Consider the following 144,179-nt stretch of genomic DNA (forward strand, 5'->3'; position numbering starts at 1 on the left):
GGTCAGCAAACTCATGGGGTATGATTATGAGATCACCTACAAGAAGGGTAAGGAGAATATTGTGGCAGATGCTCTTTCTCGCACATTTGATAATCAAGCTTCCCTTTTCGCTATTTCTAAGCCCATTCCCAATTGGTTAGCATCTGTTCAACAGGGCTATGACAGTGACTCTTCTTTATCTCAAATCATTCACCAGCTAGCCAATAATCCTTCTGCTATACCACATTACTCTTGGGATGGTGCTTCTCTTCGATACAAGGGTCGGCTAGTGCTTCCTCAGAACCCAGCTCTACATCAGGCTATTTTTTATGAACTCCATGCTTCTCCTTCAGCAGGGCACTCAGGCTTCCTCAAAACTTATGAGCGAGCAAGGAGAAACTTCTTTTGGAAAGGAATGAAACAGACGATTCAACAGATGGTGGCTGAATGTGATACTTGCCAACGCCACAAGGGTGAAACGACCCTCCTTCCTGGCTTGCTCGAACCATTGCCCATCCCTACACGGATTTGGACTGATATTTCTATGGATTTCATTGAAGGGCTTCCTAAATCCGGTGGCAAGACAGTGATCTTGGTTGTGGTTGATCGTCTCTCGAAATATAGTCATTTTTGTGCCCTCAGCCACCCCTATACTGCCTCCTCTGTTGCACAAATCTTCATGGACCAGATATTTCGTCTTCATGGACTCCCTTCTTCCATTGTCTCTGATCGTGATGCAACTTTTACCAGTCATTTTTGGACTGAACTGTTTCAGAAAACTGGCACCAAACTGAAGATGAGTTCGGGCTATCACCCACAAACTGATGGTCAAACGGAAATTGTCAATAAATGCTTGGAAACTTATCTTCGTTGCTTCACTTCCGAACAGCAACATCAGTGGGCCAAGTGGCTCCCTTTAGCTGAATGGTGGTACAATACCTCTTACCACACTGCCTCTAAAATGACTCCATATGAAGCAGTCTATGGTCAGGCACCTCCAGTGCTCCTTCCCTACACTCCCAACAGCTCACCAGTCTAGGCAGTTGACATAGTTCTCCGCAGCAGGGATCAGATTCTTCGTACCTTACAGGATAATCTTCACATGGCCCGTAATCGGATGAAACAGCAAGCAGATCAACACCGTTCTGAGCGCTCATTTCAAGTTGGGGATATGGTTTTTCTTCGTCTACAGCCATACAAACAATCCTCCCTAAAGCTGAAAGGGCGTCATAAGCTGGCCCCAAAATTTTATGGGCCTTATCAGGTTCTGCAGAAGATTGGTTCAGTTGCTTATAAACTGGAACTTCCTCCTTCTTCCCGCATTCATCCAGTTTTTCATGTTTCTTGTCTAAAGAAAGTTCTGGGTACCACTGTCAGAGCACAAACTACTCTCCCTGAAATGGATACGGAAGGATCCATTATCCTGGAGCCGGTGGCAATCATTGACCAGCGCACTCGCCAGCTTCGCTCTCGCTCCATCTCTGAGGTCTTGATTCAGTGGCATGGCATGCAACCAGAGGATGCTACCTGGGAACCCCTTCTTCAGATTCAACAACAATTTCCACACCTTAAGCTTTGAGGACAAAGCTTTTTTCTAAGGGAGAGGGGATGTTAGGAACCTGTGTGTTCCTTCTGTTTATTTTGTTAGAGTAGAGTTGTTGGACGCATATGCTTTGTAAGTCGTCCCGTGAGTTTATTTTATTATCCCACATGCATAGGTAGTATTACTTTTCTAGATCGTACCCAGTATATAAGAATAGGTTGAGGCCCTTGATGGGTACGGACGAATTTATTGTATTGAGCTTGCTCAAAGGAGGTTACCCCCTCGAAGTGGCCTGCGATCAGTAGATTTATTCTGAGTTCTGCTATCACTTTGTATTCTGTTATTTCGAGCATTCTCACGATATTGCTATAAGGAGGTTCTTCTCAAATGAATTAATTTACCATTTGTTAAGCCTTCAAGTATTTGTTTTCCTAGTTTGTAAGGCTAAAATCAAACACATTTCCAATTTTCTAACTTGTCATTTGCAAGCAATTTCAACTGGGCAACTTTGAATGTCAATATCTTTTGATGTAATGGTCATCATGCGACAAGATTTAATAGAATGCAAGAATGTAGAGCAAAGTACCAACATTTCAGCTTTGAGAGCCCTATCTATTTGGGTCAGTTTTTAAAGCCAATTTCTAGGCCTTCCTATCAACGAATCACAATTTGTAGATAAGTGATAAAACAAGTTTTAAATGATGATTTAGTGTCCAATTTTGTTTTCTATCAGTTTGAGAAGATCACTGGATCATTTTGAGGTGTAATTTGTTTCAATTTGAATTTTTTTTAGTCAGACCCACTCTGAGGCCTGACTATTTCCATCAACTTTGATTGAGTATCTTGGAGGGTGAAGAATTCCAAAGCAATGATAGTAATTTATATAGTACAAGTGATCATAAACTCTATTTTCAAAAGGAATAAAATATTTAAGAATGTGGTTTGGGGCGAGTTATCTTCAATCACAATACAAGGTCCATTAATATGTACATAATTCTCAAATTGAAAATTCAATATGTGACCACCTGGGATTTATATCTCTACTAGCATGTTGATTTGATGTTAGACTAGTTAAGGATAAATTTAATTCTAAAATCCAACATGGAGATTGAATAGGCTACCGAATAAGAAGTATTGCAAAGTTGAATGCTGATTTGGTACGTGATAGTCCCCTACAAACAACAAAAATGTTTCCCTAGCAGGTATGCCACCATGTATCTACCAAACGAGAGCAATCTAAATTTGTTTGATGTTGGCAATGACTCCATTCCTAAATGTGGAGACATTTAAAACTTTGATCTTATAGTGGAAGATGAGAAAAAGTACCTAGCATGGACATCAAAAGAACTCATTTCAGTAAGAGATAACCCTATCATTGTTTGTTTCAAACTTGCTAATCTTTATTTGCTTGAGTTATACAAAAGCCGCAAATTAATGAGGGATAAGTTCACAATACTCTTAATAAAATTTATGTGAAGTGTTTTGAGTGGAAGGAAAGGTTTTCTTTCTTTTATAACTTCTGCACCTATAAGCTTATAGAGCATGCAAAAGGGGAGAGTTATAGATGCTCTCAGTTGTCTTCCAACACCAGTAGGGATTCCCACACAAAGAAGAGAGGTCATTAAATGGTACCAGGGTAATATTCCATGCCAAAGACAGAAGAAGCTGTAGTGTTTGAATGAAGCCATCCATATCTACAACGTATGAATGAATACAGAGCATCCAACATTACAAAGGGGGCATCCCATGGCTGGAGAAGTAAGAAGGACCAATGCACAAGGAAGAGTTTGGAGGAATAGGCATAGTGATAGAGGAGTCTATTATGTTTGAACCTTTGGGGAAGCTGTAGTGTCGAGATGTCTTTGCTCCCAAATATGGTGTTCTCCCTGTATGTTACAAGTTTTCTGCACAACACAGTGAAGAGGTACTCATCAGGTGGATGCATCTTTCCCATGTTGAGCATGTGTCATGTTTTGTTTTTGTTTTTAGTGGAGACTACTTTCATTCTAGTCCCTGAAATTGAATGAATGAAGGTCCTTAACACATGCATGAACTAAGGGAACAATGAGATAACACTTGCAATGTTTATCCCACATTGGGTATAGGAATGTTATTTAAGTTTGTTTTATATCCCAACTTACTATTTTATAGTATCTTTAGGGGCAACACCTTTTGAAGGAAAAGTGAAAGAGCAACACATGGTGGGGTTGTCACTAACCTAGCAGGATATGTGACAAAGTTTTGAATGACAGAGATACCAAATAAATAATGACATGTGGCAACTCTGGGAGGCACATTGTGGGATTGAGAAGCTCAATGTGAAGGTGTACGATGTTACAAAATTTTGTGGGATCAGAACAATTTTTTTTTGCATTATGATTCTTCAAAATGTGAAGTTGTCATAAGATTGGTGGTGATAAAAAATAATGGTGAGATGCTACGAAATGATGAAATTTGAAGGTAAAATGCTATAAAATTTGGACAACATCATATAGTCAAAGAGGTAAATTTAGGGAGCTCTAATGTTACGACCTTGTTGTAGGATCAAAGATATGAAATTATAATATTACGATGTTACGGGAGATTAAAATGATTCAAATGTAATTTCAAGGTGGAGCCTGCTTTGGTAGTAGACGAATGAGATATCAACAAGTGTCATCCAAAGATAAGGGAAGATAAAATAAAAGATTTTAATTCAAAGTTTTTGAATGCACATGAATTTCAAAGTTCAAAGATTTGAATTAAATTTATGATTTCATATAGTTTATACTATATGATCTTTTAAATTTTTCATTTTAATGATTGTTCATGGCCTAGGGGCTGGAATTCAAATCGACCTCAAAGGCACGATTTTTGTCCAAAATGTGTAGTGTAATATACTATTGGAATTGAGAAGAGATGAATTTTTCATTTCTATAGTCCATTTTTGTATAGGTATTCACCAGATGCAACTAGAGGTTTTGTAATTTTGGGGGCTCCTCAGTGCAAATGTAGATTTAATGTTTTAGAAGGAAATATGATTAGATATAGCCAATTTTTCATCATATTTGATTTCATTGACAACTTTAAGGGTGATTTGATTGTTTTAAATGTAGTTGGTTGCAAATGATGTTTTTTCCGACAATATAGTTGAATTTGATGTGTATCTGATATTTTCTTCAAGGATATTTTGTTGATATATCAGATATTTCTAAATCATTTATAGTTTTTATTGCAAGAAGATGAAGGAAGATCAATTTCAACAACATCAAATTGAGGACATTTCAGTGGGACACATGTCAATTTTAGATTTTAGATCTTGAAATATCTTCTCTTCTATATATCTTTCTTCTCTACTCTTTGTACATGTTCCAATTTTTATGGCTAGTGAGACCACAAGGTTGGCTCCAGTTCTAGAGTTGTGATACCATTCTTAGTGTTCCTCTATTATGAATAGTAGTATTGTATATCTTTTGAGGCATTCTAAGATATACAATCATTCTTTGGTGTTATTTTCAAAATTTTGATATACAGATGATGTATTGGTTTCAATGAAATTATTACAAGAGCTTCATTTTCCTTAGTTTCATTTTGATTCTCATCTCCTTCCTCTATTATCTGCAATATTTTGTGTTTAAGAATGAAGAGCTTAAATTCAATTGCAATTTCTTAATGTTGTATATTTGGATAAACTTTCTATTAGAACAAAGAAGCCAAGTAAATGCTTGTTTACATTGACAGGGTTGCAAGTTACAACAGGAGGATATTACAATAAGTATGAGATTTTTTTTATGAAAATTGATGTCTATTTACAAGTCAGATAGGTAGATCAAATGTTTGTATATAAGAGTATACTTCAAGTGTCCATGTGTATGTTAAAGTTTAGTTGATTCCCAAAGGATAAGGGACTAGTAAGCTTGGAGGTTACATGTTTTTGCTGCTGCATACCTAGGTTATGCTGATGATTCAAATATTTAATTGAATATCTTTTCCCTTTATGTTTCAGGAATTAAATTTTTTTTTCCCTCACTTGGTTTATCAGGTTCATGTGCTCTATTATTAGCTATTTCATGAACATGAATTCTTGCATAAACATAGAAGATTAAGGGGTTTTATCTATTATCTATATTTAGTTGTATGCCTTACACTAGTACCATATAAAGAATCTGAGGTCCATCCACCTAGGTCTTATAGAGCCTGAAAAAGAAGAAGCAATTATGCCTTATAATTGGCCCAAGATCAGCAGTCAAGTGCATCCATCATAGGAATTTGCTAGCCTTAGATGCATTGGTCTGGTTTCTTGGTTATTCTCAAATCTGTTTAATTAGGAGCCAACACAGATATAAACATTAAGTACAACACGTCCAATATTTTATAGATATGCACATTAATTTGACCAAATTTTTCTTTCAAAACCATATATGTAGATATAAACATTAAGTAAAATGTCCAATATATTTGCAGATATACACATTAATGACTCCAAATTTTTCTTTCAAAACCATATGTGTTGATATAAACATTAAGTACAACATGTCCAAGAATTTTGAAGATATATTTTCCCATGAATAAAGACCACACCTGGCAATATGAGCCTAGAACAAAATAATGAGACAATTGCTAGATTGTGGTCTCAATTCCAAAGAAAAGTTGATAAATGTAATTGTCCTTGCAAAAAGTGTAAGCCCTTAAAGAATCAAGGAATTCTAATCACAGCAACCCAAAGTAATTGTAGGAAACATGGTCATGTTGAAGGGGGTCATAATTTTTGTCAATTGGTGAATGTTTATTTCCAATTGGAGGAACATGGAGGTGTGAATATACAAGCTAGGGCTAATGCTCTCATGGAAGAAGATGATAATGTGCCATAGGACATGATTGAAGAAGATGGTATTGGCATAGCTAATAAAGATGATCATGATGATGTTACTAGCACATATGATAATGATGATGAAGATGGTCTTGATATACCTATACTTGAGAAGGCATACGACCCCTATATCAAGGCTCCCAAACAACTCTTCTCTCTACTATAGTGTTGTTGGTGAAATTGAAGGTTATGAATGGTTTATCCAATGTGTTGAGTTATCATTTTGCATGATGCTTAACAACAGGAATCCTTTCAAATTTCTCTATTCAAAAGCTAATCTAGGAGCAACTCCAAGGTTCTAGACAATCTTGTGATCTATTGAAATCCACCTAGATGAAGGTAAATGTATTTGTTCATAGAGAGGCCTTTGCTAGTTTTGACCAATTTATGATAAGATGTTTAATCTACCTGCTATTTCAAAAATTAACCAAAAACAAATATATTTTTGGTTTTTTTCGTTTATATAATAGATGCAATCTAACAATGCAACTATATAATTGCTAATTTAACAAAGTGTTAGCAAAAAAAATAATGAAGATAAGGTAATGAGAGATGAAAGAAAATAGCAAGAAAGAGAAATTTCTAACAGACATAAACCATGATAACAACACGTCTACAAGTTAAATCATTGAAAAGATAGGGTAGGAAACCAATGAAAATAGTAGCAACACTTCCTCAACCACTGATGTAATCATCAATGGGAACTTAGTAAATCCCAAAAGATGTTTCACTTCTCATCGAACTGCAAGGCCACATAAAGTGCACTCATGCAAGACAAGAAGCTATGTAGGAACAATAGGGTGATCTCTTCTCCAACTTAGTATGTTAGTGGAATTTGTCAACATGCAACAAACACCAAAACTAAAAGATCACAAAATCAAATCAACACAACAAAACCATTGGCTCCATTATTATTGTCAACAAGAATTCACAAAAATAATACACTTTGACAAGAATAACTACACTCAAAATGAGAGCACCAATAACATTTATTATTGCATCAAAATAATGGCTTGGAATACATGTCACATACCTAAATTTATAAGAAATCATTTCCTCAATTTGTGTTGAGAGTGAGAGATCTCTTAATGAAAACATATGCTTCTAAATTAATAAAAAAAATCTAGTTATATACAAATTGACTCTGTAAATGGTGCTAAGAAGGACTTCACCTTTTTTTATATCAATGAATGGGTGCATGAGCCTTTACATGACTTAAAAAAGAAGAAAGAAGTACATAAGAAGAAAGAATCTATAAGAGGATGTGAGAGTCATTGGAAGCTCTAAAAATGGAAGCTCGACCTTCTCTAAATGTTTCTGGGAGTTGAACTACTTCCATAATGCATTTTTGGTGCATGGAAAGCTCTAAATTAGCAATTGGTAGTTAATTGTCGGTGCACTGTCACTTCTTCAAAATTGTTGGTGCACCTTTGGAATAATGTACCTTGCACACCTTGGTGGAAGGTTAAAAAAAAAAGCCAAAATTTTCCCAAGTGTTAAAATTGAAATTCTAGCTTCTGGGTTTTCTTCCCCTTTATGCCAGAGCTATGTCTAGATTTTTGCTCTTGAAGTTCTCTATAATCTCCATTACGTAGGTAACATCCAAAAAATCTAAAGCCTCATATTCATGCCTGCCCATTTGTTGATAATTACTAACATCCATTCGAGTCTTTGCAAAATTGTCTAGTTTAGTGTCCAGTTCTAACAATACCTCTTCAATCTTAAATGCTTGCCTAATATCTTCATCAGATGAAGCATCCTCAGAAGTTCTTTGGAATTGCTCAACCACCAATTGCACTAAATTGATCTTTATTTTTTACTCATCTTCAAAAATCTCAAGGAAATAGCATCGTAATACCTTTCTGCTTCAAAAATTGTCTCTTGAGTATGGTCTTTTAACTTCTAAATATCTTTATGAAGTCCTTCCATGACCTTATTTCTCACATCTATCTTCTTAATATAATCCTCCAATTTATCCAACTCTTTTGTTGTATATACATCCATGAGAGTGTGATGTCTTTGACTCTTTATTGTTGTCAAAACTTTAAGGTCCTTAGCCTAGGTTTGCACTTCATCCATCAAACCAAAATCTTGGTTCACTATAGATACTAGCTTCTCCGCACTAGAGTAGATATAATGTAACATGTTTAGATTACCCTATATTATCTGTACACCTTTCTGCTCAAAATTGTCATGCCATTGCTGACATGCTCCCAAAAATGAATCAACTTGTCAACATTTTGTCAAAGGGGCCTAAAATTTCATGTAGATAGCCTCTTCGAATCTCATTCTATTTGTGCAACATTACCAATTCAGATAGATTTCCATCTAACTAGTTGAAAACCTCCTTGACACCTATAGTGATCATTACTTTAGCCGTGTCTACTATGGGCTTTCCTAACATGACTTTTTAATTTGATAGTCCTTAGGAGTCAAATCTTTAGTATCAGCATGTGGAGGATGGATGACTATATGGACAAGTAAGTCCTGGTCTTTATTCTTCATTATGAAGGCCAATTGTTGTGCATCACCTATAGGTGGCTCAAGATTCTTGATTGCTTTTACCAACTCATCCATACTGACATATCAATCAAGTTTTTTATTAGTGACACATGCTTATTCATATTTTGTATGGCTACCAAGCTCATTGAACAATACAAAGTGTTTTCTATGTAATTCAATAGCCACCGAGTTCTACAATCGCTACCAAGTCTTTTGGACTAATTCTAGTGGCCATCGAACATTCCAGTGGTTACCAAGGAAATTTGGTGAGTGTGACATATAACAGTTCAAATTGAGTAGAATTAGGCAGGGTGAAGTCTAGCAGTTGAACCCGAGCACTCCAGTGGTTATCGAGCTTTGTAGTTTCTACCGAGCTAGCAGTTCATGGAATACAAAGCTAGTGTTAACTGAGCTATATGATGATTAGTGTTTACTGAGTGATTTAGTTTATAACAAGTGACACAGTATCTACTAAGTCACCAGTGCAGACCAAGTTTGAGACTACTTTGAGGTGATTAGTATGGATTGAGCTTCTACTTCTACTAAGTGCATGATGATGCTGAGTAATGACAATGGGCGCCGAGTATCGGAACTTCACCAAGTCAGTCTTTAGAACTCGAGTGTCATCATATGGGCTAACTTTGTAATTTTGTAAATTGGATTGGTATATATGTAATGTATTGTATCATATCCAATGTGTGTAAAAAAATGTAATTCATGAACATAAGTGTGCAAGAATGTGAATGAGATCAAGTAGCAAATAAAGTATATATATTGAAGGCCATATCAGAAAAGGAGCAACATAGACATATCCATCACAAAAGGTGATCAATACTTGAAGGAATCTCTATTAGCAATTGAGTTGTAAGTTAGAGATCTACTATTTCATTCTAATAGGTGAATCAGTCTAAATCCTTTAGAAAGGTAGACTTACTAGTCTTTCTCAAGATCTCTTTACTAAGTGAATACTTTATTATGTGTTTGTAAATCCTTCAACAAGGTGGACCTAGTTGTCCTAATTGCTCCTAATAGGGTAGATCATTAGAAGTGATGAATGCAAGCCTTAACATGCCAACTTTATGCTACAATATTGAAGTTTTGTGGGTTTCATCCCCACCCCAGTTTTACTTTCTATTTGGAAGGTGTCTGGGTCACCAGATTATTGTGTTCAAGTGTTATGAATGTTTTATGTTTTCAATTTCTCATGTATGTAATTAGATCAATAAATGATAATATGAATATTTCTATAAAGTACTGAAATTGATAAAGTTTTAGTGGTTAATGATTCACCCCTCCCCTCTTTGTAACCTAGCATAGTCTTGAATATTTCCAACAATTGTTATCAGAGCTTTGTGGTTCTCAGGATAAAGTTTAACAACTTGAGGAAAGATCAAGAATATGGAGATATTCAGACTTGATAAGGCAATTGACAATGAAAAGTTGGTTCTAGAAATGGCCATTGCACAACTCAAGAAAGATAAGGAGCAACATTCCCAATTCCTGAAAAGGAAGGAACTTGCAAATCAAATGAATGATAATTAGTACATTGAAGACATAATTTAAGACTTTTTCCCTTCAAGAAATTCAAATGAAGCAAATGATGCAATCAAGGAACTCTTAGAGAAGAATGGTTCCTTGCAAGAAGAAGTAAGAAAGCTCAAAAGAGAACAAGAAATTCAGTCAGTAAGGCTATGTGAAATCTTGGAATAAAGGAAGAAGATGAAAGAAGAAATGGATGGAAGAAACAATGAAATCCAAAACTAATCCCTTCAACATGCAGATCTCATGGATCAAATCTCTATAGATCAATGAAAGAATAAGAAATGAGCTAAGGTCTAGAAAGAAAATTAGTGAAAGATTGAAAACTAACCTAAACACTGAAAAGTAAATCAATGAAAGAATGATAAAATCCCAAGTAGACATGAATCAATTAAATAAACTAAATGAGTAGAATCTCTATAAAAAAAAGAGCAAAGCAAGAATTGGATACAAAGTAGAAGGTGAATCCTCTGAACAAGGTGCTCAAAAGAATCAAAGACCTACTTGCAATCACTGTGGTAAGTTAGGACATACATCAAACAAATGTTGGAGTAATGGTAAATCAAAATTTAATGGAAAATGCTACAATTGCAATCAACATGGTCACAAGGCTAATGAATGCAAAGAGAAACCAAAATTTGAAGGCAAGTGTCACAAATGCAAAAAAAAAGGTCACAAGGCATCAGATTGTAGAACTAAGTCATTCAATCCAACAGAGAAAATTGTGAAAGCAATATTTGGTTGGGACTACAACACTTGGTGTAGATGTCATTATTGTGGAGAATTTGGACACATTGGCATGAATTGTGTTAAACATCACACAAGGAAAACTGATACCACCATAAGATGTTCTACTTGTACTAAACTTGGTCATCTAGCCAATAATTGAATGAATACAGGTAGAGTTGAAGATGAAAAGAAAGCAAAAGCAGATAACATTCGAAAGAAAATGAGGCAAAAATGGATTCCTAAATCTACTGAGGATGCTAGTTCAAGTAATGATGGTCATGTCACTCAAGAAGTGGGTGACTCTACCATTTTCAACTAGGTTTCCAAAGGAGAATTGGAACTGTGCTATCAAGATCACATCCAAATAGTTCCAATTGAAAGATGAGAAAGATCCAAATCAGTATATTAAAAATACAAAAGGATCACTGAGGAAGATTGGTATTAGTTATCATTGAGTTACCTTCTCTACCGAGTAAGGTCAGGTCATAGACTCTATCAAGCAAGGTCGAGAGTAACAAGACACACATAGTTACTGAGTTACAAAGTCTTCACTGAGTAATCAATAGAATAGTGGATTATAGCCTATTGCACATACTGTCAAGCATAATGTCAAACATGATGTCAACCCAACTACCTTTATACCAAGCATTAATGGAAAAGTTTTAACAAAAAGCATGAAATCAAATTCACTTTTCACCATGAAATCTAAGTACTATTGTGAAGAAAGAAAATTCCAGTGTGATCAAGTAACTTCAAGTGAATTAGCAGCAAGGTTTGATAATTTATCAAGTAATCATGGCATCAAGAAGAAATAGCAAAGCGAAGAAAGGGTCTGAGATGTTGGTTCGAGGAGTCAAGTGGAAAGTGCCAGACTTCAAACTTGTGCCTGCGATTGTAGAAACCCTCGACCCAAGCAGAGCTTAATCACAAATCCCACCTAAGGTACTCCTTATTAATGATATTCAAACTCATTTTAAGTGTTCTATTCAAGAAATTGGAACCCTAGAAATGGATAATGCCCTAGGTGAATTGTGTGTTAATGGAATTCTCAAACCTGAGCATAAACATTTGGAAGACAAAGGTTTGACCCACATTCCTCACATGCCTCAAGGTTTTCAAATCAAATGGATTAGATACATTCTAAGTCAGGTGCATAATGGTCAGATATGGCTTGATCAACTAGTTGTAATCACCAAGAAAATGATTCATCACATTATCGACCTCCCCATGCTCACCAAAGCTAAAACCACCAAAACCCTAGGTTTGGCTATGCTAGAAAAGAAAACCCTAGTTGAGTGGGATGACAAAGTCATGAAAATTAGTAGTGTAATAGATGCAAAACTAAAATTTGGCATACATGCGATAGTTCACAAGATATATAGTTTGAGCCACCTCAATAGTGTATCATGTGAAGCTATGGACTTAGCTTACAAAGTTGTGAAGAACAATTTTTCTTAAAACTTGGTAGATCTATTGTTGAAAAAATTCAACAAGAACATGGAAAGTATTCAGACTTCCAAGAACAACCCCTGCAAATTTGGCTCTATGTTGTGTTTGTTCTTCTATGTTTAGAAATTCTTCCCTTCCAAAGGCATGATAGTATGGAGAAAAGATGTGCTTGTACTATACCAGATTAATGAATACATTGCAGAAATGGGAGAGAACTTTGTTAGTATTATGAACAACTACTTTGAAGTATTCAAAGAGAAAATGAATAATAGATTCAGAATACCTAAGAAGCTGGTAGAAGATTACAGAGATGATGTTTGTTTCATGGTAGATAGTGATAGAGTCTACATTTAGGAAGTAAAGCCTAGAATTGTATGGGTAAAACCTCTTCCTTATGAGGTAAATATTGATGAAACAAAGGACATTATTGAAGCCTTGATTAATGAACCTATTGATCCAAAGACACCACACTTTGGAACATATGATGAGGCAAAGGCAAGGATAGAGCTAGAGGTAAAGCTCCCACAAGCAATTAACAAAGGTGAGAGGAGGATAGCAAAACTAAAATCAAGCACACCTCTTATGTTACCCAAGGGAAAAGGAGAAGATATAGATGAAAAAATAAAGGATGAAGAGGAATCAGAAAAAGAAGGAGAACCTATGAAGAAGAAAGGCAAGACGATCATCACCAAGCCACCTAAACCATCCACTACAGTCTTCACAAGGAGGTTCAGGAAGAAAGACAATGATATTGTCTTTAGCAAACCTCCTCCTACCTTCCAAGAAAAATTGAAACAAATGGAAGAAGGTTTAGGTATAACCAACTTCAAATCCTTGAAGTATGAAACTAGGTCAGAGGTAGAGAAGAAATAGGTGGAAGAACTGGTGTTAATCAGAATGGGAAAATGGAAGTATTCACTAGATCAAATAGCCTCTCAAATATCTAATGAATTATTAGAGAAAATAAAGCCAAGATGGGACTTTGCAATGCAAACAACAAAAAATATTTACGCACAAACCCTAAGACAATTGCTACCTAGCATGATAGATGTTGAGGTAAAAGAGTCCTTAAAGAAAAATGAAGATAAAATGATTCTTAGATTTAATACTTGTTTAATTTTGATCAAGGATATCTAGAGCATGTGGTTAAGAATGACACAAGCATGTGGGAGAATGCTTATCATTTGCATAAACAAAGTGACTTCCCAGTAGATATTAAGGATGATGACAGTGATGATAAAGAAGAAGAAACTTACATTGAGCCCACACATTTTGACAATGAGGAAGCTTAAGAAAATAAAGAGGAGGAAGCTACCGAGGAAGATAAAGAAGATGATGAGGAGACTGACCCTATGAAGATAATAGCTACAGTCAATGCCTCACTTCCTCACTATCCAAGCAAACCTGTTGCTACACCAAGCTCGAAGATAGCTTCAACAAGTTTGATTGTGACAACTACATGTACTTCAAGCATCCAATCACTCTTCACCCCCACACATCTTAGCACATCATTGATAGAAGTGACTACCACTTCATCTACCAAGCTATAGCCTCCCTCTTCTTCAGCTCTTGAGTTGCAGTCATTAGCGATGAATACAATGGCTTCTACAATTTTGAGATCTTCAGTAGTAAGTACTTCAATTTTGGATTCTACAATTTTGTCTACTTTAGTAATGGATACTTCAGTTATGACTTCTTCTATTTTGGATTCAACAAGCATTCTTGTTAGTGTTCCATTAGTTAGTACTATATCAATTTTTACAACAAGTCCTAGTATATCTACAATTGTTTCCATCCTGGATATAAAGGCATTAAGTACAAGGATAGTTGAACCTAAGGCTCAATCGAGTACAAGATTTTTGAGTAGAGGCAAGAAGATAGAAGAAGATATAGACATAGATGAGGAAATATAAATTACCAAATGGGACTTCTATAATCTTACCGTGGATCAAATGCATATAGCTGGTGAACTCCTCCAAAAGAAGGCAAAGCATAAGAAGTTGAGAGAAGAAAGAGATAAAGAATATCAGATTATAGATGATGCCAAGAACATTTTATCTAAGGCTATAGGTATTGAGGTTGATACTTCTCAACCTATTTTATTGCAATTAGCTAAGGCAGCCCAAAAGTTTAATGAGGAAACTAGTGGTCAAGATAAGTTAATTGAGAAAGTAGAAAATAAATTTGACAATAAAGTGCTTGAGCACATTGCTCAACAAATTGCTATCCATCAAGTTGAGCTTTCCTCAATTTGACCAATCTTGAAACCTCTTGCACTAATGTGAAATCACTTTTTGTGAAGTTATGTGATGTTACCAAGTTCATAAAGGAGATAAAGAGAAAATTGACAAAGATTGATGAGGATCTAAAAGCCAGTGCGCAACAATTACAACTTGACTCTAGTTCAAGCTCTGCACATCATATGAAGATTAGATTTCTGTCAGACATGCAAACAGAGTTGTTGAGAGAAGAAGCAAGGATTTGGTCTACATTGATAGATATTAAATATATGATCCTTCCTATCATGGATACAATGTAGAAACATATCCTTTATTCAAAAACCTTGATCCATGACACTAAATTCTCTATTGCAAATCAAATGATAGAATCCTCTACAGAAGTGCAAATTGCTTTACATACATGCAAGATTTTGCAAGAGAATTGGGATAAAACTCTAGTACTCATTCTTAAGGTACATTATGAGTTTCTATCTCATTTTGGTGTCTCCATGTAAATAAGTTTTGAATACATCTTTGGCATTACTGTCAAAAAGGGGAAGAGACTATGTATAGTAAGACACTGTGCATATTGTATGGGGGAGAATCATGCAAAAGAAAAATGTATATAGCAGAGGATAATTTTGTAGATATGTTGTATAGTATACTGTATATACTTACAAAGACAAATTTTGAAAATTCTCAAAATAGTATACCCTACCGAGCTAGTATCTTGGTGATGTATATAAGTTTTGGCTAAAAAGTGTTTTTGTCACTAATGCCAAAGGGGGAGATTTTTGACATATCAATCAAGTTTTTTATTAGTGACACACACTTATTAAGATTTTGTATGGCTACCAAGCTCATTGAACCATCTATAATGTTTTCCATGTAATTCGATAGCCATCGATCTCTATAGTTGCTACCAAGTCTTCTAGACTAATTCCAGTGGCCATTGAGCATTCTAGTGGTTACCAAAGAAATTCAGTTAGTGTGAAGTATAAGAATTCAAACCAAGCAGAATCAGGTAGTGTGAAGTCTAGTAGTTCAACCCAAGCACTCTAGTGGTTACCAAGCTTTGTAGTTTCTACTAAGCTAGAAGTTCATGGAATACGAAGCTAGTGGTAACCGAGTTGTATGATGATTAGTGTTTACTGAGTGATTCAATTTATAACAAGTGGCACAATATCTACCGAGTCTCCAATGGAGACCAAGTTTGAGACTACTTTGAGGTGATTAGTATGGACCAAGCTTCTACTTCTACTGAGTGCATGATGATGCCAAGTAATGACAATGGGTACCAAGTATTAGAACTTCACCAAGTTAGTCTTCAGAACCTAAGTGTCTTCATATGGGCTGACTTTATAATATTGATGTTAACTTGTATAATGACCAAATTTGTAATATTGATGTTAACTTAAATAATGGCTGACTTTGTAATTTTGTTAATTGGATTGGTATATATGTAATGTACTGTATCATATCCAATGTGTGTAACAAATTGTAATTCATGAACATAAGTGTGCAAGAATGTGAATGAGATCAAGTAGTAGATAAAGTATATATATTGAAGTCCATATTAGAAAAGGAGTAGTAGAGACATATCCATCACAAAAGGTGTTTAGTACTTCAAGGAATCTCTATCAGCAATTCAGTTGTAAGTCAGAGATCTACTATTTCATTATAATAGGTGAATCAGTCTATATCATTTAACAAGGTAGACTTAATAGTCTTTCTCAAAATCTCTTTACCAAGTGCATACTTTATTGTGTGTTTGTAAATCCTTCAAGAAGGTGGACCTAGCAGTCCTAATTGCTCCTAATAGGGTAGATTTTCAGAAGTGATCAATGTAAGCCTTAACAGGCCAACTTTATGTTGCAGTATTGAAGTTTTGTGGGTTTCATCCTCACTAGGGTATAATTTAGTGGCTAATATTTGTAATTTGGCTAATTTTAGAATTTTTTGGCCAATAATTTGGCTAATAATTTAAGATTTGATACAACCTAAATTGCCATAGTTTTATAAAATTCAGTTCTAGAATATTTAAAATCGCTTAATAATTTATTTTAAAAAAAAATTTAAACTCAAATATTCGCCACAATATTTGTTACATGAATAGATTTGAGTTACCTAAATATAATATATTATTGGAGAAATTAAATTGAACTGACCAATAATTATCATAATTATTAGTTACTTTAGGGATATATCACCAATATTTATTTTTCATTATTGATTTAAAGTATATGTAATGATTCTCATAATATTCCATGAGGTAAAAAAAAAATCAATTTTTATTTGTAATATTCCATGGTGATTAATTAACTTCCTATTATTATTGAAATTCGTCAATATTTTATACAAAAAAAATTATGATTAAAAAATAATAACCAATATTAATCATATTTAGAATAAAAAATTGAGAGATTCGTCAATAGAAATAGTTTTGTTTTTTCAAAATAATGAAAGATTTGCCAATATTTTATATCTTTTTTTGGAGGCGGCTTTCTTAAAGTTTACCCTAATCCCCACCCCAGTTTTACTTTCTATTTGGAAGGTTTCCGGGTCACCAAATTATTGTGTTCAAGTGTTATGAATGTTTTATGTTTTTAGTTTCTCATGTATGCAATTAGATCAATAAATGATAATAGGAATATTGCTATAATGTGTTGAAATTGATAAAGTTTTAGATGTTGCTGATTCACCCCTCCCTTCTCAATAACCTAACATAGTCTTGAATATTTCTAACAATCCATACTATCCTCGACAGTCATGTCTAACTACCTCTTTTGCCAAATCATAACTTCCCTCTTTAGCCATGCTGGTGTAGTGCCCATGGGAGACATGTATTTAGCTGAAGAGGAGGTTTGCACTACTGACCCTTTTCCCTTATCACTCCTTTTCAGAGTCTTCTCCTTCTAAGTGAGATCTACATTGGAAGTCCTTGTATTTGTTCACTAGTACATTTGACCCCATTTTTAGACCAAAATTTTTGACCATCTATTAAAATGGGGTCAAATTGGTCAGAATAGGCAAGGAAGAATGTGTTTTTTTTAAAAATCCATGCCCGTGTTGGTTGAAATTTTGACCAACATGGGCTTCATATTGTTTTGAAAATGTAAAAGGTCGTGCCCTATTTAATTATTATGCACACTCTACATTGTTATGCTGAACACGAGCTTCATATTTGGTCTGTCAAATGCTTAATCTCAAGCCAATAGTTGGAAAGTTGGGCATGTTAGAGATTAGAGGATTGATCACACAAATTAAGGACAACCTGAACAATATTGATAACGCCACTGTGAGTATCTAACTAGGCCTTTTCTTTTAATATTTTTTCTTTGATCATAACCATGTTTGAATATCTTGGGCAACCTAAGCAGAACCCATTTGGACAACAAGACGCCAATTCAAATGGAGAGACTTATTTAGAGTTTGGTTGCAACTTAATAAAAGAGCTATGGAAAAACAGTGATAAAAAATATGTTTTGCAGATACCTTCCCATCTTACAATCTATGAAATGTAACATATACATATTTTTGAATTATTTTGTATGTACATTTTTAGCATCAAAATTTCACATCATATTTTAAGATTCAATAGAAGTTTCGAATCATACTCATGATTCATCTTCAGATTTAATGAGAATGAGAACTTATCATGAAGTATTGATTCCAACTATTGATGTTTTAATTATGTCTTGATATTTTTAATTGACTAGAATAGGGTTTTGTTTAGGGTTTTTTTAATGACTGAACACTTGAATTGATCTTTTATGTAGGAAAGTTTTCAAACAAAGTTGGTATAGTTTTGGGTATTCTTAGGAGCTTCTTGTTGATGTTATTGCTATGCCTAGTTGCATTCAAAAGAAGATTCAAGTCTATGGCATTAAGGAAAGGTACTTTTGAGGTGATTATTTTTTGGTAAATCATTCTTTCAAATGTCAATGAAAAATCTGGCTAGTAGATTATATAAGAGCTACTCACTCAAAAAGGAAAAAAGTCCTTTCATTTTTTCTTGTAAAATAAAATCTTCTCTATACAAAAAGTGTAATATTTTTCCCATGCATCAATCAGAAAAGAAACCTGGTACAAAGGTGTACTCTGCTATTGGTAAGGAGCATGGAATTTTGTTCAACTTGGAAAATATAAAGGTTGCAACTAGAAATTTTCATGATGGTAACAAGCTTGGAGAAAGGGGGATTCGGCTTTGTTTACAAGATAACATAACTCTAACCGACCACATTAAATATGCTATTAAATTGAACCAAGTTACTTCTTCATTCTCCACTGAACAACAATCTAAAAATTATTTCATAGAGAATGAAAGGGTGGGAATATGTCTTGAAGTCACACAAAGTAGGCATTTTAATTTTGAATTTTAGAACTTTCATATATTATTAGAATACACTCTTGTACAATTTCTTGAAGTATAAATTCTCAAATGTTCACTGGTATATGTTCTGTAGATACCTTCCCATACAAAATAATTCAGAACATTGATAGTTATGAGAGCTCCCCTACTAGTGTGTATGTGACATAGAGCCAAATTGGACATTTTTGTTTGAATAGACTACTAAAAGCTATATCAACAGTTTGTAATAAGAGTCATATTTGGACATCAATGTAAAATACCAACACAATGTACAAAAACATACATAAATTCATCCATTATTGACCATTTAGGCTTTGAGTCAGTGAAAAATATACCTTCTTTTTAGTAATCAAATGGTCAACTTCAACAAGTAACAAGTTGACAAGCTCTGAAATCTCTGGTAGCCAAGTCAACTTTAGCTTTGTTGTTTTGACTGATCCTTCAAGATGGAGCATGCCATGAAGCCATACAATAACACCCTTTGAGTCTTTCTCAACATTTTTTATCATGGCATTGCTCCAATCCATCAATATTACCTCTTCACCTTCTGAGACAAGAGCAACATCAACACTCTCCAACAAAATGTATTTTGTGTAAGTAGTTGCTTTCTTGCTAGCACCTTCATACTTTTTATGCCTAGCTAGAATTCTGACAAAAGGTTCTTCAGGCCCATTTGTTAAGCATAAAAGAATATGATTTTCAAAAAGAGCAGTGTGTCTAGGACAGACAAGGTCAATGATTTTTTTATACATTGTCCAAAGTTTTTCCCACTCCATTAGATTTAGATTTTTTGATGCTCCCTGAAACAAAAGTGCCAAAGAAAACTTAGATTTATAATTTTAATTTGTATAGGTTATAAGAATCTGTATGGAAAACTATAGAAAATTAAGTGAAAAAAATGTGTTCCAAAGAAAAAGTCCAACATTTAAACTTACTTGTGACAAAATAAATTGCTTTATAGCCTCTACTGTCAATCCCCTCCATAATGTTCCTTGCACTATTGGGAAGCGAGGATCATCTCAACCCTCCGCTTTTCCATTATCTACAAACCACTGTAGTTTTTTCTTGCTTAGGAGAGTATATACAAAATTCAAATGGCTAAAATCCCACACATGTACTTTCTGCAAACCCATGTCTTCTAAGACCCTGTAATATTGTTCATTACTATCATGGTACTCACTTGATAAGAGAGGACGTGTCACACCTTCAATGCTATCCACATATGGGCATACAAAATCATATGTTGGATATATCTTGTATTTAGATCCAACATGGTGATAGGGGACAAGATTACATCTATAATAAATAGGATCCCATAATGTTTTGTTAACATCTTACATATCCAGCTTACCTCTTAGACAAAATTGCATCGCCCTCTCAGTAGTAGCAATAATTTCTTTCTACAAACACATATTTTGTTCCACAGAGTTATTCCTATTGATGGACTCAATTCTGTCCATTCTCTCTTTCTGCATCCACTCTCGAGGTGTGTCATCCACATATGCCTTCCCTTTTGATATCAATTTCTTAGCCATTTCTACTAACTGCAAAAAATAATCTGAAGTGTATGTAGGTCCTTCTCCTTTAATTCCTAGCATATCAAGGTCATTCAATATGTTCTCTACAAACTCATTGCTTTCTTTAGTAGGGTTTGTATCATCAAAGTGTATAATCAAGCACCCTTTATACCTCTGAGAAAAGTATTGGTTTAAAAAACTAGCTTTTGCATGTCCAATATGAAGATATCCACTCGGCTCAGGAGGAAACTGAGTACAAACTTTTCCAATTTCTGCATCCGGTAGATCAATGTCAAAAGAACCTTCCTCCTTAGCTTTCTCATTGCTTTCACTTTTGATACCATTAGGCTCACTTTATTTTAGACTTTCTAGCTTTGTCTTACCAATTCCTCTTCTACCAACATATTTATCAGCTACTTGGCTGTGTACTGGATACTCTAACAATATTGAGTTGAACCATCTAGCTAAACTTTGATATTTCTTTGATTTTCAGATACCTTCCCATCTTTGCCCCCTCCTATTTGATGACTTCTTCTATATATGTGCGCAGAGGATAAGGAAGTTGTGCCTTTCTTATCTATTATTTACTAATTCAATTTAATAAATATTTAATATTGGTATTTTGTAATGACCAGCACATGCACCTATAAAGTACAATGATGATGCCAATAGTTAGATATGTTTTGTGGTATATATTGCTCAAGTTAGATATGTTGTGTGCTATGTATCCTTCAACAATGGAGTGAAGTTGGGAGTTTTGGTTGGTGCTTTTGTTTCATTCAATTATTTTGATTATAGATGATGTAAAAGTAAATTAAATATGTATAAGTACAAGTTGCAATTTACACCAATAAATTTATGTGTAATATCCTCACAATAAATATTTCTTACACATAGTGTACAATACACTTGTTGTTCTCATTTTAATTTATCATTCTATGTTGTATAGTATGTCTTCAAACATCTATAACTCGTAAGGTTGAAAATCTATTTTGTGCCAAGGAAAATACAAAAGCTAAATTTGAATATTTATGGATGCAAGTTGCAATTTATGTTGGTAAGGTCCTTTCAATATATATTGCTTACAAAATATTTACAGTAGACTTTCTGCTTCAATTGAGTTTGTCACTCTATCTTGTATGGTAGAGTCTTCAACAAATGTGTGACATGAGTAGGAAAATTATGTCATGCTTAGATTATTTGTAATCACCAAATGTCTTGGTTCTCCATGCAACACTCTTACATAGTATGGAATCACCACAAAATCTTCAATTTTTCCAAGTCTGGGTTCTCAAGATTTTGCAATACTCCCAGTATCTTTAGAAAAAAAAAAAAGGCTACTACTAGGCCATTCTTGATTGGTCAATTGATTATAGTATCTTCAGGAAAAATGAGTAGAGTGCTATAGGGGCCATTCTTAATCAGTCAATTGATTACAATATCTTTAGGAAAAATGAGTAGGCCACTACAAGGGCCATTCTTAATCAGTCCACTTTAGCAATGGTCCTGGGTAAGCATTGCCTCTTAATGGAGAGTGAATTACATATGGAAAAAGTTAATCTAGACAAAAGTTGATGTTCTTGGTTTATATCTGTTTTGTGATTTTCTATTTTTGAGTTAGAATAAAATTTTGGTTGCAGGACAAGAATAATATACCTGGCAAATGATATTGCTGAAACATATCATAATCTAGCTAGAAAGGTTTGTTACATTTTCTTGATTGAGAAGCAAAGAGACCATGCATTGCTCGATTTGATATTTTGAAAATGATTTTTTTTCCCTTTTACCTATTTTCTTGATTATGTGCATGTCCAATGCTTCATGTGTGTTAACTATTTAAAAGCTACATGTTTAAGTCTTTTGGAGAAAAAAACCTTAAGTATAGTTTTGAGAACTGGAGTTTACAAGTTTAGTACATATACTTTTAAATTTTTTAATGAAATTGGAAATGCTCATCTTATTGCACCTTTTTTAAGGAATTTAAAAAAAAATGAAGCTGTCATCTTGTATTGTTATGATATACTTGAGCTCATAAATATTTAATGTTTATGGAAGCCAATCATTTTGATCAGTAGCTACCAATTTCAATGCCTTTGCATATTGTTGTTAGATATCATAGCATTTTCCAAGGAGCTTTGCAAAATGTACATCATACAGCTAGGGAAGCTACATTCCTATTGCAAATATAGTGACAATTATACTTCCAACATGGCATTGCTCCCATAGATGTTTCTACTTATTGAACTCATATTTTCATGCAAAGTCCCTTCTTTTGTCTTAGGATTGCTGGTTTAAACTTAAGTTCTTCTCTGATATTGACTTTGAATGATATATTGTGGTGGTTTGCTAGAACAAGCCAACATTCTAATTTTTAGGTGTCACATTCACTTCTTGTTGATGGTATATTTCCTAATAGGGAAGGCTGTGTTTCTTAGCTAATTTATCTTCAGTTTTTTCTTTTGTTATCTTACCTCTGTTAAAGTATAACCTTATTGTATAATGATCAATTAATGTGCAAACTTAGAGTTCTTAGCTTACCACCATTAGAATATAATTATATTCTTTAATGATCAATTAACGTGAAACTTAGAGTTTAATAAAGTCTTTTGGAGTTTAGATTAGTCTAAAATAAGTCTTTATGTTCTATTTACTTTTTAACTCAGTGTAAGTCTATATAAGAAAGTTTTTTTTTTTAGTTTATTAATTGAATATCTTGGTAATTTTTTTGTTTTTTGTTTTCTTAATCTAGTATCAAAGCTTAAGTTAAGCTTCAGGATCTGAGAAAGTGAATCATTGTAGGGATTATGGTTGATTGTGATGTGTTCTTGAATTGCATGTGAAGACTAGTGAAGATTCAAGAACCAAAAGAGTTTGTATGCAATTTTAGAAACTCATTAAGGGCAAAAAAATAATGAGTTTTTAAAAAACGTTGTGGTGCTAGTATTTGCAAATTTGTGTGGCAATTTTTGTAGTAATTGCAGTTTTTTAAATAGCTAAAAGTTGTGCTTAGGTTTTCATTATTTTTTCCCATGATATTTGAAACAAAATCAGGGGTGTTCCTTTAGTGGCTAGGGTTGGTGATACAGTTTTTGATGATTGTTAGTTTGCTGACCAGAACTTGACCAATTTTGTTTAGGAATCCCTCTTTTTTAATTTTGCAACAAATCCCATATTTGAAAATTTAGGGTTTTACACAATTAATTAGGGTTTAAAGGGTGTATAAATTTCCTACACAAGGTGGTCCTACATATTTGAATTCCTACTTAAGAATAATTCTTCACTTTAATGCATTTAAAACTGAATGAACTCATATGATATCTATCTTCATCAAAGTAGTGGAACGAGTTAACATGATTGTATCTTAATGTCATGCTTTCAATTGTTTTTGTAATTCTTCTATTGCTGTGGCTATTTTTTAAGTCTAGATTGTGTTAAGCCATTAGCTGATAGAGGAAAGTTGGTATTCTAGAATCCAAATGATGTCTTCATGTCCACCCTACAATTGGTATTATTTGAAGTTGGACTATCTTGATATATGTTTTTGAAAGAAGTACTAATATTTTGTCATCCTTTATTGGTTTAAATATTTTTGGGTTGCAATGACATTAGTTTTTTAATTTATTTTTTCTCATATATCTATTCATGTATTCTTGGCATGCCAAAAAAATGTGCTTTAGTAGCATTCAATTGATGGATCAAGGGTTTGTGTGATTTGCCTAAAAACAAGGTACACAGTTTTGGTGATCATGTGGTTCTTTTGCAAGATTTAGTTAACTTGCAAGACAGGTCACATAGTGTGAAGTAAGTTCCTCAATGTATTTTCATATGTGAGGATTTCTCTTTTATTGTCCTTAGAATTTAGAATATCTGAAGGACTTTTGTAAGACTGAAGTGCAACAATGCTTGTGATCTGATTAGAAACAATGGAGTTACAAAATTTAGCAGGGAAGCATAAGTGAATATTGTCTTGTTCCATGCTGCCCATCCATGATTGTGGTTTATTTATTATTTTGAAGTTCTTTCTCATCATTTCAAGGAATTTTCAATAATGAACCTCGTAGGAGGATAGAGAAGATTAATCCAGAAGGCAATTGATTATTTGTGGTATGAGAGGACTTCATTATTTTTATGATTTTGTTTTCATTTCATGTTTTCATTGAGGGGATCACTTTGAATTGATGGTTGTACTTATAAATGACTACTATATAAGTTTGGCTTTGATCCTTTCATTTGCTAGATGGTTATTTGTTTTCTAGTTTTATAAGTTAGCTTCTGTATATAGGTCTTACTATCCTTTAAAATAAAATGAGATGTTTTCTTTCTGACATGATTTTCTCTCTTATTACTATTAGTGGTAATGTTTTGTAAGAATATCACCAAGTATGAGGAACCTACACAACAGTTGGTCAAACAGATCTTGATGAACTAGATAAATGTAATAATGTAAATAATGTGTTGTAGGAAACATCAAATGAAAAATCAACTAAACTTGAAAAATTGTCAGCTTTGGAAGGAGAGCAGAGCCCATAGAATAATGTAGTTGAAGGATACAATGAAGAGAAATTGAAAAATAATGTGAAGGAAGTTAATCATGATGGTGGCTCTGAACCTTCATCGCATACTGCTCTTCAAATAAGCTTCACCTTTCCCACTTCATGCTATGCAACAATGGCTATCCATGAACTATTGAAAACATCAACCTCAGTATGTATTAGTAAAGTTATCATCCAGTGATATGTTATTGCTTTATTTTGGGAGATTTGTGTGCATAATGTTGATTTGGATGTCATTGATTTCTAGAATTGACTAGTTGTCATGCTTTTTTTGCATTAATATGGGATTTTTGGTGGCAGACAACTTTTCATAAGACCTTGAATGACTGAGTGATTGATTGATATTTAAAACTAATACAATTTTCTATGGATATCAAGAGAAAAACATTTGCAAACTATTTTGCTAGTGCACATGTCTACAAAACATTATTTAGATAAATTGGAACATTGTTAACATGATTCATATAAGTGAAGCATGGACCTGGATTGTTAGTTGCCACTCATGATTAGCATCTACGAAGAGAAAATAGTTAGGGGCAATTATTTTCGGGGATTGCCTCTCATCTTTGAGCTGGTTATATACTCTATTTTTACTTGTGCTTTTCAACATTAAAATGGTGTTGCAAGGAAAATATGTTCCAAACTCTAGCTTTTGGGCATGTCATTTACTTGACAATCTACAATACAATTTGGGCATTATATCAGGACTCCCTTTGAGCAATTACCTCTTGCACAAAGGATTCTCAGTACTATATGTTGAGTAGATTATCAATTTAATTGAAATTTAATGCTCACTACTTGCTTATATGTAGCCTAGGTTTGTGTTGAATTTAGATGTAGCATTTTGTTTGATTACATTAATTTCCACATGTTCATTTTTTTGGCTAATCAAACTTATTTTACAGTAACTAGAGTATTTTACTAAGCATGCACAACATAACCATTAAAGAGCCTTAATCAAGTTTTTGCTAGGCAAAATTGTCATGAGCTTGGAGTTTGGATCTTGAGATTCAAACATTCTTTCTTAAAACTATAGGCCTGTGGACCATGGTAAGTTTAATTTCCAGATCTTCAAAGATTTCTATTTAGCCCTTGCTATACATTTAATGAAAAACATTGTTCCAACACTATTAAATGTAGGATATTACAGTGGAATTAGAGCTAGTTGCCAGCCTATCAAGTCGTGAACTCCTTTACCATTATGAATCCAAAGTGACTATAAAGCAAAACTTTTTACAGATTCATAAAAATTGGATTTGGAAATTTGTAACAGGTTCAACTTATAGTTATGGGAAATATGTTCTATTTAGAGCTTCACATACATAGGTAGTTCAATCTAAAAGGATCATCTCAAGGTTGATTAATAGACACAGTTGAAATTGATGAGACTACAATTCTCAAGGATCTAGATTTGGAGTTTGTGTTTTAGCTTGAGCCAAAATGGTGCCAAGCACTTCTAAAGCAAGTTTCTTAAGCCCTTGCTGTAATTCTTTTGGGATGAAATGATTTTATATTTATTTGGCTATAAATTGCAATCATGAAGATAAATCAGTGTCAATTCAATGTACAATTCCCACATTTCCTCGTGCCAACCTATTACTGGCTTGTGAAACATATTGTATTTTAACTTAAAATTTTTTTTCCATGGATCAAAAACATATTGTCAAATTATGATACAAATATTTCAAGACTACAAATGTCAAGTAAGAGCTAGCTTGCATTCTTAATTTAATGTAAAATTTTCCACAATCTTCTTCCACAAAAAATTGTTAATGGACAAGAAATTATTATAGCAGTACGCTCTGCCAAGTTTATAGCTCGAAAATAGTTGTTTAGGGCTGGTTCATATGACATGATGATTCATGTCTACAATTATAACACCATGGAAAAGGTAAAAGTATTTGAAGCACACACTAATTATATCAGGTGTGTGATAGTTCATCCAACCCTACCCTATGTTTTGTCATCATTAGATGACATGCTAATCAAGCTTTGGGACTAGGATAAAGGTTGGAAATGCACGCAAATATTTGAAGGTCATTCACATTATGTGATGCAAGCTGCCTTTAATCCCAAGGACACAAATACATTTACGAGTGCCTCACTGGATTGCACTATAAAGGTGGGAATCAGTGTTTTCTTACCAGTTAAAAAACTCAAAAATTGGGCTTGATTTGACAAGTTTCTTTGTACCTCTTGTATGCCAAAATTAAAATTATTTACTAGATATCATGTTTATTTGAACTAATTTACCTCACTTTGATTTATCATCCAGAACTGGAGTCTTGGTTCACTATAATTACCAAAATTTACCCTTGATGCCCATAAAAAGGGTGTAAAATATGTTGATTACTTTACAGGGGGTGATAGACCATATCTAATTTCAGGTTCAGATGATCATATAGCCAAGGTGCTCTTTACAAATTCCTTCCTGGTTGACATTTGTTACTTTTTGTATCAATCTTTTTGAATAATAGTCCATGGCTCATTTTCTTTGGTGTACTTGTATCAGGTGTGGGATTACTAAACAAAAAGTTGTATCTAGACTCTTGACAAACATACCCATAATGTATCAATAGTTTTCTTTCATCCTGAACTTCCTATCATTATCATAGGTTCTAAAGATGGTACTGTACACATTTGGCTTTCAACAACATACAAGCAAGTTTATTGAATTATTTTTTCATTGGATTTCATAAACACGTAATCTATTTCTGGATGATAGTGCCACTTGCATTTGGCATTTATAGCACATCCAATGATGTATACTTGTTATTTCTAGTCCATTGCTAACAATATTGGATAAAATCATAAATATATGGTCTCCTGTATATGGTGTACTTGTATGATTTATTTTATAAAATATTAATTTACCTTTTTACATTTTTACTCATATTTAATTGTAGGAAAGAACTTCAAGTGATTGTTCATTCCGATAGACATCTTCCCATACAATAAATTATTAATATTCCTTGGCATGTGTATTTGAAATAGGTTGTTTGTGGGCTCTTACGTTAATCTTTACCAATTTGCTGATAAATGAGTGATTTACAAACTCACATGTTGTAACTTTCGAGACATGAAGGGTTGTGTGTGCTGAAATCTTTTTGAATAATCTCAAGCCTAAATATACCATCTTGAATACAATCAATCATTATACTTTTGTTTTTTTCATCTGCGTTCTCTATAGATCGTTTAAGTAGAAATCTATTCAGTAGTAATATTAAAGTGAACTATTGACACAATATTGCCATTCCACACTATCTTCAATGATTTTGTCAGTTTGGCCTACTCCTTTTTATTAGTTTGTGATATTTTGTCCAATATAGTACATTGCTTCAAATGAATGAGTGCTGGGAGGGTCTAGTTCTATTGATGTTGAGCCTAATTTTAGTTTAGCTAGCCATGCCATAAATTAATTTCATAAATTTTTTCTTTTCTCAGTTAAATTTTTTTTATTGGTTTGTGAGAAGGAAGATAACCATGTTTTGGGCCAATTCCTAATAGGCAATAGCTAAAAAGAGGATTTTGTGTAACAATTGTTAATTTTTGTATAGTTAGATAGAAGCTTGCAATTATTTTTGTTACTTTATATATACTTATAAACAACTGTGAACATGCAAGGTGGTGTGCAAAGGGTCCATCTCTTGGATGGTTAGTTATGGTTGTGGGTTTTAATCATTTTTGCAATATTTATATGAACATGGAGTTTTATATTAGATGAATGAATAAATTGTACATCAAGAAGAGCATTGCATCATAGGATTTTCTTTTCCATCCTAATCAATAAAAGAAGATGTTTATGGTATTAGAATCTTTTATATGCTTTGCAAGTGTTGTGAGTACAATTGCCTTGCATATATGTAGCCATGGCTATTAGCTAGAGATCAGAATTTTATAGGATAATATAAGATGAAAAAAGAAGTGATTCATCTTTGAGATTTTAAAAACATTTTTGAAAAACTACAGCTAACTCTGGAAATCACCCACAAAGTCTTGGAAATCTTTAACATAAATATTCAATTTTGTAGGAAATAGGGCCAGATATGTTGGGCAATATCGAATTACAGACACTGAATCATTAGAAGCATCTAAGGAGGCAGTTGGGACAATCTGGTTTGCCATAGAAGCCAAACTTTCTCTTGGGTCACCAATACCAAGCCTTCACCATCGTGGTGAAAATGATTGTTGGCATGATGCATTTTCAACCATCTCAGACAAGGAAAACTATGTATATTCCTCCCAATGCCCTATTGTGTTCTCCCATATGCATTTTTAGATATTTGCAACATGTTAGTCATAAAAGAATGGAATTGGTCTTAAGCCATTCTATGTCACATCTTTTGTCAACTTAATATGTGTAATCATTTAGGCTTTGATCCATGGTCCATTAGACTGATTAGTCTCATGGATGTCATTAAACATCTTCATTCATTCATTCATTTATCATTTTCTCTCTATATCTATAGCTTTTTACTGGAAATCTCTAACGTTTGCCACTTGAAGTCTCCATCATTTGTGGAAAATACAGTTCTAGTGTTTTTCTGATCATGTGTTAGAAGAAATTAGTATGACTTATGTAGCTATGATACATAGAGGTGATGATGATGTTGGTTGTGATTGCAGGCATGCCCACCCTTCCTTATCTTTTTGCAAATGACTTCATTGAAGTCCTAAAGAAAAAACATGTTTCTGGCACATTTAAAGAAATGGTGAGGAAATACAACCACTTAAGAAATGCAAGACTATTCTTTATTCTCTTACATTTTAATAAAATTACATTTTTCTCTTTTACAACTAGTAGTGGATAAGTTTGTATTACTATTGTCAATTTTATGATTATCCTATATAGGCTGGTCAATCACTCTGAAAACTAGCTGAGATATCTCTTAGGAGTCTTACATATCTCTAATTTTGTCTCCATTTTTGATTGATCTTATTGCCTTGGATACAAGGTTGATTGGGAAATATCTAATTCTACTTTATGATTGAAAATGCATGTAGAAAACTATGTTATGTGTATGGTACTACACTAGATTAAGTAGCTAAGGTCAAGGGACTTGTAAAGTTTGATCTTCAAGTAGAACCTAAGGCGGGAAAGTTCCAGATTGAAGTTGGAGGCAATATGCTAGGGGTTTTTGACTTTGGACTTGGAAGATTTGGTTCTAAGGCAATATTTATACCCAGGGATTTTGGCTTAGATCTAGAGGAGGATGATGGTTACTTGATTTATTTTGTTCATGATGAGAACACTGGGTATGGTTCTAGCTTACACTCAATTTTTTTGAGTCTTGAGTTGTCTTCTATTTTTCTCTAGAGATGATAAGAAGAAACTTATATTTATGTGAAGGCTATTGTCTCTCAAATACATGATGAATAGGTTGTCTAGTACATGCCACTATTTTGAGAGATATAATCTTCAACAAAATGGATTAGAATAATAACAATACCATAGCCAATACTAAAACTAGAATTGGGATAAATCATATTATTTACCATTAATCACTATATTAGTAGGTAACATGTCAAGAAAAAACTGACTATGTTAAAAAAATCATAAGTTATGAGATGATCAATCAAGAGGAAACAATTGAGAGCTTAGAGTGATACAAGTTTTAGATGATCATATGAAATGAAATGGGCATGGGAGTAGAAAGAAACTAGAAAGACATTGTGTATAGATCAAGGCATGAAATGGATGGTTTTGGAGCACTCAGCACAGACACTCGACATTCAGTATCATCATTCGAGATCAAATGGGTGTGTGGGATTATACACACCATGAAAAATAAAGGATGGAATTGAATGCTTCCTAAGGCTCACACTTATTGAGGTCCACTTCAGCAATGACCCTTCCTGTGAAACTATTGTCTACCATCCATTTCATGCCTTCATCTATACACAATATCCTTCTAGTTTCTTTCTACTTGCATGCCCATTTCATTTCATATCATCATCTAAAAATTGTGTCACTCTAAGGTCTAAATTGTTTCCTCTTGATGGATCATCTCATAACTTTTGATTTCTCAAAAAACAATTTGACCAAGCATTGGTCAAAATTTCGACCAATGCTTGACAATTTTCTACCAAGCATTGGTCAAAATTTTGACCAATGCTATGCAGTATTCTACCAGCATTGGTCAAAATTTTGACCAATGCTTGGTAGAAATTGTGCCACCAATTTTGTGCAATTTTTGACCAACCAGTAGGTTGGTCAAAATTTCAACGAGAAAATTTTTGACCAATGGGTTGGTCAAATTTGGTTGAAGTTTGGGTCAAAATTTCAAACAATAATGGTCAAAAAATGACCTCAAATGTACTAGTGGTTGTAGCCAAATTACTTGTCTTTGTATCCTAAAATTTTTGCTGAGGTTCTCTGAGTATCTATCCCTCCTCTAATAATTCATTTGTTGGCATCTATTTGAGCTCTTCTTCAGGTGTTGCTTGCTCTTGTTCCACAGTAACTGTTTCAAGTGCTTTAGAACAACTGAGAGGGGTAGGGGGTGAATTAGTTATTCAATGTCCAAATTTCCTATTCAAACTTTTCACTAAGTAGTGAACCCATTCAACCATTCATTCATCCAAACTTTAACTTATCTAATCAACAAGTTAGTGTAAATAAACATGCAAGCATAACACATAATAAATTGTGATATTGCAATAAAGATTTAACTATGTGATTTTGAGTCAAACTCATTGACCCATGTTTCATGAGTAGTGATTCAACATGAATCCATCTCTCATGAGAATAAATGGTACACTTAGCACTCATTGGATCTAGGCGATGCTCATAGGGGTGAAGCATTTTGACTTCATGGGAGGTCACCCATCCTAGTACTACTCCAGCCTGAGCGCGCTTAACTACAGAGTTTCCTCCATGGTTAAACCCAAAACTTGCAACCCCATTTAAAAAACCTTCAGCAAGTGTTGTGCCTTATGAACCATTCATTAGGAAGCCCCTTCAGCTCATCAATTGATAAATAGGAGATAATTTCCACAGCAAGTCAAATTGTGATATTGCTATCAGGATTTAACTGTGTGATTTTGAGTCAAACTCATTGACCCATGTTTCATGAGTAGTGATTCAACATGAATCCATCTATCATGAGAATAAATATAACACTTAGCACTCATTAGGTGATGCTCATAGGGGTGAAGTAGTGGGACTTCCCGGGAGGTCACCCATCCCAGTACTACTCTAGCCTAAGCGTGCTTAACTATAGAGTTTCCTTCATGGTTAAACCCAAAGCTTGTAACCCCATTTGAAAAACCTTCACCAAGTGTTGTGCATTATGAACCATTCATTAGGAAGCCCCTTAAGCTCATCAATTGATAAGTAGGAGATAATTTCCACAACAAGTCAAATTGTGATATTGCTATCAGGTTTTAATTGTATGATTTTGAGTCAAACCCATTGACCCATGTTTCATGAGTAGTGATTCAACATGAATCCATATCTCATGAGAATAAATGGAACACTTAGCACTCATTGGATTTAGGTGATGCTCATAGGGGTGAAGCACTAAGACTTCCTGTGAGGTCACCCATCCCAGTACTACTCCAGCTTGAGCGCGCTAAAGTTTCCTCCATGGTTCAACCCAAATCTTGCAACCCCATTTTCAAAACCTTAACCAAGTTTTGTGCCTTATGAACCATTCATTAGGAAGCCCCTTAAGCTCATCAATTGATAAGTAGGAGATAATTTCCACAGCAAGTCAAATTGTGATACTGCTATTAGGATTTAACTGTGTGATTTTGAGTCAAACCCATTGACCCATGTCTCGTGAGTAGTGATTCAACATTAATCCATATCTCATGAGAATAAATGGAACACTTAGCACTCATTGGATCTAGGTGATGCTCACAGGGGTGAAGCACTAGGACTTCCCGGGAGGTCACCCATCCCAGTACTACTCTAGCCTGAGTGTGCTTAAGTACATAGTTTCCTCCATGGTTAAAACCAAAGCTTGCAACCCAATTTGCAAAACCTTCACCAAGTGTTGTGCCTTATGAACCATTCATTAGGAAGCCCCTTAAGCTCATCAATTGATAAGTAGGAGATAATTTGCATAGTAAGTCAAATTGTGATATTGTTATCAGGATTTAATTGTGTGATTTTGAGTCAAACTCATTGACCCATGTGTCATGTGTAGTAATTAAACATGAATCCATCTATCATTATAATAATTGGAACACTTAGCACTCATTGGATCTAGGTGATGCATACAGGGGTGAGGAACTGGGACTTCTTGTGAGGTCACCCATTGCAATACTACTCTAGCCTGAGCGCACTTAACTATAGAGTTTTCTCCATGGTTAAACCCAAAGCTTGAAACTCATTTTGCCAAACCTTCACCAAGTGTTGTGCCTTATGAACCATTCATTAGGAAGCCCCTTAAGCTCATCAATTGATAAGTAGGAGATAATTTCCATAGCAAGTCACATTGTGATATTGCTATCGAGATTTAACTGTGTGATTTTGAGTCAAAATCATTGACCCATGTTTTATGAGTAGTAATTCAACATGAATCCATATCTCATGAGAATAAATGGAACACTTAGCACTCATTAGATTTAGGTGATGCTCACAGGGATGAAGCACTGGGACTTCTTGGAAGGTCACCCATCCCAGTACTACTCTAGGTTGAACACGCTTAACTACAGAGTTTCCTCCATGGTTAAACCCAAATCTTGCAACCCCATTTGAAAAACCTTAACCAAGTGTTGTGCCTTATGAACCATTCATTAGGAAGTACCTTAAGCTCAACAATTGATAAGTAGGAGATAATTTCCACAAGAAGTCAAATTGTGATATTGCTATTAGGATTTAATTGTGTGATTTTGAGTCAAACTCATTGACCCATGTTTCATGAGTAGTGATTCAACATGAATCCATATCTCATGAGAATAAATCAAACACTTAGCACTCATTAGATCTAGGAGATGCTCACAGGGGTGAAGCACAGGGACTTCCTGGGAGGTCACCCGTCCTAGTACTACTCCAGCCTGAGCGTGCTTAACTACAAAGTTTCCTCCATGGTTAAATACAAATCTTGCGACCCTATTTTCAAAAACTTCACCAAGTTTTTTTCCTTATGAAACATTCATTAGGAAGCCCCTTAAGCTCATCAATTGATAAGTAGGAGATAATTTCCATAGCAAGTCAAATTGTGATATTGCTATCAGGATTTAACTGTGTGATTTTTAGTCAAACTCATTCACCCATTGTTCATGAGTAGTGATTAAACATGAATCCATCTCTCATTAGAATAAATGGAACACTTAGCACTCATTGGATCTAGGTGATTCTCACAGGGGTGAAGCACTGAGACTTCTCGGGAGGTCACCCATCCTAGTACTACTCCAGCCTTAGCATGCTTAACTACAGAGATTCCTCCATGGTTAAATCCAAAGCTTGAAAATCCATTTTTAAAACCTTCACCAAGTGTTTTGACTTATGAACCATTCATTAGGAAGCCCCTTAAGCTCATCAATTGATAAGTAGAAGATAATTTCCACAGCAAGTCAAATTGTGATATTGTTATCAGGATTTAACTATGTGATTTTGAGTCAAAATCATTGACCCATGTTTCATGAGTAGCGATTCAAAATGAATCCATCTCTCATGAGAATAAATTGAAAAATTAGCACTCATTGGATCTAGGTGATGCTCACAAGGGTGAAGCATTGGGTCTTCCTAGTTGGTCACCCATCCCAGTACTACTCCAGCTTGAGCGTGCTTAACTATCGAGTTTCCTCCATGGTTAAAACCAAATCTTGCAACCCCATTTTTAAAACATTCACCAAGTGTTGTGATTTATGAACCATTCATTAGGAAGCCCCTTAAGCTTGTCAATTGATAAGTAGGAGATAATTTCCACAGCAAGTCAAATTGTGATATTGCTATCAGGATTTAACTGTGTGATTTTGAGTCAAACTCATTGACCCATGTTTCATGAGTAGTGATTCAACATGAATCCATATCTCATGAGAATAAATGTAACACTTATCACTCATTGGATCTAGGTGATGCTCACAGGGGTGAAGCAATGACACTTCCCAGAAGGTCACCCATCCTCAACTACTCCAGCCTAAGCGTGCTTAACTATAGAGTTTCCTCCATGGTTAAACCCAAAGCTTGCGACCCCTTTTGCAAAACCTTCACAAAGTGTTGTGCCTTACGAACCATTCATTAGGAGTCCCCTTAAGCTCATCAATTGATATGTAGGAGATAATTTCCACTGTAAGTCAAATTGTGATATTGCTATTAGGATTTAACTGTGTGATTTTGAGTCAAACTCATTGACCCATGTTTCATGAGTAGTGATTAAACATGAATCCATATATAATGAGAATAAATGGAACACTTACCACTACTTGGATGTAGGTGATGCTCATAGGGGTGAAGCATTGGGACTTCTCGGGAGGTCACCCATCCTAGTACTACTCCAGCCTGAGCGCACTTAACTATAGAGTTTTCTCCATGGTTAAACCCAAAGCTTACAACCCCATTTGCAAAACCTTCACCAAGTGTTGTGCCTTATGAGCCATTCATTATGAATCATTAATTAGGAAGCCCCGATGTGCTTAGGCTGGAGTAGTACTGGGATGGGTGACCTCCCAGGAAGTCCGAGTGCTTCACCCTTGTTAGCATCACCTAGATCTAATGAGTTCTAAGTGTTCCATTTATTTTCATGAGAGATAGATTCATGTTGAATCACTACTCATGAAACATGGGTCAATGGGTTTGACTCAAAATCATATAGTTAAATCCTGATAGCAATATCACAATTTGACTTGCTATGAAAATTATCTCCTACTTATCAATTGATGAGCTTGAGGGGCTTCCTAATGAATGGTTCATAAGGCATATAACTTGGTGGAGGTTTGGAAAATGGGGTTGTGAGCTTTGGGTTTAACCATGGAGGAAACTCCGTAGTTAAGCGCGCTTAGGCTGGAGTAGTACTGGGATGGGTGACCTCCCGGGAAGTCCCAGTGCGTCACCCCTGTGAGCATCACCTAGATCCAGTGAGTGCTAATTTTTCCATTTATTCTCATGAGAGATGGATTCATGTTGAATCACTACTCATGAAACATGGGTCAATGAGTTTGACTCAAAATCACATAGTTAAATCCTGATAGCAATATCACAATTTGACTTGCTATGGAAATTATCTCCTACTTATCAATTGATGAGCTTAAGGGGCTTCCTAATGAATGGTTCATAAGGAAAAAAACTTGGTGAAGGTTTTGCAAATAGGGTTGCAAGCTTTGGGTTTAACCATGGAGGAAACTCTGTAGTTAAGTGCAGTCAAGCTGAAGTAGTACTGGGATGGGTTACCTTCCCAATGTTGCGCCCCTGTGAGCATCACCTAGATCCAATGAGTGCTAAGTGTTCCATTAGTTCTCACGAGAGATGGATTCATGTTGAATCACTACTCATGAAACATGGGTCAATGAGTTTGACTCAAAATTACACAGTTAAATCTTGATAGCAATATCACAATTTGACTTGTTGTGAAAATTATCTCCTACTTATCAATTGATGAGCTGAAGGGGCTTCCTAATGAATTTTTCATAAGGTAAAACACATGGTGAAGGTTTTTCAAATGGAGTTGCAAGCTTTGGGTTTAACCATGGAGGAAATTTTTTAGTTAAGCAGGCGTAGGTTGGAGTAGTACTAGGATGGGTGACCTCTTGGGAAGTCCTTGTGCTTCACCCCTGTGAACATCAGCTAGATCCAATGAGTTTTAAGTGTTCCATTTATTTTAATGAGATATGGATTCATGTTGAGTCACTACTCATAAAACATGGGTCAATTAGTTTGACTCAAAATCACACAATTAAATCTTGATAGCAATATCACAATTTGACTTGTTGTGAAAATTATCTCCTACTTATCTCATAAGAAATCAACACATGACACAGTGATTTATGTGAAATCCCAATTTGAAAAAAACCACCACTAACATGCTACTTGATTTTAACCCTTTTGAAGTAATGCCCTGTGAAAGGCCTACCCTATTAAAGGCTTACAACACACTGTTAAATGTGACCTTGTTAGAGGATTTAACCACCCTATTAGAAGTGGGCTTGGTTAGAGGACTTTAGAACATTCACTTGGAATGCCACCCTATTAAAGGATTTACAAATGGCTGTTAGGCCAACCTAAGTCCATAAGATTTTTAGATCTAATAAAATTGCTAGAGTATTAGAAAATCTTGACTTGACTTTCCTCCATATTAGAAAATTAGCCTGAGTGCGCTTAACTATAGAGCTTCCTCCATGGTTAAACCCAAAGCTTGTAACCCCATTTGAAAAAGCTTCACCAAGTGTTGTGCCTTATGAGCCATTCATTAGAAAGCCCCTTAAGCTCATCAATTGATAAGTAGGAAATTTCCTACTTATTCTTGAATAATCCTTTATAATTTGCCCAAAAACGGTTTACGTAAGATTTTGTGCCAACTCATCATCCTTATCTTCCAACTTGTTCAAAAAATTCAATGTAACCACTAAGTTGGCTTGGATTTGGTGAATCTTCGTCATCTAAAATAATGCAACAGCTTGACACTATTGAAATATTGGTGCTCGACACATATTGTGTTATTTGGCATCAACTATGTTTTTCCTAATGCTCAGCACTTGAAGATCAGTCGGCACCTACTAAATTTTTTCTAATGGTCGGCACCTGATCTTCACTTGGCACTTGAAGATTACTTGACACACACTAGAAATGTCTGTTACTTGGCTTCTGCTAAGAATTTTCTTGGCTTCAACTAACTTGCTTGGCACCCACTAAAGATTTTAGTTTAAGCTTTGCAGTCAACCTTGTTACCATTTCTTCTTCCAATGTATCTAAGTGGGACCAACCTTTGTATCTCTGAGTATTCCATCAATACATGACTTAAACATTATCTTAACTGATCCTTACACTAATTACAAGATCATAACTCAACCTTTCCTTTAGATGCTCTTGTCACATCTTGTTGATCAAATCCTCTTCATCAATCAACTGAGTGATAGTGCTTCGATCTTATAAGAAAATATCATTCCTACAAATAGCAAGTTTGACATCAATAGAAAAAAAATGATTGAAAACATTCTTTTACAATAATCTCCCTCTTTGATCTTCAACAAAAATTAGCTTTTCAATTAGATTTCTACAGTGACATGAGGGAGAGGAGTGGCCGAAACTTTGACCAAGAAAGATAATTCCTAAAATGGTGGTGATGATGTACCCAGAGACCCTTGTGGTAGAGGTGGCATTTGGTTCCAATCCTCTCCCAAAAGTTGATTTGTGGGTGTATCTTATATCTTGTCACCCACCATTTTAGTTCCCAAGGGCGTAAAATTGAAATAAGAAATGTTCAAAATATTTATTTCTTTCCCTTCGTGATCATCAATCCATTGCTACTACTCATCTTTAGAAATGATAACCTAAATAGGTTCCTAGGAATGGATGTTGACATCATTTTGGAGCTTCTTCTTCTTATTTCATTAGCAACTCTAGTGAAATGAGTCCTTTGACTCAAGGGGAGATTATCTTCTTCATCTTCTTCATCACCTAGCTTAGGGATGGTTTTAGGCACCTAATGGATGGGAATAACTTTCTTCTATAACTTTCCCCTTCACATCCTTCTTATAGTAGGCCCAAATTTGGCCTTGTTAGTAGCCAAAGGAGTGGCTTCTTCCTCTTGACTAGGTGGTAACATGTCTTATACTTCCTACTTTGATTCCTATTCCTGTGGGGGCACTTGTTCAGTCTATTGATCCTGATCTGTTTGCTCATCTTAAGGCTCTGCTTCTACCAGATCTTGTTGAGATTGCTGAGATGGAAGGGCCTAATCAATTTTCTCACTCCCCTTTGTTTCCCTCTTTCTTTTACTCTTTCCCTTATCAAACCTAAAGTACTCAACATCCCTCTTGTTGGATACAATTGATTAATTGTTTGTTGTCTTTGATGTTACACAAATGTCATATCAGTTGACAGACAGTGCTTACCGAGCTCACTTGGTCAGTGAAGATAGTTTTCCTTGTCTACCAAGCATTCATAGGTTTACTCTAAATAGATGATAGTTTCTACTGAGCTCACTTGGGTGTCAAAGGAATTGAGGTAGAAAAGAGTGTTAACCGAGCTCACTCGATGAAAGAAGGGAAAGTTGGACAAAGTTATTATTCACCAAGTTCACTCAGTTGCCAAAGGATTTTGCCAAGTTCATAGTGTTAACCAAGCCTCTATTGGTTAACACAAAGAATCATTCTAGAATTAGTTTCTACCAAGCAAGGTTGGCTTACAAAGGATTTTTTCTTGTTTTGGCATATGAAGTTTAATTACTTTATGTATTGATTCTAGCCGACTATGATGATGAATATTGGTTATTGTAATTTGAATTTGGGTTGACTAAAAAATTTGGAAGGTATAAATAAAAGGTCAAGTTTGATATCTCTAATGTGTGTGCAAGCGTATTGATTGAATTGAAAAGAAAAGAGAGGGAGCGAACTTGAAGGATAAGTAGGTATCCTTGTGGAGTAGAAAAGTAATATTCGATCAGGAAGGATCAAGTTTAAGAAGAAAAGAGATCTAGATTCAGCAATTCAATTGCATCAAAATCAGGTCATTTCATTGTTACTCTCTAACCATTGTAGCAGTCATCTAAAACCTCTTAATAGGGGTGGTTTAACAGCCAGTTGTAAATCCTCTAACAAGGTGGCAATTCCATTGAATTATTTTAAGACCTCTTGCAAGGCCACTCCTAATAGGGTGATTAAATATTCTAACAAGGTCACACCTAACAGTGTGTTTTGTAACCTCCTAATAGGGCTTACTTCAGAAGAGTGAAAAATAGTAACTAGTTACATTGGTGGTTTTTCCCAAATTGGGTTTCCACGTTAAATACTGGTGTCTCATGTGTTCATGTTATTTCTCTTATGCTTGCAAGATTAATTATTATTAATGTTTTAAGATCTGTTAAATTTAATTTACACTCTGCATTTATCGAGTTACAACATTTTTTGAGTGTTTATCGAGTAATAACAACGAGTAATAACAACAATGAGTTTTCTAAGTCTAGATTTTATTGTTGACATCTAAGGGATCTGGGATTTATTTTAGTGGTATCTGACTCACCCCACCTTTGAGTTACTCCTATATTTCCAAAAATTGGTATCAGAGTATTTGTTGCTTGTAGGAAAGGTTTCAAGGACCTAAGCTAAAGATCAAGATGTCTTACAAGAGAGAGATTCCAAAGCTAAATAGAGACAGCTTTTCAATATGGTAGGGACTCATGAGACTTCATTTGGACACCATTAGTGATTCAAACTGCAAATATCTTGATGAAGAATACAAAACTCCTACTGGTACATTATCTGTTGGAGATCTTGTTAGAAAAAGAACCATAACATCATAATGATTGATATTGCATCTACTCTCAGCTATGATGAATTTGATGAGATCAAAGACTGTAAAATAGCTTTTGATACATGGAACAAGGTAAATAACATCTATGGTGGTGATGATAATATAAGGAGAGGTAAAGTAGTAAGCCTTAGAGGATAATTTGATCAAATGAGGATGAGAGAATATGAAAATGTTGCCAAATATGTGGAAAGAATCAAAGCTAATGTCAGTCCAATTAGAGCTTCTGGAGGAGAAATCAAGGAAGAAACTATTGTAAGTAAAGTTCTTAGAACATTGCTTCCTATTTTTGCAATTAGAGTATCTACTATTCAAGAAAAGAGATGTGATTCAAATCACAAGTTAAGTTTGGATGCCTAAGATTGAAAACTTTTGAGCTAGACAACTTTGATAATTATGTTCTAGCTTCAAAAATGCTGAGTCTACATTTTAAGCTAAACTTTCACTCAAAGAGAAAGGAAAGAAAATAAAGGACATTTAGTCAGAAAGTGAAGAGGAAATAGAGGAAAGTTCTGATAGTGATCTTGAAGTTGTTGAATCTTTAATTGCAAAGAAATATTCTAGAGGTAGAGGAAAAGACAAAGGTAAAGTTCCTTTAATCCATTTTTCATATGAAGAGATTGGTCATATTGCTGGCAGATGCCCAAATAGATAAAGAAAGGATGAGAAGAAGAGCCACAAGTACAAAGGCACGAAGGAATCCAAAAGTCACAAATACTTCAAAGACAAATGTAAGAAGACTTGTTTTATGGCTAAAGATTCCAATAACAATGAAGATGAAATAGTGTACATTGTTGTAAAAGATGAATCTGATGAAGAAGAAGATAAGATGACACTTATTTCTCATGTTAGTAAAAATGACACATGGATCATAGATAGTGGATGTTCACATCATATGAATGGAGACAAAACAAAATTTGAACACTTTGAACACTATGATGGAGGTAGTGTAAGGTTTGGAAACAATGAACCTTGTTTCATAAAAGGGAAAGGTCACATATCATTAACCAATGAACATGTATGTGACGATGCCTATTGGGTTAAAGGATTGAAACATAACCTACTAAGTATGGCACAACTAATCAACATTGGATTCAAGGTAGAATTCATGCATGGCAAGGCAAGACTGCTAGATGAAAAAGGGAATCTGATTGGATCATGCAAACAAACAAGAGCTAACATATTTTGTCTTGATCTTGGTGATTGCTCATGTTTTATTGCTCACATGGAAGAAAGTTGGTTATGGCACAGAAGACTATGTCATGCAAACTTTGATAATATGGTCAAGATAAGAAAATTCAGAAAAGTAAGGGGTATCCCTAGTTTAAAGAAACCAGATGTTGCTTTATGCAAAAATTATCAAATTGGGAAAATGGGAAAGACTAGTTTTAAGAGAAAAGACTATCAATCTGAAGATGTCATGGAAATTGTGCGTACTGACCTATGTTGACCCATTGGAATAGAAAGTTATAGTGGAGAAAAATTCTTTATTCTTTTTGTTGATGACTATTCTAGAATGATGACTATTATTAATCTTAGAGAAAAGTCAGAAGCATTTGAGAAATTCAAATGGTATCTAGTAAGAGTAGAAAAAGAAATAGGAAAAAGATTGAAATGCTTAAGATCAGACAGAGGTGGTGAATTCATCTCCAATGAATTCAATAATTTTTACATTGAAAAAGGAATCAAAAGACAAGTATTAGTCCCTAGCACTCCTGGGCAGAATGGTATAGCTAAAAGAAGAAATATATCCATTATGGATTGGGCAAGGACTCTAATGATTGAAAAGAATGATGCTATCAAATAATAGAAGGAAGCCATCAACACTGCAGTTCATACTTTGAACTGAGTTTAGTTGAAGAAGGAATCACATAAAACTCCCTACAAATTATGGTATGGCTATAAACTCAATGTAAATTACCAGAAAGTATTTGGCAGTAAATGTTATATCTTGGAAGAGTCTAGAAAAGGAAAGTTTGATGTGAAAGGTGATGAAGGCATATTCTTAGGATATTCTTGTAGAAGTAAGGCATATAAATGTTTGAACTTATCTACTCATAAAATCATAGAAAGTGCACATGTGAGAATTGATGAGTTTGTAGAAAATACTGAAGAAGAAAATAAAATGGAACTAGAAGATTACAAAAGATTAGTCTACGTTGAACCTGATACATTACCTGACATGTCTAATAATAAGGAGACTTCACCTCTCGAGTCTTCCTCAGCTACCAAGTTGCAAGAAGTACAAACCGAGTCACAGGGACCCTAGTCACATTCTGAAGCTACCAAGCCAATGCCTACCGAGTCTGAATGACTCGAGCCTAAAGTTGAAATTCAAAATGAAGAAAGTGAAATTAATTCAAAAGGAAACAAGCTAGTATTGGCCAAGTATATTAGAAGACATCATGCACCTAATCAGATTATTGGAGATAAATTAGAAGGTACTATGACAAGAAGCAAATTAAAAGGTAAATGTTTACTTGGTGATTTTGAACCTAGAAGTGTTAAGGATGCTATAGAAAATGAAAGTTGGATTGAGGCAATGAACAAAGGAATAGAATAGATGGAAAAGGACAACACTTGGACTCTTGTTCATAGGCCTAAAGATAAAAATGTGATTGGAACAAAATGGGTATTCAGAAATAAGCTGAATGAAGATGGACAAGTATCAAGAAACAAAGCTAGATTAGTGTGTAAAGGGTATTCTCAAGAAGAAGGAATTGATTATGGTGAGACTTTTGCTCCTGTTGCAAGATTAGAAGGTGTTAGGACAATACTTGCATATGCAGCTCACAAAGGATTCAAAGTATATTAAATGGATGTTAAATCTATATTTCTGAATGGAATTCTTAATGAAGAAGTCTACATTGAACAACCAAAAGGTTTTGTTGATCCTAAAAAAAGGGATATGGTTTGCAAATTACACAAAGCTCTGTATGGTCTCAAATACACTCCTAGAGCCTAGTATGAAAGACTACATAACTACTTGATATAGATCGGTTTTTAGAGAACAAATGATAACAATAGTTTGTACTTCAAGGAAGGACCAAACAACAAAATTGTATTGGTAAAAATATTTGTGGATGATACTCTATTTATAGGAAATGATTACCTATGCAAAGCATTTTTAGAAAAAATGAACAAAGAGTTTGAGATGTCCATATTTGGTGAAATAAAATTATTTGTTGGATTGTAGATATAGAAGAACAAGAATGGTAGCTATATCACCCAATCCAAGTATGTAAAATAGATACTCAAGAAGTTTGGTATGGAAGATTCTAAACCAGTTGGTACCCCATGTGTACTAGACTCAAGGTTACCAAAGATAATGACTCAAAAGAAGTAGATCAGATCTTATACAAATTAATGATTAGAAAATTATAGTATGTAGTTCACACAAGGACTAATATTACTTTAGCAGTTGGGATAGTGACAAGACTCTCAGATAAACCTAGAGAAAATCATATGATGATAATCAAAAGAATCTTGAGATATCTAAAAGGTATTAAGGACTATGGCTTATGGTACAAACTTGGAGGAAACATAGACATAAAGGTATTCACTGATGCCAATTGGGTAGGAAATATTGATGAAGAAAGGGCATGAGTGGTGGAGCTTTGTTTCTTGGTAAAAGGTTGGTATCTTGGACAAGAAAGAAGCAAACTTGCACATCCCAATCTACATTAAAAGCAGAGTATGTAGTAGCAAAAATGTATTATTCTAACATTATTTAGTTCACACAATTACTGGAAGAAATGAAGGTTGAAATCAAAGAGCCAGTAGTCATGTATTGTGATAACACTAGCATAATTAACATATAAAGGAATCTAGTGATGCATTCCAAAACAAAGCACATTGCTATAAAATATCACTTTATTAGAGAACTAGTGTAGAAAAAATAAATTAAATTGGAATATGTCCATACAAAAGAAAAAATTGCAAACATATTCACCAAGCCATTACCTAAGGATGCATTCTTGTATCTAAGAGGTAAGCTAGGGGTAATTCCCTTATTTGAAGCTCACTAAATGAAGTTTAGTGATACATCAACAAGAACCTAGCTAAAGATCAATCAATTGATGCAGTATAATCAAGAGAATATTGCATATGAATTAGTACTCAAGGTATATTGATGCAAATTTGGCATGTGTTGTCTTTGGCATGTGTTGTAAAAGAGGGAGAAGTTTATTGTCATATCTTTATCTTTTTGATATTTTGTAGAGGGAGAAGTTTGAAAAAAAAGTATGCAAAGGGAGAATAGAACATAAAGAAGAAGTTCTAATGTAAAATCAAAGAAGGAGAAATTTTCTATCAAAAGGAATCTTGTTCTCAAAATTTCATTGTGCTATGACATGTTGTGTTGTCATCAATGCCAAAGAGGGAGATTGTTGGATATGACTGATTAATTGTGTGTTGTCTTTGGTGTTACACAAATGTCATATCAATTGATAGATAGTGCTTACCAGGCTCACTTGGTTAGTGAAGATAGTTTTCCTTGTCTACTGAGTGTTCATAGGTTTACTCTAAATAGATGATAGTGTCTATCGAGCTCACTCGAGCGTCAAAGGAATTGAGGCAAAAAAGAGTGTTAACTGAGCTCACTCAGTTAATGAAGGGAAAGTTGGAAAAAGTTAGTATTCATCGAGTTCACTTGGTTGCCAAAGGATTTCTACAAATTTGTAGTGTTAACCAAGCCTCTATTGGTGAACACAAAGAATCATTCCAAAATTAGTTTCTACCAAGTAGGGTCGGCTTACAAAGGATTTTTTTTTCTTGTTTTGGCATATGAAGCTTAATTACTTTATGTATTGATTCTAGTCAACTATGATGATGAACATTAGTTATTGTAATTTGAATTAGGGCTGACTCAACAATATGGAAGGTATAAATAAAAGTTCAAGTTTGATATCTCTAGTGTTTGTGCAAGCATATTGATTGAATTGAAAAGAAAAGAGAGGGAGCAAACTTGAAGGATAAGCAGGTATCCTTGTGGAGCATAAAAGTAACATTTGATTAGGAAGGATAAAGTTTAATCATAAAAGAGATATGGATACAAAAATTTAGTTGCATCATAATTAGGTCATTTCATTGTTACTCTCTAACCATTGTAGTAGTGATCTAAAATCTCTTAACAAAGTTGGTTTAACAGCCAGTTGTAAATCCTCTAACAAGGTGGCAATTCCATTGAATTGTTTTAACACCTCTTGCAAGGCCACTCATAACAAGGTGATTAAATCCTCTAACAGGGTCACACCTAACAATGTGGTTTGTAACCTTTAAGAGGGTTGGCTCCTAATAGGGCTCACTTCAAAAGAGTGAAAAATAATAACTAGTTATATTAGTGGTTTTTCCCAAATTGGGTTTCCACGTTAAATCCTAGTGTCTCATGTGTTCATGTTATTTATATTATGCTTGCAAGATTAATTACTATTAATATTTTAAGATCTTCTAAATGTAATTCACACTTTGCATTTACTAAGTTATAGCATTTTCTATATGTTTACCAAGTAATAGCAATAATTAGTTTTCTTAGTCTAAATTTTATTGTTGACATCTAACGGATCTAAAATTTATTTTAGTGGTAACTAATTCAACCCCCTCTCAGTTATTCCTTCTATATTTCCAACACCTCTCATGTCGATGCACCATTTCCAGTCTGACTGGGGATTGAGCAGGGAAAGTTGGTACTATAACTTTTGCACCTGTATTGTTAATTGAGTATCTTATGGCTTGAAAGATAATTTCCTAAGGAACTGGGTCAAGCTTAAAGGGTTTATTAATCCATTCTCTTGTTCATTGGATTATGTACCTTTTCCTATGACTTATATCTACATTCTCATCTTTATCTATCTCGACATTCATGATTGGCCTATCATATATCTTATCACGATTATAAAAGGGATCCAAGACATCTTGATTGTCTTGCTAAACATCCTTAAGTGGGAGATTTATTTTTAAGGCACTCCCTACCAAATATAGAGTCATCCTATAATAATCCCCTTTTCAGATATCATAGTCATCTATTGTGTTCATCCAATGATCTTCTATGACATCTTCGTACACAAACTACTTTCCTGCGAAATGCTAAACTCTGCCAATATTGTCAAAATAAGGACAAGGGGAGTTGTAATCCTCTAAGGGTTATTGATCTCATTCTGAATCAAATGTCATGATATCTTATTTTTGTTTGACCTCAAATCAACCTATGGTGATTGTCCATATCCATATCTTCTTATGTTGTTTCCTCACTCTATCATACACAGATGTGAGTTGTCTAGTGATCTCCAAAAAGATGAGCCTATCCGATGGATATTTCAAGAGTTTCTTCAGATCCACCATTGTACCAGCTACCCTTAGGTAAGTGAATGTTTTAAACTTGATGTAATAGGCACTGAATCTTTGTGATCCTTGCTACTACCTCTACTGACATCCTTTTAGCATAATCACCCTTTATGAATAAGATGATTACAAATATGAAAGCATCATTCACTATCCAATATTTCTTCGTCTGATCTAAGAGCTTTTTATTCACTAATTGGGGTTATACCATATAAGGCCATGCATTGGTATCTTGTATGCTCCCCTTCTTATAAAGACATGGGTATTTTTTCATTCTAGCCACCAACAAATACACCATGTATGATGTCATATAGAATCTTGGATCGGCTTGTACTCCAATGAGTTGCTCATGTAGATTATCATTGGGGATAGTAGCCTAATCTATTGGAATTTTAGCCATTTTTATTGCATCTATGAAGTGGACCATCCATATATTAAGATTTCTAGCTACTGGTAAGCCCATGACTCAACTCAAAAGCACAGTAGTGTATCTGATGACATTATATCCATGTGTCATGTCTACCTTTCTAGCTATGTGTCCCACAGGTGTTCTATCAATCAAAAATGAAGATTATATCATTTTTGAATCTATCTTTTCATTATCCCTATACCATCTCTCAGCTCAGTCATAGGTTATCTTAACATACTGATCAAATCTTGGGAGGTGGAAAATTTTCTTAATGTTCCTAGGTCTTAGGTCCATGACTATCTCCCCTATAATTCTCTTCACCACCTTCTCCTCAGGTACATAATTCTCTTTTAATATCATCATAAGTTCAGAGGATTGCATAGATGTGGGATGTGATATTATTGCATTCACTAATCCTGATCTGATCATTGCTAACACCATGGTAGACCTCTCTTTAGATTTTTTGCATATTGTGAGGAAAACATTCCAATCAATGTGACCAAACTCAGTGTCTCTAATCTCTGAATGTCCATCTTGAAAATGTGATTTCTTTGGTACACCTTGAAGTTTGAATACTACAAGCTTTGGAGCCATCTTTTCTACAAGTAAAGATCACAAGGATGCCATTTTATTTGCACACAAGAGAAAAAATATTTGTTTGGAGAGGTGAAAATTAAACCCTAAACAAACCCAAATTGCCAAATATTCAAACCCATAACACCAAAACCAAGTAAAACCACTTAAAATCCCCCTTAATAGATCTGGTATGATATTTTTTGCACCTTGAACCCCTTGATAGGTATGCTAGATATGCTTAATGACTCTTAGATAGTCATTTTGTGTGCAAGTGCACACCCTTATGGAGTGCGCACATGTACTACTATGCATATGCATTTTCCATGTGCAAAGGGAAGGACTAAGTCATATGTTTTACTAAAGGTGCACACATGCACACTTTGATGGGGTGAGAATGTGTGCACCCTTACTTAGTATTAGTGCTAAGGGTCAAAAAATGGTGTACAGATGTGCACCTTGACAAGGTGTGCATCTGCGCACCATTATCTTAGGAGTCCTAGTTAAGATTTTGAAAGGTGTGCACATGCACACCTTGGATTAGTGCACATGTACACACCTTTCACTTAGGTGTTTTAACTTTTTAAGCTTTTTTAGGAGTTTAATATGAATAAAGGTGCATACATGTGCACCTTGGATAGGTGCACATGTGCACACCTTTGATGATTTAGTGTTGTCTTCTATGTGTGCAGGCTGGATTGTGCACCTTGAAGGGTGTAGACAAACAATATCAAGAATCACAGAGGAAATAATGGGAAGAGGGGAGGGGGATCTTAGGTTTTTATAGGCCTAGGGCAATGCACACCTTTTGGGTGTGCATACCTGCACATGTGTTCAGGAAAAGTGCACACTTGTGCACTTTGGATAGGTGTACATGTGTGCTAGGTGCACTAGTGCACCTTTTAGCACAAGATCACCCTTTTCTTCAAAATTTCTCATTTTTGGCACCAGATTTTCTCAGTTTGAGGAAAAGGGTTGGACCCTAACTCCAAGTGGAGTTCCAAAATGACTCAACGCCAAACTAGGGGTCTGGGAATTTTTTTTTTTACTAGTGAGTCCCCATTTCTAAGAGAAATGGGGCGTGCATTGTGAAACCACAACAAATAGCCTCAACAAAAAGGGAAGAAATGACAAAGGCATTGCTTCATCAACAAGAATTCTTCTAACATGTGTCAAATACCAACTAAATCCTATACACTTCTATTGGAAATATAGATGGAGTAACTGGGGGGGGGGGGAGGTGGGGGGTGAATCATTTATCACAAAAAAATCCATAGATCCCTTAGATGTCTTAAATAACTAGTTACTGTTGTCACTCAGTAGCCATACAAAAAAATATTGTAACTCGGTAGATGTATGTTAACATATTATTGATCTTTAAGCATTCATAAAGATTTAACATGCATGCATAAAAGAAATAACATCAACACAAGAGACAACAGATTTAACATGGAAACCCAATAGGGGAAAAACCACAAAGTAACTAGCTACTGATTTTCACTCTTCTAAAGTAAGCCCTATTAGGAGCAAACCCTATTAAAGGTTACAGAACACATTATTAGAAGATTTGATCACCCTTCTAGGAGTGGCCTTGCTAGAGGACTTTTGAACAATTCAATAGAACTGTCCACCTTGTTAGAGGATTTACAAAATGTCTATTAAAACAACTCTATTAAGAGATTTAGAAATCACTACTACAATTGTGAGAAAGTAACAATGAGTGACTTGGATGAGATGCAACAAAACTTTGCTGATACAGATCTTTGTTTTGCTTCACTAGATCCTCTTAGATTGAATACACCTTTGATACTCCTCAAGGATGTTTGATCCTTCTTCAAAATTTGCTCACATTTTCCTCTTCTCACAATCAACTCACTTGCAAGTTCGCTCATTACATTTTAGATTTCACAACTTGACCTTTTATTTATACCATACAAATTGTCAAGTCGGCTCATTTACAAGTTACAATTACAAATAATCATTACATCAGTCAGCTACAAACATTACATGAAACAATTCAAATTTATTTCTCAAAACAAAGAAATCCTTCATTGGCTGACCATGCTCGATAAACACTACTCCAAAAATGATCTCCAGTGTTAACCAACTGAAGCTCGGTAAACACTATGAATTCTGCAAAATCCTTTGGAAATCGAGTGAACTTGGTAAACACTATCTTTCCTTCACTGACCTTGTCAGCTTGGTAGAAACTAATTTTTGCCACAAAATCCTTCGAAGCTCAAGTGGCTCAATAGACACTATTTCCATACAGTATATTTAGGAAAGCTCAGTAGACTCTGTAACTCACTTTACTGACCAATTGAGCTTGGTAGACTCTATTTGATAATTTATATGACATTTGTGTAACATCAAAGACAACACACAATTGAACAAATGTATCCAACAATCTCCCTCTTTGGCATTGATGACAACACAACATGTAATAGAAGATAAAATTTGAAAACAAGTCTTTTTTTGACAGAATATTTCTCCCTCTTAGATTATATGTCACAAACTTCTCAAATACAATAATCTCCCTCTGTAAAGGAATTACATAGCTTCTTTTCAAATAGCAAATTCTTCACAAACAAATTAAAATTTTAGAAAGATATGATAGAATACTCTCCCTCTTTGACAACACATGCCAAAGACAACACAAACCAAGTGAGTAACAATGTACCTTGAGTACTGATTCATATGCAATGTTCCTATGATTATGCTACATCAACTGATATATCTTCAACTTGGTACCTATTGATGCATCACAAAAACTTCATGTTAGTGAGCTTCAAATTGGGGAATGACCCCTAACTTACCTCTTAGATACAAGAATGCATCCTTAGCTAATGGCTTGGTGAATATGTTAGCAATTTTTTCTTTTGTGTGGACATATTCCAATCTGATCTCCTTATCCTACACCAATTCTCTGACAAAGTGATATTTTATTGCAATGTTCTTAGTTTTTGAGTGTATCACTAGATTTTTAGATATGCTGATTGCACTTGTATTGTCACAAAACATAACAACTGGTTCTTTGATTTCCACCTTCATGCCTTCCAATAATTGCTTAAACCAAACAATATTAGAATAGCTTACTACTGCTATAACATACTCTGCTTCTGCTGTGGATTGGGATGTGCAATTTTGCTTTTTACTTGTCCAAGAAACTAGCCTATTTCCAAGAAAGAATGCTCCTCCACTTGTACTCTTTCTATCATTAATGTTTCCTACCCAATCTACATCATTAAACACTTTCAAGTCTATATTACCTCCAATTTGTACCATAATCCATAATCTTTAGTTCCTTTCAAGTATCTCATGATCCTTTTGATTGCCATCTTGAGATTTTCTCTTGGTTTTGCTGAAAATCTTTCTATAATACTAACTGCAAGAGCATTATCTGGCCTTGTATGAACTACTACAACTTTCCAATTATTGATCTATATAATGTCTAATCTACCTCTTTTGATTCATTATCCTTGGTAAGCTTTAGTCTAGTGCACATAGATTTCCAACTGGTTTACAATCATCCATCCTAAGCTTTTTGAGTATCTCCTCGATGTATTTAGATTGAGTGATGTACATACCATTCTTACTCTACTAAATTTGAAGACCAACAAAGAATTTGATCTCACCAAACATAGACATCTCAAATTCCTTGTTCATTTGCTCTAAAAATTCTTCTCATAGATCATCATTTCCTGTAAACAAAGTGTCATCCATAAATATTTCTACCAAAACAATCTTGTTATCTAGTCTTTCCTTGATATACAAGCTATTGTTATCATTAGTTCTCTAAAAACCAATCTGAATAAGATAGTTATGCAATCTTTCATACCATGCTCTACGGGCTTGTTTCAGACCATACAATGCTTTGTATAATTTGTAGACCATGTCCTTCTTGTTTGGATCAACAAAACCTTCCAATTCCTCAATGTAGACTTCTTTATCAAGTATACCATTGAGAAATACTAATTTGACATCCATCTGATATACCTTAAATGCTTTGTATGCAGCATATGTAAGTAGGGTCCTGACACCTTCCAATCTTGCAATAGGAGAAAAAGTCTCTCCATAGTCTATTCCTTCTTCTTGAGAGTATCCTTTACATACCATTCTAGCTTTATTTCTTGATACCTTACCATTTTCGTTCAACTTATTTTTAAATACCCACTCAGTTCCAATCACATTCTTATCTTTAAGCCTAGGTACAAGAGTCAATGTTTTGTTCTTCTCTATTTTCTCTATCTCTTCATTCATAGCCTCAATCCAAATTTCATTTTCTAATGCATCTTTAACATTTCCAGGTTCAAAATCAATAAGTAAACAAGTACCTTTTAGCTTACTTCTAGTCATAGTACCTTCAATTTTTTCTCCAATGATTTGATCTGGTGCATGATATCTCCTAACATACTTGGCTAATATAGGTTCCTTGCCTTTTGAATGAATTACACTGTCATCCTCTTGCATTTCAACTTTAGGTTTTGGCTGATCTAATTGTTGCTTAGGTCCTTCAAACTAGGTAGGCATGAGCTCAATAGTATCTGAATGTGACTTAGGTTCCTACAACTTGGTTTGAACTTCTTGCAACTCAGTTACTGAAGACTCTGGAGTAGAAGTTTCTTGATTGACAGATGTATTTAGCACTATATCAAGTTCAATGAAAACAATCTCCTGTAATGAAGACTCAAAGAATAGATATAAATGAGCATTGACCAGCACTTATAATTTTGAACAAAATTGAATGAAAAATGATTTTGATTCTATAAATTGATTTGATATGCAGTAGTAGAATTCATCCTTCTTACTTCTGACTCATGAGACCGGTGCCTTATCCATTGGGCAAAGAATTAACTATTGGTGGGAGATCTAATTTAGATAACTTGTAAATGAATTAATCAATTGTAATCACCCATCTCCATTCTTGTGAAATATTCCTTCATGAATTCACAAACCCTACTAATTTACTGAAGCATTTATATAATTTCTTGAATTAAGAGCAACAATGAAATCAATATACAACCCATCCAGATTGTATTCAGCCAACTAAACCTGATTTAAATGACTTCAAAGTATACAAACCCATAAATTGGAGACAAAAACTGATGACAAACATATAGTGAAAATACCCTTTTGTATTATCCTTTTCATATGATTGATACAATAACCAATAGAAAACCAATTGAAAGCCCAGAATATATTGATATTTCTGTCATTCAATATGTTATCAAAAAGCACAATGGAAACAAACTCAAATCAGCTACACTCTATTGGGCCGACTGAATGTACTTTTCTTGAGAGAAAAAAAAAATTATACAATTCTCAGACAATCACATTGCCTTGAAAACTCAGTTATATAGGCATGAGTTGCAACAAGCAAAGGGTAGATGTGATTGATAGGTGTCCTTCAAAATATTTTTACATACATTTGTAATAAAAGGACAAAATTGTGAATAACAGAAAGGCTATCACATCGAACATTCCTTGGTGGGTCCTTTTTTGTTATATTTTCATTGATTGAGACAATAGCTTTGATTCTTTTATTTATTCTTCATCCTCAGAGTAAGTGGTCATTAAACTTGAAAGTGATGAATCATTTGTGATTACCTGCAAACATACTTTAATCTGGGGATTTTCCTTATTTTCACCATTAACCATGAAGGTAACTTTTACTTTTGCATTTTCCTCCTCCTCTTCTTCCACTTCACCATCCTATATAAACTGCTCTTCTGACATAAATTTGTTTCTCCATTCATCATAAGTATTGTTCTTTGGCCAATCAAAACTTAGTGCCTCTCTTTGTACAGTTAGTAAAGAAGTTGCAACTGCCTCTAAATCAACAAAATCCTTTCGGATGGCATTATAAAATAGCTACACTTTCACCAGTTCCTCAGTTGTTTTCTCCCATAGCCAGTAGCCAGTTTCATTAACAATATTATTCATCCTTTCAAAAGATATCTCATCCAACTCCTTTTTCCATTCTTCTTTTTCCTTTATTTCGTCAACAGTCTTTAAAGCACAAGGAAACAAACTAAATTTTTCAGCTATATATCTGGAAAAACAATTTTTTAATCTTCTTTAAAAAGAATCTCTGTTGTCATCAAAACATTCTAATTTATTCAATAAATAAAAAATCTTCTCTATTTGATGACAAGGCAGTTGGATGACATATATGTACATAATTGTAATATCATTGTTTCTCTCCCTCCACTTCTGCACAAGAGGCCTTAACCTATCCTCATCTCTCTACAATTCATCCCTAATGGATACAATCTTTTCCAATTGATCAAAAAAGGTTAACCATTCTATCTTATCCATCAAATACATCACACCCTACCTCAATTTCTCTTCATATTGATTTTTTAATTCTACATGCAATTCATAAAGCTTGGTTTTTTCTTCTTCAAAATCCTCCATGGTGTAGAATTGAGGCCTTTCAAGGGTATCAGGTACCTCAATAATTGGAGTGGATTTGAAAGGCTCAATTGGTGGCCTGGGAGGGTATACAATCTTGGGTCTAATGGACTCTTCTATTTTTTTTTTCCCCAGCATCTTCTCCATTTGAGATACTTGATTTTCCAATTTTTGTATCTATGTGCCCCTTTCTTCACATGCCTTCAACACTTCCTCAAATCTAGCATTTAGCTAAGAAAATCTATCCTCTTCCTAGCCAGATACCATACTGCCAAATTTTAGCATTTCTGAAGCCATCCCAATTATCTTTTTACTGCCAACTTCACTAGCCCTGAAGACTATCAATGTGCTAGTATGCTCTGCAGTAGAGATTTCTTGCATCATTGTTTTATCCCTTTTCTCAATAGACCAAATTACAAGGGCTTGGTGATCATCACTAAATTTGACTCCTCTATGACCCTGTAGTATCTCTTCTTCAGTTTTTAATTGGACATCCTTTTGTTTTCTTACTGAATCAAAGACCATAGCATTCACTATATCCCATTTGGGTAAGATAAGGACTCTTGATTGCTTAACTAATTGACTCCCGGCATCAGGTGTAAATTTGGAAAAATTGCTTAAAAACTTGGATTTTACCTCTTCTTTAATAATAGAGTTTGGTTTATCAGGTTGCTCTACTCTTATCTTTTCATAAGCCTTTTCAAAATTGCCTATATTTAACCTCGACAAAAACTGTGCAAATGCCCTAGATTTCACAAAATTTTTGTCATTTATAAACCTCTTAGAGGCTTGGGCAACTATAGGATCAATTTCCTTGATTTCACAAAATTTTCATCATTTATAAACCTCTTAGAGGCTTGGGCAACTATAGGATCAATTTCCTTACCTTGATAATCAGCAATAGTGAGCTCCAAGGAAGGTGTAGGGGGTTCTTGTGGTTCCCCAATCTCTAGATCTATGGAAGTAACAATTACATCCTCTTCTCCACCAATTTGTCTAAGCTATTCCCTTAAAGAATTTTCATCATCTATCCGGATTGGGGACTAGCTCAGGGAATATTGTTCTGGCTGAGAAGAAGAAGACCCTTGTTCTAACTTCTACCTTTTTGGAGCACTAGTTGTAGGTGGACTTCTTGGCCTTTGTCTTTGATGAAGAGGACCCTATTGCACATTTTGAATCATCACATATCCTGACCTTATTTGTAAGGTATATTGGCTAGGAGCTACTATGTTTTTATTATTGATTTTCCTCTACACTTCTATAGCCCTATCTGGATATGTCTCAACATATAAAACCTTCTTTTCATTCATAGCTTGTATTATCTTAGCAAAATTATTCATCAAGGCCTGCATCTTGTCTCCCCAATATTTCTTTTCTTTTAATGGATCATAGTGGGGGTCAAAAGCATTAATAAATTTAAGGGTTTTGCTAAATACTATCCTTTTTTCTTTTCTCAATTCTTGCTCTTGTAAAGTAAGAACATTTCTAATCACATCTTTAGGATAGTAAGCTTGTTGCACCATGTGGGAAGCTTTTATTCTCTCCCTGAAGACATCATAGAATCCTTCAAGATCAATAATTCTAGCATGAGATTCTATCATGTTATATCAATCTAAAAAAAATTCAGATGCTTCCACCCTTTCCTTACAAAAATAAAATCATGGGTCATAGTAACAATTGGAAAAAATGTGCCCTTCCTAGTCAACTCCCTCTCATCTATGGTGCCTATTTGCCATAACAGCTCAGCTATTCCTATATTCAAAGGCACATGAAATGGTAACACATGAGGCTTTCCCAAAAAAGCATATACTCTTATCACTGTTGAAATATTGTAGGGGATTATATCCCCCCAGTTATGATTGACAAGTAGCCCTTTAGCATGGTCCTTGGGTTTGACCAATTCTAACAATGCTTGTGGAACTCTAGGGCTGTCTCCTCTCAAAAGAAATCTAAGCCTTGATGCAAAATACCTATCAAACCTCACATAACTGGAATATGTGGGTTTTGAGGTCATATCCACACTCTACAATAGCACTGGATTCTTTTTTCCATCTCTAGTTGTCTCCAGCTCCATACCCTTGGAAAAGAAAGCAAGTCCCTTATGCAAACATATATGCATAAGGATTGAATACCCATAGAAAGGTTTATCTACTTTTCCCCTTGCTATCCCCACAGGGCCATTGTGAATCTCTTTTGCAAGAAATATTGTGAAATCCAAAATAGTGCTCATTCCAAACTGTAGAGTTTGAGCCATTATGAGGACAACTAAGCCTGGGATTTGTTCTACTTCATCCACTCCAAAAATCTTACAAAGAGAAAAATATAATGCCTGAGCTCTAGTGTTAAAATGTCTCTTCAATAGTGACTCTGGGGTGCTAGTAGTAATCACAAACAATGTACCAATTTCAGCAACATGCTCTTGTAGTGGCCCCTTTTTCAAGTAGATTTTTTGTGCATCATACCTTTCTTGAAAGTCACCCATGTCAATAGTTTCATGCACAACATGGTTAGGGTTAAGATTAAAGACTTCTCTAATTAATTCAAGGCAAACCCTAAAGAGGTTCACTCCAGCATGATTCTTCACCCACCTTGTAATTGGATCATACTTCTTGGCCAAATCCACTAATAAATCACTATATAAGAAAACTGTGGGGACTACTAATTTTCCAATATCAGACTCCCAGACATTGCTCAGAGGAGTATCCAGTCTTCACTCTAAAAAGCATTTTTTGAATAATTCCAAACCTCTCATGGAGACCTAAGCATCTCATACCCAATTGGCCTTGTCATAGAAACTCTCTGCTATAGCTAGTCTAGTGTTTTTAGGAATCAATTCCCTCTAGTTAGTTATCTCATGTACTGACAAAGGAAATTGTTCCAGAAAATCATCGTACATACCCATTTTTGAAAATTCAGTTTGCCCAGAAAAAACCTTTCGTGGAGGTATTTTCTAAAATTTCTAAATCTTACTCAGCAGATTTTTGATTTTTACTGGTTATAGACCACTTACTCGCTAAAATTTTCTCCTATTTCTACAATTTTCTCAGCAAATTCGAGGAAGGCTTTGAGGAATTTTGTACCCTAGCTCTAGAAATCCTTTCACTTTGAGAAAATTTGCAATCTGTGCTTCAACAATGGCAAATTTACATGTTATATCAGAGCATTGAGGTCGCACGAAGGAGACTCTGTATCATATTAATTCCTGCAACCGTTATTTTCATGCTGAATTTTGAAATTTGAATTTTACCCATCGATTTCCATAAGATCAAATGGTTTTTTTTTCAAAAGAAAAAATCCTTTTAAAACTTTGGGATCCCTAGCCACACGTCAGAAGCCCGCTTGCCTGCATTATTTCAAAACCTAGCATCTTGATAATGCAGGAATGCGGGCACCGTCAATCTCATCCTGATCGATGGTGAACCAAGATCTCTTTATTTGGTAGCCCACTAAATTAACTTGATCAATGAAAAATTACCTTTTCGTCCATGTGCTCTGATAGTAATTAAAGTTTTCGTGCCCATGACATTGTAACTTCCAACTTGGCACACCTATCACCCACCATCAATGAGCATTCTTCATTACATTTAATCTTTTCCAATGTGGCATGACTTGTTGTACTTCCTAATGCTTAGTCCAGGTCCCACCATATCCACTTGCCTGCATTATTTAAATATCGAGTAGTTCCATATTGTGGGAATGGGGGCCTCGTCAATCTTACCCTAATCGACAGTGATTAAATCTTGAAATGACTGCACATTTAGTCAACTGACTGGACCAATAAGAGACTTCCTCTATATTCCATGTCATCTGACATCTTGCCACGAAAGATACACTACTGTTACTTTTCTGAAAAAGACGAGCCCATGATGTCACTTTGTGCGACATGCCAAATGCTTGCTTCCCCACATTATTTAAAAATTGCACAACTTCATAATGCGGGAATGCAAGAACCATAGATCTAGACAAGATCCACGATTGGTGAACTTTGATTATCAGGTAAAACTTTTTGTTAATTGACAACCAATGACAGTGTAGGAAAATAAAATGTGCACAGGGTACTGACCAGTTCGTAAAAGGCTATGACCAATTCTAACAAACAAGAGCTTTTTCCAGTGCACTATGTTTTGAACATTAGTAGGGGCTACATGTCACAAATGTATTTCCCCGCATTATTTAAAAACCTCACAACTTCATAATGCAAAAATGCAGGAAAACTTGATCTTGAGAAGATCTACGGTGCTAAAAAAATACTACGACTTGACCCCTCTTTCAATAAAATGCAACAATTAAAACAACTCTATAAAGTTTATCAAAAGATTAAAAGGTTATTCTCTCATCAATAAACCTTTAGGATAAACATGCCCCGCCAAAATATATTTGAATTCATACCCCTTTTAAAAATTTCAAAGACTAGGGCAACACAAAACACTTTTTTCATGGATCACTTGAGATAAAAACCCTAATTTGCATAATACAGAGACTTAAATGATTTTTCATCTAAATATCAGGGATTATTTTATACCGTGAAAAGTCAGACTAACACCTATAATACCCCAAAATTGGCTCATTTCCATGATACCAATTCTGGTCTATCTAAATCAATTCTAATGTCCTATTTCACTAGGCAAATCCTTGTTCTCACATTCACTACTTGACTTAATTGTCAAATGCAAAAAATCCTAATCTGCATTATTCACACTCTTTATTTAATTCCTAAGTATTGACTCAAATTAGCTACATTAAACCTATTCATTAAATTAAATTTAATGATAAGTGTTTATACTTAAATTAAATTAAATTACTTCTTTAGCTAATGTAGAAAGGAATTAAATATATTAATTAAATATTCTCATTCTAATTGTTGAATTTAATTATTCAATTTAGAGTACTCAATTATGAGGTCATATTTAATTTCCTTAAATCAAATATCTTCTCCAATATTCTCTCTTCAGTTCAAAAATGGAAACTCTCAGTTGACTGAAATCGTAAAAGGAATTAAAACAATTAACTTTTTATTCCACTCAAAAAAAGCTCAGTTAACTCTCCTTTCTTAGGGAAGTTTCCATTTTAACTAAATCTTGCTTCAATCCTGACCATTGATCCAAGTTGATCTCAGCCGATGATGGATTCCAAGAATTCTATTTAAGTGACTCATAATTCCTTATCAAAGAAGGATAAATTGAATTGCTATCAAAGTGTTGTTGAAATTCATACTCACATTTTCTCACATTTTCTCACATTTTGCATACACTTGCATCCTTAGTTTAATTTCATTTAGCTTAACTATGCATACGTTAACCTAGTTTTCTTTATTTTGTTCTTGGATTAGATTGCATATCTCATTTAAAATAATTTGTACATTCATCTAGACTAGCTACATTCATCAAATCCTTCGTTCTTAGACAGTCTAGTTGCCTGCACCTCGATTCTGAGGATATTAATAGACAAAATCCTTCTAGATAGAAGGCAACAGGTTGCCTTGCCAGAATATTCTTGGGTGAAAAATCTCATATTCATTCCAGGATGAAGCTGTAAATAAGGACCATGTTGAAGTTTCTGTGAGGTTCAGAGGCCCACCTTTCATAGGTACAATACCCTCTTTTGGTAAGCAAGTAATCTCCTATCATTGCAAGAATAATTTGATTTCACTTGTCTGGTCACCAACTAGGAGTCTCCTTTGATAATGAGAGCTCTAAATCCCTTCTCTAATGTGAAGAGAAGTCCACGAATCAAGACTTCATACTCTAGAACATTGTTAGTACATCTACATTGTAATAAATATGCTGCAAAAAATGACTTACCTTTTGGGTTGATAAATTCAATACCTTTACTAGCTCCTAATTTGCATTTAGAGCCTTCAAACTTGAGTTTCCAGATTGGTTCTTCTTTGGGATTCTTAGAGTTATGCTTGTTTTTCCATAGATTTTCTTTTACTTTAACCTTAAATGGTTGTTTCTTTGGGATCCATTGTAATATCTCATATGTTGGACTTAATAATTTTTCATTGTTTATCTTTGATATGGGGAGGGTATGTTTCTCTTGCTAATCTTGAATTTCCCCAATCAGTTCTATAATTTTTTCAACTTTAGGCTTAGGATGAATGACTACCAAAGTCCAACCTTGACCTTTTATGAAAAATCTCTTTCTTTGGATCTTAATCATTCCCGATGGAGGAGAAGACAAACCTCCACCATCTAAAGAGATATCACTATATGATGCATTGAGATCTTCTACCTCTTCTCCATCTTTCTCCATAGCTTTAGATATGTATGTGAAACTTGGATTTTTTGTGGGTACTTCTTTTGGAACATGGTCACCCTTTATTTCTATTATCTGAGTAAGAACTTGAGCAACCACTTCTTCACAATATGAACATTCGAACTCTAAATGACTAACTTTGTGTAATCTACAAAATTTGGGAAGGAGCAAAACACTTGGGTCTACTTCTTCACCTTGACATTGTAAGTTTGCCACCATGCTATCTATGAACTGTGTCACAATCTCTTCTTTTGGGATTGGAATCATGGACCTTCCATTTCGATCATCTAATGATTTAGTTGAACTTGTATCAAAAGACATCACTTTGTAAGAGCCTAAATCAAATTGTAAAAATGCTACCTCATTTGGTGCATTGTATTATGTAATCATTGTCTTCAATTTTGGCTTAGTGTCAATCTTGATCTAATTATTCAACCCTTTCCAAGGTAACTATAGTTGGGCAAAATCAGTTGAAAACCATCCTCTTAAGCATTTTCCCATTCTCTACTCAATAGCAATCCATATGTTTTAGGAATTTCAATCACATGTATATCTATGATGTCTTGAATTCGAGGGTCAACTATCAACTATATCCAAACATCTTTTGACACACCAATAACCTTTACTTTCATTTTGTTGAGTTGTATCACTATTCAATTAGAGGGCTAAGGAGTGACTCCCAACCTTTGAGCTATCTAAAGTGGCATGACATTACAAGAAGCTCCTGAATCAATTCGGCAATTGTGAAGATTCTTCTTGTAAATTTGGATGCTAAGAAAAAAGAGAGGCACCTCCACCTTGTCTTTAAACATAGTTGACATGGCCTCTGAAGAAATAAGTTGTTGTAACACCAATCTTTTAAGGGACAATATTTGCATTAGGGGTTTCCTTAGTATGATCAAGAGTTTTCATTAGTGCTTCTTGCTGACCAGGGCAATTTTGTAGCATGTTGAGCATGGACATGTTGTCCTTCATTCATTTCAATTATTCTACTACACTGTACTTTTTAGTAGACCATGTAGGATTCTTCAAGATTGTAGGCACATTTCATAGATTATGATTTTGCTGTCCTCCATATGGGGGTCTGATAAGTTTTGGATTGTTACTTTCTCTCAAATTTAAAATAATTGGTTGTAATGGAGGAGGAATATCATTGGTCATGGGTTCCTTCTAAATTCACAAATTTTAAGTATTTTGATTATCATTCTGAAAAGAAAACACTTCTTCTAGTTGCATATTTGGCTCTTGACTAAATGGAAAAGAACATTCTTCTTTGGCTTCTTGTTTCATTCCCATATTCTATGAAGAATCATATGATTTTAGTAGCATGGTGTTGAATTGTATAGGGGGCTCATTATTATTTCCTTGTGAATTGTGATTCACTTCTTAATTTCCATTGTAATATGAGCCATCATTGTTAGGTACATTCTGGTACTATCATACTAATTGATGTCCACATACTAGGCATTATTGTTGTTATTATTTGCAAGAATGCTTCCATTTTTTGGACAAGTATTCCATTTTTCATTCTATCTTTAGAAACCATTTTTACAATTAGGAGGATTGAAATTGTTTCTTGCATTGTTATTTCGTGCATTATTATTTCCTACATTGTTGTTTCTGTTGAATTTCCTATCGTAGTTCTAACTGTAATTGTTGTTGTTGTAAGGACCAAAATTTGATCTCTAAATGTTGTTATTCTATCCTTGTGAAAACCTCAATGGGTCATCTCATTAGTAATTTGAGACATGCTCTTATTTATTTGACCAATCTTATATGCAATACTATTATCTGCTTCACTGGATGCTGCTACCTTTTGTTCAAAGAAAGCAACTTTCAGAGATTCATATCTTGGGTATGTTGTAGCTAGCACTTGTGGAGTAGGTGCTTGCTATAATGGAATTGGAATCATTGGTATGAATTTTCTAGGCATCATTTATGCTCCAATAGGATATGTTGGTATTGTGGTAATATCTTGAGCTAGGGGCATCAACCCTCCTCCATTAGGATTGGCTTGTTTCATGAAGGTAATTGCTTCCGAGAAGACCTTTTCCAATGTGTTGATATTTGTAGTAGGAAGTCTTCTTAGGAAAATAGACATAAGATGGTCCATAGAATTCAAATAAATATAAATCACATCTTCAACTAATATAGTGTATGCCATTTCGAACTTGCAGTATGCCATATGAAAGTGATTATTGAAGCATGCAATCGTTTCAGATGGGTCCCTTTGTTGTATACAATTGTTCAATTAAGTGTTGTCATTGATGTTACACAAGTGTCATATCAGTCATCAGACAGAGTCTACCGAGCTCAGTTGGTTAGCAATGCAAAAGATAGAGCCTATCAAGCTCAGTTGGTTAGCAAGGCAAAAGACAGAGTCTACTGAGCTAAAAAGGTTAGTGAAGAAGGTTTACAATTTCTATCGAGTGTTCTCAGGCTTTACCTTGTTCAAATAGCTTTTACTAAGCTTTCAAGGTTAGAAAAGGAAATTTAGTTGTTACTGAGCTCACTCAGTCATCAAAAGAAAATAGTGCAGGAAATAGTTCTTATCGAGCTCTCATGGATAGTGAGGGAAACTTAGTTCTTACTGAGTTAACTCGGTAGCTAAAGGATTTTGTAGATTTTGTAGTGTTAACCGAGTTAAGATGGTTAACTTAGGAATTTGTTTCTGGAAGTATTTTTTACCAAGCAGGGTTGACCAATGTTGGATTTCATTGTTTTGTGAAATAAAGTTTATTTGTTTAATGTTATATTTGTAGCTGACTGATGTATGGTTTATTGGTAATTGTAACATGTAAATGAGCTGACTTGATAGTCTAAATGGTATATATAAGAGGTCAAGTTGCAAATTCCAAGTGTGATGGATTTGATGTGAAGGAGGACTGATTATTGTGGAAGAAAATTTTGAAGAATCATTAGAGATCATTGACGAGATTGAGGAGGATCAAATGGTGTAGAATAGAGATATGTAATTAGCAAATTCAGTTGCATCTTATTTAGGTCAATTCATTGTTACTTTCTAATCATTGTGGCAGTGATTTCAAATCTCTTAACAAAGTTGGTTTAACAACCATTTTGTAAATCCTCTAACAAGGTGACAGTTCAGTTGAATTGTTCTAAAGACCTCTAGCAAGGCCACTCCTAATAGGGTGATTAAATCCTCTAGCAGGGCCACACCTAACAATGTGTATTGTAACCTTTAATAGGGTTGGCTCCTAATAGGGCTCACTTCAGAAGAGTGAAAATTGGTAGCTAGTTACTTGGTGGTTTTTCCCATATTGGGTTTCCACGTTAAATTTGGTGTCTCTTGTGCTCATGTTATTTACTTTTGCATGCATGCTAATAATTATGAATGCTAAAATTCAGTAACAAGTTAATCTACAGAGTTACAACATTTTTCTGAAGTGTTTACTGAGTGACAATAGTAACTAGTTATTTTAGACATCTAAGAGATCAAGAATTATTTTTGTGGTAACTAATTCACCTCCCCTCTCTCAGTTACTTCACTCATAATTCCAACACCCTTTTGACTGATATGAATTGACGATGTGATGCAAGAGCAGCCAGAGGTATAAGGGCAATCCTGTGTCACGCAAAAAAATGTACATAGACTTAGTTTTTTTTCATGTGTTTTAATTTTTGGATACCCATTTGGGTCAAATAAAGGTTCCAACTCTCACAGTTCCACTATTAGTGTTATGGGTTGGAGTTTTTAATCACCTTGGGATACGTGTAAATGCAAAAAAATAGGAATATGTAATCGAGCCATCAATTTGGTGAACTAGAAGGTGTAAATTGGTTAGATGATTGTCATTGTAATTTAGAGCATTCCAGAAAAAGAATCAGGTCAAAATGCCCCACGGTTTGAAAGTTATCACAGTTTTTCAATTTTTGGAGACATCCTAAGAATGCTTCAAAGTAAGGTTAGGGGCATTAAATGACCTCAAATAGGGCCAAAAAAGGGGGGATGAGAAAATATCTCCATAGGACTATGGAGCACTTCAAAAGCTTTGTGAAAATATAAACGGTTTGTCAATCGGAGCTATGGTTCAAAAGTTATGCCTCCTAGAAGTTCAGTTACCATTTCTGGATTCTTCTAATTTTGTGCCGACTTCTAATGCAACTTCTAGAGCCTTCTATTTGGTTGGTGGATGCCAACTAGCACTTTCTAGAATGCTTTCCTAATCCTTAAACCTACAAGTTCTATTTAAGAACATCTTTGGCATTGTAAAATGCAGTTTTGAGTGGAGTTTGAGAGAAGGTACTGGGAGAAGGAATTATCTCCAGTTTTATGCTAGTGTAAGCCCATAGGGCCTATTTTGGAGTCTATTTCTCTATACTAAGTGTACTAGCATATTTTTATAGTTAATAAAATTTTCCCTTTCCTATTGTGTCCACTCTATGCTTGGGTCATGTCCCCATCAAGTGGTATCAGAGCCAAGTTTCCTGATTGTGTAGACAGAGCGCTGACTGTGAGGCAGTTTGCACCAGGACTATGTGGTTGTGGGTTTGAATTAAGAAGATGCCTCCATGAAGAGAGCATCATGGAAGGGTCAGAGCTATTAATCTTGAGGAGGTTAGAGCCCTCCAAGGGTAGGTATAAGCGTTGCAGGAGGAGCTCCATAGAGGAACAAATGTTACTATAGGTGACAAAAGTGAGGATGACAATGAAGAAGAAGAAATTGGACCAGAAGGGCAAGTTGATGGGGAAGTTCTGAATCAGGCAGAGGAGAGGCTTTTTAGGGCCATTACTAAGTTTGATAAAAGACCTACAATTGATGTGGGTGTATTTTTAGGAAATTTGAAACTAGATGAGTTGATCGACTGGATTAATGAACTGGAAGAATACTTTGAGTATGAGGATATCAGGGATCCAGATAGGGTTAAGTTTGCAAAGGAAAAACTAAAAGGCCATGCCAAAATTTGGTGGCAAGAGGTTCAATTGGAAAGAAATGAAAGAGGAAAGGAGAAGATCACAAGGTGGGATAGTATGGTGGACAAATTGAAGAAGCAATTCATTCCTGTTGATTATGAGCTTGATTTGTTTAAGAAGATGCATGGGTTAAAGCAAGTAGGAAAATCAGTCCAAGAATATATGGAGGAGTTTTACCAACTCTTGATTAGAGTAGGGCATGTAGAAGAAAATAAGGAGAAGGTTGCTCATTATATCAGTGGGTTGCAACCAGCTTTGAAGAGGCATACTAGTTTACCCTACAAGTTGAAGAGAAGCTAAGTAAGAGTTTTGAAGGGAGAAAAAGAGGGCATGGAGAAGGAAGAAGGGGTAGTGGTAGGTCATCTGGAGGCCGAAATGAAACCCAAAAGAAAAATGAAGATGTGGGTACTAGCAGGAACCAGAGGAATGAGGGTTTCAACCGCTCCTAAGATCAAGACTTTGGAAATCAGAGAGGAAGAGGTAGAGGACATGGACAAGGAAGAGGAGGCTTCTATGGTACCTATTTCCATTGGAATGAAGAAGGTCATCATGCCTTTGAATTCCCTCAATGATAAGGAAGGATAGATAGGAGAGCCGAGGGTCAAGCTAGGGTTGCTCATGTGGATGAGGATGCATAATCATCACATTTTGAGGATGCAAAAAGAGGAGAGACTTTATTAAATGAAAGGGTCCTACTAAATGGTGAGATTGAACCAGGACAAAGGAGGAGTTTATTCTATACCATGTGCAAGTGTGAGGATAAATGTTGATCATTGATGGTGGTAGCATTGATAACTTGGTATTAAAGGAGATGGTCTCTAAGCTAAAGCTCAAGAGGGAGAAATACCCCCAGCCCTATCGGATTGCTTGGGTGAAAGATGATCATAAGGTCCTGATAAGTGAACAATGTCATGATGGTCATGCAAACACATACTCTCTAACAAAGGATGGAGTTTTCCACAAACTGAAGCCCATGAAAAAGGATGTAGCAGTGCTAGGATTTGTCTTGTTGTTGGAAGGAAGTTTTTAGATGGCATGAAACATCAGCGTATGTGCTATGCTTTGATCCCTAGGAAAGATAAAGAAGGTAGTAGTGAAATACCACTTGAAGTTTCAAATTTACTAGGTGAGTTTGGAGATATCATCTCTGATAATTTTCCAGAAGGACTGCCACTAGTAAGGCAAATAAGTCATCAGATAGATTTAATCCCAAGAGCTAGTTTTCCTAACAAGGCTACTCACAAGATGACTCCTACTGAAACTGAAGAGCTAAATAGACAGGTTCAAAAGCTATTGAGGAAGGGCTCAATTCGAGAGAGCTTGAGTTCATGTGTAGTACCTGCAGTAATAGCATAAAAGAAGGATGGAGAGTAGAGGATGTGTACAGAATCTTGAGCTATAAATAGGATAACCATCAAGTTTCGGTTTCCTTTACCAAGAATGGATGATCTTATGGACTGCTTGAGTGGAGCTTAGTACTTCACAAAGATAGATCTCAAGAGTGGCTATCATTAGATATAGATACAAGAAGGAGATGAGTGGAAAATAGCCTTCAAGACTAAGGAGGGTCTTTATGAGTGGTCAGTCATGCCCTTTGGATTGATGAACACCCCAAGCACCATCATGCGGCTTATGAATGAGGTACTTAAGAAGTTCTTTTGAAAATTTGTTATTGTCTATTTGGATGATATTTTAATTTTCAGCAAGACTTTGGAAGAACATTTACTGCATATTCGTAGTGTCCTTGAAAGGCTAAGGGAAGAGAAACTGTTAATTAATTTGAAAAAGTGTATCTTTGCAAAAAGGGAGTTAGTCTACTTGGGGTTTGTTATATCACATGAAGGTCTCAAAATGGATCTAGAGAAGGTAAAAGCCATCTTGGAATGGCCTACTCCAAGGTCTGCTATTGAGGTAAGATCATTTCATGGTTTGGTTAGTTTTTACAGAAAGTTCATTAAGAATTTAGGTGGCATATGTGCACCACTGACTGACACAATAAGAGGGGATAGAAAAGAGTTCAAATGGACTATGGCAGCTGCGAGAAGTTTTGAATTGCTGAAGAAGAAGGTGAAAGAAAAACCTATGTTGGCACTTCTAGATTTTAGAAAGGTGTTCCAAGTGGATTGTGATGCTAGTGGCAGTGCTATTGGGGCTGTATTAAGCCAAGAAGGTAAGCCTATTACATATTTTAGTGAAAAATTGAATGATGCAAAAAAGAAGTATTCTGTTTATGATCAAGAGTTCTATGCAATAGTTTAGGCCTTAAAGAAATGGAGGCATTATTTATTTCCAAAGGAATTTGTTTAATATACTAATCACCAGACATTATAGTACCTAAATAGCTAAGGTAAATTGAATCAAAGGCATATGAAGTGGGTAGAGTTCTTGCAGAGCTATACATTTGTGTTGAAGCATAGAAGTGGAAAATCTAATAGGGTTGCAGATGAACTAGGTAGGAGACAGTTGTTGCTTACAGTAATGCAAGTTGAAGTAGTTGGGTTTGATGAACTCAAGATTCTGTAACCTGAGGATCCTGATTTTGTTGAAGCATGGAAAGCTTGTAAAGAGCCTATTGCTGTAGACATAACTAAGTGGTTATACTATCTAATTTAGGATGGTATGTTATTCAAGGGTAGCCAATTATGGATTCCAAGGAGTTCCATGTAGGAAAATCTGATTAAGGAGAAACACAGTGGAGGGATGGTAGGACATTTTGGTCGAGATAAGACCATTGTCATTCTTAGAGAACATTATTTTTGGCCTCAGATTTCACATGATGTGAAGAAGTTTGTACAGAGTTGTCAGATTTGTCAAGTTACCAAGGGATTTAGTCACAATACTAGACTATATCAGCCATTGCCTATTCCATCAAAGCCATGGGAGGACATAAGTATGGATTTTGTTCTTGGATTGATGAGGACACAAAGGGGTAATGACTCAATATTTGTGGTGGTTGATAGGTTCTCACAAATGGCACATTTCATTCCATGCCACAAAACTCATGATGCTGTCCATATTGCAAACTTGTTTTTCAGAGAGGTGGTAAGACTACATGGTTTCCCAAGGAGTATAGTTTCTGACAAAGATACTAAATTTGTGGGGTATTTCTGGAGAACATTGTGGAAGAAGTTGAGAATTGACTTGAAATTTAGTTCCACACATCACCCACAGATTGATGGCCAAACATATGTGGTAAACAGAAGTCTGGGCAATTTGCTAAGATGTTTAGTTGGGGATAAGCCTAAGGGATGGGATTAGATTCTACCACAAGCGGAATTTTCTTAAAATAACTCTATAAATAGGAGTACTGGTAGATCACCATTCCAAATTGTATATGGAAGTAGCCCAAGGACTGCACCAAAATTAAAGAAGATAGAGCAAGGGGAGAGGACAAGTGCTGAAGCTGAAGAATTTTCTGAACATATCAAGCATCTACATGAGGAGGTTCAAGCACACATTACCAAGATGAATCAAGAGTATGAAGCTAGGGCTTATTAAAGGAGAAGACATAAGGAATTCCAAGTAGGGGATCTAGTCATGGTACACTTACAAAAAGAAAGATTTCTAGCCGATACTCACAACAAGCTAAAAATGAAGAAATTTGGCCCCTGCAAAATTTTGAAGAAACATGACTCAGGAAATGCATATGAAGTGGAGTTGCTAGACGGTATTCACATTTCTCCTATTTTCAACATTACAGACTTAACAGAGTATCATGATGATGGTGCAGATGAGGAGCTGATGTCAGAGCCATGTCCAATTCCTGCTTCTAAGAAGGAGGAGATAGAAGACATTCTAGATCATCATGTGGGCAAGAGTACCAAACATAGGCAGTATGAAGAGTATCTAGTCAAGTGGAAAGGATGGCCGATAGAGGACTCAACTTGGATATGAACAACTGAGGTTTCCCATTTGGGATTTCCTCTACCATTCATAAAGTGATAGCGTCACTTTTCAATCTACCCTGGGTGTCTGATGCAGGAGCATCTAGAGGTATAAGGACAATCCTCTGTCACCCAAAAAAATGTACTTGGACTTAGTTTCTATTTCATGTGTTTTCATTTTTGGATACCCATTTGGGTCAAATAAAGGTTCCAACTCTCACAGTTCCACTATTGGTGTTTTGGGTTAGAGTTTTTAATCACCTTGGGATACGTGTAAATGCCAAAAAATAGGAGTTTGTAATTGAGCCATCATTTTAGTGAACTAGAAGGTGTAAATTGGTCAGATGATTGTCATTTTAATTTAGAGCATTCCAGAAAAAGAATCAGGTCAAAAGGCCCCACGATTTGAAAGTTATCACAGTTTTTCAATTTTTGGAGACATCCTAAGAATGCTTCAAAGTTAGGTTAGAGGCATTAAATGACCTTGAATAGGGCCAAAAAATGGGGGACAAGAAAAGCTCCTCCATAAGACTATAAAGCACTTTGAGAGCTTTCCAAAAATGTAAACAGTTCGTCAATCAGAGCTACGATTCAAAAGTTATGCCTCCCGGAAGTTCGGTTACCATTTTTGGATTCTTCTAATTTTGTGCCGACTTCTAATGCAACTTGTAGAGCCTTCTATTTGTTCGGTGGATGCCAACTAGCACTTTCTAGAATGTATTCCTAATCCTTAACCCTTCGAGGTCTATTTAAGAACATTTTTGGCATTGTAAAAGGTAGTTTGGAGTGGAGTTTGAGAGAAGGTACTAGGAGAAGAAATTATCTCCAATTTTATGCTATTGTAAGCCCATAGGGCCCATTTTGGAGTCCTCTTCTCTGTACTAAGTGTACTAGCATATTTTTACAGTTAATAAAATTTTTCCTTTCTTGTTGTGTCCATTCTATGCTTGGGTCGTGTCCCCATCATGATGTATCACAATTGGGTTAATGAAAGTTTTTTATTGTTCGAAGAATTCTTTTTTGAAAGTGTCCTAGTCTTTGACACATCTTGGTGGTAAATTGATGTACCAATTAAAGGAAACTTCTCCCAATGAGTATGTGAATAAGAAATGAACCACATTCTCATTAGCAATTTGCTTTCAGTTGAATTTTTTTTTGAGTACCTTGATGTGATCTTCAATTGTTCTTATCTCTTTGTAGATGAACCTTGGAAAAAATTTCTCAGGATACTTAGGAAGGTCATTGAGTGCACCTGTCAAGTTGATTTGTGAGTCTACAAAATTCACAAAGAAGGCCATAGGTGGAGGATTTGGTGGAATGATGGGTGGTTAGTTTGGAGGTAAAACTAAGGAAGATGATGAAATTTTGAATGGAAGTGATAGAATTTTGGGAAATCCTTTATCACTATAAGGCTTACAAAAATGACTAAGTTCTAAGAACTCTGGCTCACTCTCTGAAGATCTTAAAGCTCACTAAAATGAAGATGTTGCATTGGGATCTTCCAGCTTGCGTCAATTCTAGAAAAAGCACACCTCTACAAAAGTATAGTTTCTCAAATGTATAGCGCACCTTCGGACAATGATGAACGAAATTTTTTATGAACTTCTAAAAAAAATGCAAAATTTTGAAATTGCAAGTAGTTTTTTCTATTTTGAATGGTTCTTTGGCTCTCCTTCTAGTGCCACTTTTGTTGAGTTATCACTTTGCATGATGTTTAATGGAAGGAATCCTTTCAAATTCCTCTTTTGAAAGACTGATCTACAATCAACTCCAAGGTTCTGGGTGATCTTGTGACCTATTGAAATCCACTTTGTTAAAGGTAAATGTATTTGTTCATAGGCATGCCTTTGCTGGTTCTAACCAATTCATTGCTTGCTATTTCAAAAAGTGACCTCAAAGAGATATATTTTTGGCAGTTTCTCTTTTTATAATGAATGCACTCTAACAATGCAACTATATGAATTCCTAATTTAACCAAGTGTTAGAAAAGAAAATAATGAATATAAGGTAACCAAAGATGAAAGAAAATAACATGAAAGGGAAATTCCTAACAGACATAAACCATGGTAACAACACGTATGTGAGTTAACTTGTCAAAAAGATTGTGTAGGAAACTAATGAAAATAGGAGCAACGCTTCATCAAATCCATTGATGCTATCATCAATGGGAACTTAGTAAAAATTGAAAGATGTTTCACTTCTCATCGAATTGCAAGGCCACGAAAAGTGCACTCATGCAAGATAAGAAGCTACGTAGGAACAATTGGATGATCTCTTCTCCAACTTAGTATGTCAATGAAATTTGCCAACACATGACAAACACCATAACTAAAATATCACATAATCAAATCAACACAACAAAACCATTGGCTCCATTATTATAGTGAACAAGAATCCACAAAAATAATAGACTCCAACAAGAATAACTACACTCAAAATGAGACCACTAATAACATAGATTATTGCATCAAAATAATGGCCTAGAATACATGTTACATTCTTGAATTTATAAGAAATCATATCCTCAATTTTTGTTGAGAGTGAGAGATCTCTTAATACAAACATATGGTTCTAAACTAATTTGAAAAAATCTAATTATTTACAAATTCACTCTCTAAATGGTGCTAAGAAAGAATCTAGCCTTGTTTTTATCAATTAATGGGTGCATGAGCCTTTCCATAACTTAAAAACAAAGAAAGAAGAAGTAGATAAGAAGAAGGAAGCTATAAGAGGATCTGAGAGTCATTGGAAGCTCTAAAAATGGAAGCTTGACCTTCTTTGAATGTTCCTATCAATTGAACTATCATTAGAAAAGCCCAAAATTTTCCCAAGTGTCAAAATTGATAATCTAGCTCTTGGGTTTTCTTTCCCTTTATGCCAGAGCTATGTCTAATTATTTTCTCTTGAATTTCTCTGTAATCTCCGTTAGTTGGATAACATTGGACAAATCTAAAGCTTCATATTTATTCTTGATCATTTGTTGATAATTAATGACATCCATTCGAATCTCTACAAAATTTTCTAGTCTATTGTCTAGTTCTAATAATACCTCTTCAGTCTTAAATGGTTTCCTAATATCTTCATTAGACGAAGCATCCTCAAAAGTTCTTTGGAATTGTTCAACTACTGATTACACTAACTTGAGCTTTATTTTTGACTCATCTTCAAAACTCTCAAGGAAAATAGCATCATAATACCTCTTTGCTTCAAAAATTTTCTCTTGGGCTTGGTCTTTTAAATTTTGAATATCTTCATGAAGTCCTTCCATGATCTTATTTCCTGCATCTATCTTTTCAATCTAGTCCTGTAATTTATCTAGCTCTTCAATTGTATATACATCCATGAGAGTGCAATATCTTTGACCCTTTATTGCTATCAAAACTTTAAGGTCCTTAGCCTAGGTCTGCACTTTATCCATCAAACCAAAATTTGGGTTCACTGTAGATACTGGCTTCTCCACACTAGACTAGATGTAATGTAACAGGTTTAGATTACCCTATATTATCTATAAAACTTTCTACTCAAAATTTTCACACCATTGCTTACATGCTCCCAAAAATGAATCAACCTATACATTCCCTTTATCTTTCTTTTCCAATGCTGCAGAGAGAGTAAGTTCTAGGTGATCTTGGTCCAAAGGGCTTAGAATTTCATGTAGATAGCCTCTTAGAATCTCATTCTATTTGCATAGAATCACCAATTCAAACTCATTTCCATCTAATTGCTTGAACACCTCCTTGACACTCATAGTGATAATTACTTTAGTCATGTCTACTATGGGATTTCCTAATAGGACTTTTTTAATCTAATAGTCCTTGGGAGTCAAATCTTCAATATTAGCATGTGGAGGAGGGATGACTATATGGGCAAGTAAGTCTTGGTCATTATTCTTCATTAAGGAGGACAATTGTTGCACATCACCCATAGGTGGCTCAGGCTTCTTGATTAATTTTAAAGCTCATCCATACTCTCCTTGAAAACCATATCCAACTGCCTCTTTTTTTTCCAAATCATATCCTCCCTCTTCAAACATGTATGTGTAATGCCCATGGGAGACATATATATAGTTAAAGAGGAGATTTACACTGTTGGCCCTTTTCCCTTATCACTCAGTTCTAGAGTCTTTTCCTTCTAAGAGAGATCTATATTGGGAGTCCTTATATCTTTCATAGCCAAAGTCCTTGCCTCTATATCTTGAGAAGTTTTTTGAGGTTCTTTGGGTATATGTCCCTCCTCTGGTACTTCATTGGTTGGAATCTATTTGGGCTCTTCTATAGGTACTGCTTGCTCTTGTTCCTTAGTAACATGAGGGCAAGGAGTGGGTGAACCTTTGTCCAAGAAAGACAAGTCTTGAAATGGTGCTCGTGATATACCCAAAGACCCTTGTGGTAGAGGTGGCATTTGGTTCCAATCCTTTCCCAAAGGTTGATTCATGGGTGTATCTTGTAACTTGTCACCCACCATTTCAGTTCCCATAGGCATAAAATCAAAATAAAAAATGTTGAAAATATTTTTTTCTTGCCCTTCCTAATCATCAATCCACTGTTGCTTCTCATCTTTAGAAATGGTAACCTTAATAGATTCCCTAGGAATGGATGATGGCATTACAATGGAGCTTCTTCTTCTTATTTCTTGAGCAATGGTAGCCAAATAAGTCCTCTAACTTAAGGGGTGATTACCTTCTTCATCTTATTCATTTTCCTCCTTAGGGATTGTTTTAGACACCTGAGGGATGGGAATAACTTTCTTTTGTAACTTTTCCCTTTGTGTCCTTCTCACAATATGCCAAACCTTAGCCTTCTTGGTAGATGAAGGAGTGGCTTCTTCCTCTTGACTAGGTGGTAACACCTCTTGTGCTTCTTGCTTTGGTTACTAACATCCTATTCTTGTTCCTATAGGAGCACTTGTTCAGTCTCTTGATTTTGTGCTATTTTCTCATCTTGAGGCTTTGCTTCTGTCAGATCTTACTGAGGTGGCTGAGATGGCTAGGCCTGATCAATTTTCTCACTTCCTTTTGTTTCCCTCTTTCTTTTATTCTTTCCCTTATCCAACCTAAAGTACTCAACATCCCTCTCATGTCGATGCACCATTTTCGATTTGACTAGGGATTGAGAAGGGAAAGTTGGTACTGTAACATTTACACCTTTACCCTTAGTTGGGCATCATGGAGCTTGAAAGATAACTTCCAAAGGGACTGGGTCAAGCTTACATGGTTTCTTAATCCATTCTCTTGTTAACTAGATTATGTGTCTTGCCCTATGACTTATATCTGCATTCTAATCTTTGTCTATCTCAACATTCATGATTGGCCTATCATATATCTTACAATGATTATACAAGGGTTCCAAGACATCTTGAGTGTCTTGCTGAAAAACCTTGAGTGGGACCTTTATTTTTAAGGCACTCCCTTCTAGATATAGAGTGATCTTACAATAATCCTCTTTTCAGATATCATAGTCATCTATCATGTTCATCCAATGATTTTTTATAGCATCTTCATGCACAAAATGCTTTCTTGCTAAATGCTGAACTCTGCCAAAATTGTCAAAATAAGGACAAGGGGAGTTATAATCCTCTAAGGTATATTGATCCCATTCTAAATCAAAAGTCCTGATATCCTATTTTTGTTTGACCTCAAATGCACCTATGGTGATTGGTCATACCCATGTCTTCTTATGTTGTTTCTTTACTCTATCATACATAGATGTGAGTTGTCTAGCAATCTCCAACAAGATGAGCCTATCTAATGGATATCTTGGGATTTTCTTCGGATTCACCATCATACCAGCTACCCTTAGTCAAGTGAATGTTTTAAACTAGATGTAATAGGTGTCAATTTCTACAATCCTTATGGCTACCTCTACCGACATTCTTTTAGCATAATCACCCTTTCTGAATTAGATAATTGAAAATATGAAAGCATCATTCAGTACCTAATATTCCTTACTTTGATCTAAGAGCTTTTCCTTCACCAATTGCAAGCATTCCACATAAGGCCATGCATTAGCATCTTGCATGCTCCCCTTCTTAAAAAGACTTGGATAATCTATTGTTCTAGCTGCCAACAAATACACCATGTATGATGTCATATAGAATCTTGGATCAGCTTGTACTCCTATGAGTTTCTCATGCAAATTATCACTGAGGATAGTAGCCTAGTCTATTGGCATTTTACAAATTTTGATCGAATCTATGAAGTGGACCATCTAGATATTAAGATGTCTAGCTACTAGTAAGCCCATGACTTGGCTCAAAAGCACAATAATGTATCCAATGTCATCCTTCATATATCCTTGTGTCATGTCTTCCTTTCTAGCTCTACATCCCATAGGTGTTTAATCAATAAAAAATGAAGATTGTATCATTTGTGAAGCTCCTTTTTCATTATCCCTATACCATCTCTCAACTTGGTCATAGGTTATCTTAATGTACTAATCAATTCTTGGGAGATGGAATACTTTCCCAATGTTCCTAGGTATTATTGTAATTATCTTCACCACCTTCTCCTTAGGTATATAATTCTCTACTAATGCCATGATAAGTTCAGCAGATTGCACGGATTTGGGATGTGATGCTGCATTCACTAATCTTGATCTGATCATTGCTAACACCATGGTAGACCTTTTCTTTAGGTTTATTTCATATTGTAAGGAAATCATTGCAATCAATGTGGCCTATCTTAGTTTCTCTAATCTCTAAATGTCCATCCTAAAAATGTGATTTCTTTGGTGCACCTTCAAATTTGAATTCTATAGGCTTTGGACCCATCTTTTCTACAAGTGAAGATGACAAGGATACTTTTTTTTTGTACACAAGAGAAAAATTATTAGTCTAGAGAGGTGAAAATTAAACCCTAAAAAAACCCTAATTGCCAAAAATCAAACCCAGAACACCAAAACCTAGTAAAACCAATTAAAATTGCCCTTAATAGCTCTGGTATGCAATTTAGCACACCTTTCATACCTTGATAGGTGTGCTTGGTTCACTTAATGACTCTTAGATAGTCAGTTTGTGCACAGGTGCGCACCCTTATGGAGTGTGCACATGCATTTTCCATTTGTAAAGGGAGGGACTAAGTCATATGTTTTACTAAGGGTGTACACATGCACACCTTTACTTAGTCTTAGTGCTAAGGGAAAAAAATGGTACTCAGATGTGTACTTTGACAATATGCACATCTACAATCTTAGGAGTCTTGGTTAAGAGTTTAAAAGTGGATAGATAGGTGTTTTAGATTTTTTAGGTTTTTTAGGAGTTTAATGTGAATAAAGGTGTGGACATGTACCCCTTGGACAAGTGTGCATGTGCCCACCTTTGATGACTTAGTGTTGTCTTGTGTGTGTGTAGGATGGATTTCACATGTTGAAGGGTGCGGATGTGCGGTATCAAGGAGTGTGGAGGAAATATCAAGAAGAGGGGAGGGGGGTCCTAATCTTTTATAGGCCTAGGGTAGTGCACACCCTTTGGGGGTGCATAACTACACATTTGCACATCTCCAAAGAAGAAAAGAGTGCACTTGCATACCTTGGATAGGTGCGCATGTGCGCAAGGTGTGCTAGTGTGTCTTTTAGCATAAAAATCACCCTTTTTTAAAAATTTCTCATTTTTGGCACTAGATTTTCTTAGTATGAGGACAAGGGTTGGATCCTGACTCCAAGTGGAGTTCCAAAATGACTTAGGCCCCAAACTAGGTGTCTTGGAAAACAAAAATTTACTAGGGGGCTCCATTTCTAAGAAAAATGGGGCATGCATTGTGAAACCACAACACAATATAGCAATGTCACATATGCTAAGGTATGCCATTTTTATCATCTTCAATGTTAGAATACCATTACTATTCATTATATTAACAATTCATATTTCTTGTTGTAGGTTGATAGGTGATTTTTTGTTAACACCATCAAATATTCTTACTCGTTTGTACTAAGAATCATCTACCATTATGAATCAAATTGGAATGAAGTATCAAACAATACATGCATGTCCCAATGATCACATTCTATATCATATACAACATGAATTTTCAACATAATGCTATGATTGTCATATCTTTAGATATCGGTAAGATCAAATAACAAAAAAGATGCCACAAAAGGTTCTTCGGTACATTCCCATTATTCCACATCTTAAACAATTATTCAGGTGCACTAGCTTGGCATAATTTATGGATTAATGTGCATGCAATAGAAGTTAAGATGACATTATATGAATGCTTGTGGATGGTTCTACATTTAAAGCCATAGAAAAAACATGGCCACAATTTTAAAGAACCTTGTAATCTCAAGCTTTTATTGGCAGTGTCCAGTGTCAATCCATTTGGGGATATGAGATCTGTTTTCTCATTGTGGTCTATTTTTATTATTAACAATAACATTCCTCCTTGGATGTCCATAAAGACGGAACACATAATGCTGTTAATGATTATACTAGGTATTTTTTCATTTAATAGTTATCTAAATTAATTTATAAATAGTGCATCAAAATGGTCATAATAATTATGTAATCATAATAAAAGTTATCCTACTCAATTTAGTAGGTTACCATACTACAAGGATCTCCCAATTGTGTAGTTGTTTGATGCTATATATATTGGACAGAATGTAACAGAGACATTATGAAAAATATTGGATGGAAGGTGTGATAGAGAAAAATTCCAAAAAATTATAATGTCATTCATGAATCCAATCATGCACTGAAAAATTTTATTGAATCAAATAGCAATGGAGACTACATAAATATGAGTGTCTTTCCTTGGTTATGAAAGGAGCAAAAAAGTGATGCATTAAAATAAGTCATAAAAAAAACAAAATTTCTCACAAGATTTGCAGTAAATATAAGCAATCTTGTTTCAAAGAAAGGTGATTTTGGGCCAGGGTTGAAAACACATGATTAAGATACCTTCATCAAGTCATGTTCTCTATTTACAATATATTTGTAAAATTTCATGTACTACCTATTGTATTATTTCATAATATATTGAAAAGATATTTTTTTAATGATTGTAGTACATCCTACGTCTATCCCTCCCGCACCAGTTTGACAATAGTATTAAACAAGTTATATATGATATTGGAAAATACATGAGGTTGGAAATATTATTTCTTAGATTTGTTGTACATATACTATATTAATGACTTTCTTTACTTTTTATGTAATTTATTGTATATTTTATCTAAAATTTCTTTTATATGTTCTTACATGTTAAATTTCTTTAGGTGGTTATCATCTAATTGATAAAAAAGATATAAAATATTGGAAGAGAAAAATTCTATAGCTTATGTGTGAAATGCAAAAGTTTCTACCATCAACTTTTTCCAATGCTCAAGAACAATACTTCATACATCAAGTTGAGGAGATTGAATTGTGTGGACTTGTACAAACTAGGTCAATGCGGATGGTTCAGAGGCACTTGAAATTTATGAAGGGCTTGGCTTAACAAAGAGAACATCCTGAGGGTTCTATGGTAGAGGGATATATGGTATACCAAACCATGGTGTACAATAGTGAATATCTTCCCAAGTTTGCATCAAAGATTCATGTAGATCGCATTTGGGATCCCAACTCCATTAATAGATTCGAAGGAGAGTACTTGATGGGGAAAGGTAGATTGAGAAAAGTGAGAGGTAATTATAATATATTATTGTAGTTAATTAATTCTTATCCATCATCAAATAAAGTTATTTCTAACTAGTCTAGTTGTTTTCTTTATAGTTGGTCATGAGTGGGATGCACTACATTTTTATATTGTGAACAATCTTGATTGGATGACGGTATGGATTCAACAATCTTAAGAAAATGGTCACTCATTAACATGGTATGATGTTGCATCATTGGTTAAAGAAGATCATAATAATGGAGATCCCAATGTTATGCCAATGGTACTTGATCTAGCATATGGATTAATAGATAGAAAGGTACATAGTAGATTACTAATCATGACCCATAAGTTTAATATCAACTCACAAATTGATGCAAATAATCTTGATATGTTTGAATAATTACAGATCAAACACCACAAAGCTATATACTACTATGGCCATAAATTTTTCATACAAAAGTTAGACAAAATGAAGAAAACTTGTTATTCTAGTGTAAGTACAGTCTTCAAGATCACCAATATTTCATCTAGAACAACATACATCCTCAACAATCTGAAAATTGATACTATGGCATTTTGGATGATATACTTGAGTGTGACTTTAATTCATTCAAATTAGTTCTATTTTTAATCAAATGGTATAGGCTACAACTAAATAAAAATGATCCTAATAAGATTGTTATTGAACATGATATTGGATTTATAATGATTAATACAATGTCGTTTGAGCCATTTGGAGATAAGCCCTATGTTCTTCCAAGCCAATGTGAGCAAATGTTTTACTTTGATGTTCCACATAAACTGGGTTGGTCATTTGTTGTTAGACATGATCCAAGAGGAAGGTCTATAAAGTTTAATGTGATGAAAGAAGAAGATAATAGTTTGATTTATGCTCCAAAGTCTATAAAATAACTCCTATGAGAAGAAAGCAATAGTTGTACACCACATTCTTGCATCAAATTTTTGCACTACTATAGTTATACAAGGATAACTCTAGTACGCATATGAAAATTAACTCTGGTGCACCAAAAAATGTAATGTGAGAATTATATGAGAGCTATAAACTATAGATGATTATCTTAAAGTGTAGTAGTAGATATTAGAACAGTTCTACATGGCAACCTTTGAGGCAACTTGTTGCACAAGCTCATCATAATTGGAGTGAATTCAAGGTTTCATAGTCAAGTCCATCAATGTATAGAAGGGAAGAGAGCCGATCTGTGGCTATCCAGACATAGCTATTGTTCAACATTCCAAGGTACAATACCTCAAATAATAATCAATTCCTATTTCTAGATTCATATACACAAAAAATACCCTTGACTCCATTAGAGCTAACTACATTAACACAGTTCCAATATCATTTTTACTACTTTAGGAGGAAATAGTATTTTGTTAACAATCTTAGCATTGACATCTTCTAGCACATCATTTATAGAAGCTAATCCATTTCCCTCATTATCATCATCTATATATGAAACCACAATATCTTTCTATCCATAGAAACAACTCACATCTGCAACTGCCATCATTCCATACATATCATCTGTATATGCAACCACAATAAGAAGCTATCCATTTCTCCCATAGAAACCAATCATTCCATACTAATATGATAAGAGAGTTGGATCTATTGCTCCAAATAAATGAATTAGTATATGAAGTTCACTGGCTACATGTGAAACAATATGAGCAATAATAGAAGATTGTGGTCCTACTAGTGCAACATTGTTTGTTTTCATCAACATTATAGCACTTAACTTTGAATTTTGGATCCTTCCAGCTAGTATCCCATTTAATTTGTATCCATTGCAAATTTCTTTGCTACTAATTTATTCTTTAGCTCATGATGAAGTGCGGATGCCTCCTTCAGTCACTACTTTGATATTGCCAACTACATTGTCGACAACAAGGAGCTTGCATACATCTTCAATTATACCAAGTACAAATGGTAAAACCTTGTTTTTCTATATTTTGTTATGTGCTAATCATGCATTATTTTTTTGTTGGGTGGATTTTACACTCATGAACATATTTTGTGCAGTAATAGATACACCTACAGTTGATAGAATAATGGAGACCACTACTAGTGAATGTGAACCATTTCCTGGAGCAACTCGTGTGACTAGTACTAGTTCATTTGTAGGGACATTGTTACTAAACAAGAAAACTATGTTTTTGTTAAAATTACCAAAGCTTCTGGGTGCTTTAAAATTTTTATTATTTACAGTGTAATTGTAGTTTACTTATACATAACTCATTTTGGACTAATAATCCCATGATTTGTTTGTAGGAAATGATATTTTCTATGATACTCTTTTTGAAATGACATTGAAGCTATTTGGAACCACCATACGTAAAAGGTATGTAGTTTCATATTATTGCTACAATATATATTTTTCTTCCATTTATTGTACCATATTAAAGTTATTGATCTAACAATTTTATTTTTTCAAAAAAGGTGGAATGAACAGGGTCCTACATTAAAAAATCATCTCATTACATCTTTTGAGGATCTCTTTGGCAAAAAAATTTTTGATAGTTCCCTACTTCTCAAAAGAGTATCAAAACATATAAAGATTGTGAGGGACCAATATAGAAGGGGTCTAAAGGATAACCCAATGTATGAGCATCCTCCTATGATGCCACTGATGGAGTGGAATGAAATAATAGAAGATGCAAAAGAGAAAAAGATAAATGGTAAAGGAATTGAACTGAAAAAAGGAAAAAGAAGGTATGTCATGATAGTATTAAGTAGAATGTAATCATGCACTAATTAGTGATCTTTGTAAATATATAATCTAACATGTTTCAAACTTCTCATAGACTGTAGGGCACATCAAAAGTTACAAAAGTAAGAATAAAAAAGGTTGGCCAACACCAACTTGTCTCTGGTAGCTATATGAATCTTCACTCTTGATTTGTAAGTAGCAGCAATGAAATTTCATATAATTTTTTTTCATATAATATTGTAAACAATTTTGTTTAATCAAATCATACACACAAAACTGATGATATTAATAAAAAAATATAGGGCACAAAATTTAGTTTAGAGCCCATGGATGAATATTAAAAAATGACCTTGAAGGAAGGCTATAAAGTCATGACTATAAATCTACACCATGAATCTGAAAGCCATACCCAAGAATTTGGTGCACCAAATGAGACACAAGTAAATTGGTCAAATGAAAAGTAAATCAAATTTAATAGTTGAGAAATTTCTTTTTTGGTGTTAGTTTCCAACATAAATTGACTACATAACAATGAACATAACATTTCACTCTAGCCTTCAAATCCTATCATAGAATCTATGCATGATGAAGGTGTTGGAATTGCAATAGGAAAGGTAAACTCTAGGTGGGGCAGGGGTGTGAATCAATGCTTTAAACTTTAACCCATAAAATATTTACCAATAAGTAAACTGAAATACCATGTGAAACATATACATATAAAGTATGTAAAAAAGTAAGCATTCAAACATACATGACACAAGATATGATTATCCAGAAACTCTCCAATGAGAAGGTAAAATTGGAGTGGGAATGACACCTACAAATCTTCACTACTACAATAATAAAGTGTATCCAATGAGGTTGCAATGTTTGATCATGAAAAATGATCTACCTTGTGAAAGGTTTGCCTTGTTAAAGGCTTACAAAGACTATTAGGTCTCACCCTATTAAATGATTTCAACACCCACTTAGAAGTTTTTCTAGTTAAAGGACTTCAACTCACAATTAAGTAAGCACCTTGTTAGAGGATTTCAATACAACCTATTAGGACTACTCTGTTAAGATATTTATCTAATTCACTTATTAGAATGTCTCAACAATGATCATGTGATTAGCACTTTGTTGCTTGATGACAAATCACCTCTATATTGTTGTGTACTAGATCCTTGTTGATCAGATGTCTCTCTGCCATTCATTGTTTCCTTCCTCTTTTCTCCTTTAACTTATTTTACAATGCAATTCAAATTATAATTCCTTGGTCACCACAAATGTTTTGGTTTACGCATGCAAAACTCTCCTTGATGATTCATTAATTCCCTTTCCATACATATGAAGTTTAAGGTTTGTCCTCCTTAAGAAGGCCTAGGTGACTTAGGGGTAGGTATGAATCAAATGTTGTGGTTCATCCATATTGCTGCTTAAACCTTTCCTTTACCTGATTGGATGCATTTAATTCATAGGGATTCCTACTTAAGATTTATCCTTATCACAAAAATATCATAATTCAATCCTTAAGTCGGCCCAAAAATGGTTTACATAGTAGTTTTTTCCACTACAAACAACTATGAGAAAACTTTGTTACTTGGCATCTGAAGTCCCTAGTGCTTGACACTAACTATGACTTCAATGCTATCACTCAACATCTAAATGACTCGACATACACTACTTGCTCAGCTCCTAAATCACTTGACACATACTGTTTGCTTAGCACATGAGTGACTTGGCATATGAGTGACTCGTCACTCACTGTTTACTTATCATGTTCTAATTTATATGTTGTGCTTGGCATATGTTACTTGTTTGGCATGAACTAAGTAAATGACTTAAGTGTATAGACACTCACTTGTCAAAAACTAATCTAAGATTAACAGAAGGCCATGATGTGCATCATGGTGATGGTATTAATTTCCTATTGGAAATTAGTTACACAATTATGAATAGAATTTAACATCTTCAATTTCAATTTGACATGTAACATTTTTTTTGAATATTTTAGAGCATGTTGAATATTATGGTGAATGAGTGTAGCATGTTCAAAGTGTTTAGCATGTTGAGGTAGTGGTGGATCAAAATGTTATTGTGCATGATGTGGCATTATCGGGGTAGAAAAAATGCATGTTATGTTCTACTAGTTAATGAAATACTTGTAACCATTTAAAAAAGAAAAAGCATATGCCAATTTAACCCATTTACTTGTTATTGCAATAGAGCCCCCTTTAGTGTAGCAGCCTTGTGCTCCTCAAAATAGGAGGAGACATCATAATTTGACATTACATGTGCCACAAGTCAAGAGAATGAGGAAGATATTGATGCTCCTATCAACCTTTTCCTTAAGAAAGCTAAAAAAAGAAGAAGAAGAAATGATTTGAAAAAAAAAGCTCTTTGGTAAACCTTGTTTGATACACTTTGTTGGATAATGAAAGAACATTGTTTTAAGTAATTATCTATGAATGTTGCATATTAATATTAATTTTTATATCATGTTAATGAATATTGTTATGTGTTAATGAAGTCTTGATTAGTATTGTGTATTAATGAATTTTATATCATATTAATGAATGTTATGTGATTGTATTGATTAAATGTTATAGTTCATAAATGAATGAATGAATGAATGAAGTATGTAATTAGATGTTAATGGGGAGTTTAGATTGATGTTAGGGGAAGGGGGAGTGAGGCCATATGAGCTTCCACCTCCACATGGTTGGCCTTATTAAGTAGAGAATATTAAAGTATTCTTGAAAACAAGTGAAGCTCAAACTAACATACCTTCATTAATTAATGTAAGCCCCTGAATGCACGCAGTAAGGCACTACTATCCTTCCAATCAATGAGTTACAAGATTTTTGCTAGCCCCTCCAAAATGTAACACTTATCCTCCACACCATACACTACACAAGCTAATTTATACAAAACATAACACATATGGAAGCAACTAACATGGAAAATGATGTCTTTGATGGTATGTATAGGTGAGTGCTAGCTTTCAAATATTCCAATCCTATATTTTGACTTTATTTGTTGGGGAATGTAGTTACATTGTTCAGTTTTTTCACAAGAAATTTTTGACATTATGTTTTTAAGGTAATCAAATTCTTTCTCTTTTTATATTTGGTTAATGAGTTGAAGACCCTAATTGTCATAGGAATAGATGGAATCTTGTTAGGAGCAGAAAATCTTCAGGTTTTGTACCCTATCGAGACCATAAAAATAGTGGGCAGAATTTGAACAAAAATAAGTTATCATACTTATCTATTATATATTATTATAGATTACTTTGAATGGTAATAAATTTATTGGTTTTGTTGAGAATGACTCAAAAACCAAGATGTTATCTAAGAGAGTGTGAAATCTAAAAGAAACTCACAACGAAAATTAGAATGAAAGAGAATAGCTTTGTGGTTTATCATAATGAAAATTTGAACCTCTATTATTTTCTATTACAAATAAATTCCATTAAATGTCTTATAATGAATTATAGACTTATTTGACTTTTCAAATGAATACATGTAGAGAAAGTTTATAATTTATTTTAAAAAAATAGTCAAATATATTAGTGAATTGATGACTCATTTGGAATCTATAGCATCATTAGCAATATGATTTTGTTCCATTATAATCAATTTTTCCATCATCAAGTTGTCCATTAGAGTGCAATGAGATTTACTTTAATGCAAATTATGGTGTGGCAGGCTATTTGCTCTTAGTATTTTGTTTCTTATTATCTTCAAGACCTTAATCACTAATCCAAGGATATGAATCTGGAATATATAAATTGTAGATACATGCAACAATCAAAGTGAAAGCATATGTTATTCTAGTTTTCACATCATCAGGACGAGCTGCAAGGTACCAATAATTTTTTTCTTTTTGAATGATTTTCTTCCACATTGATTTTCATATGAAACACTGGGTTTAGCTTTATTGTTAGATCTTTAGGGGAGGATGTTGTAACTCACTTGGATATTGTAGTTAGAAATTGTGTAAGCATTCACCACACTAATTCCACCAAACATTCAATGGATGCTGCAAAACCCTGCCTTGACTTCTCATTATATTTCTTCGATGCCTTGCCTCACTCAAACCATGGAATAAGCATTGGAATCCATCATTTGATATATGTTTAAACTACTAATGAGATTTATTTTACACAAGCATGTCAGAAACCTCAATCGATAGAAATTTTATTTCTTCATTTGATGTTTCATATACCACTATAGTTACAATGATTAGGCTTCATTAGTCAGGGTACACTATAGCGACCATAGTGTGGTCAAAATAGATTTTGGGTACTATATCACTATAGAATATAGAAAACTCTTCTATCACTATACAGAGAAGGCTTAATCTTGACATAGCGATGAACAACAAGGAAAGTATATCGCTATGACATATAGTGATCCCTTTTATTGCTATCCCAAGAAATTGCAAAAACAATATAGCGATGAGTGATAAAGGATAACATATAGCAATTATCAACAAATTTTAAAAAAAAAAAAATCATTACAATGATGAGCAATTGAGATGTTGTATTGCTATAATTGATGGAAATGACTATTTTTGGTGATAAAAAAGGAGGAGATATCTTGCTGAACAAAAGTCTTCAAGATCTCTTTTACATACTTTAATATTCACTATTGTCATATGACAGCATTTCATCATCAATTTCCCCTCCAATTTCACCTCTCTTTTCAGAGCCTTTTTAAATTGTTCATCCTTCATCTCCATTACGCATAGTAGAACCTCTATGCTTGGATCAACATAAGTCAACAATTTCAATCTCAATTTTGCAATATAACTAATATAAATAACATCAAGTTCCTCATTTTCTTTTTCGTATACTATATTGGCACATTTCATAAACTTCATAAGATTGTCCCTTGGCTTATCTTGGCCAAGGTATACTAGTTCCCATTTAGCACCAAGATATTTCATTTTTTCCAAATAAAGGATCTGCTTCATATTGGCACCAAGAAAAAGGTAGCACAACCTTCCATTTCTCTTGTGGTCCCTGTAGTAAACAACACACTCACTTATGACGACTTTCACTAGCTTCTTTATTGTTGCAATCAACCCCAAGTCTAGTTTTGGAAACCCCTCCCCATCTTTACCAATGACCCCTTTACATGTGTATTTCTTGCTTTTAGTTTCAACTGCCTTACTGATTGTCATCCCCTCCACAACACATGATACCATGTTCACGTTCACATCCACAATCTCTTTATCATCCTTTGATTTGTAATCAAGGAGGTATTCAATTAGTGGAATGCCACCAACTAAAGCATCATGATTTATACTTGTCTTCACTTCCTCCAATTCACCCCACATATCCTTATCATCAGCTGCTAATAGAACAAGATTAAATTAAAAGTTAACAAAAATTTAGGAAGATAATTTAGTATAGGATAATAATAATAATAAAGTTAAACACTTAAAATATTGTAGATTGAGCTCTGAATTATGAAAAAATATTTTTCTACCTATAAATAACTATATAGTTTTAAAAATTTATTTTGATATGTAAATTATGTAAGATATTATATATTTTTTAAAAAGAAGATTAATTTTGTAACCTCTTAAAAAAATTCTACTTAGACCAAAACAATAAAATAATTAAAATTAATAAAAAAATCTATTAAGTAAAAATTCATAGGTTATTGATGTGATGTGGTATATTTTAATCTTAGGCCCTTGTTTGTGTGAGGACAACTAAAAGTGTAATGGGGGAAGTTACAAGTCTTGCAATTGGTACTATTTTAGCTTATGCATGGACAATATTTTCACTTAATTATGATATATATTGTATATATAATGAATGATTATGTGATTGCCCATGGTTATTATACTATCATATTGTTATTAATGGTATAATGTGAATAGATGCTTGTTTGTTAAGAGGACCCTTGCAACCTATGTGGAAGAAGTTAGAGGACACAGACCAAATGCAATTGCCAAAAAAAATTGCTGACTCTATCTTGGATGGAATAAACACATAAAGGATCTAGAGGAGTTTTCAAGATGATAATATCATGTTTCATTAACTCATGTAGTGATTCTTACATGTTCCTATATTCTTCTCTGATTAAGAGTTCAAATATGACTGAGATACTTATTAGTTATTTGAGGTCTTTTAGTGTCATAAAGGAATAAGTCACCCTCAATGTTAGGGAGGTGTGACATGTCTTCGTACCAAAATTTAAGATGTAACTAAGCCCACTCTCTTGCATTATGTATAAAGTCCAATTTTGTAGTGCCTCTCCCATTTGACTTCTATAAGTCATCCTAATGGATGCAACCTTGTTGATCTTTTGTTGTGATGGGTCATGATTGTGACCATGAGTGGTCTACACCATTGTGGTGATTGGATTTATGTTTTTGTATCAGTTGCTTTGATTGATTTATGAGATTATGATATGATTTATGGTTTACTGAGGTTTGTGCTAGTGCTTACCAGGATCAATGTGGTATCATGAGGTTGTTTTGTGATTAGCCTAAGATGTGTGCAGAGATTGCACTGTGTACTATTACCATGCTACACTGGAATAGGTTCCTGTAGCAATGGATAGTCATGTTTATGACTATGTTTTCTTATGTGTTTTAAGTGCCTTTTTTTTGTTTCTTTAAACAATCATTATTTAATTCTTAAGCAATTAGAAATGGATTGTTCATGTTAGATTATTTGGTTATGTGCTAGGACATTTACCTTGTTATATTTTTATCTGTGAGATATCTGTTACTTATGTGATGATTTACATTTGAGACGACCCAAAGGTTAGATGTTATACCTTGATTTCAGTATCATAGATATTAGACTACTATGCTGTTTAGTTAAACATATTGCATGAAGATGCCATTTTGAGATGACAATGTGTTTTATGATGATATCTGGTATTTGGACATACCTCTGATTATGTTAGGTGATGGATTTAATGCTATGGTTATTTACTTTATTCCTGTGTTGTTATGCTTTATGAAAATGTGAGTGATGTAAATAGATTATTTTACTATAATTAAATAAATGGTTAAATTAGGTGATTTAATGCATTTATTGCTTCGGCTATGTTATTATATGCAATTGCACTTGATCGTGTTGTTTAGGGTGTAGGATTTATATCCTTGGCAGTGGCACATGGAGTTAGTGATTCAGCCTTTCATATTTTACCAATGTCATCCTTGTATGCTCGACGTATCCTTAATTAAATGTTTAATTTAAACCTTTCAGTGATTATTAAATCCAAACTCATTTGCATTATGTGATTAGACCAGTAAGCGTGTCTGTGCATTTAGAGGTTCACATTGTCGTAAAAGTTATTAAGAAATTTATGTGTTTTTGGGTTTTCGGGCTTTTTAATTGATTTATTTTAATTTCTGGTAGCTTTTCCATAGATGAATTCTTATTTATAGGAATAGCCTATTTTTGTTTGGGTTGATTAGAGGTTTAACTAGGTTGGCTAGTTAGTTGCCCTAATCGATTATTCACTCGAAAAGTGAATAAGTATCCAAAAAAGAATTTAATTCCTCACTTCTCACTTTTGAATTAGAAATTTGGAGAGTAAAACCCAAAATCCTCTTCATGAGGATTTACTATTTTGTTCATTGTGGGAGCTACGGGCATGGGATCGTCGCGAGGTTGAGCTTGTTGGATCCAGCTCAGGGAAACCTTGGATGACTGTGATTTTCGGCCACTTTTGTGAGCGTTTTATTTTCTAGTTCAGATTTTCATTTTGCCCTTTTGGCTGTGAGGTAGGGCTTTCTCGTTTTATTGTTTATGCTCTATTTCTGCTTCTATTTTTGTTAGTCATTTGTTTGGAGGTTGAGACCTAGTGTTCCCTTTTGTTTCTATATGTTATTTCTACCTGGTTGGGCAGCTATGAACATTTCCCCATTTTTTGGGATGAGGGTTTGGGGTTTTACGCTGTTATGCTAGCCATTTTTGCATACGATGTCCGAATTTGATTATTTTTTGATTTTTGGTGTTTTTGTGCCCAAAGATCAAATGAGTTTTAATTTTGCAATTTTTCCAAAATTTGGGGTTTTTACCTCATTTTATGTGCCGCCCTATTTTCTCGAGTTTTCTTGGCACAATGTGGGTCATGGACCTTGATGATTCATTTGGATATCAGTCAGACCACTATTGCACTTTTATGTTGCATTGGAATGCATGTTACATCTATACTCTTGATGTTGTGTTCAGTTCAATGATTTTATACCTGGTGTTATTATTTCTTTTAGACCTTTGCTTTTGTTTCATGAGCGCTAGGATTCATGTAGAATCCTGATCTAATTACTAGGATCTAGGACTATTACAGAGAAATGATAACTGATTACATAAATTTAATTTAAACCTTTAATGAATCAAATTAACATAATTGAAATAAGAGAACAAAAAGATTAAGCTGATAAAAGAGAAATTGGGAGAAAGAAAATGCAAACAATTTGATCTCGGAGTTCATCCATATGGACTAGGTCTCCGGGTCCTGTTCTAATAGGGGGACCGATCTGATTATCTCCAAAAATTAGGTACAAATGTTTACAAAGTCACTCCTTTGAAGTACAATAGCATCATGCTACTTCAAAGTACAAGAATGATCACTTCAAAAATCTCCCATACTCTCAGCACTTGGACGTTCTCTCCATTTTTTGAATGCCCCATAAGAGTCTCCTCACCCCCTTTTTATACCAAAAAATAGCCAAAATAAGGCCATAACAAATAATTGTAAAAATAGACTCTTTAACCAGTTTCCCTCTCGGAATAACCCTTTACCCATTTTAGAGGATTTGGCCCCATGTCATTTTTGGGGTCAAAAATAAACAATAACCTTATTTTACTAAGGTTAGGCAAGATTTTAATAAAGTTAAATAAAACTTGGTGCATATTAATTCTTAACCGCTGAAATAGTGTAACGACCATCTAACTTTTATGGTAGCTGCCGGTCGGGGGTTCAAGCCCCACCGGCGGGTCTTCCTTCTTTAAAATTGGCGCAAGTCTCTGGTTAAAAATATATTGCCGCCAATATTTTTTGAAATCCATGTGTGGCATAGTGGTGGAAGTTTGAGTTTTGGGAATAAATGGTCATGGGTTCAAATCCAACCATAAACCTTATTATTTCCCACTTTGCTGATGTCATGATGACATCATCAATATTCATCTCTTATGCCGAACTTTAAAATGTCACAACTTCCATGTACAAGCTCTTTTTTTGATGAAATAAACACCGTCGGAAAGCTCTCAATGAGCTCTTTGTTTTGAAATCCATTGTTATGCACTTTGGAGATGATTATTTTTTCACCTTTTTGATGACTTTCGTACTCAGTTTGACCAACCTTTGACTGACTGTAACTTTTGCATATGAACTCCATTTTTGTCCATTCAAATTGCATTGGATTTAGAATTTTGAGAACTTTAATTTGATGCTGATTATTAGAGTTTTGAAAATACTTCAATTTTGACGAAAGTATCCCCCGGATCAAATCCATGCTCTCAGATTGAGGCCGATTGAGTGAGTTCATGATGTTTGGTCTTGTTGCATCATTGGGATTCATGTAGAATCCATACTAGGATTAAGGCTGGTTGAGTGATTTTATGATGTATGGTTTTATTGGCTTTGAGATTCATGTAGAATCCATCCTCTTGAGTTTCTTTCAGTTGGGTGTTTTGTTTTGCATTATGTTCTCATCCTGTCCTTGTGTTTTGATCTTCGTGATGGTGGTGTGCCACACATGAGTATATGTGCATACATTTTCTAGGTGACTTGCAAGGCCCGATCTTTTGTGGTCCTTTCAAAAGTTATGATCATTGGGGTTAGGATGGGAGTATGCATGCCCACAGACACTTTTTGTGGGATGAGCATGGATAGGGTAGGGTAGCATATGGAGGGGGCTTCTATCTTGTAACGTGGCGATCATGGTGCCATGGGTTGGTAGAGGGAGCTGTATATAAGTGATAACTAAATAAAATGTGTGATTGGTAATAAAAACTTAAGATAATAAAAATGTGGGGTGCTAGAACCTTTTTGTTGAGGGATGTTGAATCTACACAAGTCCAAGCTTGGGCTTTTTGATGCCAAGAAACTCTTCATGATGTCATTCCCTACTTAGTAGCCTTTTGAGTGTCTAACCAAGACCTGTACTTCTTGCATTGTCATAGGTTCTTGGTTCAGCCATCATACCGTTTGGCATGAGTGTTAGCCATGGATGTTGTGCTTTATGTGTGTTTGTGGTTGGATCATTATCTCCATCAGCATGAAAGGTGTGGACCTATGGGTTCCACATGGTTGGGAGGTTTAGCTACCTTCACCACTACTAGGGACTGGTGTACAAAGATGGTCTTTTGTCCTAGTGCGATCATTGCTGGTTATTTTCACTTGGTACTTCAGGTTTCGAAGTATGCTTTCTTGTGATTTATGCTTTCATTGGAATGCTTGGATATCATATTTAGATAATGTTAGTTTATTTGACGCAATCCCATATTATGATGTTTAGCATATGATTAGATGATGTAAATTTCTGTAGTAGCATATATATTTCTTATTGATGTTTAGCATGTGATAGGTGATGTTATCTACTATAGGATTATCTTATGCTTTTTTACTAGCATGTTAGATTTCTTATGCTTATATTGTTGCATGTTTTAGTAGTGACATCCCTATTATGATAGTATTGACGATCCGATCGGTGGCTTGGGATATTTCGCACGGGGGATGGCTAGGATCCATGATGGTCTTATGATGCTATTGATGGTTGGGAGGAACCGTATACTTAATTTGGATGTTTTGTTTTTGGGATATTATCTCTATACATTGCGATGTTGCATTCAGTATGTTCATTACTATTATGGTTTAGATGGATAGATGTTTCTCTTCTATTATTGATTATGCTTCGAGTGTTCATTTCTCAATTTTTGTGGATCCAAACTCCCCGGTGTGGAGGTTCTGAACTCAAATTTTCTCTATTTTTTAGTTTTTTTGTTTCTATGGGTGACATTTTATTAGCATGGTGCGACATAAAAATGTATTGCACACCCATAGAAATTGTGTCGTACGATGCTAGAAAGTATCACACGCCTCTTGGAGAAATGTTGTGTGATACTGAAAAGTATCGCACCTCCTTTGGAGAAATGTCATACGATACCCTGAAAGTATCGCACACCCTTGAGAAAAGTATCGCTTAAACTCTAAAAGTGTTGCCCTCCTTCTTTTGAAATGTCGTACGATACTTTTTAGTGTTGTATTAAAGTATCGCATGGGTTTTGTAAAAACTTGCGTGGGCTGACAACAGGCACTTTTTGATTTGGTCTAAACTTTTTGAGAGTTGTTTTGGATACCCTTTTTGGTGTTCTTTGACCCTATGTTGTTTCTTTTTGGATTTAGGTTGTTTTCTTTCAAATCCTTGTTGTGTGTTTTTGTTGTAGTCCTTTGGGGTTTAAATTCCTTTTTGCATATTTTTGTTTTAGTCCTTTGGGATTTAAAATATATCATTTAAGTATAATTTGACATATATTTAATTCTTATATACAAATTAAATATACGTCAACTTATACTTAGGATATATTTTAATATATGTGACGAATCTTTTGAGATAGGTTTCAAACCTCTTAGAGATGAGATAAAGATTTTAGGAAATTTTAGGGCTTTAGAAATCTAGACTTAGCCAAATTCTAGGGCTTCAAGATTTCAGGCTTAGCCAAATTTTAGGATTCTACATTTTACCCCAGCTTGGTGTTTTGTTGATGAGTGGTCATCTCTTTGAGCCCTCATCATGTGCGTGGTCGCTGTTGGCTTTTGTTTGCTTGTGTCAGTTTGGTAGTGGCATTTGGAGATTCGTTGGTTGCCGAGCATGTGGTGAAGTCTTCCATTGCGATTTTTGTGATCCCTGTATGATGTTGTCATGTGCATTCATACTTGTAAAAATAATAATTTCTTGGCTTGTATTTCATCCTTGTTTCCAAGGATCTATGGGCAGGGCATTACAAAATTTCCCAACAATTGGTGGATCAGCCAATGCATATGTGATATACTTAAATTTTGCCTTATTTTTGATTCACTAAGTTGTTACTACAACTGTTCACTATGTACTGTTTCAGAGGAATAAAGTGAATAACTTTTGATGTGTTCAGGTTACTCATGAGTCTGAGGTTACATCTCCTCAAGAAATTACTACTTGAGGAAATGTGATTCTCTCGTAGTTAGATTCATTTAATTAAGCAATAATTATATTTTATTATTTTCTATAGAATAACTATTATGTTGAAAATGAATTGATTAGCAATTATACTACACTCAATACTATTGGAAATAGAAGATGAGTAATTGAGAGGGTAGGGGTGAATCATTTACTACCAAAATAAATCCCAAATCCCTTAGATGCTAGCACAAAAAGCAAATAGATAACTAAATAATGTTAAAGCTTGGTAAACACACAGAATGGTGTAACTCGGTAATAACTAGATTAGCTTGGTAAATGATTAACAAATAAAATTTTAGATGTTATCTGTGTTTACCGTTACTTTAACTTAGTTGCAAACACATAAAAGAAATATCATGAACACATTTGAAACTAGGATTTAACATGGAAACCCAATTTGGGAAAAACCACCAATTGCAACTAGTTATTATCTTTCACTCTTTTGAAATAAGCCCTATTAGGAGCCAACCTGATTAAAACTTACAAAACACACTATTAGGTGTGACCTTGTTAGAGGATTTAATCACCTTGTTAGGAGTGGCCTTGTTAGAGGTCTTGATAACAATTCAATGGAATTGCCACCTTGTTAGAGGATTTGTAAATAGCTATTAAGCCAACTCTGTTAAGAGATTTAGATCACTGGTACAATGGTTAGAGAGAAACAATGAGATGATCTAATTTGAATGCAACTAATTTTATGATTACAAATCTCTATTTTGGCTTGTACTTGATCCTTCCTAATTGAATATATCTTTGCTACTCCACAAGGATATTCTATTTATCTTTAAAATTTTCTTCCTCTACTCATCATTAGATCTTCAATCACATCATCATCTCTTGCACTTTTTCACACTTTGAAATCACAACTTGAATTTATACTTATTTCTCCCACTTTGTCAAGTCAGCTCAAATACAACTTAGAATAATTAATATTCATCACCTTATTCAGCTAGAATCAATAGATAAATTAGTTAAGCTTAATATGCCAAAATAGGAAAATCCTTTGTTAGCTAACCCAACTTGGTAATAACTAACTCAAAAATTATTTCCTGTGCTAACCAACAGAATCTTGGTTAACACTACAAATTCACCAAAATCCTTTGGCAATCGAGTGAGCTTGGTTGGCACTAGTTCCATCCAACTTTCTTTTTTTACTCAAGTGAGCTCGGTTAACACTCACTTCCTGCAACTTTTCCTTCGATGCCTGAGTGAACTCAGTAGACATTGCCTTCAAAACTAGGCAAACATATGAATGCTTGGGAGACACTGAGAACTGTCTTCACTGCTCGAGTGAGCTAAGCATATATTAACTGATAATGATATAAAATTTGTGTAACATCAAACACAACATGCAATTGATCAATTGTATCCAAAAATCTCCCTCTTTGGCATTGATGGCAATACATGTCATAGTACAATAAAATTTTGGATTTGGCCTTGAGAACTCCCTCTGTTAGTATGAGCTCTTCCTTTTACTAGATTCTGTCTACAACATCTACTCTCAAGTTCATTTATAACATTCTCCCTCTTTCAGAAGACTTCTTCTTTGGAAAACTTCTCCCTCTCTAGTTCCTTACTTTGTTTTGGTTCCAAATTTTTTTTCTGAAAGATATGACAAGAAACTTATCCCTCTTTGACAACACATGCCAAAGATAATAATTTAGTAAATACCAATGTACTCTAAGTATTGATTCATCTGCAATATGCCCTTGCCAATTCTGCACCAACTTATTGATCTTCAATAGGTTCTAGTTGATTGATTCACTAAACTTCATTTAGTGAATTTTAGATAGGAGAATGATCCCTAGCTTACTTCTTAGATACATAAATGCATCCTTAGGTAATGACTTGGTGAATATGTCTACAATCTGTTCTTTTGTATTCACATATTCTAATCTGACTTCTTTATTTTGCACTAACTCTCTTAAGAAATGATATTTTATAGCAATATGCTTTTTTTTGGAATGCATTACTAGATTCTTTGATATGTTGATTGCATTGGTGTTGTCACAATATATGACAACTGGATCTTTGATCTCTACCTTCATTCCTTCGAAAAGTTGTTTGAACCAAACAATGTTAGAACAATTGGCTACTGCTGCTAGATATTCTACCTTTGTTGTGGATTAAGATGTAAAATTTTGCTTCTTGCTTGTCCAAGATACTAGTTTCTTGCCAAGAAAGAATGCTCCACCACTAGTGCTTTTTCTATCACCCAATCAACATTAGTAAACACCTTCAAGTCCAAATTGCCTCCAAGTTTGTACCATAAGCCATATTCTTCTATACCATTTAGATATCTCATGATTCTTTTGATTTCCATCATGTAATTTTATTTGAGATTTGCTGAGAATCTTGCCACCATGCCAACTGCTAATACAATATTAGGCCTTGTATGCACTACATACTGCAATTTTCCAATCATTGATCTATATGTGGTCTTATCTACTTCTTTGGAATCATCATTTTTTGAGAGCTTATATCTAGTAGACATAGGGGTTCCAACAAGTTTTGAATCTTCCATTTCAAATTTCTTTAGTATCTCTTTGATATATTTGGATTGAGTGATGTAGATACCAACTTTGTTCTATTGTATTTGCAACCCAACAAAGAATTTTATTTCATCAAACATGAACATCTCAAATTCTTTACTTCTTCTAAGAATTCTTTGCATAGGTCATCATTTCATATAAATAGAGTATCATGAACAAATATTTTTTCCAACACAATCTTCTTATCTAGTCCTTCTTTGATATACAAACTACTATTGTCATTTGTCCTTTGAAAACCAATCTATACGAAGTAATTGTGTAGTCTTTCATACCAAGCTCTGGGAGCTTACTTGAGACCATATAATGCTTTTTTTAGTTTTAAAACCATGTCTCTTTTTCTAGGATCCACAAAATTTTTTGGTTGTTCAATGTAGACTTCCTCATCAAGAATTATATTCAAGAATGTAGATTTAACATCCATTTGATATACTTTAAATCCTCTATGTGCTACATATGCTAGTAAAGTTCTAACACCTTCTAGTCTTGCTATAGGAGAAAAATTCTCACCATAGTCAATACCTTCTTCTTGATAATAACCTTTGCACACTAATCTTTCTTTGTTTCTTGATACTTTTCCATCTTCATTCAGCTTATTTCTAAATACCCACTTTGTACCAATTGCATTTTTATCCTTGGGTGTAGGATCAAGAGTCCAAGTTTTTTTCTTTTATATTTGTTATATTTCTTCATTCATTGCTTCAATCCAAATTTTATTTTCTAGAGCATCAACACTTCTAGGTTCAAATTCAACAAGTAAACATGCACCTTTTAATTTGCTTCTTGTCATTGTTCCATCTGATTTGTCTCCAATGATCTGATTAGGTGCATGATGCCTTCTCACATATCTTTCTAACATAGGCTCTTTGGTATTTGAATGGGTTCCACTATCTTCTTGAATTTTAGTTTCAAGCTCAGGTCCTTCTATCTGTGACTTGAGTCCATTAGGCTCGGTTTGAACTAGCTTTGTGGCCTCTGATTGTGACTCAGGTCCTTGAAGCTCGGGTTGCACTGTCTACAACTTGGTAACTATTGATGTTTTTGGGGACTTAGTAGATGAAGCTTCTTTTCTCTTAGATAGATTTGGCAAGGTATTAGGTTCATAGTAAACAAATCTTCTATAATCTTTAAGTTCCTTGTTGCTTTCTTCTTCACTATTTTCTACAAATTTATCAATTCTGACATGTGCACTTTCTATAATTTTTTGAGTAGACATATTCAAAAATCTATATGCTTTACTTCTATAAGAGTATCCTAGAAATATACTTTCATCACCTTTTGCATCAAATTTTCTTTTTCTAGATTCTTTCAATATATAACATTTGCTGCCAAATACTTTCAAGTAACTTACATTAGGTTTGTAGCTATAGCATAGCTAATAAGGCGTTTTGTTTGAATCTTTCTTCAACTTAACTCTATTAAAGGTATGAACTACGATGCTAATAGCTTCCTTCTAGTATTTGAGAGCAACATTCTTTTCAATCATTAGGGTTCATGCACAATCCATGATAGATCTATTTCTTCTTTTAGTTATCCCATTCTGCTATGGTGTACTAGGGGCTGATAATTTTCTTTTGATTCCTCTTTCAATGCAAAAATTATTGAATTCATGGGAGATGAATTCACCACCTCTATCTAATCTCAAGCATTTCAACTTCTTTCTAGTTTCTTTTCCTACTCTTGAAAGATACCACTTGAATTTTTGAAAGGCTTTTGATTTCACTTTTTGATACATTGCTGTCATCATTCTAGAGCAGTCATAAAAAAAAAGAATGAAAACCTTTTCTCCACTATAACTCTACATTCCAATAGGTCCACATAAGTTTGTATGAACAATTTCCAAGACTTCTTCTAACTAATAGTCTTTGCTCTTGAAGCTTGTCTTTCCCATATTACCAATTTGGAAATTCTTGCATAGACCCATGTTAGGTTTTTTCAAACTAGGAATACCTTTTACTCTTCTATGATTGCTTATCTTGACCAGATTATTAAAATTCACATGACATAGCCTTTTGTTCCATAACCAAATTTCCTCTACTTGAGCAAGAAAACATGAACAATCACTGAGATCAAGATAAAATAGATTAACTTTTGTTTGCTTGCCAGATCCAACCAGATTTCCTTTCCCATGTAGTAGTTTGGCTTTTCCATTCATGAATTCTATCTTAAATCCAATGTTGAACTATGCCACACTCAGTAGATTATGGTTTAGTCCTTCAACCCAATAAGCATTGTCACATACAAGTTCTTTAGTCAATAAGATACATCCTTTTCCTTTTATGTTACAAGGTTCATTGTTTCCAAATCTTATACTACCTCCATCATAATATTCCATACGCTCAAATTTTATTTTGTCACCAGTCATATGATATAAGTAGCCACTGTCAATAATCAATATATCATTTTTGCTAACATGAGAGATAAGTGTCATCTTATCTCCTTCATCATCAGCTTCATCTTTCACAACAATATATACCATTTCATCTTCATTGTTATCAGAATCTTTAGCTATAAAACAAGATTTCTTACCTTTTTCCTTGAAGTTCTTGGAGTCTTTCTTACCTTTATGTTTGTTACTTTTCTTCTCATCGTTGATTTCCTTGTTTGGACATCTAGCAATAATGTGACCAACTTCTTCACAAGAAAAGTAGATTAGAGGAACTTTACCTCTGTACTTTCCTTTGCTTTTGGAATACTTCCTTGCAAGCAGGGCTTCAACAACTTCAAGATCATTGTCTAAAATTTTTTCTAATGTTTCATCTTCTTCACTTCCTAATTGATCGGACTTTGAATTTTTACCCTTTTCTTTGAGTGAGAATTTAGCTTTAAATGTAGATTCAATATTCTTTGAAGCAAAAACATAGTTATCATAGTTATTGAATTCAAAAGCTATGAATCTTCCAACTAGAGCATCCAAGCCTCTTTACTTATTTGGATCACATCTCTTTTCTTGAATAGCAAACACTCTAATTGAATAAATGGGAAGAAGAGTTTCGAGCACTTTATTGACAACAGTTTCCTCCTTAATGTCTCATTTGGATGCTTTTATTGCACTTACACTAGCCTTGATTCTTTCAACATATTTTGCAATGTTTTCATCTTCTTTCATTCTCATTTGATCAAATTGTCCTCTAAGGCTTTCTGCTTTGGCTTTTCTTACTTCGTCATCTCCTCCATAGATATCTTTTAGTTTTTTCCACATTTCAAAAGTAGTTTTACAATCTTTTACCTCATCAAATTCAACATAACTAAGAGCAGATGCAATATCAATCATCATGATATTATGATTCTTCTTTTCAAAAATATGTTCAACTAATAAAGTTGTAGTGGGAGTCTTGTATTCAACATCAAGATGCTTGCAACCTGAATCATTGATGGTAGCCAGATGTAACTTCATTAATCCTTTCCATGCTACAAAATTGTCTCTATTTAGCTTGGGAATCTCTCTTTTGTAAGACATCCTAATCTTTAGCTTAGGTTCTTGAAACCTTCTCTGCAAGCACCAAAAGCTCTGATACGAATTGTTGGAAATATAAGAGGAGTAATTGAGAGGGGAGGGGTGAATCAGTTACTACAAAAATAAATCCTAGATCCCTTAGATTTCAGTATAAAAAGAAAATAGATAACTAAATACTGCTAAAGCTTGGTAAACACACATAATATTGTAATTTGGTAATAACTAGATTAGCTCGGTAAATGATTAACACATAAAATTTTAGATGTTATCTGTGATTATCATTACTTTAACTTAGTTGTAAATACATAAAAAAAATAGCATGAACACATTTGACACCACCAGGATTTAACGTGGAAACCCAATTTGGGAAAAACCACCAATTGCAACTAGTTACTATTTTTCACTCTTCTAAAGTGAGCCCTATTAGGAGCCAACCTTGTTAAAGGTTACAAAAAAAATTGTTAGATGTGACCTCATTAGAGGATTTAATCACCTTGTTAGGAGTGGCCTTGTTAGAGGTCTTGAGAACAATTCAATGAAATTGTGACCTTGTTAGAGGATTTGCAAATAGCTATTAAGCCAACTCTGCTAGAGATTTAGATCACTACTATAATGGTTAGAGAGTAATAGTGAGATGAACTGATTGAATGCACTTAATTTTATTATTATAGATCTTTATTCTAGCTTGTACTTGATCCTTCCTGATTCAATATATCTTTATTGCTCCACAAGGATATTCTGCTTATCCTTCAAATTCACTTCCTCTACTCATCATTAGATCTTCAATCACATCATCATCTCTTGCACTTTTTCACACTTTGAAATCACAACTTGACCTCACTTATATCTTCCACTTTGTCAATTTGACTCAAATATAACTCAGAATAATCAACATTCATCACCTTAGTTGGTTAGAATCAATAGATAAATTAATTGAGCTTAATATTCCAAAATAGGAAAATCCTTCGTTAGCCGACCCAACTTAGTAGCAACTAACTCAAAAATAATATCCTGTGTTAACTAATAGAAGCTTGATAAAAACTTGAGAATATCCTTTGGCAACTAAGTGAGCTAAGTTAGCATTGGTTCCATCCAACTTTCCTTTGTTACTTGAGTGAGCTCGATTAACACTCACTTCCTACAACTTTTCCTTTGATGCCTGTGTGAACTTGATAAACACTGCCTTCAGAACTAGGCAAACACAAGAGTGCTCAATAGACACTGAGAACTATCTTCACTACCTAAGTAAGCTCGAAATTTATTGACTGATAATGATATGAAATATGTGTAACATCAAAGACAACACACAATTAATCAATTGTATCCAACACAAAATAACTTTTCCTTGAAGCCATTTGTAATTAGACAAATGCATGGGCCAGCTTAATCTTGGTGCCTTAATCATTATTCATTTAGTGAAGACCTTGGGTACCCTCTATTTTGTGTGTGGATTCAATCATTTTTGTCATCAGAGGTGTTAGTTTCTTAGAGTAGTGAGGAATATTGTTTACTGAAATTCTACTTGTTGTCTTTGCACTATGAAAGCCTTATTGGGTTTTATTGAGTGTGAGCTCATTGGAAAATTATCTAGAACAAAATGGTGACTCATCTTCTAAAATATATGATGTAAAAAATGAATCAATTAACACTTTTGCTAACATAGAAAATAACTTTTCCTGGAAGCTATCTGTAATTATATAAATGCATTGGCCCAACTTGATTTTGGTGGTTTAATCATTTGGTGGAGGCCTTATGTCATAGGACCTTCAATAATTTTATGAATACGATATCAAGTGTGGTGGGTACCCTCTATTTTGTGTGTGGATTCAATCATGTTTGTTCTTGTTTACCTTTGACATATGTGGATGTGAGGGAGTGAAGAATCAATAGCATAAGGTTAACATACATGCCTACTCATGGTATAGGTGGGCCAACATTCTATGACCCCAACATATATTCTCTCCCTCTCCATGGTCTAGATGTAGGGAATGAGACACCCTAATAGATTGGAACCTCATCCATCTATATCCACTTGTAGTGCCATTAATATAGTTCTATGAAATCTCATCTCAAGGTGGTGGTAGACACAACAAAGACCTAAAGATAAATTTCCAAACTAATCATCGAGAAAGTTGCCATCGGTGATTACTTTGGATATTTATCTTTTAGTAATTAAAAAAAAAATATGTTGGTAAAAATTTTGACCAATGCTTGCCAACGTTGGTGGAAATTTTAACCAATCTTGGTCAAAATTTCAACCAAAGATTGGTTGAAATTTTGACCAATGCATCGAATAAGATGTCATCATGGGTTTGGCATCCTGGTCGATCGAGGGGCAATGTTGGTCAAACTTTTGACCAATCTTTGGTGGTAATTTTGACCAATACATCGACCAGAATGTCATCGTGGGTTTGGCATCTTGGTCGATGCTTTATGATCTCATTAACAAGAGAGGCCATTTTTGACCAAATGCATCATCAAAATTTTGACACCTACAAGAGTTGGTCAACATTTTGATGACAAAAATAGTCACAAAGAAATTGGTCAAAAATTTGACCAACATGAGTAAAAAGTTTGACCAATTTTTGTCAAAAAATAAGTCAAAATGTACTTAGTGTACATTGCACTTTGATAAAAACCATAGTTACTCCAACCCTTCCCTCTTCCACCTTGAATGAATTATTTCATAAGATATAGTAGGAAAGATAGTGGATGAAAGTCCTAATGGACATAGTAGACTTGAGGAATTAAAATATGTCAAATATAAAACAATGACATAAGAAATTTTTAATCTCTTAAAGCATGTTTATGCTTTCTGTATGAAGATATAATATTAACCAATTTATTTATGTGAATCTTACAAGAAAATTGAAGTTAATATGGACCTTTTAGTTATAATTTACAATTTATTTATTTCTTCTCCAGGACCCAATGCACATATTAATGATTATATTGTAATTTTGTTAATTAGGTACATGATTTTTAATTGTTAAATATATTAATCAAGGTGGTACTTAACCAATAATAGAAAATATATCAAATTGAATTTTCATCACTTATATAGTTATGTAAATATGTGTAAAAATAATTTGGATCCAAATTATTAGCAATAGTTATATTTTGTTGGAAACTAACAATTGGAACAATTGTTGTGTTATCATTGATGTGAAATCTATTGATGAGACATGTTTCTATCTATCTAAATGTCATATCTATTTGATTGGTGAAGAGGATTTGGGAAATTATTTATAACAATAGCACCTGGAGGAAAGGTTTAGTTATGAAAGGGAAGCTACAATGGACATTTGATTAGTTAGAGTTTGATAAGACAAAGTGATTGTTTATATCAAGTTGATGCTCAAGTGTAATGAAATAACTTGTACAATAGAAGAAATAATATGAAATATTATATAAATACTTGATAATAACTTAGAGTAATAGGCTACTTCGAGGGGGAAACCTCCAAATATCTCCAATGAGAAAAAACTTCATAATATGATGCTAAAATAAGACTCGCAAACTCCTATAGATACCTAATTATGTATAGGTTTAATAGAGACAACCCTCTGTAACACCTAGGCCGACCTACCTACCTACCTAAATAATAATATAATAATGATAACATGACTTAATTAAGGATTAATATTACCACAAGTTGACTATTCATAACCCTATATACACCAATATTAAGAGTGTAGCATGCCCCCTCTCTTAAAAGAAGCATTGTCCTCAATGCTAACCAAGTGTGGATTCTTTTGAATAAACCCCTCATCCTCCCATGTGGCCTCTTCAACTAGTAAGTTCTTTCATTGGATGATACATTGAGTTAGGGTTTTGTTCCTTGACTTCTTTGTGCATGTTTCAAGAATGCACTCTAGTTTCAAAATTATTCTTCCTTCTTAATCAAGTTCTGGTAGTACTGTTTGAGTAGGAATATTCTGCCCAATTACCTTCTTCAAACAAGAAACATGAAAAACTAGATGTATCTTTGTTGGTGGCAACTCAAGCTTATAGACAACACTACCAATCTTTTGCATGATTTGGTATGGTCCATAATATCTTGGAGACAACTTATTATTCTTTTTTTGTTGTTTCATTGAGATTTGTTTATAAGGCTACAATCTCAAGAAGACCTAGTCCCCAACTTCAAAATTTCTTTCACTATGATCCTGGTCTGCTTATTGTTTCATTCAATTTTTTGCCACAGCTAAATTATCCTTGAGTCTTGAAAGTACCTATTGTTGATGAAGTGGTGCTCTACTACCTAAATTCTTGGTGAAACCTTTAATGATGATGTGATGGAAGGAGGATGATATCCATAACGTGCCAAAAATGGAGACATTTTTGATGAGCTATGAAAAGAAATATTTTACCACCATTCTGTAAGAGGTAGCCAATCTACCCATTAATATTGTTTTTCTAAAGTGAAACAACATAGATATCCTTCCAAATATTTATTAACAGCCTTAGTTTTCCAATCTAATTGAGGATGGTATGAAGATTTTTGAGCTAATTGAGTACCCAAAGATGAGAATAAATCTTTCCAAATGTGCCTAGTAAAGATAGGATCATGATCACTAACAATAACCTTAGGTGTACCATGCAGCTTTTGGATATTCTCCAAGAATTTTTTTTTTCACTATACTTGATGTAAAAGGATGTGATAATGCAATGAAATTTGCATATTTAGTGAGGTGATCAACTACTACCATGATTACATTATGATCTTTAGATTTGGGAAGCCCTATAATGAAGTCCATGGATACCTCTTCCCAATGTTGGCCAGGAATAGATAAAGGCTGCAAGAGACCTAGTGTCTTAATTATTTCCCCCTTATTTCTTTGACAAACCAAAAATTTAGCCACAAATTTTTGAACATCGCCTTTTAGCCCTTCCCAAAAAAAATATTGCTTGACCTGATGATATGTCTTCAAAAATCCTGAATGACCACCAATTGGGGACTCATGTAGTTCTTTAAGAATCCTATGTTTAAGAGTGGAATTCTTGTAGAGATATAAGCACTCTTTATACCAAAGAATATCCCACTTTAAACAAAACTTATCAGAACTACTAGGGTTACTTTTTATTTGTTGGATGAGATTACTTGTTGCAACATCATTTTTCCACTCTTCTTTGGCTTTACAACCTAATTTTCTTATAATATTGAAAAGGCACTCAATAAGGCTTCATCTTTTTCATCCATCCTAGAAAGTGCATTGGCCACAATATTTTCCTTCTCTTTTTTGTATACAATTTCAAAGTCATATCCCACAATCTTAATGACCCATCTTTGTTGCTCTTCTAACGAAAGTCTTTGTTCCAAAAAATATTTTAGGCTATCATGATTTTTCTTAACCTTGAAGTGTTGATCCATTAAATAAGGCTTTTATTTTTTAATGACATGAAGGATTGTGATGGGGACACAACCCAAGCACATAATGGACACAACAGGAAAAGGGAAATTGTATTAACTATGAAAATAAGCTAGTATATTCAATATAGAGAAAATAGACTTCAAAAAATTCCCTAAAGGCTTACAATGGCACAAAACTAGAGATAATTTCTCCTTTTGGTACCTCCTCTCAAATTCCACTCTGAACTACCTTTTACAATGCTAAAAATGTCCTTAAATAGACCTCAAAGGGTTAAGGACTAGGAGTACATTCTAGAAAGTGCTAGTAGGCATCCACCGACCTAGTAGAAGGCTCCAGAAGCCACGTTAGAAGTTGGTGCAAATCTAGAAGAATCCAAAAAACGTAACCAAACTTTCAGGAGGCATAACTTTCAAACTATAGCTCCGATTGATGAACCGTTTACATTTTCGAAAAGCTCTCGAAGTGCTCTATAGCCCTATGGACTAGCTTTTCTTGTCCCCCATTTTCCTACCCTTTTCAAGGTCATTTAATTCCCCTAACATGACTTTGAAGCATTCTTAATAGGTCTCCAAAAATTGAAAAATTGCGATAACTTTCAAATAGTGGAGCCTTTTGACTTGATTCTTTTTCTGGAATGCTCTAAATTGCAATTACATTCATCTGGCCAATTTACACCTCCTAGTTCACAAAAATGATGGCTCAATTACATACACCTATTTTTTTGGCATTTACACATATCCTAAGGTGTTCAAATACTCTATCCTAGAACACTAATAGTGGAACTGTGAGAGTTGGAACCTTTATTTGACCCAAATGGGTATCCAGAAATGAAAACACATGAAACAGAAACTAAGTCTAAGTACATTTTTTTTTTGGGTGACACAAGATTACCCTTATACCTCTGGATGCTCCTGCTTCAGACACCTAGGGTAGATTGAAAAGTGACCCTGTCACTTTATGAATGGTAGAGGAAATCCCAAATGGGAAACCTCAGCTACTGAAATCCAAGTTGAGTCTTCTATCAACCATCCTTTCCACTTGACCAAATACTCTTCATACTGCCTATTTTTGGTACTCCTACCCACATGATGATCTAAAATGTCTTCTATCTCCACCTTCTTAGAAGCAAGAATTGGACATGGCTCTAACATTAGTTCCTCATCTACACCATTATCATGATACTCTGTTAAGTCTGCAATGTTGAAAATAGGAGAAATGTGAATACCATCTGACAACTCCACCACATATGCATTTCCTGAGTCATGTTTCTTCCAAATTTTGCAGGGACCAAATTTCTTCATTTTTAGCTTGTTGTAAGTACCGGCTAGAAATCTTTCTTTTCGTAAGTGTACCATGACTAGATCCCCTACTTGGAATTCCTTATGTCTTCTCCTTTGATCAGCCCTAGTTTTATACTCTTGATTCATCTTGGTAATGTGTGCTTGAACCTCCTCATGTAGATGCTTGATATGTTCAGCAAATTCTTCAGCTTCAGTACTTGTCCTCTCCCCTTGCTCTATCTTCTTCAATTCTGGCATAGTCCTTGGGCTACTTCCATATACAATTTAGAATGGTGATCTACCGGTACTCCTATTTATAGAGTTATTGTAAGAAAACTTGGCCTGTGGTAGAATCAAATCCCACCCCTTGGGATTTTCCCAAACTAAACATCTCAGCAAGTTGCCCAAACTTTTGTTTACCACTTCCATTTGGCTGTCAATTTGTGGGTGATGTGTGGAATTTAATTTCAAGTCTGTTCTCAAATTTTTCCACAATGTTCTATAGAAATACCCCACAAATTTAGTGTCTTTGTCAGAAACTATACTCCTTGGAAGACCATGTAGTCTTACCACCTCTTTGAAAAACAAGTCTGCAATATGGACAACATCATGAGTTTTGTGGCATGGAATGAAATGTGCCATTTTGGAGAACCTATCAACCACCACAAATACTGAGTCATTACCCCTTTGTGTCATCAAAAATCCAAGAAAAAAATCCATACTTATGTCCTCCCATGACTTTGATGGAATAGGCAATGGCTGATATAGTCCAGTATTGTGGCTAAATCCCTTGGCAACTTGACAAACCTGGAAACTCTGTACAAAATTCTTCACATCTTGTGAAATCTAAGGGAAAAAATAATGTTCTCTAAGAATGGCAATGGTCTTATGTCGACCAAAATGTCCTTCTATCCCTCCATTGTGTTTCTCCTTAATCAAATTTTGCCTCATGGAACTCCTTGGAATGCACAATTGGCCGCCCTTGAATAACATACCATCCTGAATCAGATATTCTAACCACTTAGTTCTGTCTACAACAATAGGCTCTTTACAAGTTTTCCACACTTCAACAAAATCAAGATCATCAGGGTACAGATTCTTGAGTTCATCAAAGCCAACTACTTCAACCTGCATTACTATTAGCAACAACTGTCTCCTACTTAGTGCATCTGCAACCCTGTTAGATTTTCCACTTCTATGCTTCAACACAAATGTATAGCTCTGCAAGAACTCTACCCACTTCATATGCCTCTGATTCAATTTACCTTGGCTATTTAGGTATTGTAATGCTTGGTGATCACTATACAATAAAAATTCCTTTGGCAATAAATAATGCCTCCATTTCTTTAAGGCCTGAACTATTGCATAGAACTCTTGATCATAAACAGAATACTTCTTCTTTGCATCATTCAATTTTTCACTAAAATATGCAATAGGCTTACCTTCTTGGCTCAATACAACCCGAATAGCACTGCCACTAGCATCAAAATCCACCTGGAACACCTTTCTAAAATTTGAAATTGCCAACACAGGTTATTCTGTCACCTTCTTCTTCAACAATTCAAAACTTCTCACAGCTGCTGCAGTCCATTTGAAATCTTTTCTATCCCCTCTTATTGTGTCAGTTAGGGGTGCACATATGCCACTGAAATTCTTAATAAACTTCCTGTAAAAACTAACCAAACCATGAAATGATCTTACCTCAGTAGAAGACCTTGGAGTAGGCCATTCCAAGATGGCTTTTACCTTCTCTAGATTCATTTTGAGACCTTCACGTGATATAACAGACCCCAAATAGACTAACTCGCTTTTTGCAAAGATACACTTCTTCCAATTAATTAAAAGTTTCTCTTCTCTTAACCTTTCAAGGACACTACGAATATGCAATAAATGTTTTTCGAAAGTCTTGATGAAAATTAAAATATCATCCAAATAGACAATAACAAAATTTTCCAAGAACTTCTTAAATACCTCATTCATAAGCCGCATGAAGGTGCTTGGGGCATTCACCAATCTAAAGGGCATGACTAACCACTCATAAAGACCCTCCTTGGTCTTGAAGGCTATTTTCCACTCATTTCCTTCTCGAATCCATATTAGGTGATAACCACTCTTTGTGAAGTACTGAGTTCCACTCAAGCAGTCCATAAGATCATCCATTCTTGGCAAAGGAAACCAATATTTGATGGTTATCCTATTTATAGCTCGAGAGTGTGTACACATCCTCCACTCTCCATCCTTCTTTGGTGCTAGTACTACAAATACTGCACATGGACTCAGGCTCTCTTAAATCCAGCCCTTCCTCAATAGCTCTTGGACCTATCTATTTAGCTCCTCTATTTCAGTAGGAGCCATCCTACGAGCAGCCTTGTTAGGCAAACTAGCTCCTTGAATTAGATCTATTTGATGACTGATTTGCCTTACTAGTGGCAATCCTTTTGGAACATTATCAAAGATAATATCTCCAAACTCTCCTAGTAAATCTAAAACTTCAAGTGGTATTTCACTACTACCTTCTTTATCTTTCCTAGGAATCAAAGCATAGCACATACGCTGATGTTTCATTCCATCTAAAAACTTTCTTCCATCAACAAGACAAATCCTAGCACTACTACATACCTTTTCACCTTCCTTTTTCATGGGCTTCAGTTTTTGGCAAACTCCATCCTTTGTTAGAGAGTATGTGTTTGCATGACCATCATGTATTGCATGTTTATCAAACTGCCATGGTCTACCCAACAATAGATGGCAAACATCCATTGGAATAACATCACAGAGAACTTCATCATAGTAACTTCCAATTTTGAATTTCACTAGACATTGTTCACTTACCAGGACCTTATGATCATCTTTCACCCAAGCAATCCGATAGGGCTGGGGATGTTTCTCCCTCTTGAGCTTCAGCTTAGAGACCATCTCCTCTGATACCAAGTTATTTTCCCTATGGACCAGATTTTATCGTCCCCCATTTTTGGCCCTTTTCAAGGTCATTTAATGCCCCTAACTTGACTTTGAAGCATTCTTAGGAGGTCTCCAAAAATTGAAAAACTACGATAACTTTCAAACCGTGGGGCCTTTTGACCTGATTCTTTTTCTGGAATGCTCTAAATTGAAATTACATTCATCTATCCTATTTACACCTCCTACTTCACCAAAATAATGGCTCAATTACATACTCCTATTTTTTTGTCATTTACACGTATCCCAAGGTGTTCAAATACTCTATCCTAGAACACTGATAGTGGAACTATGAGAGTTGGAACCTTTATTTGACCCAAATGGGTATCCAAAAATGAAAACACATGAAATAGAAACTAAGTCTAAGTACATTTTTTTTTGGGTGACACAAGATTGCCCTTATACCTCTGGATGCTCCTGCATCAGATTGTTAGCATTTCCTTCTTGTAAATAGGTTTGAGTTAATTTTTACCTTTTAGATGATGACTCTTAAAAGAAATTGGTTGAATTTCTTGCATGAGAACTGCTCCTATCCCATTTCTAGAAGCATCACATTCCATAATGAATTCCTTGGTGAAGTCTGGAGTGGCAAGCGTTGGATTTATATACATAGCCTTCTTCAATTGCTCAAATGATACATTAGCAGATCTAATCCAATGAAAAGAATCCTTCTTCAATAGAGTGGTAAGGGGTGTTGCTATATGACCATAATTCTTCACAAATCTTCTATAGTATCCCTTCAATCACAATGAACCCCTCAACTTCTTAATAGTTTTTGGAATAGGCCATTCCATGATAGCCTTAATTTTGTAAGGGTCCACCTTTACTCCTTCATGTGAAACTGTGTATCCCAAATACTCCACCTCCTTAAGACAAAAAACATACTTGGATGGCTTAGCATAGAGTTGATGATCTTCGAGTAATTGTAATGCTTGATCTACATGCTGTAAATGTTCTTCCCAAGTCTTGCTATAGATTAATTTATCATCAAAAAAAACTAACACAAACTTTCTCAAGAAGTTCTTAAAAATGGAATTCATCAAACTTTGGAATGTAGATGGTGCATTGGTAAGATCAAATGACATTACCAAAAATTCATAATGACCCTCATGAGTTCAAAATGTTGTCTTACAAATATCTTCCTCCTTAATCGGAATTTGGTGATAACCTAATCTAAGATCTAACTTGGTAAAATACATAGCTCCATTTAATTCATCTAGAAGATCATTGATGACTGGAATAGGTAGCTTATCTTTAATGGTGTACTTGTTGAGCACTCTATTGATCCGAGGGATATTTTCACCAAAAATTGAACTATTTCCGAAACTCCAACAATCAACATCATTTTAAAGTCTTCAAAATTTTGCATCCAACGCAATTCGAACGAATGAAAAAGGAGATCGTATGCAAAAGTTGTAGCCAGTCAAAGTTTGGTCAAACTAGGTACAGAGGTTATCAAAAGGTGAAAATAAAATCATCTCAAAAGTGGTCAAAAATGGATTTCAAATTGAAGATCTTGTCAAGAGCTTTCCAACGGTGTTTGTTTCATCAAAATGGAGCTCGTATGCAAAAGATATGCTCGATTGAAGTTTGAGCTGATGAGGTGGAAACAAAATTAATAATAAAAAATTATATATATATATATATATATATATATATATATATATATATATATATATATATATATATATAATTAACAATGCTGGGATTTGAACCTGCGACCACCGGCCCCCAAAATATGGCCAGTGGTCATTACACTGCCGATAACTTTAAAAATTATTTAGGGAATGTTCTATTCATTGTTTTAGTGGCAGTGCTCATTTGAGTTAAGAGCCAAAGGTCGGTGGGGGGTTGGAACCACCGACCTCCTTTATGACAAAAGACTTTATTTCCATCATGCCACGTGAGTGGCTATGCACACAACATTCGTTGTTTTTATTTAACTTTAAGCTAATGCTAATTCCTCTTGCCAATTTAAGGGGATTTATTGGAAACTAACCCTCCAAAAGAAGACAATGAAAAATTCCTAAAATGACTAAGGCCTGATTTTGAAGGTGGATAGTTGTGGAGGTCTATTATTAGATTTTTTTGTTTTTGCCCTATTTTAGGCAAATATTTTGTATAAAAAGAGGGGTAAGGGGCCTTTTCAAGGCATGAAAATGAAGGGAGAAATAATGCAAATGTTGAGAGAGAGTTTGTCTATGTGGAGACTTAGTGATTTTTCTTGCACATAGAGGAATTTTACTACGTGTTCTTGAAGGGAATTGTCACAAATCACTTGTATTGATTTATTGGAGTTAATCGGATCGGTCCCCCTATTGGAGCTAGACCCAGAGACGTAGTCCTTCCCGGACGAACTACGAAATCAAATGTGTTGTGTCTCTATCTCTCTTTCTATCATCTCATTCTGTGTTTTCTTATTTTCAATTACGTTAATTTTGCTTTATTAAAGCTTTAAAATTAACTTTATGTAATTGGTTAACATTATCTGTAATAGTCCTAGATCCTAGAAATCAAATCAAATTTGGTATCAGAGCTTTGTTGGACTAGTATTGCAAATTTGAATGTTAACAAGATCCAGGTTGAATCAAGGTAAAGGTGATCTTGAAGAATATAATCCTGAGATCGAAAAACAAAGAGGTAAACCACTGTTTTAGATGGAAGATAAAGGTGGTGGACAAGGTTCAAAAGATCAAAATGTCCAAAAGACTCTGCAAAGTTTGCAAACAATGGTAGAAGTTTTGTTACAAGAAAGAGAAGAGAAGATGCGAAGGTGTGCAACTCATGATGACAAAGGGAAAAAGAAAGGCGCTGATGATGATCCTGATCGTGAGCCTCCATCTCCTCCCTTTTCTCCTTCTCCCCCTTCTTCTCCTTCTTCTACACATTCTGAGTCTTCTAATATTTTTAAAGGTGGACATAAGCCTCGAATAAAGTTGGATGTAAAATTTGACTTGCCAAAATATTGTGGGGAGTTAAATGCTGAGAAATTAGATGATTGGATTCAAAAAGTAGAAGTCTACTATAGAGTCCAGAACCTTGTAGATGATGTTGATAGAATTTAGTTAGCCACTCTTCGGTTAGGCAGTGTAGCTCTAACTTGGTGGGAGAGTAGGACCCAGCATGAAACTTCAAAACATGGTAAGTTAAATATGTCTTGGTCAGAATTTGTTAGTGCTTTAAAGAAGCAATTCTACCCCCTAGGACATATGCAGTAGTTAATGATGGGCTGGTAATATTTGAGGCAAGGGAAAGGTCAAACTGTCTAGGAATACACCCATGAGTTTCATAAAAGGGCTATTTCATTAAATGTTCCATTTTATACCCAGGAGACTTTACTCAAGTATATAGGTGGTCTTCATTCTTACCTAAGGCACTCTATTCTCATCCTGAATCCTTGCAATTTGGATGAAGTATGTGTCCAGGAAACACATTTAGAGTCAAGAGGTAAGGGCACCTTCATTGATAAGTCTGATAAAAATTCATCTAAGTCTGAGGAAAAGTCCAAAGGCAAAGGGAAGGGTAAAAAGACAACTACAGTAAAGAAAGAGGGTGAGAAACCCACATGCTCACATTGCAAGAAAGAAGGGCATGATGATTCTAAATGTTGGAAGCTGCATCCTGAAAAGAGGCCAAAGCGATTTGGTGGAAATAAAGGCAAACAAAAGACTACTGTTGTAGCTCAACAGGATCTTAGATCTGACTCTGGAGATGAAATAAAGATCATTGCTACTGGGATCCAAGGTAAAGGAAAACATATTTCTCTTTAATCAGCTACCAGTTCTTCTAGCATAAGTGCAAGTACAAGTGAAGATTCTTCTCCTAAGAATGATAAGAAAAGGAATGAATTGTTTCACATTCAAGTTGTCATCAAGAAAAATAAGGTTGATACATTATTTGATACGGGTTCTCAAGTTAACTTGATATCTGAGGAAATTGTTAAGAAGCTTAATTTGACTACAACACCTCATCCAAACCCATATTTTCTTGGATGGGTTTGCAATGATGCAGAATTACAGGTAACCAAGCAATGTAAGTTAAGATTTGATATCACTGCAAACTTTGTAGATGAGGTAGAAGCTGATGTAGTCCCTCTAGATATTTGTGGTCTTGTACTTGGGAGTCCCTATTTATATGATCAACAAGCTATCTTCTATAGGGGAGAAAATAAGTATCATCTATTTAAAGATAAAATTGAATACATTGTATGTGCACATAAGGTTAAGACTAATCTGGCACTAGTTAATGCTGGTCAGATGAAAAGGTTAGTCAACTCTAGTAAGAATTTTGTGTTGATGATTGTAAAAGCCAAAGAAGATGAGGCATTTAAGGGATGTGATCCAAAACATAAAGATGAAATGGTCAAAGTTGTTTCCACCTACGATGACTTGTTTTAGGAACCGAAAGGATTTCCTCCTAAGAGAGAGATACAACATGAGATTCAGTAGTAGCCAGAAGTGCCACTTCCTAATATCGGCATGTACCACTTATTAGTCTTGTAGAATGAGGAAATCAAGAAGCAAGTTCAAGAGCTCATGGAGAAAGGAGTTATCCATCCTAGTACTTCTCCTTGTGGTTCTCCTATTGTGTTGGTTCCAAAGAAAGATGGGACTTGGAGAATGTGCATTGACTATAGGGTTTTGAACAAGATAACGGTAAATAATAGGTACCCTCTTCCCAGAATTGATGATTTACTTGATCAGTTGAAACATGCAATTTATTTCACTAAGCTAGACTTACGTAGTGGATATCATCAGATAAGAATAGCAGAAAATGATATTTGGAAAACTGCTTTTAAGACAAAACAGGGACTTTATGAGTGGTTGGTTATGCCATTTGGGCTTTGTAATGCACCAGCTACATTCATGAGAGTCATGAATGATGTCTTTCATCCTTTTATTGATGATTTTGTCATTGTCTATCTAGATGATATTCTTGTATTTAGTAAGTCTTGGGAGGATCATGTAATTCATGTAAAGAAAGTACTTGATGTATTGAGAAAAGAAAAACTCTATGTAAAGATGTCAAAATGTGAATTTACAAAGATATCCTTAGTGTACTTAAGCTATGTCATAGGAAATGGTCAATTGAAAGTAGACCCTGTGAAGGTCGAATGTATTGTAAAATGGCCTAAGCCAAGTATAGTTATCGAAGTTAGGAGCTTTTTAGGTGCAGTTCAGTACTAGAGAAAGTTCATTGCAAAATTCTCTTATATTGCATCACCATTGCATGCATTGACCAGTACCAAGGCAACTTTTCAGTGGGGAGGTCCACAACAGAAGGCTTTTGACACTTTGAAGGAAAGGTTGAGCACATCACCAGTTTTGGCTTTACCAAATTTACATCAACCATTTGAGATTGAGATAGATGCAAGTGGGTTTACCATGGGAGCTATACTCATGCAAGGAGGTAAACCAGTTTGCTACCACTCTGAGACTTTTTCAGGAGTAGTAAGTAAATATCCTACTTATGATAAGGAACTTTATGCTTTAGTTCAGAGTGTTAAAAAATGGAAGCACTACTTAATGGGAAAGGAAACTATAATCCACACTAATCACCAGCTGCTACAATATTTGCAGTCACAATCTAAGTTGTAACAGAGTAGGCATTTTAGGTGGATGGGTTTTCTACAACAGTTTCATTTGGTAATTAAGTATAAAAAGGGTTCCCATAACAAAGTAGCAGATATGCTCTCTAGGCCTCCTGTTAAGAATGCTTTGATAATCCTTTAGAATAGTTCTATGGTTCATGAAAGTTTTTAGGAACAATATGCTAATGATGAGGACTTTAAGGATATATATGTAGCTTTAATCCAGAGTAAACATGTGGAAGAGGAAGATTACTATGTGCAAGATAATTTGTTCTACCACTTGGACAAACTATGCATTTCTAAAGATGACCAAGCACATGTAATCTGTGAAGCATACACTTCTTTGATCGTAGGGAATTTCGGGGTAAGCAAGACATTAGCTTAATTGCAAAAATATTGTTATTGGCCTCGTATGCAAGAAACTATCACCAAGTATATAAAAGGATGTGTAATGTGTGCAACTAGCAAGCCAAGTAATAGGAATTTGGGTTTGTACACACCATTACCTGTACCATCCCGTCCATAAGAAAGTGTGTCTATGGACTTTGTGGGGGGTTTACCTATGTCTAGGAAGGGTCATGATTATTTGTATGTAGTAGTTGATCGGTTCAGTAAAATGTGTATTTTAATGCCTTGTAAAAAGCAGGTCACTACTGAACTGACTACTCATTTGTACTTTCAAAATGTATGGGTTCATTTTGGGTTACCCAGTTCCATTGTATCAGATTGAGATTCTCAATTCTTAGGGGAATTTTGGTCATCTTTGTGGGGACTCATGGATACAACCTTCTATCCACAGAAAGACAGACAAACAGAGGTAGTCAACAGGACAGTGGTTCATCTACTTAGAGGTTACTGCAGCAAATATCATAAGTTGTGGGATGAAAGTCTTCACTATGTGCAACACGCTTACGACCATGCAGTACACTCTTCTACAAACAGGTCTCCTTTTGAGACTTGCTTCAGATATTTGCCAAAAACATCAATGGATTTTTCTTTTGGAAAGGATGATATCATCGATGGACGCCATGATGCAGAAAGGGCTTTGAAGTTCATCTAGAAGGTCCAAGCAATCCATCAGGTAGTAGAAGCACAGTTGGAGCAAAGCCAAGCAAAATACAAGGCTTTCCATGATAAGCATCACATTGATCATCAGTTCCAAGTTGGTGATAGATTTTGGTTACATATCAGTAAGGAAAGAATGAAAGGTGAAGGAAGGAAGATGAAGCATATCAGGTATGGTCCTTTTGAAATCATAGAAAAGATTGGTACTAATGCCTTTCGCCTTAATATTCCTCCATACATGCAAATTTACTCAGTTGTCAATGTTGAGAATTTGAAGTTGTATGAGCCTCCAATGGTCTTGGATGAAGACATCAATGTTCAGGTTCCATCAGTTAATGATCTTTCACCAGAGTATATGACAAAATTGCTAGAGGATGTCATGCTTGACAGGAATGTTAGAACTTCACGAAGAGGACCAGTTGAATACCTTCGAGTGGGATTGAAGGGGATGCATCCAAGCAAATCAAGATGGATGGAGATTGGTAAAGTGAGGGAAAAATACCCTCACCTATTTTCGAAGTAAACAAAATTTTGGTGGTCCGAAAGCTTCTCAATGGGGAGGCTTGATCCGGGGGATATTTTCACCAAAAATTGAACTATCTCCAAAACTCCAACAATCAACATCATTTTAAAGTCTTCAAAATTTTGCATCCAACACAATTCGAACGGATGAAAAAGGAGATCGTACGCAAAAGTTGTAGCCAGTCAAAGTTTGGTCAAACTAGGTACAAAGGTCGTCAAAAGGTGAAAATAAAATCATCTCAAAAGTGGTCAACAATGGATTTCAAATTGAAGATCTTGTCAAGAGCTTTCCAGCGGTGTTCGTTTCATCAAAAATGGAGTTCGTATGCAAAAGATATGCCCAATTGAAGTTTGAGCTGATGGGGTGGAAAAAAAATTAATAATAAAAAATTAAAAATTATATATATAAAAGAAAATAATTAACAATGCTAGGATTTGAACCCGCAACCACTGGCCCCCAAAATCTGGCCGGTGGCCATTACACTGCCGACAACTTTTAAAAATTATTTAGGGAATGTTCTATTCATTGTTTTAGTGGCAGTGCTCATTTGAGTTAAGAGCCAAAGGTTGGTGGGGGGTTGGAACCACCGACCTCCTTTATGACAAAAGACTTTGTTGCCATCATGCCATGTGAGTGGCTATGCACAGAACATTTGTTGTTTTTATTTAACTTTAAGCCAATGCTGATTCCTCTTGCCAATTTAAGGGGATTTGTTGGAAACTAACCCTCCAAAAGAAGACAATGACAAATTCCTAAAATGACTAAGGCCTGATTTCGAAGGTGGATAGTTGTGGAGGTCTATTATGAGATTTGTTTGTTTTTTCCCTATTTTAGGCAAATATTTTGTATAAAAAGAGGGGTAAGGGGCCTTTTCAAGGCATGAAAATGAAGGGAGAAATAATGCAAATGTTGAGAGAGAGTTTGTCTATGTGGAGACTTAGTGATTTTTCCTGCACATAGAGGAATTTTTCTATGTGTGCTTGAAGGGAATTGTCACAAATCACTTTTATTGATTTAGTGGAGTTAATTAGATTGGTCCCCCTATTGGAGCTGGACCTGAAGATGTAGTCCTTCCCGGACAAACTCCAAAATCAAATTTGTTGTGTCTCTATCTCTCTTTCTATCATCTCATTTTGTGTTTTCTTATTTGCAATTATGTTAATTTTGCTTTATTAAAGCTTTAAAATTAACTTTATGTAATTGGTTAACATTATCTATAATAGTCCTAGATCCTAGAAATTATATCATCTATAGTTTGGATGCATGCACCAAGTCTCATCCTTCTTACACACCATTACAATAGATGAGGAGTAAGCACTTTGGCTATGACTAATAATTCTTGTCTCTAGCATTTCCTCAACAATTTTTTCTATCTCACTTTTTTGTATTGGTGGCTGGCTCCCTAGAACTAGTTGTATGGCATGGTCATGATCCCTCTTAGGAGGAAGTCCTTTAGGCATATTCTAAGAATCACTAGGTGAGAATCAATTATTTCTTATAAATCTAGATGAATAAGAGCATTAGATTGAGATACTTCTGATGAACATAGCTAGGCTACAACTCCATTCACACCTTTGTAAAGAAACTTTTTCATTTGATGAGAGCTTACCATCTATGGGGATTTTCCTTTCAATCCTCTTAGCTCCACTATCTTTCCTTTTGATTGAAATCACATGAATAGTTCTTGGAAGTTCATCTCAATTTTTTCCAATGTAGTAAGCCATTATACTCTCAAAATAATATCTATTGCACCCATGGATATCACATACATTAGGGTATCAAGTTGATAATCTCCCATGGATAATTTGATGCTATGAAACTTTCCTTAAAAATCAATTGTATCCCCATTTTCAATCAAAACCTGAAACTCTGGGGCTGGATATATAAAAAAATTTGGAAGAGTTTCCAACTTTTTTTGGATGAAATTATGAGTACTACCTATTGGTGTTTTAAAACTATTGAACAAAAAAAGTTCAATACCAAATTAATAGTACTCACATAACCTAAGGATTAGCCAATTCCTATTAACAGTTACATGTGTAAACCATTCAAACACAACTTCAACAAAACCAAGGGTAGTTTTCTACTCTTTAGGCTCTATAAAACCAGGGTGGGTATACCTAGGGATGATTCAAGACTGGAAGATACTGCATAAGAATTATTTTAGTTTCATTCTGATTCTCATCTCAAATCCTCAAATACATGCATGATTTTGACATTTTGAATAAACACATCCCATATAACAGATTTGGCCAAATTTATTCTATAGATTTGCAAGTGTTCCTAGCAATAGTAGCTAACTAAGGCTAAAATATTCCACACAAACAAGTGTTGAGCATCATTTAAAATCTTCAAGAAATGTAAATTAAAGCTGATTGTGATTTTAGAATTGATGCTTCTTCATAGTATATCTATTCTGCATACTGAGTAAATTTTGATCAGTGCCTATTCAATTGGGATTTAGTCCCACAGTCTACTTCAATTTGTGGATCTAATCTATTGCTTTACAATAAGAATTATCAGCAATTCTTACTAAATTTCATTCTTATAGACATCCTTTCTATTACCATGACAACCCTATCAAATTCAACAAAAGCATTTAATAAATTCATTAAATTAATAGCAGTAATGAATTGAAATACAACCTAAATGAATTTTATTGCAGTGAGCAAGCTTTACTCACACAAGCTCAAAATAACCAGGTAATAGCTAAGGAGACTAAATTCAATAAAAACTGATATGGGGACAACTCAAAACTTGTATTAATTTTCCTTGAAAATTGTATACAATTGTAGTAAACTCAGAATGACCTTAGAAAGAAACACAAAGATCATTCCATATTGATGTATTCTTAGAAAATATGTAGAGAATATGCATTATAAAGTTTTTCTTAAAGATTGGACTGAAAAAATCCTAAGTGTAATACTAAGTTGCATTAGAAATTGGACCCTTCTCTAGCCCTGGAATTTCACTTATATAATGTGAGATGCAACAAGCTTCAAGCATAGAGAACTAACACGTGTCCTTAAAAGATATTTACATTTGCATAATAGAAGGGTAACAACATATCATTCTCTTGGTAGGCCCCCCTTTCTGTTACACCTTCAGGATATTACAAGTTCTATGATAGGCTCCTTTGTCATTCCGATTCATCAGAGTATGTAGACATCAGGCTTGCCAATGATGAATTCTGCTTTAATGCTTGTAGCTTTACTTTAATTCATGGCTCTTCACTCTCACCATCATGAACTATTAAAACAACCTTTATCTATGAATCCTCTTGTGCGACATCATCAACTAGGACCATGATGCTTTCATCCTGGGTTGGTTGCTCCTTTTTATCCTGACTTACATTTTTTGATGCATCATCTACTTGGCTTTCTTCTTGGTCAGTAGTTATAGCTAGTTGGTTTATTTCCATTGTTGAGAGCAACTACTTTGTCTTGTCTCCTTCATTTCTAGGTGCTGATGGAAGTGAATCAATGATTTTTAATTCATCTTCATGTATCTCTTCATCGTTAGTTTCAACTTCCTCTAACTGTTCACTAGAGGGAATAGGTACCATCTACTTATCATAAATTGTGTCATCTGGCCAATCAAATTGAAGAATATCCTATTGTTTCTTGATGATATATTCACCCTCTTTATCAATAGTAAAAAATCTTGCTTCAAAGAATCAAAGACTAATTAAACCCTTACCATTTCTTCTATAGTTGTGGCCCACCATGCATGCCCTATTTCTTTAATAACTTTATTCATTCTTAAACAAAAAAAATCATCAAGTTCCTTAGCCCATTCATCTTTACTTTTCAAATTACTCCTTCTGTCGAGGGTATAAGGAAATAAGGCTCTTATATTTGTCTAAGTAGTCATCTATTATTCTTTGCAAACAAACTCTCCTATCATCAAAATTTGGCAGATCAGTGACAATATCATAAATTCTTTCAATTTGATCATGAGATGATCTTATGATAGAGTAGCATAAGAGTGTCACTTCTTTCCTTCTCTTTTTCTTCCCCCATTTATTCATAATAGGCTTTAAAAACTCTTCATTTGCTTTCAATTCTTCCCACATGTTTACCACCCTTTTTAATTGGTCATAAAACAATGGTCATTCAATCTTATCTGTCAAGTATGTAAAAGCCTTTCTCAATTTATCCTCATATTTTACATTTAACTCTACATGTAGTGCCCATAGTTTTCTTTTTTCTTCTTCAAAATCTTCTACAGTGTAACATTCTAGCCTTTGGGTTGTATTTTGTATTTCTATGAGGGGGGTGGATTCGAAAGGTTCAACTAGGGGGTGAGGGTATGTTATTCTCGGCCTTGTGGACCTCCCCATTAGCTTGTTCTCAAGCTCAATTCTCTTTTTAACCTCCCTATTGTAGGCCTCAAGAATTGTTTCATATTTACTTTGTAGTTCAAACATGGCCTATTCTTCCTTCTTAGCAGTGGCCGAAAGAAATTGGGATGAATCTACATTCCAATGTGGTACCTGCAAATGAGAGGTATCAACCACTCTCCTGACAATGATGTTTCCTGTGAGTCCTGATTCATCTGACTATGATGAAACAACCCTAGATCCCCTTCTTAGTGACCACATGACTAGAGCAGCTCAATCTTCATTGAATGAAGTCCTTGCAAACTCCTTTTTGTAGGGGTATTGTAATTCCAATTTATTTGAAATAGAATTAGAAATCAATGAATATGCAATATCCCAATTAGATAACGATAATATATTGGAAGCGTTTACCATTTGCCTCCCCTCTTAAGGGGTTATGTTTTGGAACTCTTGAATTATTTTTTCGTTTATCTAGTTTTTTAGGGCTACCTCCTCTAGTTCAGGATGCTTTGTCCCCAACTTATTGCATCTTTCTTCAAATTTATTCATGTTGGCTCTCCATACAAATTGACAAAAAGCCCTCGACTTTACAAAACTATCATCAGACAAAAATTGTTGACTTGCTTGTTATAGTACAAGGTCCAATCTACACTCCATAATTGGACTGGTAGTGCTTCTCTATTTTCTTCTGTATTTAACTTCATTTCTTTACCAAAATATGTGGCTCCCTTAAACAAAAACATATGCATCAACAAAGAATAATGAGCAAAAGTTTTTTCCAACTTGCTCTTGGCAATCCCAATTAATCCATTATGAATTTCCTTAGCTAAGTAAGAAGAAAAATAAAAAATGATGTCCACACCAAAAGATGAAATCTGAATAACCATATACATGAAATCCACAAGCATAAACTCCTCTTCATCTCTCCCAAAAACTCTACATAGTGTCCTATATATCTCTACAGCCCTGGAATTGAAGTATGCCCTTTTGAAAGGTTCCCTGGAAGCTATTTTTATTGCTGGCAAGGTTCCAATTTTACCTATATGTGCCTTTAGTACACCTTCCCTAATGGCATCTTTCTTGGGTTTGTTTTCTTTTTCTAACGCTTCCAAATCAATGGGCATATGGTAATCAGTGAGGGGCCCTAATCCAAAAACTTCCCTAATTTCATCTGGGCTGACTATGATTAGGGCCTGGCCATCAATTCTTCTTACTACCCTAATGGCTTAGTCATAGTTCTTTGCCATAGCTTCAAGAAGATCATAGTTCATGAAAACACTAGGAACCACCAGCTTCCCTAAATCAAAATTCTAGACATTGGCATGTGGGGCAAAAAGGTTCCTCTCTAAAAACCATTTTTTAAACAAATCCATACTAGTTCTAGAGGTACTTGCATACCGCACCCAATTACCCTTGTCATACAATCCATCTTCTATTCTCAACCTAGGGTTTAATGAAGTAAGTTTTTTTAATTTGCATAGTTTTAGTATTGGAATTGGGAAGCAACTCAAGTAAATCATCATGCACATTCCTATCCAAGTAATTCTCCTAACTAGAAAATCCCTTCTTTGGAGGCATTTTGAATTCTAACTTTGCAGAACCGAGACACTATAGAGATTATGATATGATTACTTACTTGAAACTTTGCTCATTCCTTCCTGTAATTCTGCAATGTCTTCACAAACAATGGAAATTTTCTTCACACTCTGGTCGAGCTCAACACAACCTACTCAGCAATGGCTTCTGCTCAGGAAAAGCTTGAAATCTTTGTTCATGTGGGATGAGACTAAGAAAATCTTTTGTATTATACTATGTTTTCTTGCACATGCAAAGCTTTCATTCCTCATAAATGAACATAGTAGAAAAAATAGAGTGGCATCATCTTTCCTTTTAAATTTGTGTCATTGATCTTTGAAAAATCCTATGATCCAAGGATACAAACATGGCTGACTCCTCTTTCCTCTTAACACACTGGTAGTCAAACCAATGAAATGCTTCCATTTGTACCTTTCCTTTGTTACTAGTGTTTCAGTCTAGACCCATTGATGACTAAGGACACATGTCATCAAATTGCTACCTCACTATACATAACCCTCAAGCATTTTGCTATAGCAAAGTAGCGACAACCATTGATTCTGATTTGATCATGTGGAGGACATTTGATACATCACTTAATAGAAATATGGTGGGTCTCTCATTCGCTACCTCACTATACATAACCTTTGAGAAACTCTTTATAGCAAGATAGTGATGTCCATAGATTTGAAGTCGATCTGAGGGCATGGAAACTGCATGAATTAAATAAGATGTGGTGGGTCCCATATTCACTATGTCGCATAGAGTAAAAAGTGCACATCTATCCATAGTGAGATAGTGAGAATCATTGATTCTACTTTGATTGAATGATTGGAATCTTACATATGTTTTATGCATGGGGCATGGGTCTAGGGTAGTAATGACATGAGAAATCCTGCATAGCTAGTATATAAAATCATATTCTAATCCTAGTCACATTGCCAAGTAGCTTGGGTCGCACCATGTTTTCATTTCATGGTGGCTCACTATGCCGCTAATGGTGAGATGCATTTTTTTTTGATAGTGAAGTAGCGAGCTCCAGTGGCTATTCAAAACTCGGTGCCTAAAGAATAAAGGCAAGTGAAGTCACAATCACCCTCACTAATGCTTCTAACATAACAATCATTACTCACCATGCCACTTGGAAATCTTTATGGTCATCGAAAATTTTGAAGGCCATCATGTCATATATTTCCTGGCTATTCACTATGTCGGTAACAACAAGATGCTTAATTTTTTCGATAGTGAAGTAGCGAATCATCGAAGAAACCATTATTCCAGTGATTTCTTTTGTCCACTTTTTTTTGGGTTCCTTTTCTTGCTCTAACAGTACTGAAAAAATGCACGTGATTGAATACTTTGGATGCAATACAATTTTTGATCACTGCACCTCCATTTTATAGCCTCGTCTTTTAATTTTACAGTATTCACTACCTCACTATACATAAAAAGTGCACATCTTTCCATAGCGAGATAGAAACTACCATAGATCTTACTAGAATTAGACGGTGAGGAACATTAAAAAAAGGCCACTTGGGGGCACAAAAAAATTGAAATGAATACAGAATATTTGCAAATTTTTTAAAAGGATTTCACACCCAAAAGTTTAAAAGGAACGAGACATAGGATTTAACAAATGTTTTCAAAGGTAAGCAAATCTGGAAGACTAAAAACTAGAAACCCTATTCACTGTTAATTGATTCAATCTAATTTTTTGTACCTAGGTTAGGTAAATTTTATCATGCAAAATATCAGACCAACACTACTCAAGTTGATCAACACTATTACTTTGTTCTTTAAGAAACCCACTACCTTGAGAGTTTGTGGTGCCCTAAAACCTAAAAGTGAATGACAAGAAATGATTGGTTGAGAATCATGTGATTCCTCACTTGAATCCCTATCCTCCTCTGATATGGGATCATCCTCTTCTTCCTCACTCGGACCTTCAATAAAGAACAATTTCTTTTACTACATTTATGTCCCCGACTATATTTGCTATCACAATTGAAACACAACCCTTTTGCTCTTTTCTCCTCAATTTTTTGTGGAGTCAACCTAGTAGGTTGAGGAAGAGAGGGTGTTGAATATCCTTTTTCTCTTGTCACATTAGCCCCTTGTTTTTTAGGAATCAAGAACTCCTCCTTTACCTTGTGTGCCAATATAAAAGACTCATTTACTGAGTTGGGACAAAACATGTGTACCTCATGTTGAATGTGATCCTTGAGACCACCCAAGAATAAACCATTCAAGTTCTCCTCTGTAACTGTATCCACTCTTAAGGATAGATTTTTGAATTTTTGAATATAATCCTTAAGTGATCCTATTTTTTGAAGCTTAGCAAGTTGGCTAAAGAAGTTTTCTATCTTAGCAAGTTGGCTAAAGAAGTTTTCTATCACACTATTGCTATATTGTGCTTGGAGTTCTTCTGTAAAAATTGACCATGATACAATGAGACCCTATTTCCTCCTATGAGTACAAATCCAATGATACCAAATGAATTGATCTGGTTCTAGATATAAGGAAGTCATCATGGCCTTTTGTCCATATGAGATTTGATGTACTTCAAAAACATTCTCCATTTAATTTATCCATGTTACAGGATCCTTGCCATCAAATTTGCGCATATCCACCTTTGGAAAAAAAAATCCTAGATCCCATAGGATTAATAAAACTTGTGTCATTATTAGTTGACTTGAAGATTTTACTTGACTGCTTGAGAGCTCCTTCTTTGTTTCATTTATATAAGTTCTTAACATGCTTTGTATATCTAATATATTTCCTCATAGGTCACACATATCCCTCTTAACCTCTTCCTTGAACTTACTAACTTCCTCATTGGGATTACTATCCTTTGTTGCTTCCCAATCTTGATTAGAGGATTCCCCCAGTGTGGTAGCTATTGGAAATATTCTTAAAGGCTAAGTTACTAAGAGGAGAGGGGTGAATCAGTAACTTCTAAAAATTTAAACCAATTAACACTTAATCCAATATGAAAATTCTGATCTAACTGCATGCATGAGAAACTAAAAACATGAAATCATACATTACACTTTGACACATACATTTGGTGACCCAAAAACCTTCCAAATAGAAAATAAAATTGGAGTGGGGATGATACCCACAAGCTTTAGTACTATAGTATAAAGTTAGCCTATTAAGGCTTACATTGATCACTTCTGATGATCTACCCTATTAGGAGCAATAAGGACTGCTAGGTCCACCTTGTTAAAGGATTTACAAACATATAATGAAGTATGCACTCACTAAAGAGATCTATATAAGATTTTTAGGTCTACCTTATTAAAGGATTTGACTGATCCAACTATTAGGATGAAGCAATAGTTGAACTCTAATCTACAACTTGGTTTATTGAATGAGATTCTTCTGAGTGTAGAAATTACCTTGTTGTGATAGATGAATCTTTTCTGCTCCTTATACTATTATAGCCTTTGTAATTAGCACGTCTACTCTTCTATGATGATCACATTACTTATTGATTCTATACATAAATTGGATGTGATAGAATAAATTACATATATACCAATCCAATTATATAATTACAACATCAGCCATAATACAGGTCTACACAAATATTACACAGTCAACTCAAATGTAGACACTCAGGTTCTAAAGACTAACTCGGTGAGGTTTTGATACTTGGCATCGATCCACTGTCACTGCTCAACATCATCATGCACTTGGTAGACATAGAAGCTTGGTCCATACTAATCACTTTCAAGTAGTATTCAACTCGATCTGTAGTGGTTAATCAAAGAATGTTATGAAACTCGTCATAAAAAATGAATCACTTGTTTACCACTACATAGCTCAGTAAACACTATCACTTCGAGATCGGTATAAACTGAGTCACTTAGTTGACATTGAGTAGCTCAGTCAACATTGGACTAGCATCATGTCAACTATGAACTTAGTAACCACTGTACAACTTGGTTTGCACTAATAAACTCAACATAAATTTTGATGCTTGGTTTACACTACTGATCTTCACAATAGTTATAACTGCTTGATATACACTAGAATTTGTCCAAAGGACTCGATAGCAACTATAGAACTCGATGACAACTAAAATGCTTGGTTAACACTATTAACTATACAATAAGCTCATAAGATACTTACAATCTGAATAAGTGTATGTCACTAATAACAAACTTGATTGATATCTCCCCCTTTGGCATTAGTGACAAAAACACTTATTAGCCAAAAATGAATTCAAATATGTCTTGAGTATCTTTATCCATTACCTTGTGATTCTAGCTCAGTAAAGTATATTATTTTTGAGATTTCAAAATTGGTTTTGTAAGATATATTTCTATACATGGTAAGGCTCCTATATAGTATACTGTACATCTAAATACATCTCCTTTCTATATACAATATACACTTACTATACATTCTTCTTTGAATCACTATTTACATTTATCTCACATCTATCTCCCCCATTTCATTTTTAGCTTATGTATTAATTCTTACATTTTTCTCCCCATAACTCATCATTCCCATATTTTCTCCCCTATTTTGACAATAATGCCAAAGACTTATTCTATATGTTTACATATTAATGCCAAAATGAGACAAAAAGTCTGAATGTACCTCGAGTATGATAGCCAAAGTTTTGTCCCAATTGTCCTACAAGACCTTACATGTTTCTAGTGAAAAAACACTTCTACTGTCAACTTGATCATGTGGTCTGCTATGGAAATTTTTTTGTCATGGATGACAAATTTTGCATGTGCAATATGCTTTTGTAGTACATCCATGTTAGGGAGAATCATATTCTGAATATCTACCAATGTAGATCTGATTCTACCCTCTTCTTTAGGCAATTCTGCATCTATATCTGTCAAAAATCTAATCTTATTGAAATGTGTAGAGCTTGAACTTGGGTGAAGCTACAATTTATGAGCACTCGCCTTGAGATCTTCATCAATCTTAGATAATTTTTCCTTTATTTCCTTAGTAAAATTTGAAACATCACATAACTTACCAAAAAGTGATGATACATTAGTACAAGAGGTTTCTAGAGAGCCCAAATGGTAGAGAGTTCTACATGGTAGATGGAAATCTATTGAGCAATGTTCTCTAACACTTTATTCTCAAATTTCTTCTCTACTTTTTGCAGTAATTTGTTTTGTCCATCAACATCTTCATTATCCTTTTGGATTGCTTCTACCAGTTGATACAAAACTAGTTGAGATGAATCAACCTCTATACCTATAGCCTCCACCAAAATATTCTTGGCATCCTCAATGATTTTAAATTCTTTGTCTCTTTCCTCTCTTTGCCTCTACTGCTTGGCTTTCTTCTGGAGAAGTTCACCAAATGTTTGCATTTGATCTGGATTGAGTTTGGATATGTCCCAATTTGGGATCACTATATCCTCATTAAGGTCTATTTCCTCCTCCTCTTCTTTTCCTTTACCCAAAAATTTTGTGCTCAGTTGAGGCTTGATCTCAACTATCTTTACACTTATTTATTGCTTACTAGGAATGAAAACAATAGTAGACATAATAGGACTTGCCACAAAAATTGATATTGCACTTATTGTAGAAATATTAGTAGAAATTCTTGTAGTAGCCAATATTGATGTATCTAAAATTGATGTGTCCAAAAATATTGTATCCAACATGGTAGAAGAGGGAAGAGTCTAGAAATCAGTAGATGAAGTGGAGGTCAATTAACTCAATGATGTGCTAAGCTAAACTGGTGCAAAGATTGATTGGATGTTAGTATTGTCATTGGTAGTCACAATCAATCCGATTGAGTCTATCTCCATGCTTGATGTTGTCACTATTTTTCTTGGAGAGTGAGGGAGTGAGGCAATAACTATTGCAACAATCGTAACTGTGTTAGTTTCCTCATTATCTTGCATTCCTTCCTTGGTAGCCTCCCGCACTTGTTCCTCATCATAATCAATAGTATCAAAATGTCTTGTTTCTTCATCATTTCCTTCTTTATCTTTCTCTTCTTTATCATCATCATCATCATCATCTTTCACATCAACAAAAAACTCACTCAATTTATGAAGATGATATACATTCTTCCATGTATTTTTTGCATTCCTGAGAACATGCTCAATATCTTTCATCAAAACCAGACACGTGTTGAATTTCAAAGTTAATTTCTCCTCATTTTTCTTAAGAGATTCCTTGATCTCCTTGTCTGTTAATCTCAGAATAAGCTACCTCATGGTTTTCCATATGTGTCTTTTACAGTTTGCATGGAAAATTCTCATTTGGCTTAATCTTATCCATCAAAATATTAGGAATCTAAGAAGTAAGCTAGTCAGGTGAGTATTTCCACTTACCCATTTTTCCCATCACTAGATCTTTAATTTTCTTTTGTTCTTCATCAATCCTGATTTCATACTTTAATACTTTAAAGTTTGTTATACCAGCCCCTTCCTACAGTTCTTTTAGTCTATCTTGGAAGGTAGGTGGAGGTTTTTTGAATATTATATCTCCTCCTTGCTTATCAACTTTATTCTTTGAGGATCTTCTAGTAAACACAACAGTAGATGTCTTGGTAGGCTTGGTAATGATTACCTTGCCCTTCTTTTTTAGTGGTTCCTCTTCCTCTAATTTTTCCTCATCCTCTACTTCTTCATCGTCACCTTTTTCCTTGGTCAACAAAACAATAGAACTAGTTTTCAACATGGCAATTCTTTTCTTGCCTTTGTTTACTACCTGAGGAAGTTTGATCTCTAGTTTTATCCTGGCTTTGGCTTCATCATATGTACCAAAATATGGAGCCTTGGGATCAATTAGTTAGTTTAAAAGTGCCTCAATTATATCCTTAGTTTCATTTATATTAACCTCATAGCCAAGAGGTTTCACCCATGCAATTCTAGGCCTGATTGCTTGACTGTATACCTTATCACTATCTACCATGAAACACACATCATCCTAGTAATCTTCAACTAATTTCCTTGGAATCCTGAATATATTATTCATTTTCTCTTTAAATGCATCAAAATAGTTATCCATGGTACTATTATAATTCTCTCCCATCTTAACAATGTACTCATTAATCTGGTAGAGTACTAGCACATCTTTTCTCCATACAACTAAACCTTTTAAAGGGAAGAATTTATGAACATAAAAGAATAAACATGTCAATCAAGAGCCAAACTTACATGGGTTTTTCTTTTACTTTCTAATGCTCTCCATGCTCTTGTTGAATTGAATCAATAGTAGCTTGGCAAGGTCAAGAAAAAGATTATTCTTGACTACCTTGTATGCTAGGTCGACTGCTTCACATGAAACATTGTTCAACCTACTTGAACTATAGATCTCATGTGAAATGATATGAATACCAAAATTTAATTCCATGTCAGTGACACTTCTTATCTTCATGCCTCTACCATCCCATTCTGCTAGGGTTTTCTTTTCTAGTTTAGCCTAACCTAGGATTTTTTTCATTTTAGCTTTAGCCAACATTGGGAGACCAATGATTCTATGAATCATCTTTTTCATGATTACAATTGGTTGTTCCAACCATAACTATCCATTATGCACCTAATTGAGAATAAAACTAATCCATTTCACATGGAATTCATGGGGCATGTGAGGAATATGGGTTAATCCTTTTGTATCGAGGTGTTGATGTTCAGGTTTCAAGATGTGATGTACACACAACTTTTCTAGGGCTTCGTCCATTTCCAAAGTTCTAATATCTTGAATCATGCATTTAAAATTAGAATGAATGTCATTAATCAACAATACCTTTGTCGGGATTTGCAACTACACTCCACTCAAATCTAGGGTTTCGGTGATTGCAAGAGTGAGCTTGAAGTTTGGAACTTTCCATTCTACACCATGAACCAACATGTCTAATCCTCATTTTGCCTTGCTGGTACTGGATGCCATCTTCACTTGATAAGGTTTGAGAGAATTCAAAATCTTTTGGTAACAATTCACTCAAATTGCTTGGATGCTTTTGAAGATCGCTCTACACAATTTTCTCTCAAAAATTCATGATAAAAATGACTTCGATTTCATTCCTTTTATCAAATTTCACCATAAATGCCTAGTACAAGTGGTAGATCAAATTGATAGACTATCATCCAATTTCTTTTATTGATTACTCAGTAGAGTTTTCCATCATTCAATAACCATTAGAAATTTAGTTACTCTTGACCTTGCTCAGTAGATTTTGTGGCTTGACCTCACTCGGTAAGGAAAGTAACTCAGTAGTAATTGGTACCCTTTTACTCAATAATCCCTTTGTATCTTGAATACAGATATGGATCTTTTTTCCTTTCAATTGGAACTTATTTGGATGTCTTCTTTGGTAGCCTAGTTCTAGTTCTCCTTTGAGAAATCAAGTATAAATTATGGAGCCACCCAATTCTTGAGTGACTTGTTCATCATTGTTTGGACTTTCATTCTTGGTAGACTTTGGAACACATTGTTATCTCATCTATTTTCAGATTTTATTAGCCTTTGTCTTCTTAATATCTTCAACCCTTCTAGCATCCATGTAGTTCTTGGCAAGATGACCAAGTTTAATAAAAATGAAACATCTTTTAGTAGTATCTCTTTTCCTCAAATGATGCTTTACACAATTCATTCCAATGTGTCCAAATTCTCCACAATAATGACATCTGCACCAGGTGTTATAGTCCCAACCAAATATAGCTTTCACAATTTGTTTTGTTGGATTTAATATCTTGGTTTCACATTCTGATGATTTGTGCCCATGCTTCTTACATATGTGACATCTTCCTTCAAATCTTGGTTTCTTTTTGCATTCATTTTCTCTATGACCATGTTGGTTATAATTGTAGCATTTTCCATTGAATTTTGCTTTTCCATTGCTCCAACATTTTTTTGATGTATGACCTATCTTACCATAGTGATTGCAAGTAGGTCTTTGATTCTTTTGAGCCCCTTGCTTGGATGATTCTACTTCTTCTGTATATCCAATTCCTACTTTTCCTTTTTGTCTATAGAGATTTTGCACATTCAATTGATTCATGTCTTCTTGGGATTTCATGATTGTTTCATTGGTTTGCCTTTCAAAGTTTAGATCATTTTGCAATCTTTCATTCTTTGATCTCAGCTTCATGATTTCTTCATTTGCATTGGTGAGCTGATCAATGAAGTCTACTTGCTAAATAGATAGGTGTTGGATTTCATTATTATGTCCTTCTATCTCTTCTCTTATCTTGTTTTTCTCTTCCATAACTTCACATAATCTTACTAACTAAATTTCTTTCTCTCTTCTTAGTCTTCTTACTTCTTCTTGTAGTGACCCATTCTTTTCTAGGAGTTATTTGATTTCTTCATTAGCTTCATCTGGATATCTTGAATGAAGGTTTTCAATTCTTTCGTCAATGTAGAGATGATTGTTCATTTGAATTGCAAGATCTTTTCTTCTTTTCAAAGATTGAGAGAGTTGCTCCTTTGCTTTCTTGAGTTGGGAAATAGCCATTTCCAAATCTAGCTTCTCATTGTCAATAGCCTTGTCAAGTCTGAATATCTCCATGGACTTTGATCTTTGCTCAAACTATCAAACTTTTCTCTGAGAACCACAAAGCTCTGATACCAATTTTTGGAAATATTCTTAAAGGATAAGTACTGAGAGGGGAGGGGTGAATCAGTAATTTTTAAAACTTTAAACCAATTAACACTTAATCCAATATGAAAATTCTAATCTAATTGCATGCATGAGAAACTAAAAACATGAAAGCATACATTACACTTTTACACATAGATTTGGTGACACAAAAACCTTCTAAATAAAAAGTAAAACTGGGGTGGGGATGATACCCACAAGCTTTAGTACCACAATATAAAGTTAGCTTGTTGAGGCTTACATTGATCACTTTTGATGCTCTACTTTGTTAGGAGCAATAAAGACTGCTAGGTCCTCCTTGTTAAAGGATTTACAAACATACAATGAAGTATGCACTCGGTAAAGAGATTTGCATAAGACTGTTAGGTCTACCTTGTTAAAGGATTTGACTGATCCACTTATTAGGATGAAGTAGTAGCCGATCTTTGATTTGCAACTTGGTTTTTTGAATGAGATTCCTCTGAGTGTACAAATCATCTTGCTATGATAGATGAATCTTTGCTGCTCCTTATACTACTGTAGCCTTTGTGATTTGCACTTCTACTCTTTTGTGATGATCACATTACTTCCTTGTTGATTTCATACATACACTGGATGTGATACAATACATTACACATATACCAACCCAATTATACAATTACAAAGTTGGCCACAATACAAGTTTACACAAATATTACAAAGTCGGCTCAAATGTAGACACTCGCATTTTGAAGACTGACTTGATGATTAGGTTTCGATACTTGACATCCACTATCAGTACTCAACATCATCATGCACTCAGTAGACATAGGAGCTCGGTCCATACTGATCACTTCCAAGTAGTCTTGAAATTGGTCTATACTAGTGGATAGCCAAATATTGTGAAACTCGTCATATAAAATGAATCACTTGTTTACCACTGCATAGCTCGATAACACTATCACCTCAATCTTGGTATAAACTAAGTCACTTGGTTAACACTAAGTAGCATGGTCAAAATTGGACTAGCATCACATCAACTACAAACTCGGTATCCACTGCACAATTTGGTTTGCATTGGTAAACTCAGCATAAATTGAGATGCCCAGTTTACACTACTAATCTTCACGATAGTTGTAACTACTTGGTATACACTAGAATTTGTCCAAAGGACTCGGTAGAAATTGTAGAACTTGGTGACAACTAAAATTCTTGGTTAACACTATTAATTGTACAATAAGCTCAGAAGATACTTACAATCTGAATAAGTGTATGCCACTAATAAAAAACTTGACTGATATGTCAACAATAGCATTCTTTTTGCATCTTGTTGAAGGCCCCGTCATGATGAAACCAATATTTTTGAAATAAATCACACAAATGAAATGTAAATTCTCTAATTTATTTATCTTTTTTTTATTGTAACTTACGAGGGTCAAGATACCCTTACTCACAAAAAATCCCAAAAAAATAAGCAAGTTCACTACCTTGAGAGATAACTTTCCTAATTTTGCAATACCTTGCTTTTTAAAAAATTATAATTATAAAATTTCTCCAAGCTTTGAAATTTAGGCTCCTCTACTATGTATTGAAAAACCCAATACAAGTTATACTCTAATTCGATAGGATGTAAGAGATATGAAGATCTCAATAGATTGTGTAGAAATAGTAATTGTGCAATAATTTTCTCAAATTTGCTCCAATTCCTCTAAATTTTGGGCTATAGCTTCTTTTATATGGTCTTCAAAAACCATTTAAAAATCTTCAAAAAATTCACTAAAATCTGAAAGTTATGCTCTTCCCAAAATCACCCCAATGTTGAGGAAAAATCTTGCCTCTATGGTGCCAAGATCATGCTCTAATACCACTTGTAATGAAATAACTTGCAAAATAGAAGAAATAATATGAAATATTATATGAATACTTGATAATAACTAAGAGTAATAGGCCACTTTGAGGGGGCAACCTCCAAATATCTCCAATGAGAACACACTTCACAATATGATATTGAAATAAGACTCACAACCTCCTATATATGCCTAATTATGCTTAGGTTGAATAGACACAACCCTACATAACACCTAGGCAGACCTACCTACCTAAATAATAATATAATAATGATAACATGACTTAATTAAGGATTAAAATAGTCACAAGTTGACTATTCATAACCCTATATACACCAATATTAAGGGTTTTTCATCAAGTCTTTACACTATAAGTCAAGATATATCATTGATGTAAAGCTTGACCAAGCAATAGAGTAAACTATTAAGAAATACCAAGTGATGCTAGTGTCAACTGAGTTCTAGTACAAGCCAAGAAAATCTAGTGTTGACCAAGCATCAATATCAAATGATCGAGGTAGTTGATGTCAAGCCAATAATTTTACAGTGATCGAGTAATTTAGTGATGACTGATTGTTAACACTTAGTAATGGCCGAGTGACAATATTTTGAATGTATATGAGGAATCATGATTTCCAGTTGACTTAGTTAATTTCTCGAGATATGGAAAGCATGTTGAAAATAAGATTGATGAGTTAGATCATTTAATTCAAGGGGAGGATTAGGTATCCTATCTAATGAATGAATTCGGTGAGAAGTTTCTAGAAAAGAAGGAAGATGAACATATACAATGAATCTGTTAGATCAGATCATAAACCCTAAGATCAATGGTGATAATATTTTGAATGCATACGAGGAATTGTGATTTCCAACTGACTTAGTTGATTTCTTGGGATATGGAAAGCATGTTAAAAATAAGATTGATGAGTTAGATCATTTAATTCAAGGAGAGGATTAGGTATCATATCTAATGAATGAATTTGATGAGAAGTTTCTAGAAAAGAAGGAAGATGAACATATACAATGAATTTGTTAGATCAGATCATAAACTCTAAGATCTATGGTGATCATAAAAATGGAAAGAGACTAAAATTACCTATTTAAGGAGGTACATAGATGAACTTAAGGGGGATGTACAAAAAGGGATTAGAAGAAAGTGAATGAGATATGTGATGATGAGAACAGAGCAAGGAATTTGTGTGTGCTTCTAGTAATAGAGAACAAAGTTGTTGAGGTTGATAACTAAATCTAAGCAAAATGCTTAAGTTTCTTGTGAAGAGAAGGGTGATTTCTTGAAAGGTTTCCAAGAAAATCAAAGATAGAGGTAATACTGAAGGCTTATTAGAGAATCAACTCATGAACCGAACAGTGATCTAAAATTACAAAAGTGAGTTGTAATTATTCAAATAAAATCCTATTGTTTTATTTCTAATAATTGTAAATAGTTTGTACTGATATCCTTTTAATCAAAGGTTGAACTAATAGTCATTCAAGATTTAATAGTCTATGTGAATCCTTTAGCAAGTGGACATTCTAATGGAATGATCAAAGTCCTTTAACAAGACCACTCCTAGCAGGGTGATTAAATCCTCTAACTAGGTTACACTTAACAATGTGTATTGTAACCTTTAATAGGGTTGGCTCCTCACATATCTCACTTTGAAAGACTTAAAAAGTGGTGACATGTTGCTGGTGGTTTTTCCCAAATTGGGTTCCAAATTAAATCCTAGTGTCAAACTTGTGTTGAATGTTTTGTGGTTTTTTACATTCAACAAGTCTATTATCTTAGGATAGTGAACTAATAGTAATTTTTTTGATCAGTATACAATAGAGACTGAGTAATAATAGGATAAGAAGAACAATGAATGTTTAATGTTTTATTTTTCAAATGGTATTTATGGACCTTGAGTAACTGATTCACACCACCCCACCCTCTCAGTGATTCTGAACATTCTAACAATATTTATGTATGCATCATCACATTGAAGTGCTTCCTCGTACCATTCAAAGAAGTACTTGGTAAATAAAATTTCAAAGAGTAATAACCTAAAGGGAGATATTCATCGATTAGCTAATACTTTTTCTATTCCTTCATTGAAATTAAATGATCCTAGTAAGCTTATTAAATTACTAGTCACTAGATGATGTTATTCAAAGATTTTGAAGTGCTAAATGGATCAAGTTCCCCTCCTATTTGTCCATATGAGTCCAACCAACCACCTCCTACAAAATATTTTGAAAAAGCTTTTTATGTAGTTCTATTGCAACAAAGGTTACTACACTCAATCATGCACAAAGTCATGAGAAAAATAGTTAGAAACTCATAAACAACTTGATCAAATTTGAAGGTGTCAATGATAATGTAAGTCCTTCAATTGTACCCACAAAGAGTTAATTAAAAATTTACAAAAATAGTTAGAAATGTTGAGGTATGTGGTTATACACAGGGCTATTATTGAGTGTAAAGAGTATCACATGAGCATACCTTTATGGGGTTAGTTAAAACTAATGCCAAAAATTATTCCCCCTATACTAATGCTAAAGATTCATCACTATAAAAAAATTAATTATTAATTATCATGAATAAGGTCACACTGTTCTTGATAGGTCTTATATTCATTAGATTCCTTTATCTATTGTTGGGATTAATTATGTTCATCATAAGGGGTTTATGAAGCTAATCAAAATTCCCTCATTACCTGCTTCATTAGTGTTGATATTTGACATGGATTCTAGGAATTTGATGCAAAAATCTTGAAATATTATTATTATTTTTTTTTTTGCATTTTTGGTTCTATGGTGGCTTCATTTTATGTGTTTTAGATTTGGGTTTTCACTCTTGTTCTAAAGATTTGGAGGAAATGCTTGGGGGATCACTCTCCTCTTTGAATTTTTTCATTAAATTATGTTTTTGAATCTTATTTATCCATTATTTCTTCCTTGCTTTGGATTATACCTATTCTTGACAAGACATTCTTGGAGGCACTTGATTATTCTTCAAAGCTTTCATTTGTGGGATGTCTACATGCTTTCTTCTTCATCAAGATGACTTTATTTAACACCTACTATTGAATTTATTTCTTTAGATATGTCATTAGTCATTATTGGATTCTCTCTTGGCTCCAAACTCACTTTAATAGTTTTGATGATCCTTCATTATTGAGGGAAACATTGCCTTTATCTTTCCCTTCATTGGAAGGGTGATTGTATTATATCTTCATGATGAATTTATTTCTTGGGATAAATTGATGTTGATACATTCACACATCACTTGATCTATTGCTTACATTATCTCTTTTTCGGAGAGAAGATTTCTCCCACAAGGTTGTATCTTTTTCTCCTTTTGTGAGAGATTAGTTGCATGATTAGTTGTGAATGGGTATGACCTATTTTCAAGGACCCATATTGCATTTTCATATTAATCTCACATCATTTAGATAATATTTCTTGTCCCTAGGTTTTATTTAAGGGGGTGCTATGTTGGAAATATTCAAGATATGAAAAATTACTGAGAGGGGAGGGGTGAACCAATAACTTTAAAACTTTCCTTTAAATTTACCACACATCCATCTATGCTACTACATATGTTAGTACCGAAAGATAAAACATTGATCACACAAAAGAACTCAGTATTTTGATGACCCAAAAACCTTCCAAATAGAAAGTAAAATTGGGGTGGGGATGATACCCACAAAACTTCACTACTATAGCATAAAGTTGGCCTCTTAAGGCTTACATTAACCACTTCTGGTGATCTACCTTATTAGGAGCGCAAAGGATTGCAAGGTCCACCTTGTTAGAGGATTTATAAACATACAATGAAGTATGCACTTGGTTAAGAGATTTATACAAAGACTGTTAAGTCTACCCTATTAAAGGATTTAGAAACTAATTCACCTGTTAAGATAAAGTAGTGGATCTACTCACAACTAACTATTGATAAGATCTTTTATGCACTGATCACCTTATGTGATGGATATAACTTTTTTGCCTATGTATTGACCTTGTTGTATTCCTTGAACTGTTGCTGATAATCCTTCCCATGTACTTCTCAAAAATATTTCACATTACTTCTCTATTGCTTGATACCAAATGATATCTTACAATACACCTTACCTATATACCTTTCAAATTCACAAAATTGCAAGGTCGGCCAAAAAAAAGGTGAATAACATATTACAAAGTCAGCCCAATAGTAAATAACTCAGTTTCATTGAACTGACTCGGTGACCTTCTGATACTCGACATCCACTACATTACTTAGCATTGTCATGCACTCAGTAGAAGTGAAGGCTCAGTCCATACTAATCACTCGATGTAGTTCTAAACTCAGTGACCACTAGTGACTCAGTAGATGTAGTGTCACTCAGTAGATACTGTGTGCTGAGTTTACCTTGTATCACTCGGTAAACACTACGCATTCATCACTTGGTAGAAACTGACTTCATGTCATGCAAACTAATAACTCGGTAGATACTGTGAAGCTCAGTAACCATTATTTGTTCAGTGAAAACTGTAAGCTCAATAAACATAGTTGAACTACACATTCACTTGGTCGCTTCAGGAATGCTCGATGTGAATTGCTTAACTGCTAGGCTTTCAAGGTAACCACTAAATGCTCGGTATAAACTGTAGACTGAGTGATGAGCTTGGTAATTATTCAAAATTGAATAAGTGTTGTCACTAATGATAAATACAACATAATGCTAACATGTTAGAGTGAATATCATGCCCTAGTACAATATTGTATCTTGATTCCTAGTGAAGGGGACATAATTTTGATCTTAAGTTTTCTTAGACAATAGTTGTCATAAGTAAAATGTCATAAAGTCACTTTATTTAACATTATTTAATATCAAATTCATTGAATCACGTTATCCTACATAGCATTCTAGAAGATAGCTTATAAAGGAGCCATGTCTCATTATTTACTTCTCTATTATAGGAATTTATTAGCATGAATTTGGGATTTAATGTTTGTTTCAGGGGTAGCTGCCATCCTACCTCATCACCTTAATTATTCACACAAGTTTGTTGGTGTAAATAAGTATTGGTGTAATTAAGTATTTACTATTTACACTTTACTTAAGTTTACTTAGGTTAATGCATTAGCATATTAGATGTCATGTAGACAACACAATAGTTTGCACTCCAATTGAGTGCATGTTGTCTACTACATCACTTTATAAGATACACCTTTGTATTCTTATTCTCTCATTGTTGCACATACATTCATGCATAATGGAGGATAATCCACTCTTGGTGTACATGTGCTTAGTTGTTATGCTTATCTCTTTGCTAACTCCTAGTCATATTAGTTGCCTTTATATACAAGGCACTTCTATAATGTGTTTATCCAATTATTTGATATCCAATCATCTGATATCCATTCTCATTTGATCATCATTTGTCTCTCTTGTGCTATCTATTGAGATTCTTGATCTTTGCATTGAATTATTGCCTTAGGAAAATTATTACATGGTATCAAAGCTATACCAAATTCTTATATGGTATCAGAGCTATACCAAATTCTTACATGGTATCAGAGCCATAGGATTTTCCTTGCATAGCCATTGGAGAGGTTTTTTTTGGTAGGTCAAGATTGGAGCTTACTGGTGCAAATCAAATGTTGGTATCACTTTCAGAAGGTCAAAAAACCCCCATATCAACTTTTGTTTCATCAAAATTGGACATGTGAGGTGAAATTTAGAGTCATTTGATTTTTAGAGGTGTGACAGTGGTGATTCAAGAAAAATAATTACAGGGGTGATTTTCAAACAACGATATCTCCCTTATATGAACTCCTTTTTTCGAGCAATTTTTTTTTGTTTTGGGGTAGAATTTCATGATCTACACATTAGTGTAGGTTTTTTGAGATCTTTGTTCCTAGATTTTTAAAAAAATTGCCAATCTTGATTTTCACAACTTCACAGGCTTTGTTCGGGCTCATATGGACACATATTTAGGTGTATTTTTTTTGAAAATGCATAATTTTTTGTCTACTTTCTAGATATGGTATTAGTTTGGGGTAATTTTGAGTAGACATAGTACTTTCAACATCTAGTCATTCTTTGGCCTACTTTGGCACTTGTAATGAAGTAGATCCTTGAGAGGTCTTGTTCCTTATCTTGTTGAGTCATATATAGCTTCATATTTGTTGTTGTAACCATCAATTTAGAAGTTCCCTTTGGTTCATTTTGAAAAGTGGCAATTGTACACACACTTAGTATAATGTTTCAAAGCATCTATTTAGGAGGGGTTGCATTGATTAGTACATCATAGATGAGGAAGATTTAGTTACCTTGACAACACAAAACTGTAAGCAATGGAGTCAATTAGTTCTCACTTATCTTAGTGAGCATAAGCATTTCCATATGTGAAAGGACTTTCATATAATGGTGACACTATTACAATCATTTGTCATGCACTCTTTCTACATATGGGTATGGAGGTTATGGATTCATTTGATGACATGAAGTCAACTATTTTTTAATGATATTTGGATATATCTTTGGGAGATTTATGGAGATCCACATGTTCCTTCATTCCCAAAAGATCTTTTACCTCCAGTTGCAACTACTAATTCTCCTATTGATATTGCATCTATTGTTGCTCTTGATGATGCTTGTATTCACACAGTCGTGGATTCACATGATTCAGTGCAACAAGATATTCATTGTCTTCCAAAATTAGTTCCTTGGGATGACTTCTTGACATACATTGCAAGTTTGTTTGTGGAGTCCTGCATTGAGGATATGGGAGACACTATTGATGATGTACATCTTATTTTTACTAAGGATGATCCTTATTCAATTGTTGTGAGGGAACACTCTAACTCTCATGATTCTCAACTTGATCTTTGTTTCAAGTTTGACATGATTGTGGATACTTTCTTACAACATTTGCAGGAGTTCCCTTTCACTTCAGAGAAGACATTTGAGCCTTTGGACATTGTTTTACATGAATCTCAAACTTCACTTGAGATGTTAGATTGCATGGTTGATCATACTCATGTGTTGCAGATTCCTATGTGGTTTCCTAAGAGAAATTACATTTCAAGAGTTCTTCCTATTGATTGGGGAGGATTCTTTTGTACACCCATGCCACCATTTCTTCCTCAAGGGAGAAATATCATTCAATTTTTATGGTGCAACTTCTACATTAATCTAGGAGCATATTTCATGGGTATAGATTCTACATTGAGGGGGGGCTTCTTTGTTTCTCTTCCTACTTCTTCTTCTTTTGAGAAGGCATCTTGGTCTTTGGAGTTTGATCCACATTCCTATATGGAGCAGTTGTGATTGGTTCCTTGTTAGTCACCTTCTTCTATTGGACTTGATCTTGATTGGTTCATGACATTTCCAGTATTTAAGGACATGGTGACACATCTTTAGACTTCAAAGACAACATACTGCATATGGATTCCCCTTCCATCTTCCTATCCACAATAGGAAGCCTTCTTGCATTTGTATTTGGTGTATCTTCTTCCTAAATGGAGAAATGTTGTTTGTAGGCATTGAATTTTCTTTTGTCTTCAAGCACTCATAATTCTTGTAGGAGATCATTCACTATAGGGGGAATTTCATTTCTCCTTATTTCCTTCTTATGGAGGGATTCTCTATTGTATATGCATGATGTATGTCATAATAGGGGGGTCTTGATTACTCCATTAATACATGCATCTTATTTTATTTTTCTTCTCTCTTTTTGGGGGAGAGTTTTCCCATGTGGTTTATCCTCTTTCTCTGCTTTATGAGAGATTGAATTGCATATCATTTGCACTTGTATATTGTACATGTGTAGCTAACATGGTCTAGTAGCGAGACCCATCTTGCATTATTATCTAGCTTTTGTGAGTTTAAGTATATTTTCCTAATTTGCACTTAAGGGGGGCTATTGGTGTAATTAAGTATTTACTATTTATACTTTACTTAAGTTTGCATAGGTTAATGCATTAGCATATTAGTTGTCATGTAGACAACACAATAGTTTGCACTCCAATTGAGCATGTGTTGTCTACTGCATCTATTTACGAGATACATTCTTATCCTCTCATTTTTGCATGTACATTCATGCACAATAGAGGATAATCCACTCTTGGTGGACATGTGCTTAGTTGTTATGCTTATCTCTTTGTTGACCCCTTGTCATATTAGTTGCCTTTATATACAAGGCACTTCTATAATGTATTTATCCAATTATTTGATATCCAATCATCTGATATCCATTCTCATTTGATCACCATTTGTCTCTCTTGTGCTACTATTGAGCTTCTTGATCTTGGCATTAAATTATTGCCTTTAGCAAATTATTACATGGTATTAGAGCTATACCAAATTCTTACAAAGTCCTCTTGTACATTTTTTCATATTACATTTAAATCTCATTATTCCTAAGAGTTCATCTTGTAACATTCTCTTGCGATTGACATCCTTCTTGGTTGATCTTTCTTGAAGTCTATAGCTTCATGATTGGCTTATTATCATCCCAACAAACCCTTGTAATTTAGTTATTAGACCCTTAGCATTTTGAAACACCATCAATCCTCACTTGAACTTAGTGAAGCATATTAAACCAAGTAGCATAGATCCAATACAATATTCAAACGATATGATTAGATATTGACTTTGTAGAAAAATTTCAAGTCTCTAGACACCATACAAACCCATTGATTCAACCAAAAATATAATGATACGTTAGGATATACTTTCAAATGAGGAGCACATAGATCATAAACTATTTATTTTCTTTATTGAAGTCTTAGAGCCCACACCACATTAGACTGGCTACCTTGCATTGGTTATAGAGTTGAGTAAATTATTTCTTCATCATACTTTCCTAAAATAATAATTCATTTTGACTTATCACTCTTACAACTCTAATTTGTTCATCTATATTAATTTACACATATTTATATGAACATTCTATTGGATTGATCTCTATTCGACTTAGGGGTTTATGTTTCACTTACAAATTATTGATCTTTTAATATTTTATATTTTAATGACAATTTGAAAGTATAACATTATTTGCTTATTATATAGACTTAGAAATGTTTGTTTAAAATTGTACATATTTTTTTTTAAATATATTAAATTGAAGTTTCAATTAAAGATATATTTATCAAATATGTTAATTTTGTTTAGAACAATCAAAACTAAAAAAATAGAGTAAATATAGATTTTAAAAATAAAATGTCTTTTATATCATTATTTTGAAATTCCAAGCATTTGTTTGTGTTTGTATTTTAGTTTAGCCATATTGATCCTTTTGACTCAAACATTTCACTTCTCATAATTCTTTTTAGGGATGGACTTAGCATTCTTATAGATTTTATTTAGATTTATAATTTTTTTAATAAAACACTTTAATATAGAAATGGAAGTTTCATTATATTTTTAAATAAATAAAATAAAAAATATTTCTTTAAATATTAAATCAATGTCTCTCTAGTATTTTTTCCCTTTAATTTTGTAATTTGTTAAGTAAATAGAGATCTAATAAGAAGTAGAGATAACAATAGGAAAATCAGACAAGTTTGGGTTTTGAATAACTAAATAATCTATATGACATTTAGGTTATCAATAGGTGGGAATAGACTAAAGACAACAATTATTGTTGAGTTCTTGAAACATTATCAAGAGTAGAGAAAGTCATAAGTAACCTTACAAGGGTTTTAATTATGGAAATGGATTTCAAGTTCTATTATTTGTAATTCTTCCATGGGGCACAATGCATCTAATCAAAATATTGTGAAGTATCATAGGAAGGACTAACTCCACCATGTTATGTAATAATTGATGATTGAGGTTGGAGAACCTACAATCGACCTTGAAATTAGGATCAAGGAATTGAATTTTCTGTGGTTTCAGATATTGAAGCAATTATTTGTGAGCAATTTGAAGAAACATATCTAAGGAACTTTATACAATAGTCTATCTTGCTAAGTAGTCATATGGAGACCACCAAAAACTTACTAGTTGATGAATCCTTGTTCTAAGACCACTTCCATTCCAAAGAACTGAGATTTCATGTGCTCTTGGGTTTCTTGTGGAATCTTGATTACTTGAT

General features: G+C 34.5%; 1 pseudogene; it reads right to left on the bottom strand.

Annotated features, from left to right (window-relative positions):
- Nucleotides 1-19,477: 19,477 nt before the first annotated feature.
- On the bottom strand, nucleotides 19,478-87,137 carry LOC149564195 (glutamate--tRNA ligase, cytoplasmic pseudogene; annotated as a pseudogene).
- Nucleotides 87,138-144,179: the final 57,042 nt, after the last annotated feature.

This window comes from Cupressus sempervirens, chromosome 4 (genome assembly GCF_028749045.1).
Source record: "Cupressus sempervirens isolate cs-2001-9-10 chromosome 4, ASM2874904v1, whole genome shotgun sequence".
In the NCBI taxonomy this organism is placed as follows: Eukaryota; Viridiplantae; Streptophyta; class Pinopsida; order Cupressales; family Cupressaceae; genus Cupressus; species Cupressus sempervirens.